This window comes from Apteryx rowi, unplaced genomic scaffold (genome assembly GCF_003343035.1).
Source record: "Apteryx rowi isolate R43461 unplaced genomic scaffold, aptRow1 scaffold_433, whole genome shotgun sequence".
NCBI lineage: Eukaryota > Metazoa > Chordata > Aves > Apterygiformes > Apterygidae > Apteryx > Apteryx rowi.
In genome coordinates, this window is record NW_020450687.1 from 572464 (window position 1) to 691606 (window position 119143).

Consider the following 119143-nt stretch of genomic DNA (forward strand, 5'->3'; position numbering starts at 1 on the left):
CCCCCCGGCTGGGAGCGGTGTGGGTGTTCCCCGGTCATCGCCCTTGGTGGGTTCCCAGTGTCGCTGTCTGAGACAGGGCCCTGGGGAACAGCTTTCCAAAACAGCAGATTTCCTGGGGAAAGCCCGTCTCTCCTCACCAGGAGCGAGGCTGGAGAGGAGCAGCTCCGTTCAGATCCCCATTTTTCATCCCGCCAGGTACCCCAGGCTCCATGGCAGTGAGATATCAGGGCGGTCTTCCTTGCCTCCGCTAACAGTTGTCATGTAGTCACAATCCTTCAGGAATTTTGCAGGTTTTGAGAGCCGAAGGTGATGTATTAAACTACCTAGTCCAGGGGTTTCCAGTTTGCAAGGCAAGCCGTACTGGTGGGGTGTCATATGGGGCCTGTGATAAGCCAGGCCTGCTCCCCGCAGGGGACTTCAGGAAGGCATGGAGCTCTGCCAGGTTTGTCAAATGGAGCTTGGCTGCGAGAGGAGATTGTGAGCCATTGTTCTGCCTTGTTCTTCCAGGGACTCTTGGGCATTTTGCTTACAGTCATTACTTGCTGATCTGTTCATTCTATTCACAGAGAAAACCTTCTTTCTTCTTCCTAGGGGGGAAAAAAAAAAAAAGCTGCTTGCTTGCTTTCCGTTAAAGCTGTATTACCTCAATATAGTGTATTTGCTGGTGTGCGTGTTCTCTAACAGCCGTACTCCGACACTGTCAAAATAAAGCACACTTTGTGATGTATTTTCTGTGCTTGCTTAATATTGGGTTATTCACAAATTTGGAAGATTAGTAATTCTTTGGGTCCCCTGGTTACCAGGTCAATTTACCACGAAATTGGTTCAACTTAAAGCATGCACAAGGATTTCCCAGACAAACAAATAGCATGCTAAATAAATTAAAATCTTTGTCCCTTTCAGTGATCTTTTGAATTTAAAAAGCTCTGTAGAACCCTTTAGGATGGCAGTCACTGTGGATGCTGGTCACTGTAGATGCTTGATATTATAATTATCTTTCAGTGTGTTATTCTGGTTTATCTTTAAATATCTGCAAAGTGTCAATTTTGGAACTAGATTTGCTCATTTTGGTTAACCCCTTAGGACAGATGCTGCTGTACTAAATAAAAGCTGATGCTGAGTTTGGTTTTTGAATGACTTTAGGTTTTGGTTACAAAATGGGGAAGCGAAACTTGATCTTTAGTAAAACCTCACAGTGCACCTGGAAAGTTTGTGGAGCTTCTAATACTGGCTAAAAAGGCATTAATGTAAGAGTTGAATATGAATGACAGTTGTATTTGATGGAAGAAATGATCCCAATCCTGGTCGTTTTAGGCCTGACTTTGATGCGTTAATGACTCAGGAGATGAAGTCTGTGTTCTGGGAGGTTTATTTATTGCATTATGACTTTCAGAGAAGCTTTGGCTTTTGAAAAATTAAAAGCTGTAGCGCAGGCCTAGTTTTCTTAGGTCAGATGTCCGTCATTTGCTCAAGAACCTAAATAAGCAGGCTCCTTAGCTTTAACTTGTGGCTGTTGCCTCCGACTCCCCCTTAGGAGTCTCAGCACATGCTCCTGCCCTCTTTCCCAAGCTCTTGGCACCTCATACAAAGCCTGGCTGTCATCACCAAGGATCTCTACATTCTGTCCTAGCTTAGCATTGGACTTCAGCCATTTTTTCTGTGTTGATTTGGATTGAGAAATACGAGTTATGAATCTGCTGCAAAGCACTGTCTTCTAGAAGGGACTTTGGGGGTGTTATGTAAAGTGTCTGGTGTCTGTAGGAACAAAATACGCTTTTGCCGTTATTTTTAAGCAGTGCTGTGGCTTAGCTTCATCTGATAGGTCCAGATTAAGTGATCCTGCCTTTTCCTCTGTCTGCCTGAAGCTCATCTAGCCTGGAAAGATGTATTTAAGTTATACACTAGAGGGTGTAGTAGTTTAGCTAGCTAGCAGGCAACCATCTTCTTGAAAGCAAGCTCATTTCAACAGAAGTTGCTCCCTGTAAGTGAAGCTGCCTGTCTTTTTTTTAAGTAGCCTTGTAAAAGTGCACTTGGGCATTTTGAACCTATTTAATTATGTTGCTCAATAAATAAACTTTAAAAGTTGAAGTTTTTTGCAAGGCAGGTGGGGACCTACAACAAGAGCTACAGTGCGGATCTATGCTTTCTGGGCAGTGCCTAGAAAAAAGGTTAATGGCTAAAGAAGCAGGCTGTTAAGCATATTGATTTGAGGCTGATGTTGACTTTGAGGATCAGTTTGGGACTAGCAGTGATCCCAAAACTTTTAGTAGGTCTTCAACTACTGATCATAGAGTCCAACTCACATGCCACAGGCGGTCAGCCGCTTCTGAAAACAGGAGTCAAACTTCCTCGCCAGGCTTTGGCAGGAGGAGGCCATGGATATGTGCCAGATGGAGAGGAGCTGGGAAGTAGTAGTGGTGGGGTGTAGCACTGTTCTCCATCTCCTAGCCCTCATCACCGTTGTGGAGTCGGTGGGGAGCACGGTGCTCAGATGTCTAATATAGATGATCCTTATTTCTTATACAGTGCTCCGTGTGGTCCCGGCCACATAATGGTGAAGAAGTCATGTGCCCGTTAGGGGATCCTCTCCAGCAGGAGGGCTGAAATTCCCCCCCTCGGCTGCTGCTTGCGTGTGGCAGGCGTTCCCTTTTCTTCCCATCCGAAAACAAATCTGTAAACGAAAACTTGCCAGGTGAGGAAAGAGCTGGTGTGAAGTGTCTGGTCCATAGGGCACATTTGAGCTGGGTTCTGAAGCGTATGAATCACTTCTGTGGAAAACCTATTCCCGTGTATTTACTGAAAGTATTGGCCAATGTATTTACTGAAAGTATTTACCTGTGTGGCTACCTGGAGGTTTGCAGCAATTCGGTGCCGGCTGAAAGCTGAGTAAGGTGCTGGGGCGATAGCAAGCACCCGTGTGGTTTTTCCAAGGCAAGGTGGGCCGAGAAATGGGCCGGGAGCGTGTGCAGGATCGGGAAGCTGGAGACTGCGAGTTGTAATCCTGACTTGGCTAAAGTGCTTTCTCCGTCTACAAAATGACTAAAATCCACCTGCCTCGGAGCAGGATAAAAAGCTTATTGAATGCGTGTGAAGTGCTTTTAAAAGCGCGCAGTGTAAGTAGGAGGGAAGAACTGCCTTCAAGCCTAAAAGCGGCTCTTCAGGAGCTGTGGAGGAGCCAAATAGGGGTCTCTCTCTTTTTTTCTTTTTTCTTTTCCTCCTCCTCTCCCCCAAATCTAGGTCCTGAGTATGCTGAAAGACATGAAAGAAGCATAGTACAGCTCTTCATTAGTATCTTAAGGAAACCCAGCTCTTAGGATTTTTCTTGTCTGTTTGGGTGGGGGTTTTTTTTGTTTTTTTTTGATAGTGGCATCAGGCTGTGCTTAAGAGATGGATATTTTCTAAATCCAGAGCAGGAAGCTGCATCTGGGTCTGGAGGTGTGAGTCCGTCTTTGCTCTAATCCCGCCGTTAGCGTGAGATGGGAAGAGCAGCCCTTTCCGCACCCTGCTTTGAAACAGTTATCCTAGAACTGTGCATACGCACGAGTATTCAGTGGTTTTCTCGTATGGTCCAAAGCCTGTGGAGAGGTCTTCTGGCTGTGTGGATTTTATAGTTGGACTGCCAAGGCTTTGCAGATGAGACCTAGATTGCATGTTTGAAGGGTACCTTCCAGCTAGGGAGTAGTTCTTTCACCTCTCTGTGATTTATGCTTTCCAGCCCGTGAGTAAGCCGCTGTAATACCATTTAGCTCCTGTTTGCCCAGGTCAGGTGTAGACAAGTCCTTGGGCTTATCTGCCCGGCTTTAACTTTGTATTGATTCTGTCACTGATGCAGTTGGTGCTCAGCAAGGCGCTTCGTCTCCCTCTTCCTCAAAGCCCTTGGCTGAAAAGCAACCGCGCAGGACGGCTGTGACTTGTATGTGAAATGCCGCGCACGGGGATATTTGATAAAACCTGAAGTGAAGCTTTAAATGTTAAACCGCAACCTTAACCATCCTCAGCCCATGCATTGCTGTTTGTAGGATCGGGGCTGTTGTCTTCTACATCTGTCAGGTTTCTTTTATAGCCCGTTGCTGATGGGCTGCGTGTTAAATTCAGCAGCGCCTTGCGCGAGCAGCCTTTCTGGGATTGTCACCGTATCGCTTATATTACAGTGCGGGTTCACACCGTATGTAGAAAGGATGGAAAAAAAAATCTTTAACAAATGTGTTTTCCTTCCTGTAGTTGATGGAGTGCAAGATCGACTTCTTGTAGGGAAGAGCTTCTATTATTTTATTTGCTGCAGGGAGATGGAGGGAGCAGAAATGGAAACGTAGGAGCTGTCTTCTGTGTTTCCTCACCGAAAGAGGAAATTAGGTAGTTCAGCGACAGAGGCACTAGTCAATGAGCTGCCTGTGTGGGAGGCATTGCTAAGGCTGCTTTTTTTTTTTTCCCCCCATTAGTGTTTAGCACAGTAATTACCAAAACGTTGCTTGTGGGCAGTTATTTTAACTGTGAGTTTTGAAACAGAAACCCCGCTTGACTGCGAGGTCAGGCCGTATCTTTGCATTGAAATCACTCTAACGGCCTTGCAGTAGTCAGAGGTTTCCTGGCATTTATTGAAATTTATTGAAATCAGTTATAGCGGGTTAACTCAGATTGTGCAGGTGCAGCAGTTTTACGTGTCCGGATTCCCGTGGGGGCTTACAGGGCAGGGAGCTTCCGACTTTCGGTCTTTCTGCAGATGGTGGCGTGGTTACAGGGAGACTTACAGCGGCTGCTCCGTGGTGCCTCCTTGGCTGTGAGTTTGCGTTCAGCTCTTTATCTCTCGAGCTACAGACATGTGGCAAAGCAGCTCATTTGGGAGAGGGGAGCAAATCTTCCTTGTTCGACTCCTGCTGAAAGGATACTAAAGGTGCAGCAACCTCCTCGGGTCCCGGAGGTGCTGCTGTTTGCAAAGCTCCCAGCGCTCGTTTCCACCCACTACGGGAAGTCTTTTTCTATGCTCTTAACAAGGGACATCTCTTTCCATGTGGAGTAATCTTGCCTGACGTTTAAACCCTTCCTCGGATTTTTCTCCAAGTCAAATGCCGCAGTGGTGCGTTAGCGCTTGAGGAGCGGAAAGCAAAATTCACGAGTCCAGGGTTTCCCAAACCACTTTCCCCGGGCTGCCGCGAAGCAGATGGGCCTGTCCTGTGGGCGAGGTGCATCGGATGTGCCGGTGCGGCGTGTCGGCTCACGTAATACCGGAGAGGCAACAGCGCTGGGCATGCACCACCTAGCAGCGCCACGTCGCCTCCTTGCCCTGCAGCCTCCTTCCCCGCCGGCGCCTGAACGTAGCTGACGATGTCCTGAGCTTGCAGGCTCGGAGCGCTTGGGTTACGTGCCTGGAGAAGGGGGGTAGCGTCGGGCTTCGGCGGGGCAGCGCGCCGTGCGGGGTGGCCCTGGCGGATCGGGGGACCGCTCCGCGCAACCCCGCGGATCGCCGTCTGAGAAACCGCTGCGCTTGCTGATTGGCATTGCTTGAATGGAGCAAAACGCAATGTGTGCGGTAAGAAAAAACCCACCGAAAGATTAAAAAAAAACCAAAAAAACCCGATAGTAACAGAAGTAGAAAAGGGGGAAAAAAAAACGGTCAAAAAGCCCCTGCAGAACCTGAAGTAAGAACCAATCTGACTTTGAAGTCGCTGAAGGTTGAGGCGGGACTTTGGGTTGGTTAAGTCCTGCCCTAATTATCTCTGCAGCCCAGAAAGTGCTGTGTCAGCACATGGTCAGCGGTATTGTGCCACGAGCCTGTGCCGGAGTGTCTTCGCCGTGCCGAGCAGGTACTAAAAGCCTCGAATACAGCATGAACAAATACCTGCAGTATTTATTAACCACGGGGAGCTCAGGTAATTCTTGGAAGTTTTTGACTTAGCGTGGAGTTAGCTTGCGTTTCTGTGTAGGTTGCGGTACGCGAAGAGGTAGTTTTGAGAGAAATGCCTTCTCCGTGTTAAGGCTTTCACGTGTTAACCATTCATTTAATGCGAAACTTCTGTCCTCGGATTGAAATCGGGGTCTAAGATATATGGACTATGCAAAAACTCGGCTGTCCTCTGGAAGGATTAGCTACGCAAGGATTTTGATTTCTCTGTGCGTTCTAGTCTTTTTACTAAAGAGAAGATCCGTACTAAAATCCAGGGAGTGTGTCTGGTTAGCTGGTTTAAAGAGTCTGCAAAGCTGCAGGTGTCTGAGTTGTAAAGGAGCTGCAAAGTTCTCATACAGGCTTTTGAGGTAACGAAAGCTGGACAGGTTTTAAAACCAGTTTAAGTTTCAGTTCTAGTCCTTCACAGGTCGCAGCTGAAGTTTTTAAATGTGGTATAGCTTGAAAGGGGCTTTTCTTTGTTTTTTGATTTTGTTTTTCAAAGTGCCCAGTTGTGACTTTATTGAAATACTTTATTTTTTTAAATGGGAACCCTTTACTGTAAATAGCAAAAGAAATAAGACAGGTGCTGAGAAGATAAGTTATCTTGAGCAAGCCAGAGAAAGGCTGCAAGTTTAAGAGATTGGGGGGGGTCAGGAGTAGAATTATGTCTTGTGGCCATGCTGGTAAAAGTAAGTTTTCAAGGCAGAGTTAAATAGGGAGAAAAGACGGCACCAGAATACTTGAAATATTTCTTTTTTCTTTTGTTGTCTTTGAAAATACTTACTCATTAAGTTTTGAAATAGATCCTTATTTTTACCTAGTACTTGTACAAGAGCTGTGGAAATGTTTTCCGGTCTTTTTCCTGGAAACGGAAAGAATAAGTCTCAGGTTTTTTTTCCCCCAAACATGATTTCAGCTTTCCTTGTTTATTGAGGAATATCTTTAAAGCTAAAATGAGAGGGGGAATGGAAAGATCCCCAAAGAATGCAAACACTGAATATCCAGATTCATGTGTCGTTAGTTTTAAAATGGTGAGACGCTTTCTAGCCCGGGTGTGATGACAGACTGCAGGATTAGGGTGGCAGCCTGGACGCCGATCGTGGTATTTTGGGTACCAACCTTTCCTTTCTCTCCTCCTCCTCCTGCTAAATATGCTGGTTATTTTATTTCCACATTCTTTCCTAGATTAAGGAAGAAATACTGCAATGTGTGATTTTTTTTTTTTTTTTTTTTTCCTCCACCCTTTGGAAAATGTTAGATTTATCACAGATTTTGACATTACTCCGATGCTCTTTGCCTACCCCTGTTGTTTGCACCGCCGGAGCGGATGGGACTATTAAAATCACTGCGGCAGCAGAGGAATGTAAATGATTGCTTTGGCATGGGCCTGTCCGTGGTGTTCTGGTTCTTGCATCCTTGGATTTAGGTAGTGTTGCTGTAATGAAGCCCTGGAGGTCCCAGCTGCCCTCCAGGACTGTCTGGGAAGCTATCGAGAGAATAAAACTTGGAGACTTAGGTACCCGAGTGCACTTTTAGGTGTGCCCTCYGCTGAACCGGAGACCAGCAGAGCTGGGGCGCTCCCGTGAAGGTGCCTTGACTTTCTTTTGCGAGGTGCAAAGCACTCGTGTTCTGGCCGGCCTCTCACGTGAAAAGGAGTGAGAGGTTCTGTGCCCGTCTCAGGTGGGCCAAGAGACTGGAAACGAAGCTGAACCTCTGGCTGTTTTTGTTACTTACAAAACTGCACAAAGTCGGGCTTTTTTTTTTTTTTGAATAAAAGTAGAGGCTGTGCGCTGTTCTTCCCAGAAGTTGGTTTTTGAACTGCTTTCTGGGCTGCTCCCTAACCTGTTTCCATCAAAATGAGTTTCTGACCGTAGTGAGTTGTTCTCTGCGAATGCTGCCTGTTCGGGTTTGGTGTGGGCCGCGCGTGAGCTGCTCCCTGGGTGGATTGAACCACCTCGGGCAGGTTCACAGCTCCTCTCTGGCCACTATGTGTTGGCACCCTTGGGCTGCTGAGCTGAGAAGGTGGCTTATTATTTGCAAAAGGACGATGCCTGGCCCCTCGGGTGCCTGGGCACGGTCCACCCCTCCGTACGCTGGATGTGATACTCATCAGACCATCTGCTGAACCAGTTGAATTCACCGAGATGGTTTTTCAGTGGTGGTGAGCCCTTACGTTGGCTGACAACATCTGGTGAAACCATACCCTTGGTTTAAGCAGGCTTTGTCACAGTAGGTTTAAAAATATCGTGGCGTGATGGATGACTGCTCGGACTTTTTTCGGCCTTGCTAATATAAGACTTTCTTTTCTCTTATTTGCTTCCTTTTTTTCCACTAAAGAAACGGCCGTGTTGGCTCACAGTGCGCTTTGATGCTGTGGCATCAAACACCCCTAAAGGAATAACAACTGCACGGAGTAAAGTGTATAGGTAGAGCTCAACTTTCATTAGACCAGCTGAAATACCTCTCCCTACCAACCTGGCTGCCCTTCTGTTCTATAGCACAAGGTCACCTATATCTTTATTATTTAATTTTAATAATTAGATTTAGTATTTAGAAGGAAGGAGCACAAAATCATTAGGCTTATGCCTATATTTAAAGTGGAAGAAATATTTCTTAGCTCCTCTTACGTGCCCTCCTGACTCATTTACTCTGGATAATTGGTTGAAATGTACTATTTTAAATCTCGGTGTTCATTATTTTTAAGTGGTTGGATATTATTGTTAAATTGTCAGAAATTTGCCTTGGGTATGCACAAATGAGATCTGAGCCCCAAACTGCCGTTTCTTTTGCACTGTTTAATAATGAAAAATAGCAAAATTCAGCTTGTTGCTAAGGCCTGTTTTGAAACATTTTGTCCTTGAGAAACCGCTATCTCTTCTGTCAAGTATTAAATGAAAAGCTTAAAATAAGTTTCCAATGGTGATAATTTTTCTGTAATCGCAAAGGCTGTCCGTTTGCTAAGTACTGACACTGTAAACATAGGCAAGCTGTTAAGCTAACAGAGCTGTTCTGACTACATTTAAAAAAAAATGGCTTTTTTTTTTTTTCCAAAGAGGTCTCCCAACAGCTTTCACCTTCCCCATATTCTCCTCCGGTTGAATGCACCTTTTGTTGCTGTTTTGTCTCAGGAAAATGGGCGACTTCAACAGCAGAGAGTCCCGAATAYGTTTGCCATCTTCTGGCATATTTTTGCTGGCTTTTCTGCCGTTTGGCTGACAAACCTTTCCGTTTTGAGGCTGGAATTGTCATGCATTTGAAAGTTTCTAATTTTTGTCTCCCTTTTCTTTAGCAGCAGCTGCTGCTGCTTAGCAACTCTGGCTAGTGTTATATCTGGAAGCAAGACAGTTATGATCCTGGTCCTACTTGCGTGCGAAAGCTTGACTCTTCTTCCAAAATCTGCGGGTTTAAAAAGACCAGTATTGGTCATACATCGGGGCTCTTGTGTTTATAAAGCTTCTCAAGTATGTGCTCTATGAGGGTGCTTGGAAAAAAAGAAACCTTTTTCTGCAGAATGATTCACTGCAAAATAAGTTTTAACATCCAACAGGTGACCTTGTACTGAATGCCTCCTATTATTCATTTAATGTCAGCCTGTGTTAACTCTCTTTGCCTGTTGCAAAAACTAGAAGGACCAGTGTACAGCAAAGAGCCTCTAGCTTAGGGAAGCTCTTTAATAAAGCAGCTCCACCTTAGAACTGAGGCCTAATTTTCCAAAAACAACATAACTATAACCAAGAAAAAAAAACAAACAATCAGCGCTGGGTTTTCTGCAGAAGCTTGTTTTACACTTTTCTATCCTTTTTGCTGAAACAGCTGATGTAAGTAGGATTCATTTTGGACAGTACTGGTATCTTCTAAAGTAGTTCTACTTTAAGTATATTGTCCGTGAGGTCCTATATAAGTTCTTACTAACTTATTTTTCATGGTGTTGATGTTTAACTTCACCTTTTTGTGTCTCAGGAGGACTATTTTATATTCTAACTTGCATTAATTTATTAAAATAGTTTGTATTTTAAAGAGTGTCCTGATCACGGTTTCGTTAACAGTCCTATAAGGAGTTGTCATCTCAGATCTCATTATCTTGTGATTCTCAAAGGAGAGGGTGGAATCTCAATTTTACATCCATCAAAAAGAATTATTTCACTAATATCTCTGATCTACTCGTTTTACTTCAGCAGAAATACTGTAGACATCTTGCATATCAGAATAGCAGAAAAAACATAGTTCATTTTGTAGTAATCTTTCTTTACAGTGCGGGTCTTCATATTAATGTTTGAAATGGAAAGTAATAAATGCAAAAGCTGATGAAGGCTCTTTTGAATCTTGCATCCAAGTTGTTTCAAGTTGTGTGTGCATGTGGATGGTGCTTACCTGCGTGCGACTAGGCTCAGGCACCCAGGAGGTCCTGTCCTGTCCCAGGTTCCTAGGAGTTTAATTAGGCATCTAAATAGGTGGCCTGATTTCAGGTGGCATATTTAATTTCTCTGGATCTGTGTGTAGGTATAAAGTATAAACACACACACACACACACACACACACACAGATTTTCGTATATAAAATCCCCTTTCTGTTTGTATTTGCGCTACGTTATCTGCAAATGCATTGTGGCCAAAGGGAACAGTCCTAATTAGTATCGTGGAGCCCACTTACGCAAGAGTCTTTCAGGGAAAATGTATCCTTTGATCAGCTTCACTTGGGTAATCCATCAGGCCTCCTGCATAGCTACAAAAGAGCACTTTCATGAAGATATTGCAAGCCTGCTGGCATTCTCCAAGTTTATKATGTATTTTTACGACTGGTCATTCCATTGAAAGAAAATGTGCAGGTTAGTTTTATACCTTAAATGAACAGAGGAGAATCAGACAACTTGCATGGAAAACCTGGTCTAAGCAAGGTATTCTTTTTGCATCAGAACAGTAATTGCTACAAACTTTTTATTTATTTATTTATTTTTAAAGCTAGTAGTTGTATCGTAGATGCAGTTATAGTGGTATTGTTTATTCTCGTTTGTGTACAGAACACCTTTGCTGTGCACACTTTCTTGTTAGGACACCGGAGCCAATGCTCAGGTTGTCTTTTACTTTCTCTGTATCCTGATGCATTTAAAATAGTTTTGCTTTTCTCTGTGGATGTGACACCGTTTGTCCAGTTTCACCGATCTCTTTCTGAGAAGGGTTGAGATCCAGACTCTTCATTCTCGCAGCTGTTTATTAGCCACCTCATATTTATCTCTGAAAAAATTGCCAGGCTTTCCACTCTTCTAACTGCTTTCCACTCTTCTAACTTCACTTGTGCCAAATTTTAGGTCCCCATCTTGAGTTAGAAGGTAATAGCTGACTCCTCCAGACTGTCACTTTGCTGGTATTCGCTCTAGTGGTAGAGCTGATGTTTCAGGAGGTGATGAGGATTGAGGTGGAGATCGAGGAGAAAGGTTTTGTAGAGGGCTCACAGTTCGTTTTCAGCTGTTAGGTTAATGGTTATTATTTTCRTAATATGTTCATATATACTTGTCTTGATAATGAAGCTGTTTGCATCTGCTTTAATTCTTGATTTTCCCCTTCTGTCTTCATTTCTTTGTGATTTCTTTTTCTAAGCAGTCTCTGGGTGTCAGTCTTTCCAGTGTACATCATCCTCTGAGACATTCTGGTTTGCCAGTTCTGGTTTTGCGTTTTGGAAGTGCTCTGTGTTTTGGTTGTAAAGCACTTTGGAATAGCTGAGCGGGAGCGAGCTCTGGGAATATTCTGCCTTGTTCCTCTTTCCCACATTTCTGATCCTGAACACAGCGCGGTTGTCGTTTGGAAGATGGTGACATCATGCTGTGTTTGCCCAGAGTCCCTGCTCAATCAGGATCTAATTGGTTTGGAAGAAAGACTTTGCAATCCCGAGGGGGTAAAAAGTTTTATGAAACTAGTGCCTTTATTTTCACCCAGCCTCTATTATTCTGCCTGCTTGGAGGCTAGTTTTGCCAACTGCTGGACAGCTTCTTTTCTTACTACCAAAGGGAGCTGAGCATTCATGGATCCTCCCCCCAAAAAGCAAAACAAAACARCCCACACCCCCAAAACCCCACAAGCTCACAGTCTTGTAAGGATGGTAGAAAGGACTCTCCTGTGAATGCTGTTTCTGTTGGTTATGAGAAATTCTCTCATCCTTATTAGACCTGAGAGGTTTTTCCTATCTTTCCTCTCTCCATTTATTGTTTTATTCTTTTACATATTCATATTAGAAAGACAGTTTTACTGCTATCCTTCTAGCAAAGGACAAAAAATTCCTCTGGAATAGTCAGCACTGTGATRAAACAAGTATTGAAAGCTATTGAAAGTCAAAAAGCAGCATTTCACTTACCTGTAGCTTCTGATACTTTGTTAAATGGAGTCATTTTTATTGCTAGGYTCCTCTGTTGCTACTAAAGGGCTTTATTCTAATCTTCCAAGATGAAGTTATTTTCCTCCCCGTTCTTTTGAAAGCAGGATGCCTGTCACTCTGCACATGCATGTGAATGACTTCAGCCCTTCCTTTTCACCACAAGCTGGAAAGGTAGGTGGGAGAGTTTGGGACAACGTGGTAGAAAGTGGAGAGCATTTATACTAGTGGCAACAGTTTCTGTATTCTTTTCAAGATGRGCTTTACAAGATGAGTTTTCATTCTCCAGATGCAAACCATCCCTTAAATCAGTTACTTTAGCATGTCTGTACTAGTTCCATAGGGTGGACCATCACTCCCCAAAAGCTCTGCTGTGGGGCTGTGGTCACAAGAGCCCTACAGCACGGCCAGAGCGTGTCCTTTGCCCTCTGGGGCTTTAGAGGGGCCCCCTCTTCCGCATYTTCTTCCATGCATTTTCATATGTGTTGGTCAGCCAGCCGCAAGCCAGAACAGGAGCACTTTGAAAGCACCAGCCTAGGATGACAGCTTTAGCTTTTCAGAGATTAGTGCCGTGGGGGTTGTCTGTATTTCATGTTTGTGATTGATCATAAGCAATAAATGTATGCTATGAAAATAGAACATGCCGCAGTTTAATTTTGAGCATATAAAAACTTAAGTGCCTGGCACACACCCCAATTCTCGATTTTGCTGTCTAGTTTGGGTGTCCTTGCTGAGCCAGCAGCATGAAAACACAATGGGTTTCATCCTGTAGAGCTCTAGGCTCTACCTGGGAGGTTTCTGAATATGTGAGCAAACCTTTCTTTTTTTTTTTTTACTTCTAAAATACACCTTTCTTTCAGTATAAAATTTCAAGCTTTCCCTGGATGACTGCTGTCATTGTTTCAGGAGACTTGTTGCAATATAGAGCTTTTATTCATTTCTTAGAAACACATGTGGATAAACAGCTCATAGTTTATTCCTGAGTCATGTGGTAATTGGGAATTCCTGCGAGAGCTGCCATTAATACCCCTCCAATACCCCTCGTTAGTGTCATGTTGATCACCTAATTGCTATGGAAATACATACCCTGGGTGTAATGCTGGTCCCAGCTGATGAGCTCACCTTTCTGGTGAGGGGCTGCAACATCAGCCAGGAAGCATGGAGCCCAGTAAATAAGGTTAGTCAGGCTTATTAACCTGCATGCCATGGTGGAAAGGGATGGAGGCTGCAGGCAGGAAGCAGATCTGGCAGCAAAATCAGAGGAGCAAGGAGGTAGTGGCAAGGGGGAAGAGAAGGGTGAGCAGGCAGGGTGCAGGAGAAGACAGTGAAAGTTGCTCCAAAGATGTTGGGAAGTAATGAACTACGCATGGGGTTTCCGAGTTTGAGCTTTTGTGAGCCCCCTGCTTGCAAGGGTTCTGTCTCACTCTCTTCCTTTTCTTTGAACGCAAAGGCACTTACTCCTACTTCAATAAATGAACAAATTTGCAAGAGACATGAAAACACTCAGGGTAAATTCCTTCTCTGCAATTCTTCTCTAGTCATCTGTAAAAGAGAAAATGGAGCAGAGGCATTGCAGACCTAGTGGTGATTACTGAGAGGATGTGTGCGCTCAGATATTCTTCCGTTCATAGTCCTATAAATACCTGCATAAGGTAGAGCAGCTAAGGGAATTTTGTGAAAAGAGAAATGTCGGATTGGAGTTCTGAGCATTTCATGTTCCTGTCTTGATTGTTTTGTTCTATGCAGTTGAGTTGCGGTGTTGCCTTTGTAGAGTGCTCCGTAGTTTTTTTTATTAGCAAACAGTTTGTCATCCAAGTAAGGCTTGTTTTCCTGCTGCTACCACAAGAAATACTGAGCTTCATGTGAATATTGGAGTCTTTCAGTGGGCTTTGGGCATTGGCATCAAATGGGAATCTAATCCACAGTTTTTATACTAGAATCCTCTGTACTTTGCTCGCTCTGTTGAATTAGGCAGATAATACTACACCTACTTGGTTCCTCTTAGTCCTAACACAGTGATTATCCTTTAATGCCACAAAGAATATTTCATTTATAGAGCTTTTTCATGGGTAATAAAAGGACTTTGTCAATAGATCTTTAGTCTTTAAGGTTTGTGAAATCCAGTCTAGCTATGTACCTGCCACCGGCCAGAGAGTATCACTGGTGACTTTCTGTATCAAACATATACTCTGTAGTGGCTACAGCATGGTTTTCTGTAGTGTCTTTCAGTATAGGGTTTTGATGAGAGTAGACCTTAAACTCTTTTTTAAAATTTTACTCCAAAGAAAATCTAACCTAAATTACTGGTTGTAAATTACTTTTCCTTCTCCTTTACAGAACGTGGCTATGATCCCTATAATCCAGATCTTCCGAGGCCCTCGCTGCAAGTGGAAAATGGTGCCTTGGCTGACATTACAGACATGACGCCTGGCATTCTGGAGCTGGAGTTGGTCAACAAGGCCATTGAGGCAGTCAAAAATGAAGTCGAGAGAGAGCAGAAAAAGTATGAGGAGCTGTTAGAAACAACAAAGGAATTCGGCRCTTCAGAGGCCTCTTCACTTATTTCCCAAACGCCTGTGTCAACTGCTGTGACAGAAACTGATTCTTTTATCTCCTTAGAGTATAACCCAGGTAGCTACAATTTAAATAATAACCCGGACTACAACCCTACTCCTCTAGCTGCTGCTAGCCAGTCAAGTAAATACACTTTGGATACTTCCCGATCTAAAGGTAGCTCATTGGAATATGTTCCCAAGGCTGTAGCACAGACGAAAAAATACAGTTGCACTGTCACTAACAATAAATATGTGATCGATGACTCCAAGCCTTCTACAGACTTGGAATATGACCCACTTTCGAATTACTCAGCCAGGCTCTTGAGCAAAGCCACAACAAAGGAGCCAAAGGGGTCTAAAAGGAGTAGGGTGCCTAGTTATGAGGAATGTTACTCTCCTTCACCAAAGAAGCTATGTGAAGAACCCGATGACTATGAAGTGTATGCCAGGTTCTCTTCCTCTGAAGATGAGGCCGATGCGGAATATAAGCCGACTTCTGTTAGTTCACAATCAAAAGCTGGTTCTGAAAGTGAATCAAACGATGGGTTATCCAACAAAGAGCAGAGCACCAAACTGGATGACTTAAATTCCCCAGGTATCAAAGAAATGACAGTGCAATATGACATGGAAGACCTTCCAAGTTCACAGAAAAATCTTGCCAAAAACGTATCAGAAAAGAATGCAAAAGCAGCAAAGTTGTGTACTGGCAAGAATGACCAGGATATTGAAGATAAAAACAAAGACTCGAAAGACAAAACAAAAAAGAAGAAATCAGATCTTAGTAAAACGCCTAGCCTCAGTGAGGCTGGTAAGAAAGAGAAAAGTAAAAATACAGAAAAAGACAAAATGCTCAAGAAAGAAGAAAAGGTAAAAACAAAAAATGATGAGAAAAACTGTAAAGAGAAAAGTAGCAAAGTCAAAACTGATGGGAATTTAAAAAAAACTGAAAAGCAAAAGTCAGAAAAAGTGGATGGTCTTAAGAAAGAAAAATCCAAGTCCCCCAGCAGCAGTTCAGGGAAAAGCAARAATGAGGGTGGCATCAAAGGCTCTAGCACAGAGAAGCTGGGGAGCAGCAAGAAAGACTCCAAAGTAAAAACAGCTGACTTGAAAAATGGTAAGGAAACCTCTGGTCGTAAAAACAAAGACAAAGGGACCAAGGCTCCAGCACTGGAACGAAAGAAAGAAAAGGTCAGTTCTAAAGAAAAAGGGGATCCAAAGAAGGGTCGGAAGCAACGGAGTTTGAGTCATGTTGACCTGTTTGGAGATGAGAGTGGGGATGATGATGACAAAGGCCGACCTTTGCCATCCACATTACTTGATGTGAGCTCGGACTCAGATGGTGATGGCCGTTGTTCGGACTCTCAGAGTGAAAATGAAGAGACAAAGAGTGTGAAGCGCTCTAAACTGTCAAAGTCATCTTCTTCTTCCTCAACGTCTGATGACATTGATTATTCCATACTTGAGAAAGACTTGGACTTTGAGTCAGATCCAATGGAAGAGTGCCTCAGGATTTTTAATGAATCTACAGATGTGAAAACTGAAGACAAGGGAAGGCTGAAGAAACAGGTAATGCTTGTTCTGCCTAGTTGTTTCTCTCAAAGCTAAGCGCTGAAAGGATCCTGGTTTAGTTTAGTGGTATTGCTCTGAGGAAGGCTAGAGAGAGACTCGGTATGTTGGAAGAATCCCATCTTTGTCATGAGTGAGTCTGCACCTGAATTTCCCTTCTGGATTGACAGGAATAGTCAGGCAGTGGGGTAGGAGAGAAGTCAGTTACTGTTTCTCTTTTCTACTGTGTCAACTCAGAAGCTGCAAGAAAGTGTCTTCTCCTGCCACGGGTTGAAAGCTGCTGTGAGGTGTAAGGATTTACTTACCTTCAGTGTGGAAGGCCTTTGCCTTTCAGGGTTATCAGTTACTTCTGTCTCCATCTGGTTTAAGAACTGTGGTTGCCTGGATTGCTGCAGAAAGGCTTCAAAGTGTGTTTTGTGGGTCTTTCAGAGCTAATCTGGGTTGGTTAATCCAGGCAATGCCTCCTTGTTGCAACATGGTTTGGGAAGCTCGGTAGCAGGTGGAACCAGGACAATGTGCTGAGTGCAAGTAAGCTGGGGTAGTTGACACTGGTAGAGATGAATTATAGACAAAAGTAAAATAGAGGCAAGTGAGGTTTCTCTCTCTAGGCTCCTTGTGTTGATGGAGAAAAACAACCCTTAAGGGCAGGTGGGAATTGAATTTAGCTGCTCTGAACTATTGTCTGGACAAGCCTCTCCTGTTTTTCTGCAGTAACAGTAATGCTGCCCCTCGCTAGAGAAGAGGGCAGAATGAGGGAAACCCTCTGCAGAGGGGTAACGACTAGCTTGGATCCTCCTCATGTAGCGTGAGGGACACGTGATGTCGAAAGAATCTCCACGAAGGGGTGGCCGGTCACTTCCACCATGTCAGCTCAAGCTGGCCGTTCAAGGCTTACTGGGCAGTTATCTAGCGGACCCTTCAGAGCCTCTCAAAATTACTGTTTCCCATTGTAAATGCTTACTGCAAGTCTTTCATGAGGACCTCTGTGTACTGTGTAGATGGTGTAAGTAAGAAATGGAAGGCAGAATTGCTTTGAAAGGTACGACGGATTTTGGAAAAATGAGGTAAAAAGACAGCATCTAGCTAAAGAGGCTTCTGCCAGTGACTGTGAGGTGGTCCCCAGCGGATGAAAGAGCCTCATTTGCCAAGGTTTAAAATGGAACTGAGCAAAGGAGGGGGGGAAAAAACAAACAAACAAACCCAAACTAGAAAGTTGCTGCTGGCAGTGATCCTATGACAGCCTCTGAGACGGGGAAGTAGGAGCAAACAAAGCTCATCCTTCATCTTCTGACAGATGAGTTCGACTGAGCAGCAAGAGCAGACCCTCAGTTGCGGGAGCGACTGCCCGTAAACGGACAGGATTATTTGACTTGCTGTCAAGATGCTCAGGTTTTCTGGTCAGGATGATTTTGCTTGCATACAGAGGAGGTGTTTTGGGGAATTAGACTGGAAGCAGCTGTAAAAAAAAAAAAAAGTGACACGTTTGGCTAAGTTGAGAAAACATCCCGAACCTGTCACTAGCGTTATCTGCCTGGCAGTTCGGACTGCAGTGTGGAGGTATCGAGGTCGCTGAGTCAGCTATATTACCTGGGAGGCTTAATGGGGTGAGGTGACAAAATTGGGTGCCCCCTGTGTGCTGTGGGACACGGGGTACCAAAGGACGAGTGCTTCCAAGTATGCAGGGAATTGTTGAGCAGCTTCATCTGCAGTTGTATCTCCTCCTGCATCCTGCTGGATACCGYATCCCAAAGATATCAGAGGTGCAGGGACTCCACCAGGGCCTCCAGTATGTTCCAGTTTAAACACCTTCACACAGAACTAAGCTCTCTTTGGGACTATTAATCTGGAAGAGAGGCAGGATGAGTGCAGCATGAACCATGAATGGTCGAGAACCAGTTTCTCCTGGTAGGACTGCTCATTGAGTTTTGTTCTGTCTAAAACCTACATCAGAAATTTTGAGGCTTTTGTTAGTTTTGCAGTGGAGAAAATCCTTCTGGTTGTGGCAACCTGCATGTGGAGGACAAAGTCAACGGGATCTGCAGCATGGGGAGGAGAGCTCATCTTTTGAAAAGAATAGCTGGACTTGTAAGGTTTGAATAGCTGAACTATTAAAGCTTTTCGCTGAACTCTCAGTTGCTTTAACGGCATCGGTCTGTTCTGAGAGAGGTCTGTCTTGCTGACAAGTAAAGATGTTTTTTACAGTGAAATGAAATTCCTTGGTAGAAGAAACTACATAAAGCAGTTGTCAGTCTAATGGTTTTCTTCTGAACTATTAAGCATTACTTGATTTTTGCTTGTTTAAAACTCAGGTGTTCTTTCTTTGGTGTTTAGTGTAACACCCAGCTAGAAAAGAGAATTTTATTATTGGCTTTGGCTATTTCTTCAAATAGTCTAATTTAAGTGAAAATAGTTCAAGGGCACACAATTTAATGGTGGGAAATATTTACCAGTTTAGAGCCTTTGAAATACAAAATGATTCAAAATGCTCTGAGTTCAGAAAGCACTGGACCAAGGGCTGCCGCTCACCTCAAACCGTTCGTTCTGGCACGTAGTGGGAATGTTCAGCTGTCAGCAGCCGTGTGCGTTTTCCAGGGTAGATGGCCTTTGTTCCTGCATTACCTTATATTCTTGCATGAAAATGTAATTTCCCTATTTTGGAAAAGGCAGAACAAGCATTGCAATGGAGAGGCCCTTTGAGAGATGGATGTCTGTAAATAGTTACCTGCATGTCCTCTGCTATTCTGGAGGGTGGAATTGGTCACTGAGCATTTATTTTTGTTTATGGAACAATTTTATAGATGTCCATGCGGTCTGATCTCAATAATGTGCTAATCTGGAGGAAAAGTACATAGGAGCAGTATGGTGCTTCTCCACTTGGAAGGGTAGAGTTTTGGGAGTGTATTAGGAATGTAATTGAATTAACAGACTTATCAAGTTCCTAGAGAGCTAAGTGATTCGCAGGATGAGGTGTTCATCCAAAATGTCCTTGTGGTGATGAGTGCATTTGTAAACAACATCTCTTTAAGTGGAGTCTGAGCTCATCCCAAAATCTGGCCTTCAGCTCTATCTCTGAGTTTCTTCAAGACTGACAGTCTTGCCTCTGTTCAGAGCTTTGCCAGTGGCTCTGCTGGAAAACTGAAAGAGCAGGTRGAGTTCTGGAAAATGAACATATGAAGTGTGTTTTGTATAATTGAACAGCCAAGTAAAATTCAAAGAATATTTCAAAGTTTGGTTTTTTCCCCCTCTAGCAACAAGTCTGCGATGATAGCTCAGAACTAGCTGTAGCTAGAGAGGTGCTATTGCTTTCTCCTAGGTTCCTGACCATACAAATATATCGCCTGGGTCTTTGTTACCGCAGCCTTTCTGCAGATATGGTTGTGGGTAAAACTGCAGAGAAATGTTTTCCTAAATGTGGAATAGGGACACGGTGGTTTGGTGTCCGGCATGTTTTCAGGACCTGCTCTGAAAGGACGTTATGCAGGGGGCAGAAATGAACCACCACCCAAGTTCCTACCAAAAAAAGACAAAAGAACCCCCCCAAAAAACAAACAGATTTTAAGAGTGGCACAAAAGGTGAGGGGTGTGGGTAAGTGGTTGGCAGGGGAAGGGCATTCAAGTTTTTCATGGTAGTTAGGGGAATAGCCCATAATGAATCATGCCAAAACTGCTTAGTGTATAGCTCACGGAAAGGCTGCTTGGGTGGGAACAATAATGCTGCTATTCAGTGGCTTCACTGGTGGTTTTGGGGTTCAAAACTAGTTTTGCTTCAGTAGTTTAGAAGCTGATCAAAGTTTGTCCTCACCTGCAAGGACTTGCTGTTATCCCAAAGGGAGACTCTTCAGCTCTCCCCCTGGAGAGGGATCCTCAAGGCTATTCAATTTTGGAAGCTTGTTTGTTTGTTTTCCAGCTATCCAGAGAGGAAGGAAATGAAGAAAAGACAGAAGATACTTTGACTACTCTATTTCCTGGCCAAAAAAGAAGGATCTCTCATCTTGTCAAACAAGGAAATGTAAGTGCAGCTCTCAGGAGCAAAAGTATAGTTTGTCTAAAGTTAACATTTTCTGTCCTGTTACAACCCTGGAAAATGATGCAGTCCCAGGTTCAGGCAGTAAAGTATGAACTGTTTGTGCTGGAATCCTTTTATGTCAGATTTCTTTCCTCTTTCTGATTTCTGAAAATCATAGGCATCTGTTACAATTGGCAACAAAACTCTAATAAGCTTTCRTAAAAGCAAGGAGAAGCTGTGGAAGAGTAAATGGATTCTGTACCTTGTAACTCACTGAAACAGCTTAGGGTGCTCATTTTTCTGCAGTATAGCTTCATTATTTTACTTAGATAAGTTACCTGTATACAAGGTAAGCGTGTGTCTGATGGTRGTCTTTTTTTGTCTTGTGAAACTAAAAGATTGATGTAGCAATTTTGTCAGATTTTTCAGTCCTCTACCATGTTTATATCTGTTCTGATCCAACCAGTACAATCTCCTGTCTGATACTTTTCTTTCCAYGCTTGTGACAGTACTTTGCATACAGAGAATAATAAAAAAGGCCATGAAGACATTCTGTTTTTTTTCCTTTTTCCTCCTGTTTCTCACTGAGATTTTAATTCACGCTTTCAGCAATGTATTTCCTACCAGGTGCTGAGCACACTTAGTCAGTTTTATGTTCCAGCAGGATAACACTGGAGGCTTAAGCACCGATTTGAGCTGGGTAGCCCAAATTAATTGTTCTTCTTTTCCTCTCTGCCTAGAAAAGGTTTCTTTGCTTTTAATAATTTGAAGCCCTGAGGTCAATACATGCGTTTTATTTAACTACATATCTTCAGCCAGTTTGTGTGCTTTGATAAGGACCCTTTCTTGCAAAGCAAAGAGATAAGAGMCTGAAGCAAATGGGTTGGAAATTCATTAACTCAAATATTTATTGTAAATAGGTGCCTTTTAGACAAGTACAAATCTTTACATAAGTTTTCTTAATGTGACAGCTGATCCCAAAATGCTTTCCAAAGACGTGAGCCCCGGTGCAGTCATTGCGCGGGCAAACAGAAGCAGTCTGGTGTGCTCAGCAACAGCTGGTGCTCGCACACACCAGAGTGTACGTTCCCTGGAGAATCCCAGCTTGGCTCTGCTGCTGTTGCCAAGTCTGTTCAGGAGGTGCCGTAAGACCTGAACTGCTGCTTTTACATGCAGAGTTGAGGCTCGTGGTTTGCCAYGTACCTCCGAGTCGGGTATTTGCTCAGTCTCGCTTCTGATTTATAGCTCAAGACCTGAACAACTAGAAGGGAAGGGAGCTGAGTCTTAGTTCAGTTTTCAAGAAGGAATAGTGGGCCGAAGGAATTGAAGGTGAGGCAGCAAATGAACATCCTTGTCCCACTTGGAAGTCTGTAATTATTGTTTGATGGTTGTCTGCACTCAGTTCAGTTTCCAGAAGGTGGTGTCAGCATCAGAGACCAGGAATGCAGGAGGTGCCAGCTCACCCCTAATTTGCAGTCTCAGAAACGCCATGTTACACAAATGGGCTGTGCGAGTGCGTTGTGCTCTGAAGGCGTTTCGGGAAGAACGGCCCGTTTCCGAGATATCAAAGGACATTAAGTGGTGCGGGGAAGTTTGTACTACTGCTGCTTCTCTTGTACTTCTGCTATTAGAAAACTTCTCTGTTTGCTGACGTAGTTTCTGGCACCTTTCCTGCAACCTAAATTTGGACATCAAAGAAAATGCATGTGTAACTTGTTGTGTCAGTAATAGCTGAAGCAATGAAATGCTTCCAGAAGAGGCAGGGGCAGAGCCTGTTTAAAATTCAGAGCTCAGTTTATATAATGACTTGTGCTCTAATCTCATAAATACATGTATTTGAGGCTTTTAAATAGATATRTAAGCTAGAGAGCAGGGAAACAAGGCTGCTGAGAGGTGGGAAGCTGCTTTACTACAAGGATAGATTGCACAGGTTCTTAAGCACGAGAAAGACATTGAAGGGGAGAGAGAGGAGATGCCATCTGTTAAATTCTGCATCATGTAGCATAGGTGAATGGAGAACAGTTGTTCATTTTTTCATTGCCATATAAACTAGAGAAGCACACAGTGAAATTCAGGAGCAGAGAGCCAGATTCATTGTCTAGTGCAAGATGCTGTAGAAGCTGAGAGTTTTGACAGAGTCCCAGAAGTGGTTAGACACATTGATGGAGAACAGACACCTTGGCCATTAAACATTGCCATTCAAATACAGCCTTCAATTTAGGAAGATCCCAGCGTGCTGGGGAGGCCTTGCCGGAGGCTGAACAATTAATGTCACTGGTTTTGGTGGGCAACTCCAGGCATTTTAATTCTGGAAGACAGTTGGGGATCTGCTCTCTCAAAAACCTGTATTTGCTAACAGAGCGGTCGAGGAAAAGAGACCTTTTCTGGGTGAAGGAAAGCCAAAAGGTGAGGGCTCAAGCGGGTGGACGCGGTGGCTCTAGAATCCTTTGTGTCTGTGCAGGCAGAGGTCCCGAGCAAGCCCGTAATCCGGCCGTACCGTCCTCCCACCGCTCAGGAGGTCTGTTACCAGAGGATCCAGCTGGCTCAGCAGCAGGCGGCACAGCTGGCTGTGGCCGTTCAAAAGGCCTCTCTTTCTTTGCCAGGAGAAAAGAAGAGGATTGCTCATGTGCCAAATGTAGCCCTTGCCGCAGCAGCCAAACAAAGTAAGCCACCAGTGTTGTTTGTAACCGCTGTCCTGTCCTCCCCGCTGTTAAAAAGACACTGCCTTCTGTTTGAATTTCTCCAAGTTCCAGATGCGAAACTAACGGGAGATGTGTAGCATTGGCCGTGATTTGAATCCTTGCCTAATGGGACCAGTGGCAGGTCTTTCCCCGGCCTGAGAAATCCCATCACTTTCTGAAAAGGAACAGACTAGAAGTACAACCCTGTTTCCCTCTTGGCAATTTAGGTGGGTCTGTCTCACCCAGCCTCGCTTACCTCACTCTATTCTTTTCCTGTTTCTTCCTTTTGGGGAGTGTTTGCTCCTCATTTGCTCTTCCATTCATGCCTTTGAGGAGGTGTCATGAACAGGCGGGAAGCACTAATTTATGCTCATCAGTATCCCTTTGTAGTTGGAAGGGCTCAGAGCTGACGTGATGGGCAGCTAATGCCTTGTAGCTAACAGGGTTAGCTCTTTAAGCCGCCCTAACTCAGTTATCCCAAATCAAAAACCAGCAAAAAACCCCAACAACCCACATTTCCTGGCAGGGGGTTCTTTCATCCTTTCCTGCAAGGTGGTAAAATCACCCAGTTCTTCACTCTTTGGGGAGTGACAGGCTCCCATTCCAAAATCACAGCTTGCAGCACGGGTCTTTCATATTAAGATCAGTCTGACAACCTGGAGTGAGCCCTGTGATAGGATTGCTACTTAAATATGTTTTCTGTTCCTTGCAGGCCCTGTGGGTGGCAAGAAGACTGTTCCTGGCAGGAATGTCACACCTTCCAATGACTCTGAAGCACCCACCCTTTCTCTGAAGGCTTGCACCTTAGCTGGGATGGCTTCAAAGACCACCAGCACCACCATGCCGAAAAGGATAGCACACGTTCCCTCCTTACAGGTAAAAGAAAATCTGTCTTTGCAGCCTCTTTTCTGGTCATTCCCCGTTGAGGATAGTATGTTTAACCATGCTGCTGCAAGCGTAGCGCTCTCTGAAGAGTGATGTTTGATTAGGTTGATTAAGTGGGTTTCTCTCTTCTTGTAGTTTTCCTAGATAGCACTGTATAAAAAAATAAAACTTTTGAGGGGTAGGAGCTTAAAAAGATAGAAATATTTAAATGCATCTCTTATCTCGTTGAATATTGATCTCCCATTTTTAGTTTGAGTGTTCTGCTGTGCTGTCTGTCTAGGTTTGTAGCTCTGTCTCCCTCCTGTTTAAATGGAATGGCTGGATTAATGTCCTCCCCATTAACTGTATAGTTAAAATGTGATCACTTTAACTTCATGCTGTAGTTAATATTTGGGGGGAAAAAAACCTTTTCTTTTGAATACCTGCCCACCCTTTTGTGTCCTTTTACTACTAGTTCCTCAGCAAAGAAATCTCTTCTTCCGTCTTGAGCAGTGGGGCAAATTGTGTGATTTGGGAGATAAATTGGTGCTAAATGGAAAACTGCAATGGTAGATCGTAACTCAGCCCAACATGGAGTTCTTATACATCAATAATTGCTTAGAAGAATGTGTCTATCAATTTAAGGGTGAAAATCCTTTCAGGCGCATCATGACTGGCATAAAAAAGGAAAACAATGCAGTGAAGTTACAGGAATCCCACTGAAAGCGCGCTGATTTAGCGGGCTGGGAGCCTGGCAGAAGTGGGCCTGCCATTCTCACTTCTTTACAGTTAGAGTACTGAAAAAACCCCCGTGTCTGTCATGCAGGTAGTCGGTGTCATGTGTTCATGTCTCCAATTAATAGCGCGGTGCTTGGCACCATGCTAATCTTGACTCTCTTAATGTAAATGTAATTTTTTTCGTGGTCAGGGATGTTTGCATATGTAAATGTGGTGTTGTGACTAATGCCACTGGGGCTAGTCGACTGCTCTATGAGTTGTATAATAGCTTGGTTGTTTTTTGAAGTAATTAAAATACTGAAGGGGGCACAAAAGTTTCAAGTGGTATTTTGGGGACTGAAGATGATGCACGTTATGTTTAGCTTTGAGCAAACTTTCAGAAAGGAAGTCATGCCACCACTATTAATAACATACCAGGACATGTGACAGTCTCGAAGCAACATACTTCTCAAACCCCAAATAATCTTTCTCTCTCTCTCTCTCTCTCTCTCTCTCTCTCTCTTCGCTAGAGCGCCAGTTTACAGAGGCCGGTTATTCCCACAGAATTTGGTGCTAAAGTCCCAACAAACATCCGTCAAAGGTATCTCAATCTCTTCATTGATGAGTGCCTGAAATTCTGCTCCTCCTCCCAGGAAGCGTTTGACAAGGTTGGTGCACCAGTGCTTACTACTTATGAATAAAATCTGGAGAAGACGATAATATCGTCTGCATTGGTTGAGACATTCTGAATTTGTGGCACAACCAGAAAACTCTGCTGTTTGCATATAATTCTGTAGAGGAGCCAGGCATTAAATAATTCCAGTTTGGACAACAAAAAGTGTAATTCCAGTGGAGCTTCAAAGTAGGAATTCCCATCTTTCTCTTCGTTAGGAGAGCGTGCACAATCTTTTTAATTATCTCTAGCAGGGACTTAGGGGGATGCACACTATGGTCAGCCTGGGAAAAAAGCCCCTTTGCTCGGGGTTCAGTCTGAGACTTGTACAGTGGCAAACTCCTCCTGGTATTTAAGCATTCAGTAAAGATAAATGTGTGAGATGGATGTAATCGGTAAAACTTGTTGCTTAGGAGTTTCTGGGCTTTTAAGGAGCCTTCTAGCAGTAGGGATTTCCAAAAGCAGAATTGAAAGGAATGCATTTTATTGAAAACTCCTGGCCATTGGTGTCAGTTGGGCAAATATGGGGCAGCATGTGGCATGTTTTGCCTGCAAAACAGATTCCACGAGGATTTCTTTTGTGGGATTTCCCCTTCACCACTCCCCAGGGAATGTTCCTGTGCACCCAAGGAGTGGCTGTTTGCCCTCGTTTCTGTCTGGAGAACTTCCTTTACTTGTCCAGTTCAGACCTTTGCCTCGCACTGCCACTGAAGTGGGGAAACAGCCTTTCCCAGGAGGTTCCAGAGCTGCTTTGTTAATCTCTTGGGGAAAGTTTCATATGAAAATGCTTCTTCCAACCCTTAGTTTAATACTTTTCATTTTTTCTTCCTTTCTCTGGCTTGCCTAAACAGGCCCCAAACCCAGTATATCTTTGTGCCATATTCCGGTTTATTACTTGATCCCTTGACAGGACAACTGTACTGCTGTCATGCTTGTTGCTTTTGGAAGAAAGAATCCAGTGCGAAGAGAGTATGTAGTAATGAATTGCATTATTTGCAGGCTCTGTCAGAAGAGAAGGTGGCTTATGAACGTAGCACCAGTCGGAACATCTACCTGAATGTGGCGGTGAACACCTTAAAGAAGCTCAGAAGCCTAGTGCCCAATTCCCCGACAAGTACGAACAGTACGTACCACATTTGTGGTTTAATAATCGGAGCCCTGCTTGGATTAGAAGCCACGGAGAGAAACTTGTTGAAAAGACAGAGCCATTTCTCAGAAGCATTATGCTGAAAGCTAAACAACTCCAGTTAGCTTTTTATAGTCTGGCAAGCTTTAATGGGCCTTCAAGAGGCAAGTCCTGCAATGCTTTGTTGGCTGTCTGAACCTAAATGGAGATAATGCCACATGGATTTTTTTTTAGCACAAGTTCTTTAAAATGAAAAGCCCCGCTAATGGAGTAACTTTCACATGATGCCTTCAAAGTGATAGACTCGTCCATCACCGCAGAAATCTGTTACACACATTAAGCTTCAAGAGAGAAACGAAGAGGGTTAAGACATTTCATTATTGGCTCTCGAGAGGGTACATTAAACAATCAATTTGTGCTGTTCTTGTGAATTTTTTTTCCTGGTCTCTTCCCTTTTCTCCCCTCTGTCTTCATTACCTTCATGGCCATTAGTCAGAGCAGCTGAACTTGGGAGGCTGGCCTTTAGGAAAGGGCTGCCAGTTAATGATTAGTAAAAAGCACCTGTCTGCCGTTATCTGATGTGTTGAGCATATTCCAGAGCTCTGAAGCCTTTCTAAAGGAAGTTGAAAGATTCAGCGAGGGAGTCTGGTCTGCAGGGACTTAACAGCAAAGCTTCCCACTGTGCGAGGGTAATCTCACCACGCAGCCCCACAGTCAGTTATTTCACTTTGCCCATGACTGAGTTGAGCTGCTCCGTGCTCAGTCCTCTCTTGCTTTATCAGGAGGGGGACGTGGTGTGCAGAGTAAACAGGCAGAGCTACAGGAGTGTCCTGGGGAACTGTACAAATGTCCTTGTCTGCTCTTAGAAAAGTTGCTGTGGGCTGGCAGTGCAAACAGCAAACTCCCCATAATGCTGGAATGAATGTACTAGGAACAGGCCACTGCTACCTAACATGCCCCATTTTCTGGGGCAGACCAGGAGTTCAGGAGGATAACTTTAATCCTCCTTTTGTCTGTGTTCAGTGCCCCAAACTTTAGGACGGATGTCTCCTCCTCTTCCAAGATTGCACCTGATCTCCTGTTTTGTGTCTCCCCTCTTTCCACTGCAGAGACAAGTAACAAGAAAGTGGTGTCCCATGAAGCTGTGCTGGGAGGGAAGCTTGCTGCGAAGACAAGCTTCACTCTAAACCGATCAGGAAGCTTGAGAGCAGAGGATTTAACAGGTAAGACCCTGCTCCTGTGATGCTATAACCTGTAAGTTACAGCTGCAGGTATAGCACAGTGAGTGGGGAGAGCGGGATCTTGCCGATGCATGAAGTGATATGATTTATCTTTGGGCCAGTGTTATGAATTCTTACCTAACTGCAGCGTGGTGCTGCAGACTTGCTTGGTAAAATGCTATGCTGCTCTGATTAGTGCCTGCTTTACTTCCCTGCTTTGGGCTGTGAGTTCATTGATGTAGTCTGTGTAGCTTTGATGTAGCCTCAGCAGCTGATCAGAACCAGCTCTTGTGTTTTGGACGTTACTGGCTTTTGGACTTTTTTTTCGGCGTGGATTTTACTTTAGCTTTCCTGCCCTAGAGGTGTGCTTTCCGTTGTGCCTGTGAGATTAAAGGCAAACTTACTAATATCTCCATCTGTTCTGCAGAGCTCAATTTCACATTTACAAATGTCATAGTAAGGTCGTATCGTAGCCAAAGGATTGTGCCACAAGCATTATCCGTGTTGGGTCGAATCAGTTAYGAGCGTTTTAGTTGCCAAGAGATGTAGGCAAATTGTTGGGGAGATCAGAAGAGACGGGGCTGCTGCAGAGCAGAAGGAATTGATGTGACGAAAGCTTGAAAGAGCCTCTGTAGCTCAGCTAAGCAACATCAAAGGGTACACGGCAATATTGGAGGGGTTTAACATAAGGGCTGGAGCAGAGATATTGAACAGGGTATAAGAAATTATAATTACACTTTGGAATGAAATGAACAGCCTGAAATCAAGAGCAGGAARAAGCACCTGATAATGAGATTTTTAGCTAGCYGTGGGTGGCCTCTGAGGCCACCCTTCTTTGGGCTGTGTTACAGTTTATCAGTTAAAGCATTGAAAAAATTAAAATRGGAGGTGTCTCACATTTGTAACAAAAARGCCTGAAGATGGATCCTTTGAAGGAATTCCACTTTGGCTGGGTTTTCCAAACATACCAACTTAATGCTGGTTGTTGAAGGCTTTAAAAATCAGCTTGTGCACCAATGACCAGAGATGAAAAACATTGCCCCAGCACCTGTCTCCCTGTCAATACTGAGCAAAGGCAATGAAAGCAAGTTCAAAATGGTGGGAGTTCCTCCAGAGGCTTGGTAAAGCAGAAAATGGTAGGAGAAACTCTACGTGCTTCTGTGATGTGGCTTCAGCATTGTCTTTGGTGTCTGCAGGAGCTGCCTTGTACCGGCGACTAAAGGAGTATCTCATGACYGAGGAGCAGCTAAAGGAAAATGGTTACCCAATGCCTCACCCGGAGAAGCCAGGCCGCGCTGTCCTCTTCACTGCAGAGGAGAAGAAAACTATTGACTGTAAGCTCTGCTGGCTACTTCATTCTGCAAGGTTTGCTAGACACGTTACAGCTGGACACACCTGTCCCACTTGAAACCAGTCTTTTCCCATAAAGACATTACTGGTCTCAGCACGGAGTCATTTGCTCCTGTTGTGATGGGTCTCCCTGAGTTGTGACCAGTGTCTCTGCAGGCCAGCCTGACACAGAGGAGTTTGGCTGCAGAAGTCTTCTGCCTTCCTGGAGGACAAGTTCCTTCAGCTTGCATGTCATGAGAATGTATTTTTGACACTCAGTTTATAGGTTGTGATATGTAGGGCTGTGAGACTGAGGTGAGCTTTATAATTGCTGCCAAAGARCAGGACTTGGTTGGGTTGCCGCCCTAGACAAACTGTCTTTGACCACCCCCTTTGAGGACTTGCGTTTTAGAGTTGCTCGGTGCAGATTTTAGGACTTCTCCCTTAGTCAAGTGCCTGAGTTTGTTACRCTAACCTGGACACTATAGGCGGCTGGTGTAGGGAAGATTGAGAGGCTCCTGTTCAGCTTCTAGTGATGCTCTCCTCTTCTAGGGGGAGCATTATTATTATTATTATTTTTTAGGGCCTCTGTGCATATGAACTGCTGTTATGGTGTGATATGGAAGGACACTGGGCCAGACTGGTTTGCCAGCGCGTTGTGCAGTGCTGTTTTTGGATTGTGCAGTTTTCGGCTTGGTCACTTGATGGCGCTGGGCTAAATAGTTTCCGAAAGCTCTTTTTGTAGCTGGATGAAATAATCCCAAAGGTTTTCTCTGGACCAGCTGGGGTCTTTATTTGTCTGTCTGTCTCCTTCTCTCTCTCTCTCTTTTCTTTTTTTTCCTTTTTTTCTTTTTTCTTTTTTCTTTTTTTTTCTTCTCTGAAGTCCTCTAGCAGGAGTTACGCTTCCTAAATGCTGATGAGAGCAGGCTGTGATGCAGCAGGGATAAAACACATGCTTAAAGGAGCAAAGGATATATTTTGAGGTGCCTTGCCAGGCTCCTTTGAGCATCTCTTTGGAGAGACCTTGCTAAAGTGTGTTAAGTGCTCATCCATATTAACACCTTGTGTCTACATTTGTCCTGCAGTTGCTGAAGCAACCTGTACAAAAGCTTTCTTGCATTAGCACTGTCAAGTACTGTATTTGTTAGAGCCCTTTTCTTCGGTTAACCAGACACCTCCTTTATACAATTCTGAGATCACGTTCCTGGTCCTGTTTCTGTAGTTTCTTGCAGATGTTACGGGATCTTTGGTTTTGTGCATGTTTAACTGAAGCTATTGCTAGTCTGTTGTTAAGGTTGTTGCGACATGCTGTGTGACAGTGGTCAGCAGATGAAAATGGACTACGCTGGCGTTAGACAGAGCTGTCCCTGACTTGGCAGCGTGCTAGCAGGTCAGTTTTTCATGTTGGAACTAAGGGAGTTGCTTTGGGATCAGAAGCATGGCAATCAGCTCTTTTACCGTGGATTTTTGCATCTCCCTTCTTTGAACGGTGGACAATACTGAAAGCACAGCCGGCAGCCTCTCAGTGCTTGCTTTTGGGCACRCACCCTTTCAGAGGCTGTACAAGGCTTACTTCTTGGTCAGTATTCAAAGTCTAGAGCTTGTGGTTCCAAGTGCTGGCCACGACCAAGGAGAATAAATCACATCATCTTCGTGCTTAAGTACCTGACAGAGTTCCRTGGTGTGAAGTTTAGCCAAAAGGAGTTGTGCTCCCACGTGAATGGGAGGAAGTGGCACAGACAAGACAGAATTCCCAGTTCCATTTTCAGGACTTTAGTACTAAAAGGTGTGGCTAATCTTTGGGGCGGCGTAACAAAATCTTCAGGTGGCAGAGAGCATCAAAACACACTTGGACAAAACACTGAGTCAAGGGGAGGTGGCAATGTGGTAGCCAATGAGTAGCGGGAGTCAATGGTACCGTGATACCCTGCTCTTCCGTGTCGGGGCTGCACAGCCCTCTTGGAGTTGTGAGACTTATCCCAAGGTATGTGTGACTTCTGTCCTCTTGATCCAGTTGTCCAACTTCTGCCTCACCGGTAAGAGCAGAGGTTCCAAAGGGAAGAGGGAGAAGTCCATAGCTGCCCTCTCAGAAGGCTTACTGGTCTGTAAGCGTTCCCATTTTTAGAGGCTAGAGAATCCTTACAGAAAAGCTGTGCCCAGGAAGAACTCAGACACCACTTGGAAGTGACAAGGCATGAATCCCCTGGAAACCAGGCCTCATTAGCTTTTCATATCCAAAGAATTATTTATTTATCCTGTTTTTTTTTTCTTTTTTAATAACTGTGTTGAAGTACAACGTAACTTGCTGTGGATGGAGAAATAATGCAGAAAATGTGCATGTGAACTGTGTCGGAGCTGATGTTGCACAGCAAAGAAGCACTAGGGAGCCTTAGGTTTGCCTCTGAAAAGTGGTTTGGGGCACGAACTGAGCTGCGGAAGACTGCATTTTCAGAGGGATTGCTGAATCTCTGTGGCAGTTTGAAACAACGGCTGGAATCCTTTTGAAAAGCAAAAGTTTTATTTGTGAATTTCACCAGAGTTTGGGGCTTGATTTGCTCATTGTGTTTCGGCCAAGTTTACCAGGCACAGGATTCTCAATGACCTGACTCTTCTTCTTCTTTTCTTTGAAAGCCTCCTGTAGGATTTGTTGTCGCTGCGGCACGGAGTACATGGTCTCAGCCTCTGGAAACTGCATTCGCAAAGAGGAGTGTGTCCATCACTGGGGAAGGCTACGCAAGCAGAGGGGTAGGTTTCTTCAAAAGAGGCTCTCTCAGTCATGTGCTAGCTGTTTTCGGACTCTGAACACCAAGGCTACGTTATCCTTTGAGTTACCCTGGAACCTTTTGTGGCTCTTGGGGCTTGTCAAACTCATGTGTTGTGGCAGTTCCCAGTTTTGTCGCTGGGTGGCCCTGCTCCTTATGACGCAGGCCTGCAAAAAGATGCTGCGGGATGGTGGTGTGGTGCCTAAAATGTGAATATGGGGCTGGAGCAGAGGTTGTTGATCTTGCAGWTTAAAAACACGTAAAAACAAACTCCCAAAACATTTTTATGGCCATTGAAAGAGAAGTCTTATTAGGAGCCTGGTTTGTGAACACTAGGCTTCTGTTGCTGCCCAAGAGAGTTGGCTGAATTCATTTGCAGCAAGACCTAGTTTGAACTTTGCTGGAGTTTTCCAACAAAGCATCTGTGGTCAGTGAATTTGCTGTGTTGGGTAGATCCATCAAACTGCTCTGCTCATCTGCACCGTRGCTGGTAGGTAGCTTCTGGAGTTTTTTGTCTGGCTGAGTTGGAGAGCTTTAAACACTTTAGATGGCTGCATGTGAATCCATAATTATTTGTCCCCTTTGTCTGACACGTTATTGTTGCTGTGCTCATCCAGGATAAATGTGCAYTTGTGAGCTAAAGTTTAGGTCTCTTGTTGATAGGGCTCCTCTCTTTGACTCTTGTCTCTTGCTCTTTCAGTGCCTGGTGGATGGGAAACTCATTACAGCTGCTGCTCAGGAGCTGTGGGTTCACCAGGCTGCCAGGTTGCTAAAGTAAGTAATTGAGCAACACCTTTTTATTCTCAGTGACATTTGTCCTCTGTTGCATTGGTGATGGCTGTGTGATCATTGTTGAAATCTTTAAAAGAATGGTGGCTCCCCTTAAGGGAAAAACAAACATATCTTAAATGTATTCAGCTATGCAAAGGTAGGAAAATTCAGTGTGTGGCAGGAAGGAGGAGCCTCAGCTGTCTGGAGTGACGTGGTTTCATTTGTTCTAAGCAAGTGCCTATGTATTAAGCTGCCCAGCAAAAGCTCAGATGCAGACTGCTTTGGGAGAGCATTGAAGAAGTGAGAAAATAGGGAGTTTCCTTTTAAAGAGCAGGCTTGGGGCCTTGAATCCAGTGTATCAGTACATTTTTCTCATCTTTTCCTTTCCCAGATACCTGTGCTAAAGTAACTTCCTGCTGTACGGTGAATCCTTTCTTAGTTTTCTGTTTATTGCGTGCCCTTTGTATTAAGGAGGGGAACTGTGCCAAGAAGCCTGTTGTAATCCATAAATGTTGCTTCTCCTGGGTGGGATAAGGATCCAAGGACTAGAAAACAGCATGAAAAGCCTGCTTAGGAATCGAGTTCCGGCGCTTTGATTGAGCAGACCACTCTGATACCTTCGCACAGGTGCTTTTTTTTTTTTTTTTTCCCTATAGGCAACTGAGAATTGGATTCCTAGCCTGGCATCATTGATGCTGTCTCAAACCATTGACTGAAGGGAATGATCCGTCTCTTGCCTCTCCCCTAGGTCTTTGGGCCTAGTCACTTGTTTCAGTGGCATTTTTGTGTTCAGCAGCTGCTACACAGGGGAGAGGAACATGCTGCAGAGCCAAGTGAGAGGGAATCTAAAAGAGTCATGTCCAGTGAAATGGGCTCCAGAGCGAGYCTATTATAAGATACCTTCTTGTCCCACTCTTTGGAAGACCTAGGGCAGTACGGGGCCAGCAAGACTGACTGTAGGTTCTGGAGATGTGTGTGTGTCCTCCTTGTCCTGGTCAGATGCTAGAGCTAGGAAGTGAATTCTGGAGTAAAATTCAAGGTTTGTCGAAGTAGGAAGGACTGTCAGCACGTGTGCCCTAAAGGCCTGATCTGCCCAGTCTGAAGTATGGATGGGGATCAGACAGGCTGCTACTTTTCCTATTACTTTTTCATTTGGAATTAGAATCTCTTTGTAATCAGTGTTCTAAAAAACATGGAGCAGGGAAGGCAGAAGAAATTGATGGGGCTATAAAAACATGACTTCTCTGCATGTTTTTGCGTGGCTGTTGTAGACCATAAAACCCCACGGCCTTTTAAGAAACATACAATCTCTCTAATAGCCTCTTACTTGATGAAGCATGCTGCCTTGGCTCCAGGGCTCAGGCATCCTTTCACATCTGCCTCCTCCTTGCTGTTGTGCTGCTACAGATCACTCCATCCTGGTTTTCTTGGTTTTTCTCATCCAAATGAGGGAGTTTCACAGCATCCTGTGATGGTAGAATTATGATCGGAATACCCAGCCCGCTTCGGATGAGAATTTGAAATGAGAATTGGGATGTTTGGGCTAGTGGGGGAGCGCAATATTTTTCAGCTTCAAAGGAGAGCATGGAAAACAGCAAATATGTATAATCATGACACTCTAGACTAGATCTGTGGTTGGTTAGAAGAGCATTTCTGAGTCTTTTCCTTGTCTTTTCCTTTCAAATATATTTGAGATCTGCCTGTTTGGGTTATGCTGCAGTTAGCAAGTGTGGCAGGAGATGGCAGAACGGAGCTGCGCGTATACCTACAGCTGCCCAAGAGCTAGGAGTGTGGGGCTGCTGTTCTTTGTGATAACTGCTCCGGTTCTTTCTCTCCTCTGAAAAACAGAAGCAACTTTTCTGCCCTCTTCTCAGGAAGAGTCGGAGGGTTGCTGAGCCTCAGCTGCTGTAGCACAACGCCAGGATTTTTTTCCTCTGCCATTCTGTTATATTGCATTGCAGAGGGAGGGAAGGGGTCAAGTTGAAGGGGTGAGAAACATTTACTATCTGTTGGCTTGGTCATCTGCTCTGTCCATTTGTTTAGCAAAACAATCAGATTCAGGGGCATGGATGCAAAATTGTCTAGTGTGGCCTCTTGCTCCTGGGAAGCGATGAACCGCGCAGCCTTTGAGCAATGCTGACTTCGGATACAGGGAGAGATCGGACTCCCTGTTTGCCCACCTGCCCAGTTAACTTGAAATGATGCAGTTCTCTGTGCTCTGGCTGTACCTACAGTAATAACCTATACTGGAAAATACGCAAATCCCTGCTTTGGTTATCCTTCCACTCAGGTTTCAGCTTACAACTACTTCTGTTCCTCATATCTCCAACCTTCCTGTCCTGAGGTGATGCCAAGTACAATCTGATTCCTTGTAGGGTGAGATTTGTGAGAAGCATGATAAAGGAGGCTGTACACAGACACTGGTGTAATTGTGGGCAACTATGTTTACTTAGGGATAGAAAAACTTTAAAAAGGTGTTAAAAAACCCACTGGGGAATAAGGAAGAGATGGTGAAACTTCTGGGTGTGGTGCAGCAGTTTTAATTTCACCTAAAACCACGTTAATGGACAAAGGGGCAGTTGCAACCTTTGCCGTGCTCTCTACTGTGTGTTCCTACTTCCTCACTGGCACGGTGGTGAGGGTAATCAGATCAGTGCAATGCTCCAGTTTAAAACTCCCCCTGCAAAGAAGGTTTTCAGACTGACCAGGTAGTACCAGTGCAGGCGCAGGGTGGGATCTGTGGCTGCGGAGGAGAGGAGAGTGCGGAGGAGTGCCTGTTGCAACAGTGGCTTCGTCTTGCATTGGCTTAAGCCACTCATGAAACCACTCCCCGAGTTTCCCTGCTAGCTCAGGGAGCGTTTCGGTACTGAATCTTGTTGACCCTAGAGCTTTAGCAGGGGATAATGAGGAGCGGTTAGAAATAGTCTCCATTTATTGCCTCAAGTGCTAGAAGGCAGTAGCTCTTGTTTGTCTGTGAACTGTCTGGTTTTGGAATACAGCGGCTTTTATTTGCAGTGTCTGCACGCATTGATGTTTTCTTGTACTTCATTACACTAGACTTTCTCTTGCCATTTCTGGGTTATGATACACATGATACTAACTGTGCTCGAACAGGGAAGTTAGAGATTAGCATCCTGCACCGAGATRTCTTGTCCACAGTCTAAACCATGATCCAGAAGCTGGAGTAAATCCATGTAAGACCTCAGTGTGAGCCTTCCCAGAGTAACTCTACTCTGAATCGAAAGTTATTCGAGATCCCCATCTCCTCGTCCCTGGATGTAAGATGTATTGCTCCTATATGAGCTGTCAATGCAATGCCACTAGCTCTGACCTGTCTTTGGAACTGGGGTCACTTCTGGCTATTTTTGCCACTGTGGTGAACTTCTCAGACTCATTACTAGGTGAACCTTATTCCTCATTAAGCTCTAGAAATGATAAAAAAATTTCATTTGAGTTGGAGGTTTTGCTGAAATGGGAGTCTATGGATTCTTGTTCCTGCTGCCAACCAATGTGCCTTTTTCCCTTAAAGCAACATGTTCACGATGGGCGGAAGGAGAGCCTTGATGGCTTTGTGAAGACTTTTGAGAAGTTGCCTACAACTGATGGTTATCCTGGAATCTACGCATTAGACTGTGAAATGGTGAGTCCTGGAACTACAAGTCCTAGTGGTAGAGGCAATGCACAGGCAAAATAAGGCTTGGAGGAAGGCTGAAGGTGCAATACAAATGTCTGAAGGGAAACTCTGTCTCCCTACCATCTTCCTTCCAAAAGGCAGGAAGCTTGCAGAGGGGGAAAAAAAAACTGTTATGGCCTGAAGGGGACCTTGCCCCTTACCCATCACCCATGGGAACGGTATGATCCAGGCTGCTTGTAGGGAGAACCGGTGCTCAGAATGAGACTGATCAGTCCTGAATTCTGTGCGTGTGTCCTTATGATGTTGTGGACTCTAAAATGTAGAGGTTCTGTTAACTTTAATTAAACCTTATTAGTTAGTTATGCCAGCATGTGCTTCGTTTGGGAATCACACATACCCTTGAGAAATGATAGCTAACTGGCCAATATTAAACAGTGTATGTTGGCTGGCCCTGCTGTACTAGACCTACTGCGTCTGGGGAGCTGAAGCGCTGTGGTGAACAGTCCTGTAGATACCATGGCGAGGACTGTGCTGTGGTTGGCACGCACTTCTCTTCATGTCTGGTGTGTTGCTTGCAGTGTTACACTAAGCAAGGACTGGAGCTGACAAGAGTAACTGTGATCAACTCTGACCTGAAAGTGGTATATGACACTTTCGTCAAACCGGACACCAAGGTGGTGGACTATAACACCAGGTAAGGACAGCCTTCCTTGGGTCACAGGTCTTTTGCTCAGAATCAGGAAATTAGGGGGAACTGCTGGGGAATGCTTGCTGAGACCCCAGTGACTAGCACTTCCTAACGCTGAAGCTTTTTGGGTGGCCTCTGATAACCTCAGAGCCCTGGAGGTGTTCCTTTAGTGAAGGAAACCCTCCTTGCTGCTCTTGCACTGCAGATTCTCAGGGGTGACAGAGGAGGACCTGGAGAACACTAGCATCACCCTGCGGGACGTCCAAGCCGTCCTATTGAACATGTTCAGCGCAGATACCATATTGATAGGGCACAGCTTGGAAAGCGACTTATTTGCACTAAAGGTAACTTGCATGTCTTGCATTTACATCTTCCTCTAGTTCTTTCTCGCCCTGATGTCTGTTATGTGCCGCCTTTTAATTTAGAAAGCGTTTTGTTTCCAAGAGCTAGAAGGGCACAGTAGGTCTGTCTCATCTCTGAGCCAGCAGGAAGCTGCCTGTGAGGCATAGCTGGAAGAGCAGGGGGAGTGGGTGGTGTGTGCGGTGCTTGCGGCCTCACCTCAGCTTTCAGTGACCGCTGGTGTCCAGTGAGACGGGTGTCTCCAGGGGTGTCTGTGAAGGATGACTAGAGAGGGACTGGCTGTAAGGACTGATCTCAAATCGTTTGCTGGTAACCCCTGTCTGTATAGCCAAGAACTATTGGTGTCACTGTTGGTGTCAGCATCCTTTCACTGCTGCGAAGGTGGGCTCAGCCAGGAGGTCAGGGACTGAACAAGGTAGGCTCAAGGGTCCCCCCTGCCTTCTGGATGTCCAGAGAAACTATTTTAGAAATGGGACAAAGCTCTTTTTCTCTGCCAGTGGAGATAATTATCTGTGGTTTCTCTTCTAATTTTAAAACGCCTGTCTTCTCCAAGTGAGGTTTTCTGCCTAGTTTGCTGTGATTTGTGGTGTTACTTTGATCAAGCCATTTTGACCTTTCATCTGTCTTTTTTCCTGCCTGGCCCTTGTCAGTCTAGTCTGAACATCTCTCGGCCATCTCTGCTCGCCTGTGAGGGAGGGCTGCGCTCTCCCCCTGCGCTCTGAACACAGATCCCAGGGGGCTTGTCCGGGGTCACCAAGAAAGCGTGCAGCAGGCAGTTGAGTCTTTAGTCTGCGCTCACAATGCAGAACTTCCTCCAGCCRTTCTTTATCAGGCAGCTTCTTTGATAAAGAAGCTGCGGCTGCCAACTCGCRGCAGTGGTTTGGAAGCAGGAGGTTTTAATGTCTGCAAAGCGCTTTACCTCTCCATGGCACCCTTTATCCCAGCGTCTCGGAGAGTTCATCATCATCATAAAAAAAATTATTTACAGTTTTATCAGCGCGAGATGACTGTGTTGGCCTCTTAGAGGCATGATTTTTTCTCTTAGCATGGCAGACGCTGCCAAGAGAACGAACCCGAGAGCAATATAGCAGAGCGTGACAGGCAGTGGCATGTCAAGTCGTAATGTCTGAAGGCTGTGGCAGTAAAGACGACATCTCGCTAATGGCCATGGCAAGCTCCAAATGGTGATAGCATTTCAGTTTTTATTTAAGGCTRTATTATCCTGTTTCCTCCGTCTTTCCTGATCTACATAAGTAATTATTGTGCCTGGGTGGGTGCCAAAGTTGACTGCAGTCTAGGAGAGATTATCCATAATGTTGGCAGTTTTACACTCCAAAGAGCGTAGCAGGTTGTTTCCGTTAAATTGCAGCTGTTCTAAGGCATTTACGGATCTGGGCTATGAAACTATTAACGCTGAAGTTACAAATTGTCACGCAACATTAGCTGGTGCCCAGGAAGAGTCAAGGCAGATGAGGAGACTGGATTATCAGGGTCCCGTCACTTTGTGTTGAGACTCGGAGCAATTCTTTGGTCAGGGATACAAATACCGTATTGTGGTCCTAAGCTCGCAATGTGGGTTTGCCTTCATCCAAGTTCCTTCAGCTTCCACTGAACACACGTTCTTGGCCAACAGAGGATTAATCTCATTTTACTCAAAAGTAAGAAATTAGGATTAAGGGAAGAAAAAAAAAAAAAAAACACTTTACCCTATGTTTATGTACTCTGTTGAATGTGGCTTTTGGGAGAGCTCTGGTTGTGTGTGGCCCCACAGGACCCCTTAGTACAGGACAGGTAGCATGTTGACTTTTCAGCATCCTCAGCACTTCCAGCACGATGACACTTCATACCTAGAGGACTGCAAACCTCTTGCCTCCACTGTGTGCCCAGCCACTTGGACCCAAACATGGGACTGGCCAAGGCTTCCCTCCCATCTGCTTTATAGTTCCTTACACCCAGAAGTATGAGATCTGCTTGACCCATTTCATCCTGTGCTTGCTAATCCAGTGCTGGTTAAAAACTTCCTGTTGACTCTAATTGCTGACAGACTCTGGCTGGAATTTTTGGGGGTTGGTTTGCACCTCAAAGGTTAGGTCTTTTCCCTAGAAGAAGCAAAAATCCTGCTCCCACAGCAGTGTGATGTGCAGTTTTGATTCTTATGTGCTTCCTGCTTAAGTCCGTGTCCCGAGAAGCTGTTGAAAGGGTGTAACAAGTTCTGTGTGGTCACTGGGTCCTTGGCTTTGTTTTCCATTGTGGTAGGTACCCTCAGAAATCTTCCACCTCCTCCAGGCCAGGGTACTAAGGATTAATCTGTGCTGTTGTTTGAGTTATAAGAACTGAATAAGCCCTGGATTTCTGCTACGTCGTGTAGGGTAGCCAGGGCTTTGAGGGCAGCTACGCTGGCTGGCAGAGCACCGGGAAGTAGGTGTGCACATATCTTTTAAGGGGGAGTCATGTTTGACTCAGCCAGAGCTTCCTGCAAGACTGGTTGGGCTGGAGCTTGGTGATAGCATTACACAGAGCCTGAAACGCTGATCAGAATATCGCTTTAGCACRGTTAATTCCAAGGAGTGTCTGACCCTGTGGGAGAGGGAAAATAAGCATGTTTCTTTCCTGCTCCCTCCCTCCCTCCAGCTTATCCATGGCACAGTGGTGGATACTGCAATYGTCTTTCCCCACCGCCTGGGTTTGCCTTACAAACGGGCTCTCCGGACGCTGATGGCAGACTACCTCAAGCGCATCATCCAGGACAACGGTGAGACGAGGGAGAAGCTGAGAAGCGAGGGTCTCGCRTCCCATCCCACCTGGATGCAGGTTCCTTGGACCTGCCTCCCTCTCTGCTCTCCCCCAAGCCCCATCTCTCCCTCCTGAGCTTTATTTTGCATAGTGTCTGCCAGTAGCTGTGAACAGGACAACATATGAAATCTCTGCCACAGACCTATTTAGTTTGAAGCCTGTGCTGAGGGCCTGCAACACTTCCATCTTCCCTCTCTGTGCTAGATGGGGACCAGGGACAGGGGACCAGGGACATGGAGGTGGTGCCAGAAGGCCAGGGATAGCTCTGTCAGGGCCATGTCATGCCCTCCCTTCTCTCTCTGGCAAACTGAGATTGACGTTTCCRTTTGAAGCATGGCACGTTCCTTTCCACCTTCCTTGAGCACATTGTAAACATACCGCTGGGGAAATGGAGGCCTCTCTGACCAGCTATTCCCTAGCCTCAGGGCCTGTGGAGTAGCAGCATTTCATTCCTTATTTAAACGAGGGAGCAGGCATGGAATGAAGTCCAGCAAAAATGTGCTTAGTGGAAACTCTTCTACTTTTAATCCCCCACTGGTTCACCATGTTGTCCCACAGTTGCCTGTACTCGCAGTGGCAAAGGGAAGTGAGCAGCTGGGCCAGTAGTGTCAGGCAGGACTTTGTCTTTGGGAAGCCTCTGTCTGCTTTTGTGCAGGTGGCCCCTCGATGGCAGAGGGGCTCGCTGGGCTGAGGTGTTAACTGTGGTCCTTGTCTTTCTGTCTCCAGTGGAAGGGCACGACTCTAGCGAGGATGCCAGAGCTTGCATGGAGCTGATGGTCTGGAAGATCAAAGAAGATGCTAAAGTGAAACGATGACTTGCGCTTTCCTCTCTCTCCTGTTCCTCCTCCACCTCTTTGAAGCAGTGCAATAAATGCTCAGAGTAACACTGTCCACCTGTACGCAGCAGCATGCTACCCCAGACTCCCCATGCACTCACAGGTATCTATGGGACTTAAGGACTGCTGCTGGTGCAGCTGAACGGCACCAGCTCACTGCTTGCAGGTCCCTGTGTCCAGGTAGTGGCTCTCAGATCTTTTTGACTCCACCTGAGGAATACTCTGTGATACAGCAGTTGCCTTGGAGGCATGGCAAGGTGGTTTTGGATAGTGCAACCAGAGAGAAACTTCTTGGTTCCTAGGAGAAGCTTTTAGAGGTAGGTTGGATACACATGGAAGGATCTTTCTGGTTCAGTTAAAGGCAGATCTCTTTTTTTCCAATGTAACTTAAACTGCCTCCATATTCCAAAGCAGGTAGCTTCCCTCAGTGTTTGGAGAAGGGGGAAACGGAAGAAAGCAGGGCAGGAAGCTGTGAAATGAATGGGTTACGTAGCTGGCTTATGAACGGCAAGCAAGGGGTGGTGAGAGTCAAGGATCAAGCCATCTGGAAAGAGATCCTAGTACGGACCCGTGGTGGAGGAAAAAGCCAGAGCTGGAAGAGAGAGGCTGTCTCAGAGGTGTGGTGGGAGCAGCAGGCTTAAGAAGGAGTTGGGATTGGGGAGATACCAGTTGCTATGACCCAGGCGATCTCTCTGGTGAGTGCTGGCATCCCAGTTCTGCAATAGCTGGAAAAGGGAGAAGCCACAAGTGTCAGACCTTGCCCAGACCTCAGGGAGCCCCTGGCCAGTGCGTGTAGTGGTGACACAGGGGACAGCGGGGCTGTGACCAATCAGGCTCCCAGAGCGAAGGGAAGACTTGCAGCCTTCCAGGGCAGGAGCTGTGGTGGGGTGCAGAGTGGTAAAGTCATCGTGATTGCTGGGGAAGGCAATTCCTTTTTGCAGGCTAGGACAAGCTGTCCTTCCCCTTGCTGCCGAGCTTCCAGTGTGTCTCCAGCAAGCTCATATGTAGGGATCAAGGCTTGGGAGTGACCTGGGTGCTTCTAAGATGGCACCTAAGTGCCCCAACAATACTTGCAAGCATGCAGGGCTCCCCCCCAGTTCATCCCTGATAGCAGGGACTTGATRCAGGGAAGATCAAAAGCAATAGGTGAAAATGTTCTTTTAAACTAGTTTACATGTTGGATGTTTTAAGAAGAAAAGCAGAAGAGCCGGTTGTTGTCTTGGTTTGGCCTCCTGGACAAAAGCAACGGTCGATAGTTTCTCAGTCTCACTTACAGCAACTCAGGCAGTGACGCAGGCGGACTGCAAAGGCTCTGATGGTCTCTGCCTGCCTGCAGGGTCTCTGGCAAGGCCCCATTGCTTTGGGGAGAACAACAGAGCTGAGAGAAATGGTCCCTAATTTAGATGTTCTCCTTTAGCTGAGGTCCAGGTAGCATCTCAGCACGGTTGCAGCTGGTTATTAGAGCAGAAATCGTCTAACCCCCTTCCCCTTCCAGGCGTGGACTGGAATTGCTTCCCCAGCGGTGGCCTGGGCAGCTCAGGGCCTGGCCCCAGGTCCGATACGTGGGCAGGTCTGCTCACTCAGCCCCAGGAGGTTCTCCCCATAGCGTTACTGTCCTTAGAGGAGAGGATGTGGTGTTCAGTGCCAGGCCTCTGCCAGGCTCCCTCCTGAAGCCACCGGGAGGGATGGGGGACTGCAAAAGCTCCTGTTCTTGCTGAGCCCTTCTGCGCTTTCTCTGGTGGGCAGTGACGAGGTCCCAACCTGTTCTTTTTCCCAAAGTTAGGGCCGTGCAGCTCCCCGCTGCTTCCCCAGCGGTTCGTAGGCCGTGTTGCATCAAGTTCTCCCTGCAGCCTGCCTTTGCCAAGCATTGCAACCTCCTCCTTCCCTGCTTTGGGGCTTCCACGTGAAGGAGCGCTGGACACCTTGTCTTGTCCCCTCTCTCCCATCGCCTGCTGTTGCAGGAAACGATGCTGTTCTCGTTCTTCTGCTCAGGCCATGGGAGAGAGGTGGAAAGTTCAGTGCTTCCTAACCAGGGAAGGAAGGTTTGCTCCTGCTTCTGCCTCTTCCCCACAGCAGAGCCCATTTATCTTCTCCCCTGGTTACAGTGATGGAGCGTACCTGTAAGCAGCCCACCACGCGCTGGGTCCCCATCCCCTCTGCAGGTAGTGATGCTGCTTTAGACGGAGTAACCCTAGGAAGGAGACACGAGCGTACGGCTCCCGTCTCCGCGGTGAAATGCATTACCGTAGCTGTGTTAGACTTTGAAGCCAGCTCTTGCCTCAAGGATCCCCGATATTGGATGCAAAGTCCCAGCTCCCGCAAAACCCAGCGCCTGTGTTTCTACGCGGGTGCAGCCCGTGTCCATCCGGTGCGTTGGCATCCTGCTGTGGAGCTGCTTTCCTGGCTTTCCCCCACCAGCTGGGCTGAGGGAGCTGGGCTTGGGGAAAGGTAGAGCACGGGCACAGTGCATTTTCCTCTGGGTTTAAAGCCTGAGTCTGGCCAGGCGAGAGGGCGTCTCAGTCGTTTCCCCTTCTGAAGTACCGTTTCCTTCCCGGTCCGAACCCGCGGCACGTCCTCGGGTGTGCGGTAGAGGTGTGCGACCAGCGCGGCCTCCCTCGTYGTGCGACAGGCGCGGGCGCTGCTCCTGTGTAACCGGGGCTGGGGCGCCCTCGCAGCGCGGTCCCCGATCCCCAGCCGGGGCGCCGGAACACTGTAAAACCAGAGGTTGAAGGTCGGCGAGAGGTTTTTGGGTTGTATATAAATATTGTAACCTGTAACTTTTTGTAACTGTTTTTAATAAAAGGGTGTTGACTAGATGCACGCTCCCGAGTCTGGGTCTGCTCTGCCGGCAGCAGGGTCAGGGAGGACGTGGGCGCCGGATTGATCCCAAGGCTGGGAGGGACTGAACGCTCCCGTCCCTTCCCGGCTTTGCGGGAATGTCCCTTAGCCTCCTTGGCACTGTTGCTTCCTCCGCGTCCTCACGAAGGGTCTCAGTGCTYGGGAGGCAGGTAAATACCCTCGGGGGAGACCATGGGGGCCGACATCTTCCCTTGGGCTCTGCGTTGACCTGCCCGTGCTCGGACAGGGCCTTCGAAAGGGGTTTCTCCCGCTCCACAAGCCCTGGCTGGAGAACAAGACTTCCTCACCCAGGAGGTGATATCTCCTTGGACCACAARACGAGGTGATGTCTGTGGGTCCCTGTGCCTCCTGCCGCTGTGCTGAGCACCAGCAYGTCCCAGCGCTGGGACGAGAACCCAGGAGTCGTGGCTCCCGCCTCCGCTTGACCACGGTCCCCAGGAGAGCCCGTATCAATCTCACAAATGGGGCAGGAATTAAAGTGCCAGGCGAAGGTGCTGACTCAGCACGGAGGAAGAGGTGAAGGTAAAAAGTTCAAATAAAAAATAATAGGCTATTAGATGACCTCACTGGCAATGTGTTTTATTTAACGTGCTGCTTACGGCTTGGCGGTGGCCGCAGTTACTTAGGATGCTATAAAAGTCGCGGCTGACCTGTGTTTTTAGCCGCCTTTATGGACGTCGAAGCCGTCGGGCGAGCTGAGCTCTGGCATTAACCTCTCCCGGTGTGATCCCTTCCCGCTTGGCTTCTTTCATCCCGTTACTGTCCCCTGTTTTGCAAGTCGCCTGCTGCCACGGGGGTGCTGGAAGAGAACTGTCACCCCAGGGTGAAACCAGGCACTGGGAGGTGACGCAGGATCCCCTGTCGGTCCCCGAGTCGTTTTGCTTTGCTGCTCTGTGGGCAGAAAGGGCCGAGTCTCCTCTTGGGACGCTTTGCAGGGGGCCGAAACGAAGCGTCGAGTGGTTTCGCGAGGGGCTCGCTGGAGGAAAGGCCTCCGTTTCCCTCTCCCGCCGGGAGGCGAAGCCGCGGCCGTGCCCCACGGCACGGGCATCCCCCCTTCCCCGAGCGCGGAGGCGACGGAGCTGCCTGGGATGCCGGTGCCTTAACGATCCCCCCGCTTTGTGCCGCCGCGGATCGATCGCCGGGGCCGAGGCAGCCCGCGGCCCCCAGCGCCCGCGTAAGCTCTTTACCGCGCCGCCGGGCTCCCCGTGTCGGCCGGGTCGTCGGGGCTGCGGCGCCCCGCTGGGCCCGTGACGGGGCTGTCAGAGCTCGTTTCGGCYGCGGGCAGGGGCGCTGGGGAGGGGGGGGTCCCGGGCGGCGCGGGGGGGCAGAGCTCTTTGCTCAGCCCTCCGCGCCGCCTGCTGCTTTGCTTGCCAGGCTGGGGAGGGATTTGCAAACCCGGCGCTGGGTAAAAAACCCACCCGAAACAACCCACGCTGAGCCCTGGTAGTGGGCAGGGTGAGAGTGGGCAGCMCCGGGCTGGTTGCGTATGGGGAGGTCGTTAACCCCCCCCCCTTACATGGCTGCAGCTGAGACCCTGCAGCTCATCACACGCAGCCTGGCCAAGCGGGCCCAGCGTAGAGCCGCGGCCCCCGCCGCGGAGCGTCCGCGTGAGYCGCCCCCCTGCCACGGAGCCGCCCGGCGCGGGTCAGAGGTGAGCCGGCACCATCGATCCTCTCTTTAAAAAGCTTTTTACCACGTTTTGTCCGGACCCTTCGGGAGCGCGGCGGGGGAGAGGGAGAGGCGGGGGGGGGGGCAGTATCGATCCCGCGCCGGGGGTCGCTCGGGCTCGCGCGCGGCGGGGGGAAAAGCTCTTTACGTGGTGACAGCGGTGCGGCGAGGCCCTTTCTGCCGCGATCGATGGGGACGGGGACGGGGACGGCGCAGCAGCCCCGGCACATCTGCTCCCTCCACATCCCCCCCCCCCAAACCGCCTCGCTCCGGCCTTTTGCTCCGTCTCGCTGCCGGATGGGGCTGAGCCCGGAGCACCTCAGCCGCTCCGCCYGGGCCTCGGTTTCCCCCCCGCGTCCTCAGCGTCTGGCTGCGGAGCTGGGTGGGAGCCGGGGCGCGGGGGGGGAAGATTTGAAGGCTCCTTGTGCCCCGGCGGAGCGGGAGGAAAGTTATCCCTTAGGATAAGCTCCAGCGTCTCCTTCTGGGAGGGGGATTTGGTGCATGGAGCCGGGATTTGGGCAAAGGGAGCGGGCTGCACCTCACCGGGGGCCAGGGCCGCCCTGTCCCTCTCCCTGCGTCACCCCGGCGGGTGCACGGGGCCCCCCCCCATTGCCGACCCTTTTAACCGGCAGATTTTCGCTAATCCTCGGGGGCGGAGGGCAGACAAAAGCCCCCGGCCCCTAATCCCGTCTCGCCGCAGGGCCGCGACTGTCAGGGAGGCGAAGGCCGGCCGCCCCCCCGGGCCGGGACACTAACGCGCTCTGACAGCCGGGGAGGCCGGGAGGCTCCGGGCCGCGCGGGGTCGTCGGGGGTGCGAGGTGTCCGAACCCGGCTGCCGATGGTGCTTGGGGATGGTGCGGGGGACGGGCAGCAGCCGTGCCTCGGTTTCCCCAAAACCCCCGAGAAGCGGCTCCGGGGAGCACCGAGGGGCRGCCGCCTCCTTCCTTCCTCGAGCCGGTGCAGTGCCAGGCACCCGTGCCGGGGGCAAACCAGGGGCCRAGTCGTTCCCGAAGCGCTCAGGGCATTTTGGGGGACACATGCCGGAGGAGGGAGGCAGCGACCTGCCGGGGAGCCAAATCGCCCCGGCTGGGGAAACTGAGGCAGGGGAGCTCCTGCCCCGGCRTGTCCCCAGCGCTGGGGGCCGGCGACAGCCCCGAGCCCACATTCTTCCGCCCCGGCTCAGCCTAATCCCCYGCCTGAATGGGGATAAAGGGCCCCCCCGGGGGGGGAACGGTCGCAAACCCCTTTGGAGGGGAAGAAAAACCAAAGCCCTAATCCGGCCTTCGGCCTCGCTGGCCCCATTGGCTGCCGGCACCCCGGGCGCCAGGGGGTTACGCCGCGGGGGGGAGATGGACGYGCCGGCCGCTGGCTCTTAAATAGCCACCCGGGCCGGAGAGAGGTTTGGCGGTTCGGTTCCCGGCAGCCCTGGGCTCGCGGGTGCGGCCAGGAGAGGACCCAGGCGTCYGGGCTGCGGTGCAGGGCCCTGGAGGAGGTGAGGAGTTTGGCCGGGGGGGGGCTGCATCCCTCCATGTCCCGGCTTAGGGACGCCTTTGTCCCCCCTCCTGGGGCTGGGGGGACCTGGGGCACGATGTCCCCAGGAGCTCCCGGCACCCTCCTGGATGGCGAAGCAGAGGGAGGGGTGCAAAGCTCATCAGGGACCAAAATACCCTGAACGCCAAGATCTGAAAAGGTGCCGGATCTTTTCTTCCGTGACTCCTCGCGTTTCCTTTCCACGCTTTTCTCTGCAGGACGCTGCATCCCGGATCCTCTCCAAACCCCGGGCCCCGGAGCGGCTTTGCTCCCTCCCAGCTGCGTTTTCCCCCCCACGGTGACTCCTTCCCGGACCCCGCTTGCGCCATGCTCCTGCCCCAGCTCCCCCCCGGCTGCCTGTTGGGCCCGTCCTTGCCCACCCTGTGCTACGTCGGCGGGCACCCGCTGGGTGCCACGAGCCCCCTGGCCGCGGCGGGGCCCCTCCGGCAGCCCCCGGCAGAGCCCTACCCGCTCGTGCCGGCCCCTGCGCCGGCGGCGGCAGCCCTGCATGCGGGCAGCGTGGTGGAGCGGCTGGCAGGTGAGCCCGGCCCCGGGGGGGGGGGCCGTGGGGCAGCCTCGGCCCCGGGGGGGGGTTCGGTGCTCTCCCGGCTCCTCCTGGGCTCATCCTGGCTGCTGGATCCAGCCGGAGGGTTTGCAGGGGAAACTGAGGCCAGGCTTGGTGGGGACTGGGGGGGGTCACGGCTTTCTCCGCTCACCCTGCGGGGAGACACCTGTACCCCCCTTAACCCCTTAATTTTGCACGGGGGGGGGGCTGCGTTTACAAGGCTGGGGGTATTAATCCAGGCACCCTGCCCAAACCCCAAGGGGTCCCGGTCCCGTCCAGCAGCCCCTTTTCCCCGGTGGCTCCTTCTGCCTGGCTTTGGGCAGGGAGGAGGGAAAAGGTGCCGCGCTCCAGCCGGGAGCCGGCTGCCGCTTGCCAACCCTCCCCGCTCCCTCCCCAGAGCTGCTGCTGGAAGCGGGGTACGGGGTCCCCCCCAAGCACCGCCGGAGCCGCACGGCCTTCAGCCTCCGCCAGCTGCAGGTGCTGGAAAGAGCCTTCGAGAAAAGCCACTATCCCGACGTGGCGACCAGGGAGCGCCTGGCCCTGGGCATCAACCTGCCCGAGGCCAGAGTGCAGGTGAGCAGCGCCGCCGGCCTCATCCCGACGCCCTCCGCAGGGGCGCCCGGGACGGGGGATGCACGGCGTTAGCCCTCTGCACCCTGCCTAGGGTGCTCCTGGCAAGGCCGCGAGGGAAGCGCCATGCGGAKCCCTGCCGGCTCCATCCCACGTGTTTTTTTTTTTTGGCCAGGTCTGGTTCAAGAACCGCCGGGCCAAGTTTCGCAAGAGCCAGYGCCGGCGCCTGGAGATGGGGGCGTCCGCCAGCCCCCGCCGGGGCCACGGGCCGGGGTCCCCCCCGTCAGAGCCCAGCCGTGTCCCCGCCTGGAAGGCGACGACAGAGCCGCTCCGGTGGTGTCTCCTCGAGGAGCCCCGGCTGCGGGTGCTGGCGGGGACGTGGCTGGCAGGGGAGCTCAAACGGGGGCAGAGGACCCTGCGGCCCAGCTGCCTGCTGGCGTTGCCCTTCGCTGCCTACCAGCTGCCTGCGCCAGGACTGCCGGCAGCCCCCGGTGCCCCGCCAGCCGTCTCCAGCTGGAGCTGACCTGAGACCTGGCAGACTCGTGGCGCTTGTGTGAACTGCCCGGATGGGAGGCGGGTGGGGGGTTTGGCCCAGGGCGTGTTTTGGGTTTGGGGGTGGGCAAGGAGGTGCTGGGGGGGGGGGTTGTGGGGCCTCTCCCTGCAGCGCAATAAAGTGGATTTTCCTGCCTCTCCCGTGTGGCTTTTGGGCCTGGAGGCCCCAGGTCTCTGCTGGCTTCTCCTTGGGCCCCAGAGCCCCCAAAGTGCCCTCAATGCAAGAGGGGGCTGGCGGGGGCTCCCCAGCCATGGGGGTCCCTGGTCCTGGTCCAGAGCTGGGAGCAGGATGGGGTGGGTGACACAGGGGTGTCACCGCTCGCGCCGGGCTCCTCCTGCACCCTCCAACCACCTCCCCAGCCGGGCTGGCGAGCGGGGGCTCACGGGGGGGCTGGAAAGCAGGTCGCCGCTGCCCTAGTGCGGGGCCACCCACCTTGGGGACAGTGTGGGGGACCCCGGCGTGTCCTCGCCAGCCGCCCTGCCCACAGCCCCTGGGGTGCTCTCCCACTGTCCTGAGCCGGCAGGGCTGGATTTGGGATGAGGCYGGCGGGGACCTGCCCCGCGAGGAGCTGCCGTCCCTCCCAGCGGGGACGGGACCCCCCGCCGGCGCCCCGCTGGTGACGCTGGCACCGGTCCCACCATGGCTGCTGCCTGGCTGGGCAGATTTGGGGGGGGGGCAATTTTGGGGTGGCAGAGGAGGGTCATGGCACCTCCTCTGTGCCGGCACGGGGGGCCAGCGGAGGCGGTCGAACGCCACCGGGCTCGAGCCTGCCGCCTCCTTGCAGGGTGACGCTGGCACGCAGGGCTTGAGCAGCCGAGAGCTTGCAGCATCGCTGCTTCCCCGGAGCGCCGGGACGGCCCGTGGGGTCACTTTTGCTGGGGGGCTGAAGTACAACCAAGGTTCAGGCTGGGAAGATGCATTAACCGGAGCTGGCAGAGGGGCCGTGCTGGAGAACCGCTCAGCACTTGGGCCCGGGATGCCCGGGGATGCGCGTCGCTCCACTCCCGGGCTGGGAGGGGACGGGCCGGCTGGGAGAGAAACGAATCCCTTGTCCCGCAGGGGAACTTTTCTAATTATTATTATTTTCTCCTAACAAACGGGGCTTTGTAGGTGCTCAGCAGTTTGGAACGGGGCACCTGGAGCTGTTCGTTCTGGCTGGCAAATCCACGAGCAAAAAGAGCGACGCAGGTCAGCGCCAGGCCTTGAAGATTTAACCCTTCTCGCCGCGCGCGGGAGGCTGCGACACCCCCGGGCCCTGCCAGACCCAGCCGAAAGACGCCGTCCCCGAGGCATCGCCGGGTCGTGGAGGTTCATGCCTGCCCCTCGTCCCTGGGCACCACGRCAGAGCGACCCCGTGGGTGCCTGGGGCAGGAACTGGGTGCCGTGAGCCCGGGCTGCCTGTGCCGCRGGCAGGCGATGGGCTGCGGTGTTTTGCTCGGAGGGGGGTGTGTGAAATTTGGGAGCACGGCTCTGCAAAGAGCCAGCTGGGCTGGCCRCCGGCATGCTTTCCCTTGGCGATAGGCATTGCTCGCCCCGGCGCTCTCCTAGCTTGCCCCAGGCCCATGGGGGGGGGATCTGCCACCCTTGGGGACACCCCGGCACTGTCAGCGGTGGCATTCAGGGCAGAGGCGAGCGGTGCCTGGTGCAGCGGCATCCCCCTGCCCAGCTTTGCTCCATGCGCCGGCCTCCTAGCACTCGCTTAATTGCACTGTCGAGGGGGGGGTGTTCAGCTAATTGCAGGGAGCGATTGATTGATTGGTAAAAAAAAAATTGTCATCTTCATCGGCCCGGGCCTGCGGTTGCCAGGGTGACCTCAGCGGGTCTCCAGCTAATTGCAGGGAGCGATTGATTGATTGGTAAAAAAAAAATTGTCATCTTCATTGGCCCGGGCCTGCGGTTGCCAGGGTGACCTCAGCGGGTCTCCTCCGGCGTTATCGGTTCCTGGGTCCCCGCGCCAGCCCAAAGTCACCTGCTGCTCTTCCCCGCGGGGGCTGAAAGCCGGGGTGCGAGGCCCTTTCCTTCCTCCGGATCCTGCCGGCCGCTGCAGGAAGCAGCAAGCGGCTGCGAAAGCGAGACCAGGATGCGGTGGGTTGCTCACTGGACCAGTGGCACTTTCCAGGGTGGGAATGGCGGTGGCAGGTGCGGGAGCGGAGCGGGTGCAAGCTGGCGAGCAAGAGGTGGCTCCRTGGGCTTCGTTGGAGGAGCTCCGTGGAGGCGCGGGAGCTCCTCGTGCCCCCGCGCAGCGAGCTGCGGGTGGAAGCGCGTGTAGCAGTGCAAGCCCTGAGTCTTGTGTCGGTGATAAGAGGGTGATCGCGCAGGGGAAAATGAAGATTTGGCTGTTTTGAGACTAGAAAGCTTGGAGTTGCTGGAGGAAGCTTGATATTATCTGCTTTTGAGTGAACCCGGAGCAGAGACTCCCAGCACGGCCAATGGCATAAGCAGGCCAGTTCCTCGCTGTGGTTTCCAGCTAGGGGCAACGCAAGAGCGGGCAGGGACGGGACAGTGAGTGGGAGATGGAGCAGGAGGGTYGAAACACCAGATTTCCTCTTTCTGATGCTGCTTCAGGTGTCACCCGCACGGGCGCCTCCGGGAATCGCTGCGGTGGTTTAGGAGATCTTGGCTGAGAGCGGGCACCAGAGGCAGATGATGGGCTCCGGGAGCTGGGGAGGTGCCGTGGGGTAGAAACTCTTCCTGTGTTTTGAGAAGTGGGTGGGTTTAACGTTAATGGCAGCTATTTAGGACTCCCAAACTCTCCCTCTGCRAGCATTGGAGCTTCAGCTCCTGTCCTTCAGCAAAACCACAGCATTGCAGAGCAACTGCGGTTGGCAGGGACCTCCAGAGGTGCCTGCTCCAGCCCCGCTCACAGCAGGGCTTCGGCCGGTTGAGGTCTGAACCCCTCCAAGGATGGAGACACCCCCTCCCTGGGCCCTGCTCCAGTGTTAGTCCACTCTGGGAATATTTTTTCTTAATATCTAGCTGGAATGCCCCTTCTTCCATCCTGTGCCTGCTGCCCCTCGTCGGATGTGGCCGCGGTGCCTGCGGGGTCTCACGGGGGAGAGGCAGGAGCGAGTGCATTAGGATCGCCACGACTTTTGGCCCCAGAGAGCAGCTTCGGACCGGGCAAAAGAGGAGCAATGCCAGTCCCCAGGTATATCGAAACGAAAACCTCCTGCAGAGATTGCACGGCGGCCGCAAGGCCCTGCCGCGCGCCCAGGCAGGTGCGCGGCCAAGCGTTACACRAGCTGTTTACCTGTCCCGCGCCTGGGTGGCTTGAGCACAGGAAAAGTCAGCAGGCTAAAAGGCATGAATCACTTTGCCAGCCAGCGCAACGCAGCCCGGGCCAGGGCGACGGAGGCGAGCGCCAATTTGCCTAATCGCCTTACGCCCCAGCGGAGCCGGGAGGCAGCGACGGGCATACCGGGGCAGAGCTGTTTTGACAAATAGCCTTGCAACGGAAAGCAGCTTATAGGAAACGTGAATCACGGACGGAAGCCGCCCCGCGTGTCGCTCGCCCGGCCGGCTCGTGGCCCAACCTGCTCCCGGGCCGCCGAGCCGCTTTCTGCATCGCCGGTGCAGCCCCGTGGGGTGCACCGAGCTTTCCCCAAAGCCTCCAAACGCTTGCTGCATCAATCCGTTGGGCGAGGGGTAATAATAATACCTCATTAATTTGGCTCATCGCACAGGGCGATCCCCGTTGGACCATTATACGGTGCAGCTTTCGGGGAGGTTGCCCCCCTCTGAGAGCGAGGCGGTGAGGAGCAACCCTGTGAACCTGGATGGGTTTATAGCACCCTGCATAGGGATGTGCCCAAGCCAGCCCCGAAGGTGCCGCTTGGGTGCTGGGACCGGCACCCAAAGCCAGCTGGGCTGCAGCACCCAGCGCGCTCACGCTGGGCAGGCTGCAGAGGACACGGGTCCGCGGTGCGGCCGGGTTGTTTATGGTCCTCAAACTAGTTATTCATGACTGCGCAGTAAATGCTTTATGGACTGTCTGCCTAGCACTTGGTTAATTGCCTCAGGGTTTCTGTGGTTAATTGCAGCGAGCAATTAATCTAATGACAACTAACTCCGGACCACTACGGTGGGACATTTTTGCTGGCATGCTGGAAAAACGCGATTCGATTCCATGATACGGCTTTGACAATGTACGTGACCTTGGAGGAGTGTCTTCAGTTACGGGCGCAGGGCAGAAGAGGTGATCGGAGCACTCGCAAACACCGGGCTGGCTTTAATCTACCTTGTTAGGTCCCGTTGCTAACGAAGCAGCCTGGACAAGTGGCCGCTGTCCCAGGCTGGGTTTGGCAGCCCATGCCGAAGCTAAAGCTGCTGCAATCAGGGCTCTGCCACTTTGTGCGGGCCAGGGCTGCTCGGGGAAGGCTCAGCCCCTTCCCAGCTGCAGGGAGCTGCCCCCAGTTTTCCCGCTATAAAGCAGCACTTTCTGCCTTACAAGGGTAATGTGAAGGTAAAAATCTTTCGACTGTGAAGGAGCAGATACCGGCTGGATGAAGGCTGCATGGCTGTGATGCGCTCCGAGGGGCAGTGGGGACTTCAGCCCCCTCCCTGGTACAAGCACCCGGGTTCGGTACCCGCCTGGCTCTCCCTGAGCCCACCTTCACGCCCTTCGGCAGCCCACGGCCTGGGAATGGCTCATTCCACAACAACTAGTCAAATCTGGGCTGGGCTGAGRCAATAAATCACTGCAGTTTTTGACCCGCGCCAAGTTCTGAGGAAGGAGGGAGAGGCCGGGGGCATCCGGAGGGCTGGCACAGGAGCGAGGATCCCCTGGCAGCGGGCCGGCAGCGTCTCCCCGCCTGGCAGCCGGCCGCAGGGATGGGAGGCAGGAACAACAGGCAGGTCCCTGCGGAGGCCAGGGCTGGAGGTGTGGCATGGGCTGTCCCCACCGTCCCTGCGTGGAGCAGGACGGGTGTCGTCGGTCCCCGCAGCCGCTGCACTGGCAGGAGCTCCGCGGCACCCGGCACGGGGCCCTTCGCAGGGCTGAGGACGGGCCGATCCATGCAGGTACAGGGATCCAGGGAGGAGCGTGGCACGGCTTCCTCCTGCCCTCCCTCTTTCTCTCTCTCTCTCTCTCTCTCCCTCTCGCGTTTAAAAGCAGCAGGTGCCAACAGTTGCCTTCCTCCCTCCTTCTCCTCCATCTCTTTCCTGGTCGCTTTGGGGCACCCATGGGACGGCCCCGGTCCTGACCCGGGACCTGAATGCACACGAACGCTGGGTAAGGAGGGGGCCTGGTTGCTAGCGAGTGGCTCATGGCTATTCTGGGATCCGCGTCCCTTGCTGCCGTCAGGCTAACAAGACTGTGGGGAGAAGCGGGGAGGCTGGGGCAGCCGCCCTGTGTCATCTCCAGTAACACTTTGGGGCTTGCTCCGGTTGCTGGGAGCAGGGGAGCATTTCGGCTCCTCTCCTGCCAGAGACGGGGACGGCACTGGGGGGGGGGGGCGGTTTTCCGCACGGAGTCGGATCAAAGCAGCAGCTCAGGGGAGCCAGGTGGGAAAAGAGAGAGAGAGAGAGAGGGCAGGCAGCGTGCAGAGCGGCGGAGGGAAATTCATGGCCTGGGCATGTCCATTTAGCTCCAAAAACCCCCAGAGAGGCTTAATGAACTCTGATGTAGGCCAGTTGGTGTGTGGGGGTGTTTCCGTCCGATCTGATGAATGGAGGAGGAAGCATGAGCTGGCTGTTGTCATACATATCCATCTAGCTGCTCATCACCCCCACTCCCGTCTGCCTGCCTGGCCTCGGCACTGGCTCGTGGGCAGCGAGCTGGTGCATCAGGGCACCCGATGGCAATGTCTCCTGCACGTTTTTCACAGCGTGGCTTTAACCATTGCCTCTCCGTGGGCCTTTTCGTGCATGGGAGAAACCTGGCGACACGTGTGAGTCCATGCGGGGACAGCGGGGAGGTGAATGTGGTTGAACCGCTGGCAAGTCTTAGCGAGGCTGTACCTGAGCTGAGTGCGGACAGCAGTGTTCAGAGATAGGGAGGCTCTGGCTGGACAAGGTAACCTTGCTTTGCAGAGCCTTGTTGAGGAATAAAGATGTCCACAAAGGAGGTGGATGCAGTTTAAATAAAATCAAATCGTGGTTAATGCTGGTTAACTTCTGCACTCGTGCCCTGTGCGATGGGAACAGCCAATTTGTCCTGCCTGGGACCTGTTGAGCTGGTAGAAACAACAGAGCCAGTGAAAACTCACCCCCAGGCACGCTGCTGGGCGGTTTTCTCCTCGGAGACCCAGAGGGGCCGGAGCGAGAGGCCCCGCGGGAGAGGAGGGAATGCCGATCGCTCCCTTCCTTGGCTACAGCTCCTCGGGCCAGAGCGCCAGGGGCACCTCGCTCCCCAAGCTGGCTCCGGCCTTCGCGGTTGCCTGGGGCGGGAGGTGACGGGTGGGATGAGGAAGGTCAGACGAGTCTCTCCAGAGCAGAGGCTGAAATTCCCTGCCCGGAAGAGCTGCCTGTCTTAATCCGAGGTGCGGCGACCTGCAGGCAGGCAGGGGTTACAGCAATAAGGTCCCCAGCTCAAGAGGACACCAGCTGGGGCCAGCAAGCTGCACTGCAATCCAAGCAAACAGCAGCAGCAATAACAGGGCTGGTTATCACGGTGCTGAGTGTCTTTGTGTGGGCTGCAGAGGGGAACGAAGCGTGGCCGGAGCCCGGGGTGAAAAGAGCATCTTGGCCATGTGCCCTGGCAGCACGCACCAGAGTTGCCCTGGCACCCTCGAGGAGGACAAAACCTGCCCGAGTAAGAGATGGGGGGCGACAAGTTCAAAAAATATGAGAGATTTGGCAGCACGGAGGTGGGCTCCGGAGGCTGGGAGGGCACCATCTCTCAGCAGGGTGACTGAGCCGGCCACCTCGGTGGCTCCCCACCGGGGCACGTGTGCCCTGCACGTGTCAGGGCAAGCATCGGCCACCCGCCTTTCCCGCCAGCAACCAGCCACGTCGCGATCCAGGTTAGATGAGCACCAAGACCCTCCTCCGCTCTTCATCGCCCTCCTGCACCAGGGATCTCCTTGCAGCGAAGACTTTTTTTTTCCCCTTTCTTTTTATTTTTGATACACTCCTTCCCTGGCATCCCTCCATCCTGCCCGCTATAACTTGGATTTACGGCTGATTGTTTAGCTTTTGGCCATCAGGGCTTCAGCATGGTGAAAACTTTCCACCTTGGGCCCACATGAGTATTGCTCCCACCTTGCGCCCGCAATGCTGGCATCTCCAGCATCTCCGGTGTCTCTGGCATCTCTGGCATCATGTCAGCTACTTGCCTCCTTGGGAGGACGGAAAGCGTCATGTTAGTGGCAAAAAAACAGTGCTGATTCTCCGCCACCGTTGGCTGGGAGAGCGGCAAGGTCTGCACAGGGAGGCGTCGGGCCTCCCCTGCCAGACACGTTCCCGCCCAGGTGGCGTTGCCGGACGGGACAGCTGATATTTCTCCAGCCGGCAAGGTGGGGCATGCGGCCACTGGCAGAGGCACTGTGTGCCCATGGTGTGGGGCCAGGCCCTCCCCAGGCCGTGCCGGCAGGGGGCGAGGGAGGAACCGCCTGGAGCTATGAGCCGAGGGGGGCAAGCAGCGGGCCCCAGGTGGGGCTGAGGCATGACGCTTGGTGGCCAGCACCTTCGGGAGGCCGCTTGGGCTCAGCCAAGCCTGCCCCGTTGCTGTGAGGAGGTTTCCTTAGTGTGTAAAGTCTGCGTTTATTTGGGCGAAGCGATGGCCTTTGCCCTCACTCAAGATGGCGGCCATGCCAGCCCTTTTCTCGGCTCCCAAAGGGCACTTCCCCCTCACTGAGGCCTGGGGGCTGCCCTCACTCAAGATGGTGGCCATGCCGCCCCTCCTTAGCTCTCAAAGGGCACTTCCCCCCCACCCAGTGCGGCTTGAGGACTGCCCTCACTCAAGATGGCGGCCGTGCCACCTTCTGGGAGGAGGAAGATGGCGGCGCTGCCCTGCGCCATGCCGCCAGGCCAAGRGAGGAAGGCCGCAGGGGCGGGATGGCGGGCGAGGGGGTGCCGTGGGGCTGGGGGGCAGCAGGCTGCGCTCACCCCAGCTGCGCCGGCCTGGGGGAGGCTCTTCTTGGTTCACAGAGACGCCGTTGATGGTTTTTAAGCCAATTGAATGTGCAAGCCCTCCATGTTTGCTAGATATTAAATATAAAGCTATCCCAGGGCTATTAGGTTCTTACTGGTTTTGTGAAACTGGATGTCTGGGCAGAGGAGAGAGACCTGCTGATGTCTCCGTGCGTTTCGAGCAGTTTTCACCTCCCATAAAAAGTTTGCCAAAATACAGAATTTTAGACAATTTATTCAGAAAGTTGATCCAAAAGAAACAAATAGTTTTCTCTAAAAAAAGATAATAAAAAAGAGACACGATGTCAAGGAGGTTATAACACTTCATTTCCACTGTCTCCGACTGGAACGCTCCCTTCTGGAATTGCCCAAATATTGCAATTTTAAATTGCTGCCTGGTTGGCATTATATTTGATTGCAGCATTTACTTCCATTTGGTTGTTTGTGTTTATCGAAAGGGATATGGTTAAATCGAAACACAACATTTTGAGGGAGAGCCCGTTGGAGGACGGCTATAACAAAACATTTTGGGTTGACCCCGAATTACCCGGTGACGGTTGTCTCGCTCTTTTTCGTAGGCTCTGCTGGAGCTTTGCTTGCTTGGTAGAGAGCAGGAGGGGAAGAAAAGCTTTGAGAAACTCCTCTTCTGCTCGCAGAAGTTGGCCGTTGCGGTGCCAATGCACGCGGGGAGCAGAACTGCTTTTGAATGTTTTACTGACCAGAGCAACACCTGAACATTTATCCAGAGATTTGGAAGCCAAAACGGAATAGAAATGTACACTACGACCCTGTCTAATAGAGCACGAGATCAGTTCAGCCAATGATAGAAATCTAAGCGTGTTTCACTAAGCCAGTGCAAATGCTCGTGGTTCTGTGCCTATTCTGGTTTAAGACTGGTTGATTTGTGTTCGGCTCCTGGTGTCCAGGATCTGGCTTTGGCTGCCCGGGAACGAGGTGCTCGAACGCGACATGAAATGTGCCCACCTGGGCTGGCACCGCGGTTGCTCAGAGCTGGTGCTGACGGTGTGTCCTCTGGGGTTACTGCCTGTCAGCTGAGACTCTGCCCGGCTCGATGCATGGCCTGCTGGTCAAGTGTTCGTTTAAGCCACCATGCTTAAACCGCCACTAAGATAGGAGGACATTTCTCGGGGAGAAAACCATGCTTTTCCCCATTGTAAAGCACAGTTGTCTCGCTATCACTAAGCAGCACCGTGTTACTGATTTGTCAGGAATCAGTGGGACAGGATGTTCCCTTCTGTGCTAGATGGACCTGCCAGTTCATCCCAGGCCTTTGCATCTAGTTAGAGAGGCTTCCCGTGTCCTAATTAATGGACAGTCTAGATGAGATGTGGGTCAGCAATCAGAGCAGGGGAACAGTTGCCTGAGGACGGTGGTGGGAGGATCTGAGGGGGGTTTAAAGCAAAGCCAGGTGGAAGCCTGGCAGCAGGGGACTGGAACACGGTGCTCTGGGCTCAGCACCACCGGTGCGTGAAGCAGAAATGAGGGCAGAGGATGGTGAAGAGGCACAGATAGTCCAGAAGGCATTGGGAGAGTGATCTCCAGAAGGCTGGCTTCTGTCCTGTGCCCTCGACCATTGCCGGTCCTTTTTTCCCATGGGAAACTCAGCACAGCTGGGATGCTCTGGGGAGGGAGCAAGAGGGTTGTTTGCATGCTTGGTGTTTGCCAGTCACCTTTAGCTGGCCTCGGGCTGGCGGGGTGCCCTGGCAGCAGATTAATGCTTGTTCCTGAGTACCCAAAGTGTAATTTTTATTTTTAATTATCTAGGCGATGAGTGAGATTTGTAGAGTTTTCTTGGAACTGAACTCGCTGCTTACACCTTCCTGGATATATTCGTCCAATTCTTTGAATCAGTCTTTCTTTCCTTTCAGCCTTGCTTTCTGGGCTCTGATGTGGATGCCTGTTTTCCAGCAGCCCAGCTGGCCAGGCAGCTAATCCTGCTGTCTTTGCACACAGTGCCACAGAGGGCTTCGCATCCCGCCAACTGCAGGTGCTTAATTAGCCACACTTTTGTCTGGCATCACCTGGGAACACTGGTCATTTGGAGCCAATGAGCAATGTGAGCAGAGGCGGTAATAGCAATCATTATTCAGTACAATGGGGCTCAGAAATGTTAAGCATGTCAGGGACATGTTGGATATTCAACTTCAGGCCTGACGCTGAGCACAAAAGGTCACCTTTAAGGGGAACCACAGACGAAAACAAAGTCTTCCAATGCATTTCAGTGAGATTCAGAGATTAGACCCTTTGATTAACATGGTCTCAACTTTTGATGGTTTGGAAACAGTAAGACCAAGCAGACATCACGGTACACATCTCTGTTGGCTTCAGCTTTAGTATTAATGTCCTGGAGCAAGCAGCAAAGTCAGAATATGCTGTAAGCAATGGGTCAAGGCCCTGAGTGCACTAATGGGCCTTAATGGCCCTGACCAGCCTCACCTGGGGCCTTTACCCACACCCTCTCCCATGGGCTCAGCAGCTTTATTTAAGCTCAGTCCTTGCCTGAGCTGTGTTGCAGATACCTAGCTTGGTCACAGCTGTGGATGCTGTTGATCCAGACCCTGACCTGTGGGACTGGCTTCTTGGCTTGACCTTGGACCTGCCTTGTCACTATGGTCCTGCCTGGTGATTGCTGGCTGTGTCTGACCCTGGTTATGGTTGTTGGATCTGACCCTGACCTCTGGATTGACTTCCCGGTTTGGCCTTGGACCTGCCTTGTTTAACTACAAGCTTTCTTGATGATCTGGGCTGACCCCAGCTGCCATCCCTGGGTCTGCCCTGCTTGTCTTGCTTGGGGCTGCAAGATGGAGCCCTGGCCAGTTGGGCTCCTGCCTTGCTGGCTGTGTTATTGTGTCTGGCTCCTGACTCCTTGTCCCTTAGACAGCAGCTGCCCTGTCTACATCTTGACCAATGTTGGGGGTGGGGTCCTAGCATGGTTAGTTGTATTAGGGGGGTGTAGGAAGCTGTTCAAGTATGTTTTTCTTCTGTAACAAAGCTGTCTTATGAGTTATTGTCTTATCCTCTGCTATGTCAGTACAGTTGTTTATGGAGCAGGGGTGGAAAGCAGGTAGTGAAATGTGTGTGGGTTTTTTTGTTTTTTTAAACATGTCTCCAAAATAATAAAGAGAGGAGAATTTTGTCCAACCTTGACTGGGTTTACAGCATAACTCCAAACCAGCTCCATCAGTGCAAACCAAGACGTGCTGATTCGTTTAGAGGGGTGTAAGCAAGTGGCTGTGGAGCAGGAATCACTTAAGCTAGCTTTTTCACTGATGGAAATGTGCATGGAGGTAGCGAGCTAGGGAAGCTCTAAAGAAAAGATGAAAATCCCTTCTTGTGATGGCTGGAAAAGACAGGAGTCTAGAAGGTGCTGGAGTCCCCAGGAACAATTCTTTTTGACTCAGCCAATGTGCTCCATCAGCATATCAATGAGCATATCAAGGCTTGAGGAGGGGATAGTACCCATGGGACAGGAGGGAGAAAGAGCCATGAACTCGCCCTCCAAGCTCAGTTTCTCTGTTCTTGCTACCGTGAAGTTCATCTCATCTCCTTTCAGATGTTCCCTGCAGTGTGGGTACCTCCTTCTAAGTTAATATCCCTCAGCCCCCTTTATGTTTATGAGGAGGAGATATCTCTGTGTGGTCAGGTGGAGTCCATCTCTCCTGCCTGTCTGCTCAGAGGAGGCAAGGAAGCATATCTGCCAGGAGCAACGACATGGAGAGGAAGCTTGGTATTCCTTCCTTGACTCTCTGCAACCAGATGCAGCCTAGAACTGTCTGTCTGTAGGGAAACATGTCCCATGTTTCAGTGGGACAAGGACACAAGTGCGTAACAGCTGGGAGGAAGCTGGGAGCTTCGCACTTGTGTGTGTCAAATCCTTTGCCACCTTGTCTTGTCCAAACCAAGGGGGAAGGTGAGAGTGGGTGCCAAGGGGCTTCTGTGCAGCCAGGTATGGAAGAAATCTCTCCAGGCACCCCTGCTCTTCCAGCATCCATGTATTGCACAGGGCAAAAGGCATTTTGAGCTATGTAGCAGTAGCACTGCTGTCCCACTACATGCAGCAGCTCCTTCTCTCTGGAACATGTTCCTCCTTTTTAGTTATGCTACAAAATGCATACAAATGGGCCCCAAATGCCCTGAATCCATGGGTGTAATTTCTGATTCAAATACAATCACAAATGTGGAGTCCTTGATGGTAACAAAGGACTACACTGTGGATAGAAGCGTTCTTTAGTGAGATCAGAGACACAGACAAAACTGGGTGTACTGCTCACATTAATGTTCAGGATCTCTTTGCATTTGAATGGCTGTTCATGACCTGGAGCTATTCTGAGGTGGTTTTGAATGGGGACATGTACTTTGGAGTTAAGGTGTTCTCTCCTGGGTAACTGTGCTTTGATTATATCCAAGACAGCTTGTTCTTTTGGTTTAGCTTTGGTCTGGACTCACTGGTCAGGGAAGACTGGGAGACAGCACTTCAGAGACCTACTGTTCCCAAGTCCAGCAGAGTTTGGGATGAGGTTGACAGCTCTGGCCCGGTTGGTGGCATCCATGAGTGTCTTGGGGCAGTGTTGTGTGTCGGGGCAAGCTAATATCAAACAAAGTTGCATTGTATCACAAAGAGTGATAGGGAGAGAAGTAGATGCTTCAGTGAAAGAACGGAAGAAGGAAGTGATCAAAGCAGTGAGATAAAAAATAATGGCAGGAACAGACTTCTATGTGGGATTATTTAATAATAAGGTAATTAATGCTTTACACCTCACTGACTCCTTTCATGTAAGGATCACAAAGCGCTTCACAAACATTAATTAATCTTCCCTAACATCCCTGCAGGGAAGGTCACTGAGCTACTGAGCGTAAGGGAAATCTTGTCATTGACAAAGGTGTTTGCTCTCTGGGCATGACAGATGCTTGGGTGTGATGGCAGGAAGGGGAGAATTTGTCCTCCTTGTTGATGACTTCAAATGATTTCCTGTAACTTCCTGAGAGAGAAAAATATCTTTGAGTTGTCATGGGTATCTGGAGCTGGGCTAAGGTGGGCCTGAAAGATAATCCATGTCAAAGCCATCGTGCAAAAGGCTAACACTGCCTCACCCTTCAGATTAGACTGCCCCCAACATCCTTGAGGACACTGGGAAGGCAGGGCCCTATCCAGATAACCCCAAGCACTAATGCCCAGGCAAGGTTTGAATAAACTTAAGGCATCCATGAACAGCAAATCTGCAACTGACCATCAGAAAAAACACCAGAGTGAAACGAGAGATTTTCCTGCTCTTGGTCTCTTCAGATTGGAAGGGAACAACTTTCTGGAAGTTACACTTTGCTCAAATGCAGGCTGGGCACTTGAAAGAAATGCTGTGAAGTCAGACTGAAAGCCAGCAGAGCTGTGAACAGAGGGTCAAGACTGTCTCCTAGGAGCTGCGTGTATGGAAGCTGGGGTGAGTGCTCTGATACTATCGTGCCTCTACCACTGAAGCAGAGGTTGCTGTACTCCTGCATGGATCAGGAACCATTTCATGGCTCCAGAGTAGCCAGAAGATGGGGAGAGCCCCCATTCACTTGCCTGCCAAATCTGTCCATTGTACCTTGCAGATACCTGGTTTAGAGGCAATTTTTCCCAAACTCCAGCAGGAAGTGCAATCTTGATCTCTGTTCAGATCCAAGAGCTGCTGCTGGTCCTGAGAAGGGCAGTGTAAAGGACCTCAGGCTTCAAAGGGAGAAACTCACAATTATGGCTTAGATTTACTCCTACCAGAAATCAGTGCCCTTCAGTTGAACTGATGGCATGATGAGATAGGAGAGAGTTTGGCCCTTTTTGGCATAAAAAATGTAAGAGGAAAGGCAATAAGAGAAGATAACAGCATGAATGGGATGGGACCAGTTGGTGTGTACAGGGTAACGTATAGAGGAAAGGTCTTTGCAATGCAAAAGCAAGATTATGGTCCATCAGAAGGAGGAACTTTTATTTCTGAGACATACATTTTTCAGGTAATAGGTGTTCAGCCTGACATCACCACTTCCATGACATTTCAGTGGTTACTGAGGACTGCATGTCACTGTGGAGAGTACAGATTTACATCTCTGGGGTAATAAAAAGATCTAAGTTTGTGCTCAGAAGAAAAGTGTCCCTTCTGCCTGAGGTCCTTCCCTGGACTGATGAAGCTGCACTGTTAGCATACTGGTAGGACGATGTTGTCATTGCTCAGCGCTGCAAATAACTTTGCTTCTCTTTCTTCCTAGATCCTGGTAGCAGTGCCAGCATGGCTGACCAGGGATCAGCCTCAGGCTACCTGAATGGAAAGAAGCCACCAGGTCAGTGTGCAATGAGTGTTGGGTTTCTTTCTTTCTTTCTTTCGTTAGACACTTAGTTTATGGGAAAGCTGAAAGTGGGATGGGGATGTGAGATGGGCAAGAAGTGAGTTCAGGCTGAAATGGTCTGGAAGGATGGGCTATCAGTTGGGGAACATGACTAGGAGGTCCCTTGTTTGGCCATAGCTGCACTGTGATAGCAAAAATGAAATCAGGAGAGGAACAACCAGCCTTAAATAATAACAAGGGTTGTGCCTGGGGGAGTTGTTCACGAGGCCTGATTATGTTATTAGACTAAGCCCTAGCCCACATGATTAACCTGAGGCTCAGAGGGAAATCACAGGGGACAGTCCTACATCTCTGGAAACTTCTAGCTTCCTACCTGTTTTGTCTACTCTGTAACCCAGATGTCCCCAAAGACCCTGCTCTGTCCTAATTGTACCAGCCTCACTACTGGCTGGTCTCAAGGTGTACATGCATTATGGAAAACGCATCACACCAGCAGTGGATCACCATGAGCCTGGTAGCAGCATCACTAGTCCAGTCTGWCTGTCCCTGGAAGCCAGAGGCTAATGGCAAGGGCCTGGCTAGTGAGAGCTGGGAGGTGACCACTTGCCACTTGCTTGCTTTTCCAGCATTCACCTGGGAGGTGAGGGCAAATGACCGAAACTACCACTTGCAGTTCAAGAAGAAATTTGCCTTCTATCTGACCAAGAAGAAGTATGCGGTGAGTCAGCTTGTGCCAACCCTGTGCCATTTCTTTAGCTGCCCACCCAGCCCCTGATATTCTGAGCTGGTTTTGGGGAGTAACATGACAGAGACTCCATAGATTGATCTGCTGTAGGTTGGAGAGTGACATAAATAATCCAGTGTGAGGAGGAAACGTCGTTCCCTGCTTTGTGAGCCAGATGCTCTCTGGAGCTCTGAAACGAGGAGTAGAACTGAACGAAGAGTGCTCTTTAGTCTGATGGTCAAATCAAAAGAAAGGTTTTTGAAAAAAAGTTTTGATTGAACAAAACCTGTTTTTTTTCATTTTCTCAGCTAAATAATGAGCATCGTGCTGGGGATCAGTTAGAAATGAAACAAAATATTTTGTTTCTGAACTTCTAAAACATTTCTAAGTCGTATAACCCTTTGCTCTTACAAATCTTTATCTTATTATTTTGGTAAAACTTTAAAAGAAGAATCTCTCTTGTGGCATGAGCAGTTGAAAATACTAGAATGTTTCGGCATTTTCAAAACACATCCTTGATTTTATGTGGCTGAACTCTCACTTTGGGCTTGACCTGCATTTCTTCTGTAGGGCAATGCCATTAAAACAGCCAAGTACAACATCCTGACCTTCCTGCCATTAAACCTCTATGAGCAGTTGCACCGAATGGCCAATGTCTACTTCCTCTTTGTCATCCTCTTACAGGTGAGATTGACACCAAGGTAAAAGCACATGTGAGAGATGCTTCCTTCCAGCAAAGGAAACTTGTGTAGTGTTCAGAGTAGGGGACTGTCAGACAGGACCCCTGGCTTCCCTCTCCATCTTCTAAAGAACCATTGTGGGATCCTCCATAGGTTACTTCTCTTTGGCTTTCTATCTGGTTTGTTACAGCCCCGAAACTTGGGACAAATCCACTGGGCCATCTGATTCATCATGAGAAATAATTCTTCCATATGAAGATCAAAAAATAGTCTCTATGCCTCACAAGAAGATCAGCTGCAGAGGTTGAGACAAAGTCATGCAACCCTTAGTCTTTCAGGCATTTGTGGTAGGACTTTGAAGAACAACTAAGGAGGTTAGGAGCACTGTTCCCAGGGAAAGCCAGTAGACCATAGACCTGTTAAAGCATGGAGGTGCATTAGACACTGAAGGAATATCGTTAAACAGGTACAAAGTTTTGTGGTTGCTCTGAAGGGTTTGCACAACAGTAGTAACCTCATGAGCTGAAATTCTCCTCTGTGATTAATTGAGTTCACATGTGAAATGCTCTTATTTTAGTATGTCTGGTTTGCTTTACTACAGCTGAAGTTGGTTCTTTGTGGACTGTAATAGGCTCAAATAGTGTCAAGAATAGTGGTTTTCAGTAGTGTTCACTGCCTTTCAAAAACCCTTTGTGAGGGTTTTAACCTAGGTTTAGTTTGGTTATTGTAAATGATTGGGTTTGGATATAAACTAAGCTCATATAGGCCACTCCTAAACGGAAATCCTAGCCTCCAAATTCAGGGATCCACGTTTAGTTCACACATCCAATTTAAAAAGAGATGGAAATTTAACTGAGAAGTTCTATGTAAATATAACAGTTGATTTGTCTTAGGTGGGGTCCAGTCAGACTAGGGCTGGACTAGGAGAGTTGGGAGTGAGGGAAGCTGTGTCTCAAGGTGGGATGAAAGTTGTGTCTGGTCCCTTGCCCATCACAATGATTTTAAAATTCCCTTGCTATCTCATTTCCTTTTCCAGACCTTTCCTGAAATCTCCACCCTGCCCTGGTACACTCTGTTGTTCCCCCTGAGCTGCCTTCTCACCATCCGGGGCTTACGAGATCTTATTGATGACATTGTGAGTATGGGCTGGAGTTAAAGGTTGAGTGCTGGGTGTAGATGCTGAGGGGGAAGGTGAATGCGTGGGGCAGCTTGTTACAGAGTCTCTGACTGAACTGAAAAGCTGGGAGATGTTGGCATTAGTTGTACTTGAGGTACCATCAACTCTACTATGTCCAAAGCACTTTGTATTTTCCCTTTGAAAGAATGTGACCAGACAGTATCCTGACCAATGGATGTACTCCCAATTTGGTGCCCAGAAATACTTTGGGAGAATTCTGACTCCATTCATCAGAATGCATCTTCGGGTTGCTTCAAAAAGCAGATCTTGCCCTGGAGCCGAGGACTCCAGAGAGATTATGGCATTAACAGAACAAGGAAGCCTGGCATGGTCCGTCCATTTGGTTTGACATCTTTTTTTTCCTCTCCTCTGTACAGGGCCGTCACCAAAGTGACAGAAAGATCAACAGCAGGCCATGTGAAATCCTGTCTGGGAAGAGGTGAGGGGATTTGGGAAGCTGTATCCATGTTTTCCTGACTCTCTGTGAAGAAGTGTGGAATGGTGGATCTTGTCTGAAGTGCTGAGCATCCTTGAGCATAGTAGTTGTGAGAAGAGTTTTGGTGTGACTATCCCTGACTCTGCAAACTCACATCTCCTGCCAAAATCTATTGCAGGCCCCACTGTTTCCCTTCCAGGGATGATCTTCTCCCACTCCCAGGCAACAGGTCTAAGAATCCCTGACTCCTTTTGATATGCTGGGAGGAGGGTTTTCTGGGTACAGAGGTAATTCTAGGACTCCACCTCTGTCCCACAGAGCAACATTCCTGCTAACCCCTGATCTAGAGGAAGACTGGTCCAGGAAAGGACTAACATTTCCCACCTGGGGCCAGGTGACTGGTGGCTGAAAGTCACTGCCAGCCATAGGTACGTGGTATATGGATGTGACAGTTTGATGGGTCCTGTGCCATTTCCAGTGCTCAGCTGTCTAACAGTCATCTGGACAGCAGACCACCATGATGGCAGAGAAACCAAAAGTCTGGAGGCCCCATTCATGCAGGAAGTTGGGAAGAGGCAGGTTGGTCCAGAGGACAGATATAGCGTTTGCTCTGCCAGGGCCCATGTTCCTACTGCTCTGTGTGCAGCCTCCAGGACTGCAACATTCATTCACCTAATTCTTCTGCAGGTTCCACTGGCAGAAGTGGCGTGACATCTGTGTTGGAGACATTGTTCGTCTGCGCAAGGAAAACTTCGTCCCAGTGAGTCAGGCCCCGGGGCTGGGTGCATGCTGGGGATGACTGGAAAGAGTCTTGGCAAGAGGAGACTCAGTGAGGTGCTCTCTCTCTCTCTCCCCTTACTTTTCAAGGCTGACATGCTCTTGCTGTGGAGCTCTGAGCCCAGCAGCCTGTGCTACGTGGAGACTGCAGATATTGATGGGTGAGGAGATGAGCAGAGATGTGGTTATTGCCATGGGGAGAAGAGTGGAGACATCCCAGCCAATGGTTGAAGCCTCTGATCTTGGGGATCCACCTGGCATTGAGGCTGGTTGTCAGGCATGCTGGCAAACCTGCGAGTGCAGTGTAAACTAGGGGATCTGGGGGCTCAGCACCTCTGAAAGCCAAACCTACAGACATCCCAGAAATGGGGTTTGAGTCCCTGATTTTGAAAATGGGAGCCAAATGACAACTGAGGCACTTGTTTTGGGCCTGCCCATAGCTGGGGGAAATCCCCAGCCCTTCCCAGAGCATCTGTGTGACTTCAGGCAAATCTCTTCATCTTGTAATTCCCTATCAGCCAAAAGAAGGATAACAGCTGCCCGCTCTTCCTGCCTCCATCTGTAGGATTTATTTAATGAGAAGGTCTCAGGGCCAGGGTTTTCTCTCTGTATGAATGCTTGATGCCTGGCATGATAGGCCCCTATCTTGCTTTCTATTGCCAAGCATTACTGTCACTTACTTAATCACCTGATAATTAGTGGCAGTCTCCGTCCCATGGGTCTGATAGTAGAATTAACAGCTCTGTCACCTCGTGGGGTTGTTTTAGTTGTTATTTCCCCTCTTACCCTCTTTCCCCCATTCTTGTTTACAGGGAAACGAACCTGAAGTTCAGACAGGCCCTTCTGGTCACCCACCAGGAGCTAGTGAGCGAGGAGAGCATGGCTGCATTTGATGGTGAGTCTCCTGGATGAGCAAGGATGCAGCCTTCTCCCCTGGGATCAGGTTGGTTCAGCCCTGGCATGGGAAGTCTCCGCACTCCTGCTGACCTAGCTCTGTCCCCTCATATGCCAAGTGCTCTTGCTCCAACAGGAGGTTGCGCTTGTTCCTGCTTGCAAGGCTGGGAGGGTGGTTCATGCTGAAGCACCCTGCTTGGAGGCCCTTCCCCAGCTGTGTGTCTCTGGGTCCCTCAGGGTTGCACATCTTCCCCCTGCCTTGGCTCCCATCTTTCCCGACAGGATCTAGCACTTCCTCTGGGGTTGTTAGGTCTTTGGTCTCATCCCAGAAGCTCCCAGACTTGAACTTAGGTCCTGGATTTTTCCCCTTTGGCTGGTCATCCATAGGATGTGAAGGATAGTGCTGATCCTCCCCTGCTGGGGGCTCTGAGGGAGAAAGGGAGCAGGTTTGTTGTGTGTCCAGTTTTATAGCCCAGTGCGGTCCCTGGGCTGAGCACCCTCCCAGCACTCCAGGTTGGCACATGATCTCAACCTGGCCTTGCTTTGAGTCATCCTAGTCACAGCTGCCTCTGGAGATGCTCTGGTGAAATCTGAATTTCCCCTGAGAAGCCCTTGTCATCTCTCTCTGGAGAGGGCAGGTGTGGGAAAGAGGAAGGACTTCACAGTTCTCCAAAAGCCAAAGCCTGAATTGTATCCTCTCTGCCGAAGGGAAAGTGATCTGCGAGGAGCCCAACAGCCGGATGCACAGCTTCACCGGCACGCTGGAGTGGAAGGGCGAGATGTACTCGCTGGACAGTGAAAGGATCTTGCTGAGAGGCTGCAAGATACGCAACACTGATGTTTGCTATGGCTTAGTTATCTATGCAGGTAAGTGCCCAGGCTCTGCTCTGCCTCTGGGCCAAGATCAGGGAAGGCAGGAAACCTCCAGATCCGCAGGGCTTTTAAATCACCCAAGCACTACCAACTTTATCAGGTCTGATTCTCAGCTGATACAAAGTGAGGAGGACCTGCCACTGTAACCAAACCCCCAAAAAGCTGTACCAAGCTTTGCTGGTGTCAGGCTCACTGGCAGGGAGACAAACCGGCTGAAACAAACATCCACTTATTGTAGGTTATATTTCACCTGGATCAGATTTGGATCCATTTCACCTTGTGGTACCTTCACAGATGGGCCAGTGCGGCTGAGAGCTTGGTGATGAGTAGCTGTGGGTAGAGGGGAGGGATAAGATCTTAAGCTGCTGTAAGCAGCACTTCTGAGTGTGCAGCCACAGCTTGATTAACCACTGGAACCACTGGTCAAGGGATGTGGTGCTCTGAAGTCTTTAGAGGTGAGGAGATGTGGTTGCAGAGAAAACAGCATCACTTAGCTGCAAGTCAGTCTTCTGGGGGTTGCAAGATTGCATTTTCACTTCTAAAATGTTTCTTGTCCAGGATTTGATTCCAAAATTATGAGGAACTGTGGAAAGATCAAGCGGAAGAAAACCAAGTTGGACCACATGATGGACCGGCTGGTGATCATAGTGAGTGTGCTGCAAACACATCCCGACCAAGTCCACCAGCCTTCTGGGACTGCTCACACATTCTCTCACAAAATGCTGTTTCTTTGGGGTTTTTTGAGCCTGAAATGTTTTGTTCAAAATATCTTGGTTTTAATGTGTTGTGGGTAATTACCAAGTAATGTTCCCAGGAACTGGCATTTGCTGGATCTGGAGGAGTCTGTTCTGTGGTTGTGTTCCTTAACCCAGGAGCCCTGGACCTTGTCAGCTCTGAATCCTCAGCTGTATAGCAGTCCATTTGGCAAGCCTGTCTCAAAACCAGGGACTTGGAGTATTTGGGATCCCAAACCCCAAGACAGCCTGTTTTGTGGCAGTATAACATCCCTGACTTTGGAGCTGGGGGACTGACTGAGCAGGGTATACCTTGGCTGTCTGAGGCCTAGAGGCTTAAAGTGGCTGCCACACTCTGCTCCATGGTCAAGAGCCTGCAGGCAATGGGACCTTGGCTCTTAGGTGGGGACTGATGCCCAGATCCATAGAAGAGAGGCTGGAAATCTTTAGCTGGAGGCAGGGAATGAGGCTGGGGCTTTGGCTCCAAGTACTGAGCAGTTTGCATTTTCAGTGTTGATAACAAAACCCACCATTTACTGTCTTCCCCACAGCCTCCTCTCCTGTCTGCTCTGCTCCAGCTCCTTGCTGAGCTAAAGGAGGAATGTGACTGCCAAAAGAACTGAAGTCTTGTAAAGTGAAAATCTCCCTTCTGGCCCACTTGAGTCCTCCATAACTGCAGGTCCTAGGATGTGGTCTGGGCTGAGAGAATTGTTCAGCACAGAACAGACGGAGGACATGGGAAGAAGGAGCCTTTCATCTGTTCAAAGCAAAGTTCCTAGTGGCTGAGTGTCATCACTTCTCAAATGGGCCACTGGCACTACTTTGCTCGTAACTTCAGCAGGAAGGCTGCAGGGATGCCCCCTGTCCAGGAAGATGGTGCCTGAGGCAATTGGCAAGGGTGGGAAAGTTAGGTTTCATTGTGTATGCTCTGTGGATGTGTAAAGCTGTGATCCTTCATCTCAGCACAGGATAAGCTCCAACTTTTGTAGTTGTCTTGAACCGGCTTCAGACCCAGGGACACCTTTCCACAGGTTTATAGTTAAAAGAGAAAAACAGTGTGGAAGGGGTAATGGTTGGTTCTAGGAAAGAATTTGGTGGATTCTGTGTGATGTGGCTTTCTCATCCTGGCTTCCCCTCTCAGATCTTCCTGGTGCTGTTGCTCATATCACTGTGCCTTGCCATTGCCTCTGGATTCTGGGCCAGGAGGTTCCAGGAGAAGCACAGCTACCTCTCCACTCTCTACAAGCACACGACTCCTGTCAAACAGGCCTTCTTCAACTTCTGGGGCTTCACAATTCTTCTGAGCATCATCGTACCCATGTCCATGTATATAACGTAAGAACAACAGAGCTTGCAAATGCGCAGAAACTAGTACCATCATCCCTGACCTTGGCCATCACCTGGCATCTTGGTTTGCAGCTGCAAAATGGGGCTGCACAAAAGATCCAGCTGTGACCCTGAGCAAATCATTTCTGTGTGTTCCCATGACTGTAAGAGCATGAGGATGGGTATGGTGCGTGCTTCTTGCAAACATTAATAACGTGCTCTGAGATCCTCTCAGAAAAAAGCCAGAAAAGAGATGTAAGGACAATTGTTGATGCTGGGAATCATGGGCAGGCTGGGAATGACAAATTGATGAAGGTAGTATTTCCCCACTGAGCAGCAGCAGGGATGGGAAGAGAAGGATGCACCCCTTGCTAGCATGCAGTTAATAGTTACCATTTGTGCTCAAAGACACAGTTTCAAAACTTTTGGGCCCTTCACTGAATCTCCAAATCTATGAAGTTTGTCATCAAGGGCCAGATTTCCAGAGGAGCCAAGACACCAGGGACCCAAAGGGCTCCCAGTCTGGCGTGATGAGCCTTTTGGAAGCCTGACCATGAACAATCAAAACTCTTTTGCTTCTTCCAAGCTCAGAGCACCAGATTCAAGGTGGGGAGTTCCCCTTGGCTCTTTCTTCCTATGTCAGATCCCCAAGTCCCCCCGGGATGTTTGCAATGCAATCTCTTTCCCTGGTGTAAGTTTTCTTCCATCTGGCTCTCTAGGTTTGAATTCATCTACCTGGTGAACAGCTTTTTTATCAACTGGGATTTGGAAATGTATTATGCTATCAAGGACATACCAGCAAAAGCCAGAAGCACCAGCCTCAATGATCAGCTTGGCCAGATCGAATACATCTTCTCAGACAAGACTGGCACCTTGACGCAAAACATCATGAGCTTCAAGAAATGCTGCATCAATGGGACAATCTATGGTAACTTTTGGTGGAAGCAAGTTTGTAGGGACTTAAGAGTGAGGTAGACCTTGCATTTAGGGCATGGGGCTAAGCACAGGATACTTGGGTTCTTCCCACTTCTGGCTTGCTAGGAAGCTGGGGGCATGTAGGTTATCTAGGTGACAAACATCTGATGCTTAGGCAGAAGATGCTGTAGAAATTCAGCTTGTTCTTAATTCCTGTGTTATCAGGCTGTTGATGAATAGTAGGGGCCTATGCACCTGAAGTCAAACTGGTTTCATGCTCTTAGCATGTGGATTCCCCCCGCCCCCACGGCATATCATTTTCTGGGTTTCTGGTGAATCTCCAGCTTGATTTCCAAACCTGTGCATTTTGAGGATTTTTTGTTTCCTGCAAAAGTCTGGAAAATTGCAACTGAAACAGAAATGCTCTGTTCTGTTGAAAGGACATTTGCTTCATTTCTCTCTCCTCACAAGCTCAATGCAGAGCAGCAGGGCTGAGAGGGGAGGAAAGAGAGAGTATACCTGCTTCCTTTTTAGCTTATTTCTGGCCACCTGCAGCTCTTCTGAGATGTGTCAGAAAACATCAAACTGCCTCCTCCCGCTAGGCTACAGCCTCTCATCTTAAAGGCGGACTATGGAGGAGGCAAAGAAATTACGTTGTGCCCTTTATTGTTCCTTCTTTATGGTGAAGGCAAGTAATGCTCTTTTTGTTGTTGTTGTTATTTTTCTGCTTGTTTTTCTCCTTAGAAACCTGAGAATTGCCAAGTCTTTCTTCCTCTCTTACTGTTACACTTGGTGGTGTCGGCTGGCTTTTGGGATCTGTCTCAGTGCTTAATTAGTGAACTTTAGAGAGCAGGTAGGGCCAGAGGTTTAGCATGGAGCTCCTTTCTTCTGACATATTTATCAGGCACTTGAGTCAAATTGATAGTGATAAAAGCAAACAGGAGCAAAAAAAAAAAATCTAGAAAAGTTTTAAGGAAGTCGAAAACCAATTTCTTCCTGTCTGATCTGTCATGGTGCATCTCTGTGTTAGCAACATTGTCATAATCCTGCCAATCTTCAGCTAACTTTAGAGTATTCCTGGAAAAGCAGATGAAAGCCAGGCCTGAATTTTTAACATTGAAGACATGTAGAAAGTATGAATGGTTGGTCAAACACTTGGCCTTCACAAAGAAACAAATAAATGGCCCAAACCCACTGACTTTCCCTTTCCAAGGTGGCCTTAAGTGTCCTGGGCTGTATCCTGGCAGCCCTTGGACCGTTCTGTCTCTCCATCCATGAGGCAGAGCCTCAGCAGGGACCAAGACCCCCTCAAAACCCTGAGACAGAAGGGAGAAATGGGAGCATGTAGCTAACCCAGAGATTGTTCTATTTAATTAAGGCCAACTTTTGAAAAAGTGAACAGTGATTTGGGGGAGCCAGGTCAAACCCAGACATCCTAATGGAGCCTGGCTCACAAGGGACAAACACTGAGCAGATGTTGAAAATATGTCCCTTTTTGCATGTCTCTTGTTGGCCAGCAAAGGAAGCAGATTCTTCTAGAAAATTTGGTCAAAACCTCTGCTAGTAACGTTCCCTGCCAGCTCTGTATTAATTGAATTATTTTTATTTTGGCAGGTATGGGCATGGGCCATGAGAACAAACAGCCATCGGTGCGTAATTTCCCTCACTGCCCCATGTAACACAGGGTCAGATGCTGATCCTCACTGGGGGAAAAACCATAAAAGCTCTTGATTCTGATGGGAGCAGGATCAGCCTTTTGTTTTGTAGCACATCTGTCTTACAATTTGGGTACCATCTTGTGAGAAAGAGGCACGTGATTCCTTGGGGTGGAGAGTTGGGGTGGCTCCCAACTGCTGGGTACGTGGTTAAGTACAAGGGAAACAAGGTTATAAAATACTGCAGTTCTGTTTTTTCCAGCCTTTTTGTACTCGCCCCCTTGGCATAGGCAATGGAGAGCAATGTTTATGGATCCTGGTCCTGATCTCCTCATGCCAATGTGAATCAAGAGCAAGTCCACTGGCATTAGACCCCGGGGAAAGGAGAGAGGGGGCTGGCACACACTCAGGACTGCACAGATTTCACTAGAGGCCTGATGAAGTGAATCAGCCAAATGTGTCCACTGTTGCTTGTGGTCTCTCACCCCAGGGTTTGACTCTGGTTTGCCTTGGCTCAGCTCTAAAACAGTCATAGCACAGGGTCAGCACATGATCTGATCGCTCTACTGGAACCTGCAGAGTTGTACTGGTAGGCCTCATGCTTGGTTTCTTGGGTGCCAGCAGCCTGTCTGCACCTTTTGCAGAGATCAGGGTTGACCTGGAGCCACCGTGCAGACAAGAAGTTGGAGTTTTACGACCCTGTGCTGCTGGAAGCCGTCCAGCAGGACACCGACCCCGTGCTGAGGGAGTTCCTGAGGCTGCTGGCCCTCTGCCACACCGTCATGGTGGAGGAGAATGACAGTGAGTGGGCTCTGGTGTCGGCTGTGTGTTCCCACACCTGTGCTCTGAGCAGGGCAGCTCAGGGCATTGAGGCTGTGATGGCTTTTCCACTTGCCAGCAAAGCTCTGGTATAGGGAGAGCAGACTGCATGAGAGCTCAGTGATGCGTGCGCCAGCGTCCTAGAAATAGCCTCTGGCCCTGATGTGTACATTTGGGTTTGTTTTAAAACCAATTAGTTGGGGAACACAGAGGTGATAATTCATCTCTGGGCACTTATCTTGCTCAGAAGAAAAAATGAGACAATTGGGACTGAGTTTCCATAGCCTACTGGCTTGGACCTTAGGGTCCTCACAGGCAGTGATTGTGCTGGGCAAGCATAGGCATAAGAGGTGCTTGGCTGGAGTGGGAATCTCCTTGTCTACCCCATCCCACTCTCTGCTGCTTTTCTGCAGACCAGCTGGTTTATCAGGCAGCCTCACCCGATGAAGAAGCGCTGGTGTTGGCAGCCAGGAACTTGGGGTATGTCTTTCTGGCCCGAACACAAGACACTATAACCATCAGTGAGTTGGGGGTGAAGAGGACGTACAAAGTGCTGGCCATGCTGGACTTCAACAGTGATCGCAAGAGGATGTCAGTCCTGGGTGAGCAGGATGGGGTGTCCCAGGGAACCCTTCCAGGACCACAAAGGGTCCCTTCTGTTCTCAGCCCTGCAAGGGATGGCACAGGGATGGGTGTAACTGATTGCTGCTGGTGAAGGGACTCCTAAGAATTGTCCTGGTCATCTTTGTGGTTCTGCTCGTCCTGATACTTTGGTAAAGGCAGTCAGGAAGTGTTTGCCCCACAGAGAAGAGAGGATGTAAAGCAGAGACTCAGAGGAGGTGTGTAAGGAACTGACAATCCAAGAGGCCTGACCCATCCTCATGATGGTGTGTGTAGGTCAGAGATGACCTGTGGGATCTCCTGTAACCAGCCCCATAGCCAGTCCCTGCTGTAGAAGAGCATCAGGTCTCCTCTGTGGTGTCTCCCACAGCACAGATGTGTTGGCCTGCCTCCCTGAGCTTCCAGACTCCTGCTGCTGGGATGGCTATGAGTGGGAGGCAGATCTCTGGGTGCCTAAGTGTTGTCCTTCCCCTCCCAGTGCGAGACCCTGAGGGGACAATCCGGCTCTATACCAAGGGGGCTGACACGGTGATCCTGGAGAGACTGCACAGGCAGGGACCCAATGAGACTGTCACTGAGATGGCACTGGATGTGAGTCTCGTACCAGCCTGGGGTGGAAAGGGCTGGTCTCCCTCCTGCTGGCTTTGGGTTGGATGTCCTGCAACCACTGCTGCTTTTTCCTCCTTTGGCTTCAGGATTTCTGTCTCTCTTTCTCCATTCTGCTCTAGGAGCCTCATCTGCATGTGGGATGGGGTTAAGAGGGTATCAAATCCACCCTCAGTCCTCTGCATGGACTATTTGCATCAGAGGGCTGCTAATGGGGATGCTGTAGGGTGGGGGGACAGTCATAGCCCAGAGGAGATCCCCAAATCCTGCAGGGTCTCTGGTTCTGCCTCTGGGAGCATCGTGGCTGCTGGCACGATGTTCATGTCCATGAGAGTTATCTTGGCCAAAAGAAGGGAGACCTGATGGAGGGGCTGTCTCATCTCTGCAGCACTTTGCGGCGGAGACCTTGAGGACTTTATGTCTGGCCAGCAAGGTGGTGAGCGAAGCTGACTACAGCAAGTGGAGCAGGAGGTACCACGAGGCCAGTGTCCTGCTGCAGGATCGTGCACGGGAGCTTGACAAAGTGTATGAGGAGATGGAGCAGAACTTGCAGGTGGGATGATGCTGGGGGGTTAGGAGGAACTGTCTGAATAGGTCCCCACTGGTCCCATGGAGGGCAGGAGTGCTGGGTTCAGTTCCCCAGGGCAAGGGGGGAAAGTGTCTGACACAACACCCATCCACAGAGGGATAGGGTGGGCTGAGATCACCCACAGGGATGATTTTGTGATGTTCCAGGAGACCCTGAGCTAGAGATCTGTCAGGTTATGCCCTGCAGGGGCACCCATGGGAAGGGGCTGGAGTCTGCAGGGATGCAAAATCCCTGTGTGGATGCAGGGGCAATTCCCAGTTCTATCTTGCCCCTGCCATCCTGCCCCACATTGTGACACTGACTCATGCTCCTTGCAGCTCCTTGGGGCCACGGCCATTGAAGACAAGTTGCAAGATGGAGTCCCTGAGACCATCCAGCTGCTGAAACTGGGCAACATTAAAGTGTGGGTGCTGACGGGAGATAAACAAGGTCAGTGGAAGCAGCCCCAGACGCCACCAACACATTCTGGATTTTCTCTAATAGGGGCCAGAGAAGAGATGAGACCCTGGGAGAGAGGGGACAGCAAAGAGGCTCTGCTGGTACCTTTCATGTATGATAATAGCACATCCTACAGATCGTGTCACCAGTGGGGAAACTGAGGCAGGGGAAGCCCTTTGCATGATGGCATAGAGCAAGAGCTAAAGCAAAACCCTTGGCTCCTGCTGTCCACCCTAGGACTGTTCTCCCTAGCTTGAAGCAGGACTGGGGGGCTGCCTGGGCATTGGCCTCTGACATCTGCCTGTTGCAGAGACCGCAACGAACATTGGCTATGCATGCAAGCTGCTCACGGACGACATGGAGATCCTGGAAGAGAAGGAGATAAGGTGAGAAGTTGTCACCTGATGTTTCAGGACAATCTCCCATTAGGCAGGGAAGGAGGTTACTCCTATTGAAGGAGACACCTGAGGGCGCGTGAGTCTATGCAGTGTGGGCAGAGAGCCGAACTCTGCCGGGGATGCTTCTCCCTCTGTGTCCCAGCCTGGATTTTCATCTCCTGCATCATCTTCTGATGTTCTTCCCGGCCTCCCCTCTCTGTGTTGGCCACTTCAGCTCTTTCCTCCTTGGCAGGATCTGGTCAGAAAGTGCTTAACCCAGCTCTCCAGCCTCCTAGCCACATGGGACTTCCCTCTCAGGCCTGCCTGGATGGGGGCTGATTTCTGATATCTGTGAACTCTTGTGGCCTCCTGTCTCTCCTTCCTGTTCCCGCCACTGGGTGCTGGTCCCAGTTCCCTGGACCTGGCTTTGAAGTGGCAGAGGCCATCAGATCCCAGTCAAAGTCACACAGCATGTCCAGTGTTCCCAGCATGCTGGCTTGGCTCTGACCGCCTTTTCCCTGCACAGCGAAATCCTTGAGGCCTACTGGGTGAGCAACAACAACCTGAGTGGCAGTGGGGAAGCCTTGTGCAGCAGCCGCCTCTTCCAGCAGTGCCCAGAGGCCTCGCGCCATAAGAAGAGAGCTCTCATCATCAATGGAGACTTCCTGGTAAGGCAGCACTTCGCTGCTCCCATCTCTGCTTCCTGCCCGTGCTGGCAGGCTGTTTGTCTCTGAGATGAATGTGCCTCGGTGCTATCAAACACAGCACCTCCTGGGTGCTGGGAAGAGATTTCACCAGTTTGGTTACTGGTGTTCTACAACCAACCCCAGCATCATTCTGCCTTCTGCTTAAGTGTAGCCACCTCTGGGATGGGCCACAGCAGTTGTGTCTCAGGGCATGGTGCTGCTACTCAGCATGTAAGGGAGGAAGTGAAAGGGCATTATTTCCCTCTGAGACAGCACATGGAAGCAGAAGGTAGTTGTCTGACACCTTTAACAGAGAATCATCAAGAATAGCTGGGGTGGCACCAACATTCAGAGGAGCTGATACCCCTCTTGCCCCAGGGGGTGAAAAAAGCCAGCTGGCTGGCAGTTTGGGCTGGGGAGCAAGCAGTGGAGGGAAAGACAAGCTCACACCAATCACTTGGTATTGGGGGCTTTAACCACGCTGACGCAGGCTGGCAAGTAGTTGTTGAATAAATCCATGTGCTATTCTGGTGACACTGGGACAGTCTGGGGACATGGGTCTCATGGGTAGAGTGCCACAGTCACAGTGCCTGCTGTCTGATGAACTCGGAGCAAACCAGAATCACTTTTTTATAGTACCTATGAGATTTCAGAGCATAATTGAGGAGTCAGGGACCCTTGTGCTACAAAATCCCTGAAGGTCTTTGGAAAATACAGACCCTAAATGTTATAACCTTCCCTCCTTGCCCAAGATTGCAGCACAAGTACTTGGGAGCTAAGAACAGCCCCATCCCTTCTTGCTAGCCAGGGGCATGTGACTAGCCCCTCTCTTCTTTGGCTACCTGTGGGGTGAATCACTAACCAGAGGTGTGCTCTCTCCTAAGGACAAAATCCTCCACACAGGAGAAGTGCTGAAGAATGGGAGAGAGCGGCTGGGGCAGTGGCTGGCTTGCTTCAAGGCCACGGGCTCACAGGAGCAGGGCAGCTTGGTGGAGAAGGCATTTGTGGACTTGGCCACAAGCTGCCAGGCTGTGATCTGCTGCAGAGTGACCCCCAAGCAGAAATCACTCATTGTGCAGCTGGTGAAGAAGCACAAGAACGCCATCACGCTGGCCATTGGGGATGGTGCCAACGATGTGAACATGATCAAAAGTGAGGCTCGGGGCAGGGGGCTGGTGGGAGCGTGGGTTTCAGCCAACTCCTCCTTCTGGTGGGAAGGCTGTGCTGTTAGCACACCCAGCCATACCTGCTTTGCCTGGCTTGTTGCTCCCAAGGCTATGCCCCATTGCTTTTTTCCTTTGCCAGTCACTCCTGGATTCATCCTCTGCCCATCAGTTTTGGGGCAGAGCGTCTCCAGTAGCAACGGGGAAGCCAAACACTGTGAGGGGCTCTCTGAAATCCCCACCACCTGCATTTCATGTCCTCCCTTTGTCCACAGCTGCCGACATTGGGGTTGGCATCAGCGGGCTGGAGGGCATGCAGGCCGTGCAGTGCAGTGACTACGCCCTGGCACAGTTCCGCTACCTCCAGCGGCTCCTGCTCGTCCACGGCCGCTGGGCCTACCTCCGGATCTGCAAGTTCCTCCGCTACTTCTTCTACAAGACCTTTGCCGGCCTCATGGCTCAGGTCTGGTTCTCTTTCCACAGTGGATTCACAGCTCAGGTGAGGGCTGCCACTGTCGTGCTGGGACCTTGTCAACAGGGGACGTGGTCGTGCCACACACCTCCACACACCAGCACTGTGGCCTCTTCACAGGGGACCCCACGCAGGTCTCAGCCTGGCATTGGTAGCACCATGTGGACATGTGTCCACGCCATCGCCCTGGTCTCCTTTCTCCCTCCCTGGCAATGGGCCATCTGATTTTTGGGGCTGCTTGGCTGAGACTCAGCAGGTTATTTGCATTTGTCCCGCCTGGTTCCCTCTGTGGCTGGTTGAGAAAAGCACCTTGGGGAGCCTTGGGRGTGTCCTTGTAGGCACTGACAGCCCTTGGGGGCAGCAGCTCAGCCTCAGACAGAGACAGGGAAAGATCCCAATTACATTAAGCTGGTTTCACAAACAATGGGAGCTTTAACCCAGGGTGAAGGCCATCAGTGTGACTTGGTCACCGTTGTGTGGCTCCACAGCTTCTTGCTCTGTTTGAACTAGCCCAGTGAGCCCGGAGAGCACTGCAGATAACCTGGAGCTGATGCAGAGCCCATGGCAAGTCTGAAGGGGTTTCTCCAGGCCTTGGATTGCAGTCTTCTAGACTTGTATACCCCTGGTGCCTGGGTATCCTCTCTGGGTCTTTCCAAAGCATTACTGAGCTCACAGCCACTTTCTTTTCCCTTTTAGCCTTTGTACGAGGGCTGGTTCCTTGCACTCTATAATGTGTTCTACACCGCCTACCCTGTGTTTTCCATGGGCCTTCTGGAGCAGGTACTGTGGCCTGGAAGCTGGATACTCAGTGTGTATAAATGAGTGTAGCCATTGCACCCTGTCCCCATCTGTGTGGCACTTTGTGCTCTGCTGAGACATGATAGTAGGTGCTTGATGGGCATTTGGAGCCCAGCACCACTTAGCATTCCCAGGGGCTGCTTACAGAACTGGTACTGCAGTGCCTCGGTTTCTCATTGCCCCCAGAGCAAGCAGGTGGAGGTTGGACTCATCTCAGCGCTCACAGATGGTGCATCAGATGGGATGGCCCAGTGTCCCTAGTGTGGGTGGGAAGGCTGATGCTTAGTGTCCTCCCTCCCCGCAGGACGTAAGTGCCAAGAAGAGTCTGGAGTTCCCTGAACTTTATGTGATTGGGCAGCGAGATGAGCTCTTCAACTACCGCATTTTTGGCATGACCCTCCTGCATGGTGTCAGCACCTCTCTCGCCAGCTTCTACATTGCGCTCTGGGCCTTTGAGGACCGAGTTGGCAGTAAGGTTGTCGGGGACTATGAGTCCTTTGCCATCACTGTTGCCACATCAGCTTTTCTGTCAGTCATTGTGGAGGTAAGCACAGGACCCCACGCTGGCCCAGGAGACAGGCCCATGATGCCTGAGTCAGGGGCAGATGGCAGAGCCAAGGTGGCACTGGAGGTTGCAAGGAAGGACAACGGATTAAAGGCCATGCTGGGTCAAACGGCCTACAGGGTTGTAGGACAGAGATGGACCCCAGGCACATAGTGTTACTGCTGGGCACCTGGGGAATAGAAACTTCAGCCCTAGTATCCATCCTAGGCACCCTCTCTCCTCCTTGCAAGACACAACTCATCATGCCCAGCCTCTGGCTCTCAGGATAGTGGTGTTGCAGGAAAAGTGCAGGAGATTTGGAGTGGAGGGTGTGAGAAGATGGGCTCTGTCTGCACTGCAGCAAGTGCTGCCCTGGTCTCCCACCTCCCTGCCAGAGCTTGGTGCAGATGTTCAGGGACCACATCTGAGCTCTGACCTGATTCACAGCCAGCTTTGTTGCTGGGCAATGATCTCCATCGGGGGTGTGTGAACTTGGGGCTCCCTTGAAGGATGAGTGGCCAAGTGGAACTGGGTCCCCTCAGTCTTGACAGGACTCTGTGTGCTCTGCTGTTGCCTGTACAGATCATCATGGACACAAAGTTCTGGACAGCACTGTCCTTCCTGATGGTCACAGCCAGTGTACTGTTCTTCTGTCTCTTCTCCTTCCTGACCCAAAACATCCATGCCTTCAAAATAGCCCCTGCCATCTTCCGCTTTCCAGGTAAGATGCCCCAGGGATCCCTGCAGTCCTTCCCCTCCTTGAAACAAGGGAGCCCAGGCTGTGTTCAGTGCTAGGAGAAGCTGTTTCCCATCCTGTAGATTATGTTTTCTCTTGGGCCTTGGCCAGATCCTGTCTCTTGGCCCAGTCCAGCCTGTGACTGATCATCCTGTCCCTTGCACTAGTCCTCAGCTGTTGTACAGTCCTGGGGGCTCTGCTGGGGGACAGACATGCAACTTCTTGATCTTGCTGGCTTAATCTTGATCTTGACTCCAACTTAGGTGCCATCTCCTGTTTAGACTCCTCAACGCCTTTGTGGGTCTGGGCCTGCATCCTCACAGTTGTTCTTTCTCTCTCCTCTTTGCTGGGCACTTTTCTTGCTTGAATATCACTTGATGGTGACTCTTGCATTGACAGATGCCAGCAAGAATGCCCTGACCGACCCATATATTCTGCTCATTGTCCTGCTGTCCTTGGTGGTGAACACCATCCCCTCGCTCACCGTCCGCTTGTACCGCACTATCATGGGCAAAACCACCATTCAGCAGGTGAGGGCTGCTTGGGGGCTTATGAAGGGAAGGATCTGCCTTCCTCCCAGGTACACAATGCTGGGATTGCATTGTCTGCCTCTGCATCAGTGTCTGGGGACAGCCGGGAGGTTTGCTCGTAATGGGAATGGTGAGATTGCCCAAACAAGCCACTACCTGAACACAGCAATAGGCCTTGTTGCCTCTCTTCGCTGGCACAGCTCTGCTGGTCCCTGCTCTTGTGACATTGACCCTGGGGGTAGGAGACCTGGTCCAGTTCTGGATAGGATCTGCTCTTGGCTGTGGGAAGGAATTGGCCTCCAAGGCTCACTGGACCTGGCAGTTAGGAGGCACTGGGGTGTGGTGCAGGTGTGTCTACCAAGGTCTGGTACTGGTACTGTTTATCCCCCTATATGCAGTGGGTCACTGCAATCACACAGGAGCTTTTGTTTCCCTGTAGCTGCAGATGTTCTCATCAGTGGAGAAATAAAGCCCCTGATTTTATCATACATATACAAAGAGGTCCCAGATGAGATCAGGATTGAGAGTCCCAATATCCAAGAGCTTCCAAGACCCCCAAGAAGGTCCCCACGTTATAGATCACATCCCAGGGGCTTGGGCCATGGTGGAGCTGGGAGCCAAACTGTGTCTTGGTGGAGGCTATCCCCTGCATGCTGTCCCCACCTCGAGGCAGGGACTTGCCCTGATGTCCCCCATCTCCTTGCAGAAGATCCGCTTGAAGACCAAGCGGGAGCCAGAGCCCTCAGTGGAGCTGCACGCCCACATCCGCCGTGGCTCCTTCCACCGCCGCTCCAGCTATGCCTTCTCCCACAAGGAGGGCTATGCAGGTCTCATCACCCGGGGGGACAGCCTGCGTGTGAAGGGCACCCGCAGCACTGTCTTGAGTCTCCTTCACCAAGAAACAACCCCTGCTTCATCCTCCTTCCATGTGCCCTCTGCATAGCTGGCCTGGCTGGGTTCCCAACAACCCCTGCTTTGGGACAGGGGACTTGCTGTCCTTGGGCACCAGCGAGGCACAGAACTGGCTGGACACCTCCATCTACAGGCATTTTTATTTTACCTTATTGGACTTTTTTGGACCGCTGGAGAAGTGCCTGGTCACCTATCTCTTGAGAGAGCAACACCTGTGCCTGACAGGGCAGCATTACTGCCATGTGGACAGCCCCTGTGGCTGGAGAGGGGCTGGCCCAGCCCAGAGGACTGAAGCTCCCAGGCACTGAGCCGTGGGACATGTCCGAGTAGCCGTGCTCAGAGCGGCTCCATCTCTTGCGTGTGGTGCACAGACCCTGTAGACTTTGCAGGAGCCATAGAGCTGTGGAAACTGGCTCCTCCTGGCCAGGGCATCTCAGGGCCTCTAACAGCATGGCAAGGACAGTTTCTTCCTCGCCACTGGTTGCTCCCTCCCTTCCTCCAGGATGTCACTCTGGAGCAGATTAATTAAGTGGCTGATCTTGATTTTTTTAATTTTTTTTTTTTTTACACGGCCACAGGGAGCACAGGTCAGATCTGGCTGCCTTCCTGGCATGCTGGGCTGGCTCCATCACCTGCTTCCTCCACGCGTCTTCCTTCATTGGTGTTTCTCATCCTGCTCTTCATGTCCTTCTGCTGATTTGCCACAGTGGATCGGGGCAGTCAACAACCCTGTGAAACGTTCCCCCAGCTTGTAGCCATTTGGACTGGGTGCTGGATGGTAACTTGGTTTTGGAGAGGATCCATTCACCATATGAGAAGGATAGAAATGGAGACAGAARGGGAATGTGATTTAATACACTTCAGTGCAGGTTTTGCACACTCATCTGCCAGATCATACTTTATCAGCATCATTTTAAAATATTCCCTCTTTTCTGGAGTGGATTCCTGAGTGCATTAAATGTTTCTCTGTCCTCTCCCAGAGAGTTTCCTAAGAATCAGTGTACTGTCCTGTTGGGCTTTTAAAAACCAAACCAAACCAAAAGAACTTAGTGGTTTATGGGTGTAATGCTTTACAAATCTGTTCTGAGCTTCTCTGATCCTCTCCTGTAAATCTCTGCTACGTGGGGCTAGCAACCCCAGCTAACTTTCAATGAAGGAAGGTGGAAGAAAAGGGGCTGCAGGTGTCCCCACGTTGCTGTTCCCTTGGTATGTACAACCGGTTCTTTGTTGCCTGACAGTGCTTGTGCCACAGCAAAATGCATGGCAGAAAGAGGTATTTGGGTAAAAAGAAAATCAGCCAGCTGGGTCTGGGCTTCCCCACAGCACCCAAGGCTTGATGTGACTGTTTAATAAGTGTTTTAGGCTCATCTGCACTGAATTTGTGAGAATTAGTGTTTTCTTTGAGCCCTTTCCAGAAGCCTGCTGGACAGTGCCAAGAAAGGAATAAATGTATCTGAGGCTCCCTGTGTCCTGGGGGAAAGCTCTCGCCCCTGCAGATACGAGACAGAAAATGCAGGAGAGAAACCCTTTCCATCCAGCTGGGACAATCCCCAAATCTGCATCCCGGTGCTCTCAGGCCAGGTAAAGAGATAAAGAAATAGTGCTGCCCAAGCAGGGAGAGTAGTTGAGACAGACAAAATTTGGCTCGATTTGGGTTCTCTGGGTCCAAGCCCACAGTTCCTCATCCAAATCACCCCTCCTCCTCCCCAAGCAGCTCATGGGAGAACAGAGCGGAGTCGGGAGGGAACTAACCCACGTGTTTCACTGCCCAAGGGCAATGAAAATTGCAAAAAGCTCACCGGACAGGCAGAAAAATACCCCTGTGTGCAAATTATTAAAAGCAATCACGATTTCAGACCCCTGCTTGTCTCTGCAGCTGGAATATTTTCTAAGCAAGGGCACTTTGCAGATGGGCATCTATATATCTGTATATATCCATGTGTGTGTGATATGTGAATACAATACCCCTATGGTATATAGGACATATATAACATATGCCTGTATAATATACATACCCACAGGTTGATGTGGGGTGGCATAAGCTAATTTGCAGTCCCAGCTCTTTAAAGCAAGACTGATGTTTTCCACAGAGGGCAAAGAAGAGTGAGTAGTACCAAACTGGGACTGTTTTTCCATGTAGGACTGCAGTGTGTTCCCATAAGTATTTCATAGTACGGATACACCTAAATGCTCCAAAAAGTTCTCCCCGACTCTGTCTGCCCCGCTGGCCTCCGTCCTGCACCCGAGGACACGGGTGCAGCCTCAGCTCGCGGCAGCGTGATGAGAGACCCCACCGACCTGGGCCAGCGCGTGGGACACACACACTCCAGGGTGAATGACTAGAAAATAATTTATTGAAGAAACAGAAAGCTGCAGAAACTTACAACACAGTCATGACCAGTAGAGGATGAACAAATAGAGTTTGTTTTTTTTTTTCCTTTTAAAACCTGTTGACAGGCTGGAGTTAAGTATCCTGGTAACTTCCCCTGCGTGAGTCATTGCAAAGAACAAGGACCAAACTCCAGAGCACACAGCACAGTTTGGATAAAGTGCCTGACACATAAAGACTTTTTTTTATTTTTTTTTCTTTTTTACCGTTTGTAAATAGCTTAAACAAATATAATTGCAAGACACAGAGGAGTAACAATTGCATTTCGCTGTAGAGCAAAACCTATCCCATGAGATTAACAGTGAAGCAGCAGCAAAAAATAAAAATWAAATTAAATTTAATTAGAAGGAAAAAGTCATTTAAAAACTCAGATGCAGCCCTCGGCCAGCCGGACCATGCGGGATGAGGGCGAGTGTTGCCTATTGCTATATAGAAAGATGAGCAATATTTTTCTCGAGGTGGTTGGACTGGCAAACCCCGTGCTGTGGGTTCTTTCTGGCCAGAATTAATTCTGTTTGTTTTCTTTTTTTTCCTTTATAAATTTCAAAGGGAAAAAGAAAAAGAACTGACTTTTTATTTGCATTTTTAATTGCTTTATTTAAAAACCCCAAACAAAGAAATAGGTAAGAGGAACTGGATTCTGCGCGGCAGCGTGTGTGCGGCCAGCCCGACGCTTGGCTCTCGGCGGCTCGTGTCCTATGAGACAAGGGAAAAGGAGCGACTCTGAGGCCGGTGGACGTGGACGTGGTGTGGCCCAGCCCGCGTGGTGCTGGCCCAGCCCGGATGCATCTTTGCGGTGCCTGAAGCAACAAGCTGGATTAGGGAGAGCCGCAATGAGCCAGAGAGGAGCTGATCCTCTCTCTCCTCCCTTCCCCAACCAGAACTTGCTCTGTTGTAAAACCAGCTTTAATTAACTGGGTATAAACCTCTGTCTGTGGCTGTATCTGCTGCATTCAAGCAGATTGAGTGCTTTGGTTGTGCTGCCGGCTTCCTGAAGCCGATTAAATGGAGATGAATGGGATTTGAAGGAGCGAGCCCATGGGGTTTGCATGCCTTGGACCAAGCTGGTTTTGCACTCCCATGTGGCGTGACAGTGGCAGCCCTTGGCTAGCGCGGGAGGGAGGAGATGTGGTCAGTCGCCTGAGCCAGGCAAAGCTCGAGGAGTCCTGTGCCGGCTGCTCAGGGATTTGCACTGCTCCCACAGAGCCTGCTCAGAAACCTTTCCCCAACATCCATGCCGTGGTGGGTCTTCCAGTGCTGCCTCAGACCCCAGGGTTCAAGATACTTGGGAAATCAGCCTGCGACACCAAGCCTCATCTCAGGGGATGGGGCAGCTGCTGAATRATCCAGCTCTGCCTCTACGGGCTGGGTGCTGCTCACTTGTGTGTTGCCTCCATCACGCTCTTTCCTTCCTCTGCCTGCTTGAGTAGAAATGACCCAGAACTAGGAGCACTCATGGGCTTCAGCTCCTTTCAGACAGTGAGCTGGTGCAAAAAAACCCCAAAAAGCTCACCTTGGTCCTTCCCGTCCCTGCGATGTGCCTGGTTTAGCATGAAGAAATGCAAGACCCTGGGCCAGTCGGTACTGTCACATCAAGAGAGACATAGAGCGATAAAAGCTCAGCTCTGGATGCATTATAATGGAGCAATGCTGCCTAGGGTCCAGTTTTGAATCCCCATGGTCTTTCCTTGAGCCCTTCATTACTTCTACTCTTCCAGCATGGCTGAAAATAGCACTTTCCCACTAAGTATTTTGTTTTTTAATACATACAAAAGCCATCAACTAAAACCTTTGAACAATGGGGAAAACCAGACTGATAAAAGCTAGAAACAGAGGGTTTAGGAGGTTTTCACAAGTAGCAAAATTATAAAAAATCTCTGAAAACTTCCACAGTTGAAAAATGACACAGTGGCCAGGCTAAACTAGCAGGTCTCCAGCAGGAATCCACCCCACTGGTCTCAGTGGGAGACCTCCAACTTGGTCTGGAGATCCCAGATTCCTCCTCTTCCTCACTCTCCATCAGCAGCTCGGTAGCCCAGTTGCACGCTCTTTGCTCTCCAGCCGTCCATATCAGGTAGGAACTATGCTCGACCCCTTTTCCGCAGGTCTCCAAGGGTGTTACTCAGCCCTGGATCACCCTCTGTGTTTTTGGGAGCAGTCTGAGCTCTTCTGTTGGTGGCAGGGTGACACCATTTCCCAGGCTGTGCCATGCCAAGCTCAGGAAGGACCAGCATCACCCTCACAGCATTTAACCCTGCAGGGTGGGATGGGTCCTTCCTTGATGGAGGGGATTGCCTGTTGGTTGAGCCCACACCATGGCCCCAGTTGTGCTCCTGCTCCCCACAGTACGAAAATGCCCTTCAGGTGCAACCCTGATCAAGAGAATTGTCTGTAGGACAGAGCTCCGATTGTCATTACCCGCAGGGAAAAAAAATCTTTGGTATCGTGGCAAGTTGCTCCTCAAGGCATTTTGGTAGCTGTGAGGGCAGCAGGAAAGGCTGGATCCTGCACAGGGCAGGGCTCAGCCTGTCTTTGGTTGATCCAGTAGGCTGAACCTCCATCTGGACCATGGTCTCTAGGAGCAGGATGCTGGAAGATGAGGGAAAGCATGTGGGGGGGAGATGGGAGAATGATGCAACACAGCTCCTATCCCATCTTCTCCCAACTTGGTCAGTGCCAGCAGCATCAGGGGGAGCAGTGTCCAGGCACTGTCCCTTGGCACTTCTGAGCCCCCACTCTCAGCTTCTCTGGGGTTTCCCAAGCCACTTTATTCATGCAATGTGGTGGAAATCAGCCGGTCTCTGTAAGGTCCAAGGGCTTGTGGCTGCAGGTTGCATCCAAGCCATGCTTGGTCAGACCTTTCTGTTGTTGGAAACAGGCTCTCTGAATGGTCTTAGCTTCCAAGCACCAAAACTTCTCATGGTAGGAAAGGTCTCGTAGGAGGCGATAGGGCAGAAAGAAGAATCCAGAACTCCTTGGGGTATCCGAAGACAAGAGAAGGGTTGGTTAGTAGATTGATGGGGCTGCTGGAAGAAACCATAGAGATTATGTCCTCCTAAAGCCTAGGTCCTTTTTCAATGAATCTCATCTCTCCTGTGCCCACCTGGTATTGAGCATCTTGGTTAGTGCTGGCTGTGAGGAAGGTGAAGGCTGCAGGGACACCACATTAGATGAGGGATGAAGATAAAACCCTGTTTTGATTTTGGGGGCCACTTTGGCAGGACCCAGTGAAGCTGAGATCTTGTTTTTTGCAGCTGGTTGAGGTTTGTGGCCACATCTAGCAACGGAGGTGAAAGATGGAGTGGTGAAGGGGCAGGAGGGGGATGAGGAATCCACATTTTAAGGCAAATGCTCTTGTAATGTTGGGGAAGCAGAAAGAGGTAGTTAACGCTACTTCCTCCAGATGTCCATCACCTCCCTGCCCCCCGCAAAGGTGCAACTAAGCCCTTATTTTTACTCTCCTCCCATCTATAAGCAAGGAGAGGAAGAAGTGGAGCAGAGGGAGGAAGGAACAGGGGATGGAGCCCATCTCAGGAGGCAGCTCTGTGGGCATTTGGGGAGAGCTCCCTGGCTCTATAGGGCAGCCAGGGCAACTCCCAAGCCCCTCTGAGACCTGCTGGTGGGCTGGTGTCCTCCAAAACCTTTTCTACCAGTCAGACTCCTCTTCCTCCTGCCCTTCCCCATCTGCCTACATGCAGGGCTAGAGCAAGGCTTGGTGGTGGGTAAAAGCCTTGCATGAGCAGACACCATTTGCTGAGTGGTGCCACTGACCCTAAATGAGTCCTCGTGGAGGAGGCCCACTGAAACAGGCATCTCCAGTTCATTCCTGGAGCTGGATGATCAGTGTTGATGCTATGCCAGCTGCAGCTCCTTCAGCGCCTCTTTTTTGCAGGGTGGGAAATAGAGGCAGGTCTTCGAGGCCACCCAAAGGATGGAAACTTGGTGTCCATGTCGCCTCAGCAGCTCAGAAAGATCTCAGCCCTCATGTCCTTCTGGCTCAGGAGGCCAACATGAGGGGGTGGTGTGGGTGGTTTTGGGGTGCATGAGGGCCGTTTCCCTTGTCTCAGAGCACACGAGGAGCCCCGCGGCTTTAGCTACACAGGTCATTGTGGCTGATTGTCTCTCTTTCTCTCTTCTGCACAAAGACACTTGTGATTTGACACCTCAGTGGACAAACAGACCTGGATAAAGCAAAAAAACCCAAACCAAGGAAAGGAGCTGGACCCCGTGGGGTCAGTTTTGTGTGGAGGAGCCGGATGGGGCGAGAGGGCACACACGGCGGGGTCCCGTGCCCCTGATACCCTTACCCTGTTTGCCGGGCACGGGGCCGCGCCGTGTGCCCCGTCCTCCCTGGGGGTTGTCCTCCGAGCGTCCCCCCCTTTGCTGTGCGTGGGGGCTTCTTCTACCTTCTGGTGTTGGTGCAACACAATTTGCACAGAAAGGAAAGGAAGAAAACAGACAGACAAACAAACCAAAGGGATAAACAACAGATCTCCTGTGATTGAGTGACTTGAAAACATGATCCATGCAGAGAAGTCCTAATCAAATGAAAACTTGTGGACAAAAAAGCACAGTTCGTCCCCTCCCGCTCCCACCCAACCTCCCCTCCCCGAATAATTATTACATTACTTCAAGAAAGAGTATATTTTTTTCATGCATAAATCAAATTTTCATCTTGTCTTTTTTTTTTGTCTTTTTTTGTCTTCTTTAAATTACATTTGAACACAGAACACATATAATAAATACTCTTGTACGACATGACTCAGAGAAAAGTAACACATCTGAACGCAAAGGTATCGTCATCATTATTAGTTTTTCTTTTTTTTCTTTTTTTTAAAAGGACTTGTTTAAATATGAAATCTGTAAACTCCAAGGGTCCTTTTTTTAATCTTTCTCTCTCTCTTTCTCTCTCTCTTTCTCTCTTTTTTTTTAATCGTGAAACTAACCATCTTTCATTTCCTTAACATTCAATATGTCTCCCATTGAACGCGTCAAAGAAATAAGAACATGCCGTCTTCTGCAAAATTATAATTTAACAGTATAAAGCTTCAAGTCACAAATTCCAAAAACTAGCTAAGTAATTTTTTTTTATCACATAAACTATACATTAAATATTTTGAGGTATTTCAGAGAACATTGTCAAAGGCTTGTAAGGTCTGTGCTGGGTGGAAAAGAAGGCTTTCTCCTGCATAGAGAACGTCTTTGGTATCACAAGCCATGTGGGTATTAGGTAGGAGCAGGGTGGTGCGGCCAGGGAGTCGGGCAAGATCTGGCCAAGGCAATAATGTGGAGGGGGAATGGGGGCCAGGGAGATGATGTAGTTTGGGGATCGTCTAACCTGCTCTTTTGGGTTGCTCAGCCCATGGGATGGAGGGGTTGGGGCCGGCTCTGTGGTGCCCCTGGTTGCTGCTCACGTGAGAGGGGCTCAGGCACAAAAATGGGAAGCTCCTTCCGATCCAGACTCAGAGCCGTGGGGATTTTGGCCCTGGGCAAGTTTGGTCCAATTCAAAGGGAACTGTTTCCCTTGAGTTGCCTTGGGCAGACCCTGTTTTGGTGGAGCAGCCCTGTTCAGGAGAGCATTTAAGCACGTGCTTGTGCTTGACTTTGATTTGAAGCTTTTGAGACTGCGCATCTGCATAGGGACATTGCCTGAATTGGGGTTTGCTCCCAGCCCGCTGGGAAAGGGCCTCTCAGCTCCACAGCTCTGCAACATCCAGGCCTTAAACAGGCAGGAATAGGAGACTGGATGTCCCTGATGTTTGTGCAACACCCAATCGATCCCACGTTCACTCTGTGGCCAACGTGAATGAAATTGTTCAACTCAAACTTTTCTTTTTCCATAAGCAGGGACACGAGTTGCCCCGATCACTCCGGAACTTTGTGTTAATTGGCTGCTGCTTTAGTTGGAATATCCTTACTTGGAAAAAAGAAGAAAAAGAAAAAAAAGAAAAAGAAGCCAAGTAGGTACAATTCAACCCAAGATTTCCCTAAATTAGACATTCTGGGGTTTTATGTGGAAGAGCATCTTCTTCTGGGGGCTGCTTCCATTGCCTTTTTTAAAGTAAACAAAATCCTTCATTTTATTTGGAACAAAATATTTCATTCAGTGCAAAATGGTAATTTTTTAAGCCTCTTATGAACTGAAAAAAATGTAGGAAAGAATCAGTTTGAGCTGAATCAATCTCTGACTAGTAACGTGACCAGACTGGAAAATCTGGGACTTTACTGGTTGCATTTGATATGTTCTGTTGAGTCCTGTACAACTGAAGGGTGCTCGCTGACTCCTGCCTCCCAGKCAGAGGCTGAGGTGTGAAGGGGGCGATGAGTCTTTCACAGCCTCAACTCTCGGAGCAGATGTTTTAGCCCGGGAGGCCGAGCTCTGCTCCTCACCTCCGAAAACAGCCCAATGAAGACACAGGAGACACTTTCAGCCGTGTCGTGGGGCTCCCCTCTGCACCAGACTGGTTTTGATGCCGCTGTGAGACCGTTTCCCAGCATGACCTCAGAGCTGGGGAGTGGAGCAGACCCGGCTGCAACCCTCTTGCCCAACGGACCAAAAACACCCCATCAGGAACTTTAAAGAATTTCCTGCTCAAACATTTCACGGCTCCAAACCATTCACTAAAAGAGGGCTTTGGAGAAAGCTGACAGTGAGGCTTTGTGCTGGCCAGATGCCACATCGCAGGCAGCAGCTCAGTGAGGTCCTCCAAGCACGGAGCATGTCCTCACCTGCCGTTTCTGCCTCTGCCTTTCCAGAAATGCCACAAATTCTGTCTGTGCTCCCGAAACGGGAAACAAAGGCCCAAGTCTGAGCTGAGTGAGGAAGAAATATCCAGCGATGAAACACAGGCTTTCATCTCTTTGGCTTTTTCGTGGTCCCAGAACTGAGCTCGGCTGGTGAAGGACATGAGCAAACCCTTTCCACATCTCTACATCGATGCCCTGTGAGAAGGGCTTTAATCATGGACCGAGACACAAGGTCGATGCTCCTGGGGAAAAGCCAGGCAGGAGAGAGGGGCTGGATGGAGAGACCCTGGGGATCAGGCCAGGTTTGAGGGCACAGGGAGGTCCAAGRGGAGGAACACACCGGGGAAACAATGCACATTTCCCACAGCGGGAGGAAAGGGGGATGCTTTCTATTATTTTAGGACAAGAGTTTTTTTTCTCCATCCCAACACCCAAAGACTACAAGAATTGCCAGAATCCATCTGTTTGGAGAGCTGAGGTAATAGTGAGTCTTTAGGATAAAAGCAGAGGAGCAAAGAAATGGCCACACACCTTTGGTACAAGAAAAAGGCACTCATCTACCACGCTACCATCCCGGGGTCGCTTGCTCGCCTTCTCTCTCGCGCTCGCTCTCTGGGGACTCAACAGGGCTGCAAGGAAGGGTCTGGAGGGGTGGGTGGTGGGTGGCCCCGAGCGGGGCAGGGAGGTCTCGGCTGACCGTCCCGAGGGTAGCAGGGAAAGTGGCGTTTCCAGCACAGACCAGACAAGGCAACAAAATCTTTGGTATCAGACGTGATTTTCAAATCACAAAAATTGAAAACTCAAGTGAGGTAGCCTTTATTCTCGGGTTCTCACTAGAAATGTCTTTGCATCCTTGAGGGCCTGTGGCGTTTACTCTTTTTTCTTTTCTTTTCTTTTTTTTTTTCTGTTTTTCTGTGTGTTTTTCACTTCCCAAACCAAGGCCCCCTTCCTGGCTTTTCAGCCCTTGAATACTACTCGATGGGGTTCAGGGATCCACCACCATCGTCACCACGTCACGACAAGACAAGAAGAAACAACGTTAGGGGAAAATCAGTGGCGGGGAGCGGGGTCCTGGGGAATGAGATTTGCTTTGCCGTTAGTTTTTTTTTTGGTTGTGGTTGGCAAAATACACTGCGGCACCTGCCATTTCCCGGTCCTTCCTTCTCTCCATCTCTCTCTCCCGCTCTCCCGCCCTCTCTTTCTAGCAGGAAATTGTTTCAGTTTGATGTGACCGTGTCAAGTCTGACACCCCCCAGCCCCTCCACCTCCCACCTACCCCATGAGCTCTTTGGTAAAACTGTCCGAAAGACATCCTCTAACCTCGCTGGTGATTGCAACAGGTTAGGGCTGCATCTGCAGGGATCTTTCTTTCTTTCTTTCCTTCTTTCATTCTTTCCTTCCTCTATTTTTGGGGGTGTGTTTTTGTTTTTGTTTTTTTTGGTGTACATACACACTTTTTTTTTTTCCTTCTTTCCTTCTTTTCAACAAGGTGCCTTCCTGTTACACAACAGATCGCTTTCAAAGTAAAGTGAATCGAAGAAACCATAGCGCTAGAACACAGATGGTACTATTTTACCCGCATAAATTCAATATTGTCCCTTTTTTTTTTGTGTTTGTTTTTGGAGGATTTTTTTTTTTTTTTCCCCAAGTGGTGGGGGAAGGAGGGGACCTCGCCTTCCCCTCCATCCCCAAGTCTCTCCCAGCCTTTTCTGGTCCCTGTGGCACCTCCTTCTCCCCCCGAGGAGGCCCGGAGTTTGGCAAGGCGCCCACGCGGGCGGCTGCATCCGCGGCTGGGGCAACGGCTGATTGTAACGGTTTGGCCTTGTGATTGCTTTTTATATGGCACAAGTCACCATCGAGAGCTCGGAGGAAACAATCATTTTGAAGCTAGTACCATTGCTCCAGAATTTCGCGTTTAAGGCAGGTTGTTAATTGGCACAAAAAAAAAATCTGTTGTCTTTTTGTAAGTTGCCGGTCTTTTCATTGAGCTTGTTTGGTAGGGTTTTTTTTTTTTCCCCTTTATATTATTATTTTTTTTGGTTTATTTTTCCCTTTCTCATTGGGGATGTTTTTTTTTTCCCCCCTTCTCACACACAGGGCTTGATTTCACAACCAGATCCGTGGGATTTGCTTTTTCCACCGTACACCGACGTTGCTTCCCTGGAGGGATTTTTGTTGTTTGGTTTTTGGTTTTTCAATTTCTTTGGTAGCAGAGATGAAGACGGGGGGCAGGGGACAAGAGTGTGTGTGTCGAGGGGAGAATGGGGCGAGACACAAAGCCAACAAGACAGTGCTGTGTCTGAGTTCATTCCTCAACTGAAAAGTGAACCAGAAACCAAGCGGCAAACACGGTGGAGCCTGGCCCCGTTGAGCCAGTCACCAGGAAAGATCAGATCCTTCGCGCGAAGTCTCTCCTCCCATCTCCTTTCGAACAATTCCTATTTAAATACCCGATTTCTGTAGCTAAAATGTGCTTCTTGACCTGCTTGGGCTCTAGGCGACACAGTGCAAGCTGCGGTCCCCCTCTGGCTGCCGGGCTGCGGCGTGGCGCTCGGAGATGCTTGGGCACGTGGCGGCGGGTGGCCGCAGCAACGCGGTGCCTCTGCCATTTCCTTTGCCATGGAGTTTGTCCGGGAGGGATCCAGGGGATGGGTGCTCTCATGGGTTGGGACGTGCATGTGCATGGGGGCTCGGGGCTGGCGGGTGGTGGGTGCTCTTGGGGGCGTCGCAGGTTGGATGGGAGGAAGGTGCCTGCGGAGGAGACCGAAGCACCCAGGGGTGCAGGGAAGCCCTCGACCAGGTTTCCCAAAGCTTCAAGAGGGATGAACGCCCATGTTTCAGTGGGAGAGAGGATCTGGCTGCTTTGGGAAACCTCACTGCACCTTAGGGGTGTAGAAAGCTTCAAGAACCAGAGACTGCAGCCATGGAGAGTTTTCCCTGCTTGTCTCTCCTTAAATCCCGTGGGGTTTTCGCCCCAGTTTGTTGGGGTTGTGCCAGTGCCTGGTCCCGTGGCTCCACCYCTTGTATCTCAACCACCTTTACCCCTCCACCATGGGTAGCCCCGGTGGACACCTTGAGGTTGGGGGGGACCAGAGGAGAGAAGGTGCCCCTCTCCTTGAGGGCTGGACCCTGGCAGATGGGTGAAGACAAGGTTTTGTGGCAGGGATGCTTCAAAAACAGCACCTTGCCCTCTCCCTCCCTCCATGTCGTCCTCGCTCCACTGGGGGTTTCCTCCCAGCCCTCCTGGAGGAGAGGAACCAACCCAGTTGCAAACCCTTCTCCTCCTCCATGAGCTTGGAGGATATGGCAGCAGGACGCGACTGAGGGTTTGGGAGGCTGACGGACTCGCAGCGCCCAAGAGCACCCACCCCATTCGGCTCGGCCGCTGGGGTATGCATGTGAGTCTGGGGTTGGCTTTGTCATGAGGAGGACGTCCGGGAAAGGGCAGGGAGGGCTGGGGGACATCATGCTTTGGAGAAAGTGCTTGTAGAAGAAGAAGGGACTCCGGGGTTGGTGCCTGGCTCCTCCTGCCAGCGGTTCATACACCGCCGGCGGGCATTCATGAAGAAGTTGCTGACGGTGTTGAGCTCCAAGCCCAGTTGCTGTGAGATGGTCATCTGCATCTCTTTGGATGGGCGCTTGTTCTCCTTGAAGATGGCGATCAGGGTGCGGCGCTGCAGGTCTGTGAAGACCAGCCGCTGCTTCTTGGGCTGCAGGCTCCTGTCTTTCTGCTGCTCTTGCTCTTTGCGTTTGCAAGCTAGATGTTCAAAAGAGAGAACAGGGCCATTAACTGGTGCTGACCAACCTGGCCTGCTTGTAGGTTGCCTGGCTGCCTCCCAAAACCAGGCCCTTCCCTCTAGTAAAGCTGCTGGCTTTTTGCCCACCTCTCCCTTGGCTACCTCCCTCCTCTTCCTCCCTTTGCCTCTTGGGCTTCTGCTGAGATGGGACAACAGCCCCTTTCAACATCAGTCTGAGAAAAGCCCGGGTGAAACCCAGGAATGCAAGCAACWCTTCAGATGGCTGGGAAAAGCTGAAATCTCAGCATCTCCTACTGACCCTGGCACTAGGGGTAGATGAAACTCCTGGCCTGCCCCTGCTTATGCCTGGCTACTGGGACCTGCCCTGTTCCAAAATCCTGGGGGTCATCCATCAGCCTCCCTCCCTCACTCGCACTCTGGCGCAGGCTCCATTGCCTCTTCCTTGTCTCTGCTGATCTTGCCGGAGGACTCGGGGAACTAGTGTCTCTTGGCCATTGCATCCAGCTGCCAGCTCCAAACCAGCAGGGAACAGCTGAGGATGGTACGAGAAATCTGGTCTGCAGCCAACACATCTCATGGCAGAAAGAATGGAACGAGCGTCCTTGTTTCAGCCTGGTCTGGAAAGGGGTTTTCCTGTCTCCCGAGGCTGAAGAACAGTCTCAGTGGTCTGAAACTCCAGGAAATTCAGGTTTCCCTATGTGCCTTTGCTACCGTATCCTTTGGCACATGTGTCAGGTTGAAGCAGTATCTAATTAAAATCTTCCCTACTGATTTAGCTTGAGCAGTAGGTCAGGACAGAGGTACTGTCTGCCTTGAGCAGCAAATGGAAATCAGGTGCAGGGAACCAGGAAAGCCCCTGTGACCTTTCCATGCTGTGTGCAAGGAATGGAAGGATGTGGCTATACAGATTTTGGTAAATATATGAATTTTAATTACAGGAATATCAAGCACTTTGTTGGTTGAAGTGGTGAGAACAGGGGTCTATTCTACAATATTTTCCTAGAAAGTTATAGACTCATAGAATAAGTGAGGTTCATGGAGGTTACTGATCTAGCACCTACTTGAAGCAGGGCCAACCTCGAAGCTATATTGAACTTCAAGGTGAGATCAGGGTGCTCAGGGCCTTGTCTGGGTCAGGACTTGGCTGGATACATGCAGATACTGCTGGAGCATGAGGCGCCCATCAACAGGGCAGGGCACAGATCCAGCCCTCCAAGGCTGGGGACACACCATTTCCTCCAGGGAGCTTAGAAAAACCAGCCAGGAAATTGTGGTCTAAAACCTTTCTGATGAGATCCCCACTCTTGCTGTGAACAGTGTGACGGTTTTCAACCCTTTAGGGTTTTAGGTTTGGATCTTCCGAAGAATTTTGCAGCGAGGGAGCAGGTCCTTTGAGACATTCACTCTCCAGAGGTTGCCAGATGACAGATGTCAACTTGCTTCTCTCAGGCATTTCCAGGGATCTCTTACAGCTGGTGCGCAGCCCTCCAAGAACCCAGAGGTCGAGGCTGAAAGCCGCTGCCGCAGTGATGGGATGGCTGCTTGGGTCCATGGGCTGGTTGTTCCCTTCTGGCTAACTACCCTTCCTGCTATACAAACACACCTCCTATTTCCAGGCTCAGCAAAAGACCAGGCAGCCATATAGTCTATTCTGAATCTGGAAGAGGAGGAGTAAGGGGACTGTGTTTAAAGTGCAAATCACTTATTCCTAATTAGAGAAAAAAACAAGGTGTTTTCTTCATTTTTTCTTAAGCTCTCCTGCACTACCGTTCCTCTTTACACCATAGCCACCTTGAACTAACAGCGAAGGATGATATCCACCACTTCCACCCAAAGCTGGAGAGAACTAGAGCTCAGTGCAGCATTTTTGACAGGTAATTCATCCAACAAATTTAACCCTTTTTCCCCRGCTGCTGGGCACTGTCCTGGCCCCGTTCCCGTGTGGGCTGCAGGAGTCATTGGCTCTGTTCCCGCTTGGCTCAGCACAGGGGGCAGGGGATAGGAGACAGCAGGATTGGCATGACCAAATACATTAAATCCAAATCAGTTATCCCTGGTAAAGAGGRTTAGAGGAAATCCTTCCCTCCCCTCCCCTCCCCTTCCTCCCCCCACAGGTTTTGCAAAAGGCCCTGAGTTCAGAGGTTGGAAACCATCATCCTAAGGGACAAGGGACAGTTTCAGCCCTGGTGGTGCTGGGGGAGCCTGTCCCAGGGGTACCTTACTCAAACAGCCAGCAGAGAATGGTTTAGTGGAAACCTACCCTATGACCATCAGATGCTTGCAAAAAGAACAAACAAAAAAAGCCTTTATAGAAAATTTGACTTTTTTCCAGACATGAATTAATAGAACCCCCCCAAAACACCCCCAAAACCCAACCAACAAGCAGAAGAAGTCCCTCCCCACCGTGATGTGCACATTCAGAGCAGCATGTATTCACCCTGATGAACCCCTCGACCACCCTCACACCCCTTCCTGGTGTCCACCCGGCATGCTCAGTCCGTCCCCATGCCAATGTTGCTGGCGGGACCTTGTGCCGCCGGTGGGCACCTTGCACCCATCCTGCGAGCACAGCAGGGCCACAGTGCTCCAGACAGGCAGGTGGGGAGCTGCAAGCCCTGCAAAGCCTGCAATCCCTCTCCAGCCAGCCTGGCTCCCCTTGTATGGCCCAGGAACATGTTGGCCCAGCTCTAGGTTAATTTAGGGAGGGGGAGACACATCTTTCCTACCTCTAACAGTCTAAAAGTGAGTGCCTAGTTTAAGGTAGACACCCCATTTTCCTCTAGTCATCTAGTCAGAGATGCAAGAGGTCCACTCGTGGCATGGGGCAAGTCCCTGCACCCGGGGGCAGCATGTGCTGGACCCAGTGTTGGCTCTGCACTGGGGACCGGCTGCCCCACGGCATCAGCAGAGGCACCTCCTGCCATCCCTGCCCCATCTCCTGCAGCACAGAGGAGCACAGTCCCAGCTCAGTCTGCAGGTGACCTGCTTGGGACCCCCCAGAGGATCCCATAGAAACCATCTATATATCTCTACACCTTATATACACCATGCACATAAAACTGTGTGTATGTATGTATATATATGTGTGTAAATACATACATATACATATATACCCCCATGAGAAATGTCAGGTGATGTGTGTCAGTGCAGGCATCCTTTGCAGCATGTGCTAACGCGGTTATAACCATAGTAAAGACACCAGGATCCAGGCTGCCCTCCTTCACTCCCATGTATCAGCACCTGGTCCCACCAGCAGTATCAGGTAGCCAACCTGTGACCCAACATTTCAAGTTTTCAAACCCATATTTTTTTCCCCATTCAATTATTAGGAGTAATTATTACTAACCAGCCGCCCATTAGTAACTGACAGCTCYGAGGCAAAAGCTAACAGTCATGGTGTTGGTAAAACTGTGACCCAGCATTAATATGAGCACCAAGCATTGCTTAGACAGAGATGATCTTAAAAGGGAGGTTTGGGATGAGGAGGGCTACCTGCCTCGCTGCTAGAGCAGGGATGTAGCAGAGTGGCAGTAGGACTCTAGGTTGAGGGGTCTGGGTTTTCCTCCAGTTTGATCTGCTTGGTTAGGATGTGATTTTTGGGACAGGACACAGGGTTCTGCAGACGAACGGGTCCATCTGGGAGAAAAGGGCCATAAGRGTTCCCACAGCATCCTCTCTCCAAAGGGATGGGGTGCACAGAGCCGGGCAGCACATGGCCCAGTGGGAGGGGACTGTGACACCCTGCACGGCACCCTGCACAACCTCCTGCTTATTTTTGGCCGGTGGCATGGAGCCAAGGGCAGTGACGCCGGAGGCAGACGGGTCCTGCGTTTCCTGCGCTCATTTGTTTATTTATTAATTTATTTTTCTGCTGACACAGCCCAACACCCCTCTCCCCAGTTCAATCTAATTACAGCTCCGCACAACAGAAATCAATAGTGATGCTAGTCAGATCTATTTACAGCGGCCATCAACCCTCCCCGGCGGAGGCTCTTTTTCCTTTTCCTCATCCCCTGGCCGTTGCTTTCCCAGGGCGGTGTCACCTGCTGGACCCGGCCGGGGCCATCGAGGAGTCCSCAAAAGTGCTGCAACAGGAGACGGCCAGGGGCACAGCTTCGACTCCCACCCAGGCTGCCATAGGGGAGGTTTTTCTTTGTGCTTCAAAATCCCTTTACCAAGGCCCAAACTCTGAACGACTCATCCTTCGCCTGATGCTGTTCTTCGCCCACCTCTCTCTGGGGCTCTCTGGGCCTGTCCCCACTCCATGGGGACAGGGACACGCTTTGGGGGTGCTTCCACCCCTTCCCCTGAGTTATTTCCCCAGCTAACACCTAAAGTACAGGATTTATTCCCTGACTTGTCCTGCTCCCTGGCTCTCCTGGGGCAGACGGGACCCTGATGGTACCTGGACCAAGGCTAGGGGAGAAGAACTGGTGTTCTCCATAGCCACAGGGCATAGACTGTGTGGATGCTCTGATGTCTAATAAGGGCTTGAGCTCACACATCTCCACTATGGGTGTCTCTCTCCTCTCTCCTCCTCTCCCTAGCCCCTTTCACAAAATGTGTACTTCTGAGACCTCAACAGCTCAGCCAGGTTTGGCTGCAATTGGCCAACAAGTGCAGAAGTTACAAAGAAGGAAYAGCAGGTGCACATTTGCACAGGGCAGTTGTGTAGACCCCATCTCTTCTGGACACCAGGCACAGTCCTAGCGTGTCTTTATCACCAAGATAGCTGATCCGGCTGCAGATAAACCTCAGGGAGCAAAGCCAGAGGAAGGACCTTAGAAGGCAAACCGTGAGGAAGACCTCTGAAAGCAAAGGCATGCCACCCGCTTCCCCCAGAGGAGCTTCTGCTCAGGGTTTCTAACTCCCTGGAGACTTATGTCAGAGGGAGAGCGTTTTCCTTGACTTAACCTTGACAGCTCAAAGCAAAATATCTCCCAAATCATTTCTAAAGGGACATAATAGAGACAATCAAGTGGCTGCTGTTCAGAAGCTGCGATTATGCCTCGCAGTGTGAACTCCGCGAAGCATTTAACTAATACCTGATGGCTTTGCAGGCTTCCGCAGCCTGCCAGACAGTGGTTTCTCTATTATACCCGCAAACCTCTGTTTTCTCAGCCCCAGCGTGCTCTCCCTCTCCATTCAGTTGCAATACAACCTGTAATTTTCTGCCCACTTTGCTTAAGTGCTGGTGATTTGCTGAAATCACAAAAGACAGCCAGGGCCTTTCAGAGCCAGCATGCTGGCTGTAAGCGAGGTTAGGAAAAAAAGCCACCAGCTTTTCTCTTTTTCTCCCTGTCAAATTGGCTTGTAGCAGTGTGAGGGGGACAGTGGAGCATTTAGGGGCTCAAAGGGAGGTGGAGGGAGGGATGGAGAGGGGTTATCTGAAGGCGGTCGATCGGGCTGGGACAGGTTTCCTTGGCGCAGAGGCAAGACAGGCTTGTTTCCCTGGTGGGCACCAGGTGGGAACTGGCACTGAGTGAAGCTGGCATCTCTCCACCCTGGACTGCTGCCTTTGAGATGGGTCCAGCCCCTGGGGCACTTCCTTTGGCCTCAGTTTCCCCCTCTCCTTGAAGGGGCAGAGCAAACCCAATCTCTTTTGCAGAGAGGGGGAGYGTTTGGCAGTAGGGCTGGGCAATAGGTGTTATTTTTTCAGACTCTGCCCAGAGCATTTTGGAAGGTTTYGGGGGCTGCAGCTCTGAGCAAACCGGGAATAACCCAGCACCTCCCATGGCAGAGCAGGTTTTGAGTCTGAGCCAATTTGTGTCTAGCTGGGGAGATTCAATGCTGATGGGTGAGTGAGCAACAAACAATGATGTGGGAAGGAAAAGTGCTCAAGAACCAGCAAACAACTTAATTTTTGCCTTTCTTGCCRAAACTCCACTTGATTGCAAAAACTAATGAACAGATAGGCAAAGGGGACGTAGTGTTAACCACACARCTCTTCAGTCTGCCTCAGTGAAGGCACAGGCGTTTGCTGTGAGCGGGGTTTCAGATCACAACCGATAACCTAGAAAACAGCAGGTTTCAATCCTGGCCACCTGCAATACTTATCCAAATCTCTGTACTGAGTTTTGTACTGAACAGAGCATCTCAGGAGCAAAAGCAGAAGGCAACAGGAGGTGGTGGAAAAACAAATCTTTGCAGGCTCAAAAACTCCCCCATAGCATGAAAAAAAACTAGGGAAAATCATCCCCCCAATATTTACAAATAAAAGCCCCATGGGAGGGAATAATACCACTCGTAAAGGCTTTTTTTGTCACGAAAAAGAACAGTTTGGGATGCTTTTCATTTCACTTGTTTTCCTCTTAAAATAATTAAAACCACCATGAAAACCGACACTGCTGATTTCAACAGAAGTCAAAGAATTTCAAGCAAAAGCAGATCTCAAGCAGCCCCAGGCACAGCCTGGGTCACTCAGCTGGCGCTAAGGCCGTTTCCACCAGAGGAGGATGCCCACGGTGGTGGCCGTCACTGCTCAGCCCACGCCTGCACGCTGCCAGACACCCACTCTTGCCAAAAGTTTTCTCACTGCCAGGAGGACAGAAAGGCAGCGCCGTGCCGTGACCCAGCGCAGCGGGTGCGCAGAGCCCTCGCTCCCCTCCTCCTGGGCAGTGCTGCCTAGTGCCCCTGCACGAGGTTTCCCTAAGGTCCTGGGTGGATGGGTGAGGAGGGTGCAAGCCCATCTCTTGCACATGCACAGTTGTACTGTTTCACGTCCCCACTCAGAGCGGGGAGCATCCTTCGTGCTGCCCATCCTCTGCCACCACCTTGCAACGCTACAGCCCTGCAGCCATGCAGACTTCAAGAGAGCAGGACATTTTTAAAAGCTCCTGGGAGTCCTACAGCACCCGACACCTTTGAACCACGCTGAACGAAAATTGCCACACTCTAATCTGGAAACCCACAGGCCATCCAGAGCCAAGAGAGCTGCTTTTAGGAACTGCATCATGTCTACAGAGCTACACCCTCATGGACCCTGCTGGCTCAGAGCGGCATGGCTGGGCTCTGCTCCCTGGGTGTCAGATCTGGAATGTGTTGGACATGTTGTCTATACTTGGATAAGTCGTTATGTTGGGCACAAAACGTTCGGGAAATGTAAGATCTCTCCTGCTAGTGATGAAACCGGTCACCGGGCTGTGATATAGCACAAATGTGCTTCTGTCGGTGTAGAACCAGTCTCAAAAAGCAGTGAGGTTTGACAAGCTCAGCACGCCTCAGGGTCCTCCAGCCACGGCAGAGCCAGCACCTGCAGCACGTGAGCCCTTGGGACACGGGGCAGCCCTGTGGTTGGAAGAAAAGCACCGAGGGCTGGAGCTCTGCTCCCACTGCAGAGCAAGGTCTGTGYGTGGCCTCTGCTGAGGCCAGGGGCTCCCAGGCCCTGAGCGTGTCCCTGCGGCGATGTGCAGGTTTCCCTGGGAGATGCCGGAGGATGAGTCCTGATCCCAGGGAGAACCCACAGTCATTGGTATGCAGCCAGCATGCTGCAGGGCAAGCCACTTTCTTGAGCACAGCAAATTAAATCTTTCTCTGAATGCTGCAAATTAGGAGATGAGATGAGACTAAGCGCTCGTGCGTGCGTCGTTGGGTGCATTTCCCTTCCCTTGCAAGTGGCTTTGGTGACTTGTTCCAGCGACCGGCTCTGATCGACCTGTACGGGACTGCAAGGCACCACCAGCCATCTGCACCATCCGGCCCTGGCCCCATTTGCCACCTTCCCAAGCGCAGAGGCTACCAAAGCAGTGCAGGCTGGCAGGCAGAAAGAAGGGTTTGGAAGTGAAAGAGCAAGTCCTCAGCCATCCGCTTGGATAACGCACGGCTGTCCCCTGCCGAGAGAACAGGGACAGGGTTTGGCTGAGACCGGAAGAGGTTGGAGGAAACCAGCGGAGCCACGTTGCACCTGAACATGCAGCTCCGTCGAGATCCAACCAAAGCAAAGCAAAGCAAAGCAACGATGCCAGCCCTGCTGCAATGCCTCACTCTGACCTTCTTGGACTTTTCAAGCTTTACATGTTTTTAATGGCGTGACATTTTCAGCTTTTCTGATGCTGAAGCCGGTGAGTTTCTCTGTCCTCTGACACGTGCAGGTGTGCTTGGCACCATCTCTCCATGTTCACCCTGTTTTTATATTTGTTCTTTCTGGGTATCTGCTATCAGCACTGCCAGAGACAGCCTGGGGTTGAGCCGACTGCATCTTCCGGACACAGGAAGAAATGGTTTCAGTTGACTTGAAAACCTGGTTTTGCTGGTAAAAGTGCTTCCTTTGTGCAAAGGTTTGATTTTCACTCTGTTTTGGAGCACAGCCCGGAGACTTTTGTAAAGGGAGATCTAGTTCCCCTGCTCAGCTCTCCCCAGGACCAAGTGGGCCTCAACCCCTGGCTCTGCCATCCCCCTACTCCACGGCAAAGTCGCCTGTCCTGTTGTCCCCTTTTTGTTTCCTCCCTTTCCAGGCCCTTTGGACAGGGATCAGCTGCCTCTTATAGTACAGCACCAGGCACCCAGAGAGTGGATCTCAGTGAAGACCACTGCAGTCATGAGTTGCTCAGTGCTGGGGCCCAGGACTGGACCAGATGCCTGGTGTGAGGCAGGGCTGGGCACAGGTGCCTTGGGAGTCCTCTGCTGGCTGAGCTCTTCTCCTTMCTCTTCTCCCTAGTCATTGCCACTTAGTGTGATGAGAGCAAATTGGTGCTAATGAAGTGCTGGAGTCAGGCAGTGCAGCAGGTTGTGGCTGGCGGCACCGGGAGGGACCGCAGAGATGCACGGGGCAAGCGGCAGGGGAAGGTCGTCGCCTCCCAGGAGCAAGGGAGGCCCCAGGGAAAGGCTGTGGGGAAATGGCTGGAAACCCATGAACCCTTGAAAGAGGTTTCCCTTGGAGATGGTGACACCGGTTTGTGCTCAGCTTCGGTGCACACAAGCCCTGGTTGCAGAGTTTGGTGGGGGGGGAGAGAGTTTGGCATTTGATTTTTGCCTTTAGGCTGTAATGTCACGGAGGAGCAAATAATGCTGGACAAGGAGGTTTCACCCTTGGAGTTTCCCTCCCAGGAATTTGGGGCAAGTGACATCCTTTTCCAGAGTGTTTCTCTTCCTCACAAATGGCATTTTCTGTTGGCAGCCAGTTTCCGCTGTGTCTCCTGGCCAGCGGTAGCCAAGAACTGCCAGCGACAGCGTGGGGAAGCAAGGCAGGGCATCGGCAATCCACTGCCATGTCCCCCGTCCCCTCTGTGAGCATGGGGTCCAGAGTGGGCATCAAAAATACACTGCACTGTGACATAGGCTTGGAAGGAAAGGTTGCATCTCCATCGGGCTGTGGCCATCTGCACCTGCAGCTGAGCTTGTTCATGCTCAGCAAGGACATCTCCTTGGGGCTGTTGGCAGCAGGTGAGCTGCAGGTCCTGCAGAGGATGGGGAGGCACAAGCTGACTTAAGGCACTAAAGTAAATGATGGTGTCCTTGGCTAGAGCTGGACCCTCTTGCCCAGGGTCCCAGCATTGGGCTGCATCAAACAGGGCTGTTGGTCAGCTCCTCTTGTCCATCATGCCAGGTCTGAAACGCATCCTACCTCCTCCCACCCCGTGCCAGGCCGTGAGCTATGCCAGGATGCAGCTTCTCTTCCACCCACCAGATCCATCTGGACGACGGCAGCCTTGGCTCACCATCTGGGGGCTCCTGGCCTCTGTGACGGGGTAGGGGGTGCCCAGACCCTGCACCAAGGACCCCGGGGGGGGGAGGTACAGGCCCCAAACCCAAGCATTCCTGTGGGCTCCTCTGCAGAGCAAGGGCTGTGGCAGGTGATGCATGAGGCTGTGCTTGGGGCCACGATGGAGAAGAGCCAGGGAAATCTAGCCCAGTCAGGCTGTTGTGCTTGCTCCTTCGTGCCGTGGGTCTGCAGTACAGAAAAGGAGCAGCAAGGATCTCCTTTTGGCATCAACAGGGGCTACTGCTAAGTGACTATCAACACCCTTGTTCACATCATCAGTCTGTTCCCATCGGGCTCCTCCTGCCAAACTCCCGCTGCCTTCAGCGGCTCCAAGATCTGGCTCTTAGAGTGGGAACAATAAACAAATTCAGGAATCAATGAAGCATATTTCATCAAAGTGCACGTTCCTCCTGAGCTGCTCTCAGTGGAGAGCAGGCATCCAGAGAGGGCCCAGAGCAGTTATCAGCCAAGGAACATTTGCTTGAGAGGAGAGAGGGGAAAAACAGTGGGAAAAAAAGAGATGGTTTTCCGTGTTTCCTGATTAGATCTGGTCTCAGGTGGATTTATCGGGTGTAAGATGGGAAGCTCCCTTAGGGTTTGGCTGAGTCAATTCTCAAATGGCTGCTGGCTTTCTTGCACTGCGGTGCTGTAAAACAACAGGAAAACCTGTAATCCTCTTGGCTCGGGCATTTAAGCGGTTTTGCTTTGCCAGGGTTTGGGGCCCTCAGAAACCAGGCAGGAGGGTCCGATCGCATGAAGTGCAGCTCAGCAAGACCAGAAGGGGTCCAGACCCCGTCTCACCGCGCCGCTACGGTCCCTGCTGAGCATCTCCCGCAGGTCAGCCCTGCTCTGAGAAGGAAGCGTCCGGCCCCCGGCTCTCCGAATGGGATTTTGAGCCCCCTCTGAGACCTCGAAGGCTGGAGCAGCCCGGCTCTGAGCGTAATGAAATTCCGCTCGGTTATTTATACCCGACAAAAGGCCGGTCGTGCCGTGCGGCAGCTGCCAGCGCGGTGGCAAGTGCCCAAGTGGGTCACCGCAAGGTAACACGCCGAGGATGTGTCCCTGGGTGCCCACAGCAGGATCCGGCCGCCCGCTCAGCAGCCCGGGATGGGGAGCAGGGGCTGAAGCCTCTGGGGTGGCACACGAGGGCGGCAGGGCCGGGGAGGAGCGCGGAGGCCACAGCGCAGGGGGCCTTCGCAGCACGGCTGGCCCGTGGCGGCCATTTCCCTGGGGAGGCCTGGGGGTGCCCCCACCCTGCCGCCCGGCAGCCATCTTGGAGGAATGGTATCGTCCGCGTGCCCCCCCCGCACGGCAGGGAATGGATTGTTCCGCCCCCCCCCGCGGCCGACGGGATGGGCCGTCCCCGCCCCGCTGGCGCCCCCCCGCGGATGGAGGGGAGCATTCATGGCGGCCCCCCCCCGCGGCCAGAGCTGCAGTGGCACAGTCCGGGCACCCGGCCCTGCCCCTCGCCCCGCAGGCGCCTCCCCGCGGCGGAGAGGGGTGAGGCGCATCCGGGGCCGCCCTTGCAGAGGAGGTGGGAGGCCCCTGCTGCTCCCCTACTCACTGCAAGGAATGGCACGTTCCAGCGCCTCCCTCCTGCCGAGGGGGGAATGGAACGTTCCAGCTCACCCCCCCCCACACACACACACTCAGCGCAAGGCAAGGCAATGGGGTGGGCGAGTCCACCTGCTTCCCCGGGGGGGGGGATCATTGCACCCCCCCCGAGAGCCAGGGGAATGGCCCCTCTCGGCACTTCAGGGCGGAGCCGCACTGAGGGCTGCCCCACACACTGCCCCATGGCTGCCCCACACACCATCACCTCCCTTCACGGCTCACCATCCCCACAGCACACCATCACCTCCCCTCACGCCATCCTGTTGCCATCCCACACGCCATCGCTTCACCTCACACCACCCCACACACTGCCACCTCCCCACACACCACCCCACGCACCATCGCCACCCCACACGCCACCCCGGGTGCCGCCCCGGCCCGCGGTGGCCGTGGTGGGGACCCAGTGCCCGTGGGCAGTCAGCGCAGCAAGGCCGCTGTCCACACAGCTCCGCGGGGTGATCGGGGCCCTGACCCTGACAGGGAGCCGCCCCACGGACCCGCGTGCGACTGGACCCCAAAGAAGCACCCCATGCTGAATCCCCCCCTCACCGGGGTTTACCCCCGGGGAGCGCGGTCTGAGCTGCTAACCCCGGTCCCCGTGCACATGTACACACGGGGTGCGAAATAATCCCTTGTGATTGATGGAACAGCACGAAAAATCAGCAGGCAGCGAGCAGAGCCCCGCGGGGGCCCTCCTGGGGCCGGGCGGCGCTGGCGGACGGGAAGCCCAGAGCCTCGGTGCCAACCCACCGCAGGCCGAGCGAGCGGGGGCTCTCGCGAATCGGCCCTCCTCGGCCAGGGCATCATTTTCGAGCCCTGTTTTTCCCTTGTGTGCTTTGAGGCCGCCGCTGTTAACGCCACAGTTCGGGCAGGAGGGAGGGGAACAGCTCAGTGTTGCTCTGGGCCGAGTCCTCAGGATGATGAACATGTCTCTGCCCCCTTGCTCGGAAAAACGTGTGCGTTTTGCCTGAAAACGAAGCTCTGGGGAGATGCCCCCTCTCGCTCGGAGGGCAGGACAAGTTTGCCGAGAGCTGCTGCAGGTGAGGCGAGCTCTAAGCTAGTGACTCTTAATGCGCCGTTTCGACGTTATTAGTTCAGCTCCCAAGATATTTCAAAGAGTAATTGCGCTGATCTGCGAGGGATTACACGGTGCTGGTGTTGTAATGGATGATGTTTTAATTTGAGCGGAGCGCCTCCAAGGAGCAGTGAAGGCAGGGACACACTTTGCAGGGAACGAGACCCCCCCCCCCCCATTCCACCCAACCCAGAAAAAAATCCATCCCCCGAATAACAGCCTTCATCTGAGTGTGCTGTACGTTAAAGCTGGAAAGTGAAATCCAGGTGATGCCTTGACTGAAATGGGGCAATATTTTACTCGGGGTGGTCTTGTGCCAATTCAGCATGCACAGTCGCTTCACTATTCCTTTCAGGTTAACACGAGTTTTACCCTGATTTAGTGAGAGCAGAGTTTCACCATTGACTTTGGTGGAAGCAGAGTTAGCCCAGCCCTGGCTAGCTTTGCAATCCTGCCAGAAGCTCCCCATGTTGGAAGCGGTTTTGCCTATTGAAGCGGGTGGGTTTCTGTTGGCTCTTTTCCCTGCGAGCTCTGTGCCGGCCGGGAAATGGCTCGGTCCTTATTTCCTGCCCACTGGGCTTGAATCCAGAGTCTGAGTCTCATTTGGGCAGATTAAATGTTGCCCTGAGCATTGAGGAAGGACTTCTGCAGCCAGTTACATGCAGTCCCCACTGGTGTGGGAGGAAAGGACTGTCTGACCACACAGAGCAACGTTTGGGAGACTTTCAGGTGAGAAGCAAAGAGAAATCTCCTTCCTGCTTTTTGAATGAGCTTCAAGCAATTCCCCAGCTTGGAGTTCAGCCACAAAATGCCCGTTGTCGCCTTTGCTCCCGTGATGGGCTCTCTGAGCTGGCCTGGAGCCTCCAGCTACAAAAGCAATCACAATTAGCTGTGGTTCAGCATTGACCTGTGGTCACAAACCAGCCAGGCTTGGTTAGCGTTTTGGAGGGCAGATCCTTCTCCCTGCCTCGTGCAAATGGGACCAGCTGTCCTGCCAGGCGGTGGTGTGCCAATGGGGGTGGCCAGTTTGTGGTCTTGGCGTCCCGTGCATCTTGCAGGCAGTTTGAGAGGGGCCGTTCATATGATGGGGTTGCATGAGAACTACCAAAAAACTGCATCTCCAGCCATGGAGAGGAGCAACCAGCCAGAACGGAGCCCAGTATCACTCTTCTCCATCCAAACTGCCCTCTGTTCCCACATAGGTTTTTGCTTTCTGCCCTTTTCAAAGCCAGTTGCGAAGGGAGAAAAATACCCTGAGGAAAAGGTCTTTTGCTTTTGCTCTCTTAAATGCCTTAAAAAACCCCCAAAACCCACAGGCCCCCCCAAATCAGAAGTACTTGGGGAGGAAGGGAGATGGCTTCATGAGGGGGTGACTGTAACTCCTCCCACTGCCCCCAGGAGATTCAGCAGTGTTCATCTACCATGGTGCCTCCTTCCAACTTCCTTTGCCTTCCCCAGGTCCAGGCCAGTCTTTCCTGCCCCGGCACGATGTTTGTCCTGGGGGTTTATCACAACTGCAGCCTGCAGCCCGGATCGCCTACGAACACGACCTCGGACTCCTCCCATCCTAACGTGGCACCCAGGGCCCCTCGCAGTGTCCGAGGTCCCCAGTCTGGAGGTGTCCTCCCAGATGGAGACCAGCGCAACATCCCCGTGCGGTCCCAGGGTGGGACGCGAACGCAACCTTTGCACCAAGGAGGGCAAAGCAGGGGCTCACACAGCTGATTCCCACCTTTCCTTAGGGGGAATGGGGAACTTTGGCTGGGAAAACCTTTTTAAATGGCTGTATCTTGCTCAGTAAGAGCACAGCGGTCTGGGAGAGCTCAGCATCACGCCTCGGTGCTGCATGCACAGGTGGTGGCCGCGATTTGCTCCCCATGACGGGAGCGGCCGCGGCCAGCAGCGCTTTCTCTCCTGCACTGCTGCCTGCTCGGCACCTCCGCTCCCATTTCCTGCTCGCCTCCATGTTCCCAGCCGCTCCCTTGCCCGCGGACGCGTCTTTGCACCTGCCCGCGCTTGTGTCCGGGCGCAAACGCGGCACCGAAAGAAAACTTCCAACCCAATGTTACCTTTAAAAATGACCCCCATGCAGAGCTGTTGCTTCTGGTAAAGAAGCAATTAATCATGGGAAGTATGTGATAGATTTGTAATCAGATCTCTGCCCGGCCCCCCTCCCACAGCCTGCATTTCGCAGGCCTGGATATTTTTCCTGCCCCCTCCCGGCTTCGTGCCGCGTGTGCCGGGGAGGGCTCGATGGGGGCAGGGAAGAGCTGGTGCAGACCATTGATTCTGCCCCGTCGATTTTATTGAAACTCCCACGAGTAGCTTTAACTACGTGTTGGATATTGCTGGCACATCAGTTTGATCACTACGTGACTGGCTGCGGAGCTTGCTGTAAGGTTTGTGAGGAGGGAGGCAAAGGCAAGGGGCTCCTGGAAGTGGGGATTTCTCTTTGGACAGGCTTGTGTGTCCCTAGGAGCCGGGGCCGAGGTGGGAGCACAGGAGAGACCGGCCTTATCGCCTGGGTATTCCCATCGGATTGGGATTATACCCTCGGTCTGAGCTCCGCTGTCCCCATTCCTTCCCCACCTGAAGCTGGGGGTGAATAACGTAAACTTCTGGCTCGGTGAATGTACCCGAACAATTTTTTTGTCAAGTGAAATTATTTCCGTGGTCAAATTTAATTTCGTTCTGTAAAAAAAAAATAATTCTCTTTTGAGCAAAATATTCCAAGAAAGAAAGGAGAAGAAAAATAGAGCTGGAGCTAGAAATAGGAAAAAGAAAAAGAAAAAGAAAAAGAAAAAGAAAAAATAAAATAAAATAAAATAAAATAGAAAAGGAATAGAAGCAAAGAGAAAAAGAAAAAGGAAAAAAGGAAAAAATGGAAAAAAGGAAAAGGAAAAGGAAAAAAAAGAYAATTGAAGTGAAGAAAAGAGAAGAAAAAAGAAATCACACAGCTATGTATTGTAGCTATATAAAAGCCTCAGCTGAAAGCAGCCAACAAGCACTTTCTCTCTGCTTTCACTGTGTTTATTCACCATCTTCCTTCATGTCCCTTTTCTCCCATTTTTATAGAAAAAATAAAATAATATAATATAAAATAAAATAAAATAAAATAAAATAATAAAGGGTAATGTTTCTCTGAAGAAACTGAGTGACAGTTTTATTCTTTTTGGGTACCTGACGTGCCAGCCAGCAACGCTGCTGACCTGGGCCCTGACTCCAGCACTTCCCACCAGCCAGCTCCCAGCACGGCCCGTTGGTGTCTCTCATTTGAGATATAAAGCAACCTATTGCTTGATTTTGGCGTGTAAGAAGCAAAAGCATAAAGGTAAGAGTAGCCAGCTGGAATTAAAATGCCATCAAAGAGAGTGTATAAAACCCATATAAAATGTTATTAGAAAAATCCTTGAACACGAGAGCGAGGGGGGGAGTCTGAGGCCCCTGATTTAGAAAATGTTCCTCCAGAGATCCCTTTTCCAGGAGATATGACAGTGCTTATAATGCAAAACACATGATTGAAGATCTCAGCTCTGCCTATATTGATTAAGCAGCATCTTCTAGTGTGAAAAACAGGGCCGATACTCCTCCTCCCTGCGACCTCGGAACTGCAGCCACCAGCAGAGCCAGGGCCGGCGCTGGCTGGGGTATCGCGCTCTGCCCTGCCCCGGCTTGCAAACGAGGGAGGCTTTTCCTCTTATCCCATCCCTTCTCTTTAGAAAATTAGCTATTATTTTTTTAAAACCAGCAACTACATCCTGAGGAACAAAATGCCACGATGCTGCAAAGGGCCCAGCTAAGCCAGCTCAGGTCTTAACCTCATGGCTAAAACGTCCTCTTTAAAATCTCCCTTCATCTCCGAACAACCTGCAGTATGGACAGACCGACGGACACACGCATGCTAACAGCCATCCTGTCGTGTGAGCTGATCCACCAGCTACACACGCACGCACACGCACAGGCGCACACAACCACACGCGCACAGGAAGGCCGATGGACAAAGCCAGCCAGCCCCGTATGTGCAAATACAGCCCTCGTCCTCCCGAGTCGAACACATGCAGATTAACCCCCCGAGAATGACCCATCTCCCGTTTCGTGACGGCTCCAAAAATAAAAGCAAATAATCTTTTTTTTTTTTTCTTAAATGTATTTAAGCCAGCTGAATTGCTGGGAATAATCAGGTTTGGGTGGAAAAGGCTGTTTCGGCTTTGGAGAGATGTTGTCAAATTTGTGGTAGAAGAAAGCAGTTTGGAAATCAACTTTGTTTCAAATACAAGCACTGATTTGGGTGACTTTTTTCAATTTCTTTTTTTTTTTTCCTGGTTAGGTGCAAAGGGCACAAATTTGCGATTTTTTTTTGCCTGGCCAAATCAGCATTTTTTGCCCCATTTCTGAGCCATCCACAATTTTGACCAGCTCTAATGCAGATGCACCCACAAACAACGAGCACCTAAACACAGACGCACGCCAAAAAACAAACAAAATGCCTTAAATCAAACTTCAAACCCCTGAACCAGAGAATCCGGTTAGCAGGCAGAGGCCCGTCCTCTCCCGTTTTGCTTCTGGGCATGAGAGAGACAGCAGAGCTGGGATCCCCATCCAGGACTGGGACATGAGGATGGATCTGCTCTAGGACGGGGAGCAGTTTGGACCATGTAGGTGCAGACAGGAGGGTGATAGGTAAAAATGGGAGCAAATCCACAAAGCAGATCCTTTCTGATGCAAACCAGATCTCCTCCTGGACCTGCTTCTGGATGCCGTTGTGCAACAGTCCTGGCATTTGTACGCCTGTGCACGCAGGTGTGCGTGTGGTTTATGGGGAGGTCTGGTATGAGACCGTAAAGGATCTCTCTCTAGAATATTAAGGTTTGACAACCATTCTCTCCAGGTTTGGAAAGACAAATTTCCCTGGATTTCCAGTAAGATTGTAGAGTTGATGCATTTATCTTTGTGTCAGGATAATGCAGGTGTTTGGAGCAAAAACCAAGCTGAAATCAATGGAGTCACAAGGGTTTCACTAAGGGCAGAGCTGGAGCCTTGGGACCACGTGAGACCTCGCTGAAACCTTCCACATTATAAATGTCATGGAAAGCCTGAAGTTTGACCCCAAAAAAGAACTAAAGTTCTCTGAAGGGGATCAGTCTGTGGATCTATTTCAGGGACCTATTATTGAAGTGTTGAACCCCCCCCCCTTTTTTGCAGAAGAGTGAGAAGAAACACAACAAAATGCCAACCATCCCACTGTTCCTTTTCCTCTTCATCCCTTGGCAATTTGGGAGATGACTGGGGAAGGGATCGCTCCATCCCAGAGGGACTTTGGAAGCATGAACTGCCGCAGCATCAATCCCATCACTTTGTGGAAGGACACATTGGAGCCGAGCTGGACCAGACTCTCCCCTCTGTCCTTGAGGATCGTTATTTATCTATGGGGACCCTGGGTCATGGCAGACACAGGACCCTCAAAGGAGGGTAAGAAATAAGGATTATGGACAGATCTGTGGATGAATTGCAAGTGCCACGTGGGTGGACAGGACGCTTGTGCTGGGGCACTGGGGTCATTACAACTCTCTTCTGGGCTTCCCGGCCCTGTGACAGACAAGCGAGCGCCGTTGTCTCCGATGCTCTTTAAAGCTCTGTAATCGGAGCAGCCTTTGCTGGCTGTAGAGGCAGACACGTTGATATCTCTGTCAGCCCCTGATACCATCACCCGTCAGCAGCTCCGAATACATTTGCAATTTTATCCCTAATGGAGAGAGTTTGCTCATTACCTGCTCTTTATCGGCCAAGGGTAGCGTGACTTCCCACAAAGGGGCATCGTTCTTTGGAGCTAATCTTGCAGCTTAAAGATTTGGCCTTTTACAAAGCGTCACGGAGTTCATTGGCTTTAGTAACCCGGCACGGGTTTCTCAATATACTCTGTAAGCACTTTCGTTCCCACCTTACATGTGGGGAAACTGAGGCACGGGGTGAGATGGGAGGGATTTGTGGAAGGTCACCCTGTCTCTCTATGGCGAAATCAAAACCGCTGTCCCTCCAGCCCTGTCCTGGCACTTTGTGTGGGGTCAGGTGTGGGGAGGAAAGATGAAGCTGGGCAGAGATTTATCCGTTTTTTTATATTTCATAAGATTTACTCTCCTGCTGCAGTCACCACTGAGGGGCTGAGCAGCCCCAAACCATCATCTCCTGCAATAGTGGGATTGTAAAAATGACCCCACGCACTTCTTGCTGCAGTGTCCTTCTCACTGGGGAACGCCCCGAAAACCCTTATGGGGGGAGGAAAGCAAAACCCTGCTGCCACTAAGGGGGGCATTAGCATCCAGGAATGGGGAGAAAAAAGTATTTCTCCATGGGAAGTAGCTCCTGGTGCAGGTTAACTTCTTTGGAAGCATCCAGCAGGGAGATGGAGCTGCCCCGGGTCTGCCCCAGCTCCTGATTCCTTTGTAAACAGCACCCAACCCTTGCACACAAGCCGGCTCCGCTTTGGGGAATTTCCCAGCGGCCGGGACCCCGCACAGGGTGGCACCCGGCCTGGCCACGGCTCTCGGCTTTGCGGCTGCCCGAGCCTCCTAACCCGGCCCGAGCTCCCCACTGCTGCTGTCAGTGGAGCGTCTCGCGGGCAACACTGCGCGTGGTCCTTGGGGCGACCGCTGCCTTCTCCATCCTTTCAAGACAGCTTTGGCGCAACGTATTGCCCCTTTGGTTATCTCAGCTGCTTTGCGTTTTATGSCCCCCCCGGAGCTCAGAGCTCATCCGTGGCTGCAGCTAAAACCGATGCATCGGTGTCCAGGCAGCGTGCTGCGGACCTCTACCGAAAACCAAGCCCCACGAGCACGTCAGTGCTGGCGGGTGGGAGGAAGCCAAGCCTGTGTGCCCCCAAAATTTAGGGTTCCCTGGATAAATGACAACATCAGACCTCAATCCTCCTCCTACCTGGACAGCAGATAAACAGCACCCTTTTTCTAGGCCCTGATCTTCTTCTTGCTCCCTCCTCTTGCCTAGATTTAAGCTCAGCCGTGTTTGGAGCAGCAGTTGCAATGGGGGGGGGGGGGGAAGCGTAATTTAACCCTGGCTGTGCCATAAGCAGCAGAGCAGGCTGCAATTTGCTTTTGCCTCTGTTTTGTCGCGATATCCATCAGGCTTTTCCTCGCTGCGCTGCAAATGAGGAAAAGACGGCTTGTCCCAGCAAACCTCCTCTAACAAGAAGCTCCTGCTTTTCCTTCCTGGCTGCTGGCAGGTTCTTGCACTGGGATTTTCTGGCTCCTTTTTTTTTTTTCAGGCTCCTCAGCCTGCCAAGGCAGCGCTTGGCACGGGAAGGAGCGGACAAGGTTAATTAGACACTGAAAGGGAGCTAGAGCACTCAGATCTGGCGATTTCTATGTATGTGTGTTTGCCTCAGGTTTGTGAACAGAAAAGCAAGAGTAGCAACCACAGAAATACAGAACACGGTCAGGACGGTGTGTCGAGCTCTGCTGATGGGGAGGTCGCACTGGCAGCGTGTGGAGCATACACTGCCCTGCGATCCCGTCCTTCAGAAAGCAGCCCCGAAGCAGGGAGGYGGTGGTGACATCCCTGATTCCCCARGAGAGAGGCAAGTTAGCAATTGCCCCCCCGCCCTGACCTCAAAATGCCGCAACACAACGTCCTCCGGTGTTCGGAAACRATACTGGGGGGAACCAGGGCACGGTTTTGTTGGTGAGACGAAGTCCTGCTGGGCAGAGCTTTTAGGCTAAACCCCAGGAACAACGAGGCGAAGGAAAAGGCGATCACGGATCTCTAAGYGATGGGGCAAAAGTTGGTACCCACAGCAGGAGGGGGCCTGGGGACAAAGCGGCTCTGCTCAGCCCCGGCTGTGTCAGCCCACGGCCTCGTTCGCGTTTAACCCTTTGGGGCTGACCCGGATGGAGGGCAGCTGCACATGCTCCCACCTCCGTCGGCCGCTCGACCAGCCTGAAGCAAAGCRCTGCCTTCTCCATGCCTTAGTTTCACTGTCTCAGAAATAGGGTCTTGGTGACCCTGGTTCCCCACTACTGGAAAAGGCTTTGAGATTCGTATAACCCACAAACACTGTTTTCAGTCCTGGAAACACCTAGCCCTGAGCTCACTGCCTAGCTCCAGACCTACGTTTCTATACAGTGTGCTCAGATTTTATACCATGCAGCGTCATATGCCATACATCCCACYGGCTCTGCATCTTTGGGGCTACTGATTGCATTGGATCCCTTTAAATAATTTCCAGACTGCCTTGAGCTGCAGAAGCCGCCAGCACTTAAGAGAGCAATAGTGTGTATCCCTAACTGAATATATATGTTAAGACATAGATAGTAATGTCATTCTTGAAATCCTAACCATTTCTGCGTAAATGTCTCTCGCTCTTAATACTGGTTCTTTGTTTTAGTGGGAGCCTCATCTTTTTAAAATGTTCTGTCCCCACCTTTCAACACACGAGAATCTGCGTTGCCTTTTGGCTTTGCTATTTTTTAACAACCCCAAATGTTTTAAGATCCGTCATCCATTTTGTCCGTCAGTCCCTGCCGCCTTGGTTTAAATCTTGCTGGAGATGATCTATATCATTCGAGGTATTAATGAGATTTTGAATTTCCGTTTAATCAGCAAATCTTGCCACTCAATGGCCACAGTCCTGCACGGAGCCATTAATAAATTCGGCTGCTGAAACGTGCTCCCGGCACACTRCTGTCCTGCATCTGGCCGCCCCGTTATATTTGTGTGTCGCTCACACCTTTCGCCCGTTCGCTGGTCATGTCCCACCACGGCTGGCCTCAGATCAAGGACTGAGGCCTGGCTAGAAGCATTACTGATGGTGGCCTCAAGATAGCTCAAGGATTGCCTGTCGGATCAATCCTGCTTGCAGAAAAGCGCTGAGCCCCCAAGACGCAGAGGCCGTCAGCATCCCGCCGGACCAAGGAATCAATGCTGCTGGCGCAATGCCTTCCCCACGAACCCCAGCCGGTTCCCACGCACAACCCCAGTGAGTAGGTCTCCCCGGCACCAACCCAGGATTACTTCTGGCTGCGGACAGACCGGCTGGATGAGGATTTTTTTTGCTCCAACCTCCCCCTTTTCCCCAGTGTTCAAAACCAGAGGCTGATCCCAACCCCTCTCTGCTGCCTTTAGATGCTGTGCCAGGTATAAGGCAACAGCCAAAGGCAGATCCCAGATTGATCTAAAGCGCAGAGGCATCCTCACTTCGATGCTGAGCTGATACCTGGACGTGTTTTTCTTGCGGCACCTCAGCTCCTAAAAGGCAGCCAGGGGCAGAGCTGTGTGTGCATGGATCCGAGGGCGTACAGATGGATCAAAGCTTTCTAAAACCTTCTTCAGTGATCCAGGGTGTGAGGTTCCCAGGCATGTGCCCAAGCCTCTCCAAAAAGCCTCAGGGATTTAGGCAGCAAGGCAGAAACCTCTTGCCCCTAGTCTAAAATATTCAGTTCAGGCGCTAAAGCTGGAAGATAGCCAGGGAGACAGTGATTCCTGTCCCTGGGAAATCTAGCCCATCCAAAAGCAGAGGTGGCCCTAAGTGCACCCCCAAAGGCCTTGAAGCCTGGGGGGCAGCAGGTTGTTTCTCTGAATCCCCTGGGATCTGGAAAATCCCAGCCCTTCTGAGTCAAGGCCCGGTGGTGTTTTTCAAATTTTTTGAGGATTTTTTTGTTCGTTTCCCAAATCGGCCACCGCCGTTCCGACGCGAGCCTTGCTGACGCCGTGCAAAGGCTCCGCGGACATTTGGTTTACAGCTGGCRTCACTCTCCATTTCCTGGTTTCCCGTCCCCAGTCCCTGCCCCGCGTCCAGCCGCTGGCGGGCCCTTATCGCCTCCGCGCCGCTCTGCTCCCCCGGCTCGTCCGCCGCCCCGTCACGGTGCCGTGGCAGCACCCCTYGCCTCTGCGCCGAGCAGCACGACCACCCACCACAGCACTTGTGCTCTCCACCGCTCTTGCCGTGGGGAGACGCGTGTGCAAGGGAGGTTTCTGTATTGGATTTTCGGTTAATATGTACACACACGTTGCTGCATGGTTGTTGGCGGAGATGCGGTAGTGTGTGGCAGGGAAGGGGAAGGTTGTGATTTTCCCAGCTCAGGAAAGAGGGAATCTGGGCCCTGCCTCTGGTCTTCTCCTATCTTCAGCCATCCCTACCCTGCCTCCTTTTTGTTCCCCGGCTGGTTAGAAAGCAAACAGGAATCGCAAACCAGCTGCGACTTGCAGCGATTTGCAGCGTTGGACCCCTGCGGGCCGTGCCGTAGCTCCCCACAGCCCATGGGATTTCTCCCAGGTGGCTCCCGCCAGTGCCCACTTGGATATGGGGGCTGGCRGAGGGACCTCGGTGATCAGACGGCTCCTTCCCTGCAGCCCGTCGCTCGGCTGCTGTCTGTGCGCCGCGGCGTCACGGGCAGGATGAGACCCTCTGCGCTCGGAGCTGCGATGCAGCAGGGCTGGTACCTGCGCGGAGGCTGAGCCTGTAAACCTGCAGCACCCCAGGCCTGTCGAGGCGGCTCCCCGCTGCCGGTTCAAACCGCAGACCCGCGTCTCGTCCCCGATTTTGGCATTTGCTCCGTGTCATTGAGAAATCCRCGCAGAAATACCTCGAATCGCTGCACACCCAGAGCCTCCCCCCGCTGTGACCCCAGCCCCAGCCCCTCCTGGAGGCAACGGCTCCCCTCGCCGAGAGGCGCAGACTCCCCTGCCCTGCAACTGGAACTGAGCAGAATGAGAAAATATTGGATTTGTTTTCTGGAGGAAAAAAAAAAAATCCAATATTCTGTCTGCAATCCCAGACTCCGTGCCTGGTTATCGCAGGAAAATGCTGTAAATCTCCCGTTTCCCCATCAGCAGGGGAAGAAAGACCGATTCTCTTTTAATATTCTTATTTTCTCTCCTTTTTTAAACCCCATCATTTTGCAGGCAGCACTGCAATCTCTTTGTTGACCGGGGCTTAAACCTGCTCGCCCGGCTCCCCCGACCCCAGGAAGTCTGCCTCGCACACCCTTCCCAGCAGCTCTCAGGCAGCGGCAATGAGATTTTAATAGATGTATTTTCAAATTAGTTCTGGGCCTTTCAAGACTTATCAGTTAAATGAGGTTTTTCAAATTGATTCAAAGGTCACTCTGAGAGTTTTCTCTTCTCTGTTATCTCTCCCTTATGGTTTCAGTGGCAATTGACAGGACGGAAAAAAAATCATCCTCTCGTTGTACGCCCAGAAAAAAAAACAAAAAACAACCAAACGCCCAAAATGCGCACCCAAAAATGACACCTGAAAGCCGGCCGCGATAAAGCCTCGGGTTTACCAGCCCCGCCGTGGCTCTGCTTTGGGGACCGGGGTCTCTCCGTAGCAGACAACGAAAAGAGGGGATGGGGGAGGGATTCGGGGGGCAGAATTTGGGGAGTCGCCTTGC

General features: G+C 50.7%; 4 protein-coding genes across 4 annotated transcripts in view; 3 read left to right on the forward strand and 1 right to left on the reverse strand.

Moving 5' to 3' along the window:
• Nucleotides 1-5784: 5784 nt before the first annotated feature.
• REXO1 (RNA exonuclease 1 homolog) lies at nt 5785-43641 on the forward strand. The gene is made up of 16 exons (XM_026076491.1): nt 5785-5867; nt 14582-16365; nt 20273-20374; nt 22833-23034; nt 23765-23928; nt 25164-25301; nt 26306-26429; nt 27542-27655; nt 28849-28986; nt 31613-31726; nt 32444-32517; nt 36044-36154; nt 36727-36842; nt 37042-37180; nt 39828-39948; nt 40716-43641. The coding sequence occupies exons 1-16, from the start codon at nt 5825-5827 to the stop codon at nt 40802-40804; spliced, it is 3573 nt and encodes a 1190-aa protein (XP_025932276.1). The 5' UTR covers nt 5785-5824; the 3' UTR covers nt 40805-43641.
• A 3330-nt stretch (nt 43642-46971) lies between these two features.
• Nucleotides 46972-48558, forward strand: LOC112971280 (retinal homeobox protein Rx-like). The gene is made up of 3 exons (XM_026076514.1): nt 46972-47042; nt 47771-48020; nt 48193-48558. The coding sequence occupies exons 1-3, from the start codon at nt 46972-46974 to the stop codon at nt 48538-48540; spliced, it is 669 nt and encodes a 222-aa protein (XP_025932299.1). The 3' UTR covers nt 48541-48558.
• Nucleotides 48559-50696: 2138 nt separating this feature from the next.
• ATP8B3 (ATPase phospholipid transporting 8B3) lies at nt 50697-82490 on the forward strand. The gene is made up of 28 exons (XM_026076515.1): nt 50697-50709; nt 62899-62970; nt 63603-63694; nt 64271-64384; nt 65417-65515; nt 65935-65996; nt 66681-66753; nt 66861-66931; nt 67583-67665; nt 68373-68531; nt 69096-69184; nt 70413-70606; nt 71317-71525; nt 73127-73161; nt 73812-73973; nt 74393-74588; nt 75086-75198; nt 75602-75766; nt 76120-76231; nt 76551-76626; nt 77144-77285; nt 78188-78455; nt 78742-78965; nt 79635-79718; nt 80041-80280; nt 80863-81001; nt 81416-81546; nt 82253-82490. The coding sequence occupies exons 1-28, from the start codon at nt 50697-50699 to the stop codon at nt 82487-82489; spliced, it is 3654 nt and encodes a 1217-aa protein (XP_025932300.1). The 3' UTR covers nt 82490.
• A 12568-nt stretch (nt 82491-95058) lies between these two features.
• Nucleotides 95059-119143, reverse strand: part of LOC112971274 (hepatocyte nuclear factor 6-like) — a 32383-nt gene continuing 8298 nt past the window's right edge. Inside the window, exon 2 of the mRNA XM_026076507.1 lies at nt 95059-95351. Within this exon, the coding sequence (XP_025932292.1) occupies nt 95059-95351 (293 nt within the window). The remainder of the gene's footprint in view (nt 95352-119143) is intronic.

Bases quoted from the DNA above. Each gene is read 5' to 3' on its own strand.
- ATP8B3 (XM_026076515.1), top strand. The intron at 65,997-66,680 runs GTGAGGGGATTT...ATTCTTCTGCAG, and splicing joins GAAATCCTGTCTGGGAAGAG to GTTCCACTGGCAGAAGTGGC. The intron at 78,966-79,634 runs GTGAGGGCTGCC...TTTCCCTTTTAG, and splicing joins ACAGTGGATTCACAGCTCAG to CCTTTGTACGAGGGCTGGTT.